Here is a 116,799-nt window from a genome sequence, read left to right as displayed (position 1 = left end):
CCCTCACACACACAGAATATAAAATATGAAGAGAATCATGGTTTGAAGCTAGCTTGAGTAAAAAGTTAGGTAGACTCATCTCAATCAATAAGCCAGGCATGGTATCTCACATCTGTGATCCCAGCTATGATGAAGGAATGGATAGAAGGATCAAAATCTGAGTCTTCCCTGAAAATCAAAACTACAAGGGTTAGAAGTGTGGCTAAAGTAGTAGTAGGACACCTGCTTAGCAAGACCAAAGCACTGAGTTCAAATTTGGATATAAAAAAGTAAGCTATTAAAATTTCAACCCCCGTTATAAATTGGACTAATAGGTTCTCTTTAATCAATTCTTTAATCAATTTTATATTTTGCACTCAACTTCGGTGTTTTGGGTGTGTTTGCTTTTATTGAGACGCAATGTCATGAAAAGAAAGATAGATTTCCCTTGGAGGATCTGGAAACACACTCAAAAAAGAAAAACCAACAGGGTGCAGGTGGCTCACACCTACAATCCTGGCTACTCAGGAGGCTGTGATCTGAGAATGTGATCTGAGGAACATAGTTTGAAGCCAGCTTATGGCAGGAAAATCTGTGAGACTCTTATCTCCAATTAACCACTTGAAAGAAAGAAGATAGAAAGGAAGGAAGGATGAAAGAAGAAAGAAAGAAGGAGAGAGAAAGAAACAAACAAACAAAAAGAAAAGCCAGAAATAGAGTTGTGGCTCAAGTGGTAGAGCACCAGCCTTAAGCAAAAAAAGCTAAAGGACAGCTCCCAGGCCCTGAGTTCAAGCTGTAGTATAGGGAGAGAGAGAGAGAGAGAGAGAGAGAGAGAGAGAGAGAGAGAGAGAAGGAGGGAGGGAGGGAGGGAAGGAGGGAGGGAGGAAGGGAGGAGAAAATGACAACCTTATAATAGATTGGAAGAACATATTTTTCACAATTTGATTTTTTGTCCTTTTTTAAATCTCTCTCTCTCTCTCATCTATCTCTATTTGTCATGTGCCTGCTGCGGATGGAACCCAAGGCTTCACACACACAGTGCATTCCAGGCACATGTCTAGGCCTGAGGAGCTCCTTAGTGGGCGTGGCTCTGGTGATGGTTGTGGTCATGTAGGGGGCGTGGCTCGCGGTGACACCTAGCTTTGTGTGTGGCCCTGCGCGGGACGTGGCTCCACCGTGAGGGCGTGGCCAAGCAGTATTGTGCTAGCCTAACAAGTTCCAGGCCCTGAGTTCAAACCCTAGTATCATCAACAAATGCAGGAAGTAATAGAATCCTCTGCCCAGTTAAGTAGGTTCTGTTAGTATCTTTATTTTCTTTCCTTTCTCTTTTTCGTGCGGGTCCAGGGTTGAATTCAAGATTTAGGTGCTGTTCCTGAGCTTTTTTACTCAAGGCTGGGGCTCTACCACTTGATCCACACCTCCACTACCAGCTTTTGTCCGTTAATTGGAAATAAAGAGTTTCATGGATTTCCTGCTGGGGCTGGCATTGAACCAGGTCCTCAGATCTGTCTTCTGCTTAACTGGGATTCTAGGTGTGAGTCCCAGGCACCTGGCCTAATATTTCCATTTTCAAGATGAGAAACAGCCCCAGAGAGGTTAAGTAACTCACCCAGCATCACAGAGCCAAGTAACTTTAGCATTTACCTCAAGGCAGCTTACTCCTAAACCTTGAGTGAATAGGCCTCCTTTTAATTTGGATTTTGTTCACATTATGTAAAGAGATTAGAATCTAAATATCAACAAACAAAAGCTACTTGCTTGACCTTGCTAGCAAGCAGAAACATTTTACTCTTTTTTTTTTTTTTTTTTGCCAGTCCTGGGCCTTGGACTCAGGGCCTGAGCACTGTCCCTGGCTTCTTTCTGGCCATTTTCTGTATATGTGGTGCTGGGGAATCGAACCCAGGGCCTCATGTATACGAGGCAAGCACTCTTGCCACTAGGCCATATCCCCAGCCCCAAACATTTTACTCTTTAGTTTGGCAAAAGCTAAAATTATCAATACACAAAGGCTTGCTGAGAATTGAGTGAGAAAGAAGAGTTGCCACAGAAGAAGAAGAAGGCTTAGAAAAGTAGAAATGAGGGCTGGGAATATGGCCTAGTGGCAAGAGTACTTGCCTCCTACACATGAAGCTCTCGGTTTGATTCCCCAGCACCACATATATGGAAAATGGCCAGAAGGGGCGCTGTGGCTCCGGTGGCAGAGTGCTCATCTTAAGCAGGAAGAAGCCAGGGACAGTGCTCAGGCCCTGAGTCCAAGGCCCAGGACTAGCCAAAAAAAAAAAAAAAAAAAAAAGAAAAGAAAAGAAAAAAGAAAAGTAGAAATGATTGGGAGGTTTTTGTTTTTTGTTTGTTTTGCCAGTTCTGAGACTTGAACTCTGGGCCTGGGCCCTGTCTTTGAGCTATTTTGCTCAAAGCTAGCACTCTACCACTTCAACCACAGCTCCACTTCCAGCTTTTTCTGTGATTTATTCAAAGAGTCTCCTAGACTTTCCTGCCCCTGGGCTGGCTTTGAACTACAGTCCTCAGATCTCAGCCTTCTGAGTAGCTGGGATTATAGGCACGCACCACTGGTGCCTGGCTTGAGACTTCTTTTGTGGGAGAGTTTGTGATGGTTCTGCAATCCAAAATTTAGTACACAGGACCTTTGATGACTCTTTCCATGTGTCTCCAGCAACTGGATGCTGGCCGATACTGGGGTGTGTTCCTTCCTTCGGCTTTGCTGTTGATGACACCGTTGCTTGTAAAAGTGGAAAATGGAAAACAGTTTGAATGACAGACAATGAAGGCATAGTTTCACAAATTAGGGCACCAGAGTGCTGTGGAAATGCTTGGCTGGCATTAAAGAGATTGAGACAGACAGATATTAACAGACATGGAAAAATCCCTAGGCATGCTCATCCATGGGAAAAGCAGCATATGCCGATGATATTTAGGTTAGAAAGACACAGGATTCAATTTCCAGGTGTCCCCATGGGTGGGGAGAGGAAGTGGCTGGGGGAGGAGTTGAACTGAAGACAGTGCCTGTGCTTTACTTATTTATTTATTTATGTTTGTGCCAGTGCTCAGACTTGAACTCAGTATCCAGGCATTGTGCTTGAGCTCTTTGGCTCTGTTTTGGCACTTTATGGCTTGAACCACTGCTCCACTTGTAACTTTTTTTTTTGGCCAGTCCTGGGCCTTGGACTCAGGGCCTGAGCACTGTCCCTGGCAGGTTCTTCCCGCTCAAGGCTAGCACTCTGCCACTTGAGCCACAGCGCCGCTTCTGGCCGTTTTCTGTATATGTGGTGCTGGGGAATCCAACCTAGGGCCTCGTGTATCCGAGGCAGGCACTCTTGCCACTAGGCTATATCCCCAGCCCCACTTGTAACTTTTTGCTGGTTCATGGGATGACAAGTTTCATGGACTTTCCTGCTCCAGGTTGGCTATGAGCCTTCTTGTCTTTTTAATGTCTCTGTGGGAACTGTAGCATTAGCTCCATTTCTGTGTCTGTATACCACCTTTGCTATTGGCCTGCACGAGTCACATGACCAAGCCCCGAGTCTGTAGGAGGAGACACCCAAAAGGTGTGGATACAAGTAGATGTGGACAAATGCAAAATTATCACTTCAACAATCTACCACACTACATCCCTCCCTACGATGAGCTGTGCCTCTAAGCCACCTGCTTGTTCTCATCACTGAGTGACTTTGTGTGCCAGTTTTATTTATCTAGGTACAGCAAAGGTGTTACACCATAAGTCATTGGGCTGGGAATATGGCCTAGTGGCAAGAGTGCTTGCCTCCTATAATGAAGCCCTGGGTTCGATTCCTCAGCACCACATGTATAGAAAAAAGCCAGAAGTGGTGCTGTGGCTCAAGAAGTAGAGTGCTAGCTAGCCTTGAGCAAAAAGAAGCCAGGGACAGTGCTCAGGCCCTGAGTCCATGCTCCAGGACTGGCAACAAAAACAAAACAAATAAACACCATAAGTCATCTTTCTCTCTCTCTGTCTCTCTGTCTCTCTGTCTCTCTGTCTCTCTCTCTGTCTCTCTCTCTCTCTCTCTCTCTCTTTCTCTCTCTCTCTCTCTCTCTCTCTCTCTCTCTCTCTCTCTCTCTCTCTCTCTCTCTGCCCATACTGTGGCTTGAATTCAAAGCCTCATTCTTGTTCTTGGCTTTTTTTCTCAAGGCTGGCATTCTACCACTTGAGCCACAGCTCTACTTGGAGATTTTTGCTAGTTAACTGGAGATAAGAGTTTCTCAGCAGGTACTGGTGGTTCACACCTGTAATCCTAGCTCCTCAGGAGGCTGAGATCTGAGGATTGTAATTCAAAAGTTGGAAGCCAATCTGGACAGGAAAGTCCATGAGACTCATCTCCAATGAACCTCAAAAAGCTGGAAGTAGAGCTGTGGCTCAAGTGGGTGGCTCAAGTGGTAGAGTGCTAGTCTTAAGCAAAAGAGCTCAGAGATAGCACCCAGGCCATGACATCAAGCCCAATGACCAACAAAGAAACAAGTCTCTCAGCTTATGTTGAAGTTTGGTGCATTCTGATCCCATTTTGTATTTGTGATAAACAAAAATGTAATAGGAAAAATCCTTAGAATAACCAGTATTTTAACTTTATTCATAAAGCTTGGAACTTCAAAGTATCAATAGAGGATGCTGAAAATGCATTTTACTTTTACTTTGGTCAGATGACTGTGATCTGATTTTTAATTTCTATATTCGAAACCTTTTGAATTAGGTATATAATTAAAGCCTAACATTAAAAAATAGTGTAATTCGGGCTGGGAGTATGGCCTAGTGGCAAGAGTGATTGCCTCCTACACATGAAGCTCTCAGTTCGATTCCCCAGCACCACATATATGGAAAACGGCCAGAGGGGGCGCTGTGGCTCAAGTGGCAGAGTGCTAGCCTTGAGCAAAAAGAAGCCAGGGACAGTGCTCAGGCCCTGAGTCAAAGGCCCAGGACTGGCCAAAAAAAAAAAAAAAAAAAAAAAAAATAGTGTAATTCAGCAATATAATTCAAGAATAAAGTTTTATTTTCTAGATAAAAAAATAGTTCATTGTATCAGGTTTAAATGTTACTTTATAATGGTAAATTCCTTTAAAAGAATATTTAAACTATGTTGCATACTTCCTACCCCCTCCAAGACATCAAAACATTGTAATCGTGTATTAACTATGTAAATTTTGCCTTATTAAACATTGTGCCTTACTTTATTAAGTTTTGTTGAAATCCAGCTCTATATTTCAAGAAAATAACAGTATTTTATTCTTTTTTTTTTTTTTTTTTTTTTTTTTGGCCAGTCCTGGGGCTTGGACTCAGGGCCTGAGCACTGTCCCTGGCTTCTTTTTGCTCAAGGCTAGCACTCTGCCACTTGAGCCACAGCGCCACTTCTGGCCATTTTCTGTATATGTGGTGCTGGGGAATCGAACCCAGGGCCTCCTGTATACAAGGCAAGCACTCCTGCCACTAGGCCATATCCCCAGCCCCAGTATTTTATTCTTAATGAATAAGAATTTTCTCTTAAAAAATCTAAAATCCTCAAAATGTTTGTATTTGCCTATTACATCTTTGCTTATCTGTTTATTAAACTTATTCAATACATGAATCCATTAAAAAAAAAAAGAAAAAAGTCTCTCAGATTTGTCTTCCTGGGCTGACTTTGATTCTCAATCCTCAAATATCAACCTCTTGAGTACCCAGAATACAGGTGTGAGCCTCTGCTACCTGGTTTCTCTTTCTTCTTTTCTCTTCCTTTCCTTTTCCTACCTTTCATTCTCCTTCTCTCTCTCTCTTTCTTTTCCTTCATTCTTTCCTCCTTCCTTCCTTCCTTCCTTCCTTCCCTCCCTCCCTCCTTCTCTCTCTTTCTTTCTTTCCTTACTTTGAGATAGAGTCTCAATATGTTGCCCAGGCTGGACTCACACTTAGTCCTCTTACGTCAGCCTCCCAAGTAGCTGACATTGTAGGCATGGGCCCTCACATCCACCTCAGTTTCTCTTCGTTCTCTGTATGAACTGTCTATACCTCCTCCTCCTGTCCATGGCTGTAATTAGCGATTCATTATGCCTCTGTTCCGCTGCAGTGTAAACTCCGTTAGGACAGAGGCTGTCTGGGCGTGCCCTTGGCTCCTCAGCACATGGCACATGTTCAAAATGAAAACCCAGCATTGCTGGGTGCTGGTGCTCATGCCTGTCATCCTAGCCACAAGAGGCTGAGATCTGAGGATTGAGGTTCAATGCTAAGCCAGGCAGGAAAATCCATGAGACTCTAATCTCCAATAAACCAAAAAAAAAAAACTAGAAGTGGAACTGCAGTTCAAGTGGTAGTGTCAGCTTCGAGCAAACAAAAAACAAAAACAAGCAAGACTATGAATCCCCGAGTTCAAGCCCCACTACCAGCATACACACATTACACAAAAGAAACCCAGATGTATACCTGATTTGGCTTCTCTTCTTTAAATCCACATGATAGTAAGGACTGGAAGCTACATGGGAGAGGGTCACATTGTTACATTTCCATACAGGATACCTGTGCATCCTCATCAAACACCCTCTCCCTCACCCCTTTACTCCCGCCTACCTCTAAAACAATTACAACAGGCTTCAAAGCTCTGTTTTCTTTCTTTTTTCCTATGAATTTAATTCTTTTTTTCTTTAGCTTAACACTAGCATTATACCACTTGAGCCACACTTCTTCTTGTGGCTTTTTGCTGGCTCATTGGAGATAAGAGTCTCATGGACTTTCCTGGCCCAGGCTGGCTTTGAACTGCTATCCTCAAATCTCAGCCTCCTGAGTATCAGGGATTACAGATGTGAGCCACTGATGCCTAGCTTGAGGATGACAATTTTGAATGTGCCTTAGTGTTGGGTCCCCATGAGGGTCCCCAATATCAGAAGAACACCCAGAGCCTTCATCTCCTTTTACTCCTTCCTCCTCTTCCACCCACAATCATCTTGACTTTTACTTCCATTCACTCCAAGTCAAAGCCTGGCTCCTGTGTGACAGAGACCTCCTCCTACCCGTGGGAGGGAAGGAAGGACAGCGGCCAAGTTAACAAGGTTTCTTTCTGTCAAGGATATATTGCTTGGCCTTGTCTTATGTCCCTGTTAAGTATGGCTGGGAGACAGTGGCTCACACCTATCATCCTGGCTATTCAGGGAGTTGAGACCTGAGGTAATCAAGGTTTGAAGCCAGCCAAGCAGGTAAAATGCAAGAGACTCTTATATCCAATTAACCAGCAAAAAGCCAGAATTAGAGGTATGGCTCAAGGGGCAGAGCATACATACTCACACACAAGCTAAGTGAGAGTTCTCAGGCCTTGAGTTCAAGCTCCAGGACTAGCAAAATAATAAGTAAATAAACGAATACATAAATAATTTTAAGTTGGGTCCAGCTCCAATGGCTCATGTATGTAATCCTAGCTCCTCAGGAGGCTGAATTCTGTGGAACATGGTTCAAAGCCAGCCTGGACAGGAAAGTCTGAGACTCTTATCTTCTGTTAACCACCAAAAAGCCAGAAGTGGCACTGTGGCTCAAAGTGGTAGAGCACTAGCCTTGAGCAAGAACACTCAAGGACAGGACCCAGGCCCTGAGTTCAAGTCCTAGGACACACACATGCCCACACATACACACACACAGAGGGAGAAAGAGAGAGCGAGAGAGAGAGAGAATGAACAAAACTCTGACATTTTATGTAAGAGACTTGTGTGGATTTGGGTATTCATTAGCATGGTGTGTGTGTGTGTGTGTGTGTGTGTGTGTGTGTGTGTGTGTGTGTGTGTGTGTATAAATCCCCTGTGGCTACTGAGGGATGGCTGCAATGCACATTTCAGGTTTTTTTTGGTGTCTTTCTGTGTTTTGGTAGCTCATTAATTCCTCCTCCTCCTCCTCTTCGTTCTCCTCCTCTTCTTCTTTTCTTCCATCAAATAAATAATATCTTTTTGGACACTTACTGAAAGACAACTTATTTGCTTCCAAATCCTACACTGCCACTTTTGGCTTTTTCTGTTTATTTTATTTATTTATTTATTTTTTTGCCAGTCCTGGGCCTTGGACTCAGGGCCTGAGCACTGTCCCTGGCTTCTTTTTGCTCAAGGCTAGCACTCTGCCACTTGAGCCACAGCGCCACTTCTGGCCATTTTCTGATGGGGAATTGAACCCAGGGCCTCATGTATATGAGGCAGGCACTCTTGCCACTAGGCCATATCCCCAGCCCCTTGGCTTTTTCTGTTTATTGGAGATAAGAGTCTCACAGATTTTCCTGCTTGGACTGGCTTTGAACCATGATCCTCAGATCTCAGCCTCCCGAGTAGCTAGGATTACAGGCGAGCCACCAGGCGAGCCAGTGCCTGGCTCTCTTTCTTCCCTTCCTTCCTTCCTTCCTTCCTTCCTTCCTTCCTTCCTTCCTTCCTTCCTTCCTTCCTTCCTCCCTTCCCTCCCTCCCTTCTTTCCTTCCCTCCCTCCCTTCCTCCCTCCCTCCCTCCCTCCCTCCCTCCCTCCCTCCCTCTCTCCCTCCCTTCCTTCCTTCCTTCCTTCCTTCCTTCCTTCCTTCCTTCCTTCCTTCCTTCCTTCCTTCTGCCAGTCATGGTGCTTAAACTCAGGGCCTGAGCACTGTCTCTGAGCTCTTTTTGTGCCAGTCTTCTACCACTTGAGCCACAGCTCCACTTCTGGCTTTTTCTGTTTATGTGGTACTGAGGATTCGAACCCACAGCTACATGCATGCTAGGCAAGCTCTCTACCACTAAGCTACATTCCCAGCCCTCCTACACACGTTCTACCAGGGGAACAAGGCCCAGATGCATGTGGGGTCTCTCACACACAGTCATGTGATTTACCACTCAATATAATCTGTAGGCAATAAACTCCTGGTTTCCCCTGCCCCTCAAATCCTGAGATAGAACCCCATACTTCATACTTGCTATAGGCAAGCGCCCTACTACTTGAACTACCTCCCCATTTCCCCAACCCACTTTTGGCTTCCTCTGAGGCCCTCAAGGACCTGAAACTCAACTTATCCAAGATGAAACTCATCATCCCCAACCCAGCCCCTCATCTCTTGTCCTCATCTTCGCCAATTGCGAAAGGCAAAGATCTGGGAATCCTCCAAGGCCTCTCCCTCGGCCTCCTGCCCTGCTCACAGTAACCTCATGTCCTGCCAATTCCATCTTCAAAACATGTTTTTAATCTCAGCTCAGCGTTCTTCCCCACCGGCCCCATGCCACGCCCACAGCTCATCCTATGACACGCCCATAGCTCGCCCCATGCCACGCCCATAGCTCTGAGGCTGGTGTTCATTAAGGGACCAGTTTGGATCCTTTTGGATATGGGCTCTTCTTTTCTTTCTCCCCCCCTCCCCCTTTTCTTTTGCTCAAGGCTAGCCCTCTACCGCTTGAGCCACAGCGCCACTTCTAGCCATTTTCTATGTATGTGGCCGCTTCTGGCCGTTTTCCATATTTGTGGTGCTGAGGAATCGAACCTAGGGCTTCATGTATAGGAGGCAAGCACTCTTGCCACTAGGCTATATTCTCAGCCCCGGATATGGGCTCTTCTAAAGGCCGCCCTGGAACTCATCTACATGCCTGGGTCCTTTTGCACCGAATTTGCAAATTTAATTTGTTACCTGCACATACATGTAATTTTCTTTCTTTCTTTCTTTCTTTCTTTCTTTCTTTCTTTCTTTCTTTCTTTCTTTCTTTCTTTCACCTTTTTTTGTGTGTGTGTGCCAGTTCTGGGAATTGAACTCAGGGCCTGGGTGCTATCCTTGAACTTCTTTTACTCAAGACTAGTGCTCTACCACTTCCACTTCTGGCCTTTTTTGGTAGTTTAGCAGAGATAAGTGTCACAGATGTTCATGCCCTAGGTGGCTTTGAATTGTGATCCTCGGATCTCATCCTCCCGAGTAGCAAAGACTACAGGTGTGAGCCACCTGGCTATATGCATGGTTTTCAAAGGGACAGAGATGAAGTCTCATGGGGGGTCCAGGGAGAATAAAAGGTAATGTTAACCATCTAGACTAAAGCTGGGCTTGGTGGCTACGGAGGTGGATCTGTGGCTTTGAGTGGTAAATGCTCAGGGAGAGCACCCAGGCCCTGAATTCAGGCCCCAGGACTGGCACCACTCCATGGAGGCAATTTTCTGTTTGGAAATGTGAGAATGCTGGCATTCTAGGCCCTATCCAGGCTCAAGGTATCATCCACCCGCTATGGCTTCTTTCCATACTCTTTATTACCATCCTGATGACAGAGCACCAGCAGTAATCAGTGCTTAGAAACTTTATAGTCACTTCACATAGTAATTTTAAGACAGCTGGGCTCATGTTTTGTCTGTCTTTAAATTCTTTTTTATTAGTAGAGATTTCAAAGAAGTGTGTGTGTGTTTGTGCACACACATGTGCCTGTGCATCAGGTATGGAGCTTAAACTCAAGGTCAAGATGCTCTTGAGCTTTTTCCACTCAAGGCTAGTGTTCTACCACTTGAGCCAGAGCTCTACTTTGGCTTTTTTATGGTTAATTGGAGATAGGAGCTTCATGGACTTTCCTACCTGTGCTGGCTTTGAACCACAATCTCCAGATTCAGCCTGTTGAGTAGCTGGGATTATAGATAGGAGCCACCGGTGCCAGGCAGAACAGTAGTTTCCATTGTTTTCTTTCTTTTCTTCTCTCCTTCTCTCTACCTCTCCCTCTTTTCTTCCTTTCCTCTCTCCTGCATTTTCGTCTTTCTCCCTCCTAATTGCCCTCCCTCCCCACTCCCAACAAGATCCCTCTATGTAGCCTCAAGCTCACAATCTTCTTGCCTCAACCTCTAGAGTTCTGGGATTCTAGACGTGAACCACTAGACCCAGCTTTATTGTTGTTGTTGTTGTTGTTGTTATCGGTACTGTTTATTGCAGTGCTGGGGGCAAAATCCAGGGCCTCACAGATGTGAGGTGAGCACTCTACTACTGAGCCACACCTCCCCCAAGCCTTGTAGAAAAACTTAAATTGACAAGTGCAGTGAACTGTCCAGGCACCGGTGGCTCACACCTGTAATCCCAGCTACTCAGGAGGCTCAGATCTGAGGATCATGGTTCAAAGACAGCAACAGGCAGGAAAGTTCAGGAGATTCTTATCCCCAATTAAGCACCAAAAGCCAAGCTCCAGTAGTTGAGCACCAGCTTTAAGTAAAAAAGCAAGAAGTACAGCACCCAGGCTCTGACTTCAAGCCCCAGGACTGGCACCAAAACACACACACACACACACACGATCAATTGAGCAGAGAGAGAGCAGAGTTTCCAAGCCTCCTGTCCTCCTTTCCCACCCCTGAAACACACACAAATGTATACAATTCCTACATTGTTACTATTTTACATTAGTGTGGTGTTATTGATACAATCAGTGAACTAATGCTGATACTTTGTTACTTACTGAGCAGAGATTTGCTTTAGAATGTTCCAGTTTTCCTGCAACTGCCCTTTTTATATCTCAGGGTCTCAGCAAAAGAAACTGAATCAGTCAATCCCTTTCAGCTCGGTCATGCCTTTCTTTCCCTCCCTCCTTTCCTCCCTCCCTCCCTTCCCCCCTCCCTCCTTCCTTTCCTTCTTTCTTTTTCTTTTCTTTCTTTCTCAGTGTTGAGGGGAACCCAGGCACCTATGACATGGCCATCAACTTATCATGTCTTCCTAGATTACTCTTCTTCACTGGGACATTTTCTCAGACAGGCCTTGTTCAATGACCTTGATAGTTTGGAGGAGGATGGAGCAGGTATTTCGGAGAATAGGTCTTGATTGGAAACTTTGCTGACTTTTTTGTTGCCATTATTGGGCATTGAGATTTGGGGATGGAAGATCCTAAAGGCTCATTGCCATCTTCATCACATGTCATCAAGAATACCATTCATTGTGCTGGGTGCTGGTGGTTCACACTTGTAGTCCTAACTACTCATAAGGCTGAGATTTGAGGATTGTGGTTCAAAACCAGCCAGGGCAGGAAAGTCTGTGAGATTCTGATCTCCAATGAACCACCAAAGAATTGGAATCGGAGCTGTGGCTCAAGTGGTAATGTTGAGCAAAAAGAAGCTCAGGGACAGCACCCAGGCCCTGAGTTGAAGTCTCAGGATCAGTGAGCACATGAGTGCACGGGCACACCAGTACATGTGGGCATGCACACACACACACAGCCTTCTATCACTGGATTATAGGCTTGTGTCTATGATCCAAACTACTCAAGAGGCTAAGATGTGGAGGGCCGTGGTCCACAAAGCCTGGCCTTTTATCTTACTTTTTTTTTTTTTTTTTTTTACCCTCAGGTCCTGGGACTTGAACTCAGGGCGTGGATACGGTTCCTGAGTACAAGAGTCAAGGGCAAGGCTGGTGCTCTAACTCTTGAGCCATAACTCCACTTCTGCTTATTTGGATATCAGAGTCTCAAGGACTTTTCTTGCCTGGACTGGGTTCAAACAATGATCCTCAGATTTCTGCTTCCTGAGTAGCTAGGATTACAGGCGTGAATCACCAGTGTCTGGCCTCCCAGATGATTTTATGGGGATGCCTTTGTGCCCCCAAATTCAATCCTGAACCCTTGACCTACAGACTCTCTCTGTCATCCCCACCTCCAGCTCTAATGAGCTGCAGGTGAGGGAGGAGGGGGGAGGCAGGAATTTACCAGGGGGTTGGGGGGGGGGCTATGGGAGCAGGTTGCCCAGGTAGACAGGGGACTCCTGTATGTGTCTGAGGCTGCCTGGGGCCGCAGGAACAGGCCTCCGGGGGCAGGTGGCACCTCGATTCCAGACAGCCTGGCCCTGTGTGTGGGTGGGGCGATCTAGCCCAGCCTGGCTTTCCGGTTGGCCCGGTGTGGGGGCTGGGCTCTGAGGAGGCCCTTAGGAGCCTCAGCGGGGCCCCAGATACTTCCAGACGCCCCACTTTGTTCCCTCTGCAGGTGAGGGCCTGCAGCCCCCTCCTAAATAGATAGCACGTGCTTATGTGTTCACCTGGCACCCCCGCCCCACGGGGCTGCAGCCTGCCGCAGGTGGGGCTCCATCTGGGGTTCGCCTTTGGGGTCCTTAGAGGTCACGAAAACTTTCCCAGGACACCCCAAAGTCACAGAAGGAACAGGGTGTGGAAGGAACACCTTGTATAGGACCCCAGACACACTCACCCTGCCTTTAAGTGACCCACTGGGGAAACTGAGACTCAGGACAGTAAGGCCTTTGTTTGGGTGTTTGAAGGGAGTCTGGCGCCATAGTCCAAGGAGAAGCCACGCCCATGGTGTGAAACCTACACGTGTGCTGCCACTCACACACACACACACACAGGCTCTTTGTGTGTTCCCACACCCAGGGGTGCCCAGCTGGGCGCATCCAGACAGGAGGGCACATGCCCCAGCTCCCCTCCCATAGGCACACCCACCCCCTGCCGGTCACAAGCTCTGGACCATGAGACCCACGCCAAAACACACGTGGCAGCGTGTGGCAGCACGACCCTGGAATGTGAGCATGGGCTTGCTTGCCTTGGGGCCTCCCTCCGGGGTTGGGGGAGGGCATAATATAGTTTTTCCAAATTTCATAGAGCACTTCAAAGCCATGTTGGGGGAGGGGCACAGACTTGAACCCCTTGTGTACACTGTGTGTGTGTGTCATTAGAACTTGAACTCAGAGCTTTGAGCTCTCACTCAGTTTTTTTTCCCTTTTTTTTCTCATGACTGGTGCTCTACTTAAGCCAAGCTTCCAGTCTTTTTGTTTGTTTGATTTTGTGTGTGTGTGTGTGTGTGTGTGTGTGTGCTGGTAAATTGAAGCTGGAGTCCTCAGGGACTTTTCTTCCCAGGCCGGGCCTTGAACTGCACACCTTCAGATTGCAGTCTCCAGATTAGCTGGGATTATAGGTGTGAGCCACCCGCACTAGGCATAGGCACAAACATTTGTGCTTTCACAATTACAGATAGCTAAAAACCGTAGGAGATGTTTTTGTTTTTTTTGTTTGTTTGTTTTTGGCCAGTCCTGGGCCTTGGACTCAGGGCTTGAGCACTGTCCCTGGCTTCTTCCCGCTCAAGGCTAGCACTCCGCCACTTGAGCCACAGCGCCGCTTCTGGCCGTTTTCTGTATATGTGGTGCTGGGGAATCGAACCTAGGGCCTCGTGTATCCGAGGCAGGCACTCTTGCCACTAGGCTATATCCCCAGCCCCGTAGGAGATGTTTTGACACAAAAGCATAAGGAACATACAAGCAAATTCTAACCGAGTATCCACATAGAGAGGTTTGAACACTTACACACTCAGTAACATCCCATAATGAATTATATGCACATCCACAAACATCTGCACATTTAGCACTTCACACCTGTGCAGCTGTGAGCCACCAGTGCTCAGCAATCTTCATAGTTTTAACTTTTTTCTAGTACAAGGAATTAAGCCCTAGGCCTCACACTTGCGAGGCAAGCATTCTACCACTTGAGCCACACCTCCAGTCTGGCTTTTAGCTGGGTATTTTGGAGATGGAGTTTCAAGGACTTTTTTTTTCTTAACCTTGCCCAGGGAGGTCTCCTGCCTCTATCCTCCAGGTCTTAGCTTCTTGAGTAGCTAGGATTACAGGCATGAGCTACAAGCATGTGGCTTTATTAATTGACTTTAACTCCTCTTTAGATAACTTCTAAGAAGGTATACAATGTAAATGCTGTGTGCAAGTGTTGCACTGTATCATTTGAGGGAAAAAATAATAATCCTTTTGTGTTCTGTCCAAATGCATTTCGTTTCCAAACATTGTCAATCCATGGGTGATTGAATCTGTAGTATACAAAATGAGATCTATATGTATACAAGAATGCATTCAGAAAATGTACACACACACCTGCACACAACACACAAATACATCCTCACCCTTACACACAACACAAGCCCTTCCCCAGAAAATACTACAGATACCACAAACATGCAAAGGTCCTCAGTAACATCCATATTGACCAAATGCACAAAATCCTCAACAAATACATCCACTCAAAGTCTCTCTCATATTTCTAAATTGATAGGAAAACCCATCACACCCTTGCACAACACACAAACACATTTATTTAGATACCCTCATACCCACAACACAAAGATACACGCATCTGATCATTAATTTTTCTTTAAGTTTTATATTTTGTTTTTATTTATTTTTTGAAGTTTAACTCTTTTTTAAAACTTTATTTTATTTATATGGTACCAAGGACTCAAACTCAGGGCCTCATGCATGCTAGGCCATCACCCTACCACTAAGCCACATTCCCAGCTCTGATCATTAATTTTTATTTATTTATTTTGTGTGTGTGTGCGTGTATGTTAGTCCTGGGACTTGAACTCTGGGCCTGGGTGCTATCCTTGAGCTTTTCTTTGCTCCAGGCTGTGCTCTGCCACTTGAGTCACAGCTCCACTAACAGGTTTTTTGTTTTGTTTTGTTTTGTTTTTTTGTGGTTCATTGGAGATAAGGGTCTCATGGATTTTCCTGCACCGGCTGGCTTTGAACCGTGATCCTCAGATTTCACACTCCTGAGTGGCTAGGATTACAGACGTGAGCTACCAGTGCCAGGCCTCGATCAGCAACTTTCATACTCAGAATGCAGTCAGCTACATGACACAGATTTTTGTACATCTAACACGTAGTAAAAACACTTACGTACACGTGTACAAGCCGGGACTCACGACCTCAACACATTCTTCTCTTCGCAGTTAGAAGCAGGTGCAAGTCCCTGACCCCCGGAGTGGAGCTTTCAAAGTCCACACTGGTGCTAAGAGACCTGCACAAAGACAGCCTCGCAGAGGGTCACTGATCCTTTCCAGAGAGTCTTGCCTGTCTGTCAGTCTATCTGCCTGCCGGTTTCTTGCAAGTCTCTCCTCCAGCCCCCTTCTTCAACGCAGTCCTGCCCGAGAGGCTCAGTACACTGGGCCTCAGGAGGCCCATTGAGACTTAGAGACCCTGTGGGCGAGGCCTGAGCCTGGCGGGCGGAGTTCACCTGGGCTCCGCCCCGGGGGCCGGGCTGACGCTGCGTCGCCAGCGCAGGCAGCCGCACCTGGCTCAGCAGCACCAGCAGTAGCAGCGGGCGGCAGCGGCGGCCTTGTTGGGGGCCTGAACGCGGTGCGGCGCTGCGTAGCCCAACCCCGAGCGTGGAGCCGGTGTCTGCCGGCTCGCAGCCCCGGTGCCGCCATGGTGGAGGCGGCGCCCGCGGGGCCCGGGCCGCTGCGGAGGACCTTCCTGGTGCCCGAGATCAAATCGCTGGACCAATACGATTTCTCGCGGGCCAAGGCGGCGGCGAGCCTGGCATGGGTGCTGCGGGCGGCGTATGGGGGTGCAGGTACTGGAGACGCGGGGCGGCAGGTGCGGGGGGCGGGGCGCCGGGCTGGGCAAGCTGGGGCCGTGGGAACAATGGCGCGGGCCGCTGGGGTTGCGGGGTGGGGGGCGGTGGTCCCCGGGTCCCGGGCCCCGGGATCTGCCGTGCGTGGCCTCCGCGCTTCCTGCCGGGCCCAGGCCGTGGACTTTGCCCGCCGAGCGCCTGAGCTCAGTGGGGGTGGGGCCCAGCTCTGCACCGGGGCCCCCAGGTGAGCGGGGCGGGGTCTGTGGGCCGGGTGGGTACCCAGTGCGGGCCGGGGGCTGCTTCCCGCCCCCCCCCCCCAGCCCTCCTTCCCGTGGGGAGCTCCTTTGCACGCCCCGTTTCCACACCTACATCATGCGTCTTTGGGGATCCCCCCCTCCCTTAACACCACCGACACCAGCTTCCATACGGGTGCCCCTAAGCGCTCAGCACTGCTGTCCCCACCTTCCCCCCAAATCACCCCCTAGGCTGGGACGCCCAGCCCGCGTCCGCCCTGCTTGCGCTGCGGGCGGTGGCCGGGAAGCGCCGGGACCCCTCCCCTCCCGCGCCCCTTTAAAGCCACCGTGGTCCCTGTCGGCAGCTGTGACTTATTATCCACCCCCCCCCCCACCCCACACACACACGTTTCCCTGGGAAGGCAGGAGAGCTCTGCAGAAGGGGAGAGGAGAGAAATGGCTTGGCCAGGATCAAGCTGAGCTTGGGGAGCCCAGCTGCAGGGCCTTGTCTCTTAGGGCGGGTCCCCTACTCCTTTCCCCAGCTCCCGCCCCCCATATCTATCTAAAGAACTCAAGCCCTGAGCACTGCTGCAAGGATGGTTGTGGGGTGGGGAGATGTCCCCAGGATGAGGGGCTCTGGGCAGCTGCCCACCCCTAGACAGAGCTGAGAGGCCTGGGGGAGCATAGGGGTTAATTAAGGTCTGGTCTTTCCGGGGTGCCCTGCTCTCCCGGTGGACCTGCCTACATACAGGTCTTGGCACCACCTGGGCACGGCCCCTCCTCCTCCCCCTTTACCTTTCAGTGGCCTTCCCAGACCAACCTGTTCTGGGTGTGGGTCTCTGTCATAGCTGGCCATCAACTGCATCCACCCAGGCTTTGCTCCCACTTTCTCCATGTCTTTCTGAGCTCTTCCCTCAAGGCCTCCTCTGAGACCAGGGAACCCTGGAAGGAGTTAAGAAAATGATGAGGGGTTGTTGAGACTGGGATTGCCCCCAGCGGGCCCCCCCATCCCCACCTTATCCAAATGTATGGGGTGATAGAGCTCAAGTTTGAAACTCACATGTAGCTGGGGGAGGGAGCATCAGGTAGGAGATTGAGACCTCAGGACCTTTTGGATGAGGTTGCTGGGGGGGAGGGGGTCCCTTACTGTGGAATACATTCCACCTTGTTGGCCATATGGGTAATTGCTATTGCTTGTGGGTATTAGGGTAAGGCTTTAAAAAGTTAATATTGGTAATGTCACTGTCCCTGCACTAGGGAACAGAGAAGAAATGACTGTCTCATTTTATAGAAAAGAAAACAAGCCCCTAAGAGGGGCTGACCAATGTAGACGCTTAACTCACCTAGTTTCAGGTGTTTTTTTGTTTGTTTGTTTTGTTTTTGTGCCAGTACTAGGGTATGATCTCAGGGCCAGGACACTCTCCTTTACCATAAAAAAACCCAAAAACCTCGAGCCTAGTGCCCTACCATTTGATCCACAGCTCCATTTCTGAATTTTGATGGTTAATTGGAAGTAAGAGTCTCACAGACTTTTCCTGCCTGAACTGGCTTTGAACCATAATTCTCCAATCTCAACCTCTGGAGTAGCTGGGATTGCAGGTGTGAGCCGCTTATAACTGGCTTTTTTTTTTTTTTTTTGCCAGTCCTGGGCCTTGGACTCAGGGCCTGAGCACTGTCCCTGGCTTCTTCCCGCTCAAGGCTAGCACTCCGCCACTTGAGCCACAGCGCCGCTTCTGGCCGTTTTCTGTATATGTGGTGCTGGGGAATCGAACCTAGGGCCTCGTGTATCCGAGGTAGGCACTCTTGCCACTAGGCTATATCCCCAGCCCCTTTCTTTTTCTTTTTCTTTTTTTTTTTTAATGATGCTGAAGCTTGAACTCAATGCCTTGTGCTTGGTAGGCAGGTGCTATACCACTTGAGCCACACCTCCATCCCTTCTCTCCCCAGTTCCATTCTTGAGTCAGCTTGCTTTGAAACCTGCCTGCCATTACTCTATCAAGTTCAATCGTCTCCTACTTGCCCCTTCTATACCAAGCAAGTCTAAAAGTCTAAAGGGAATGGAGTACGATGTATCTCCCCTGCTCCCCCATGATCTCTGGGACTCTACCCAGTGCTAAGGATGTAGAGGACATGGGTGGGCAGGAGGGGCCAAGTGTAAAACTAGACTCTCTCAGCTTAAGAGTGACTAGATCTGTGGTTTGGACCAGATAACAGGGCCCAGGGGGAGGAAACTCTTTTCTCCCCCTAGGAAACTCTAGGGGGAGGAAATCTGGGGAGGGAGAAGGGAAGGCTCCCCCAATGAGGAAGGACTTAGGTTTTGATGGATGTGTAGGAGTTTGCCAGAGGAAGGGAGTCTTCATCCTAAGGCTCAGGATGGCTTAACAAGAAGTTCTCAGATAACAATTTGCTTGTCTCACTGGTGGGAGGTGGGGGGAAGGCTGGAGATGAGGAGGGCTGTTATACTCTGGAATCCAGGGTCTGAGAGCCCTGGGGAGCTCTAGAAGGTGTTTGAGAACTGACCAGATCCTACACAGAGTGGCCCTGCACGGTCATAGTCAGTGTGAGGGTAGAGGCCCAAGGCACAGGGGTGTGGAATGCAGGCTGGTGGGCTTTGGAAGTCACAAACTGGAAGAGAATGAGATAAGAAAGGGTTTTATGCACATTTGGGAAACACCTGAGATGCTGTTCTTTTTTTTTTTTTCTTTTTTCTTTACTCCCCCCACCCCCCAGACCAGCATTTTTGCTAGTTAGTTGGAGATAAGAGTCTCTCAGATTTTTCTGCCTGACTAGCATTAAACTGAGATCCTCAGATCTCAGCCTCTTGGGTAGCAAAGATTACAGGCTTAAGCCTGGCTCACATACCATTCTTTTGTGTGTGTGAGAGGGGGTGGGGAGACTTGGGGCTTGAACTCAAGGCCAGGCAGCTGTCACTGAACTGTTTTGCTCAAGACAAGCCCTCTACCGCTTGAGCCAGTTTCACTTTCAGCTTTTTTGTTTGTTTGTTTGTTTGTTTTGGTGCTTACTTGGAGATAAGAGTCTCATATACTTTCCTGCCTTGGCTGGCTTCGAACCAAGATCTTCAGATCTTAAGCAGCTAGGATTACAGGTATGAGCCACCAGCACCTGGCTTTATATACCATTCTTTATGCTTTCAAAGAACATCAGTGAGCTGTGTGAGAGAATCTGTGTTCATTGAGTGGCCTTTACTGTTGACTGGCTGTGTGATCTTGGGCAGGTTAACTCTGCTCTCTGGGCCTTGGTTTTCTGATCTATATAATGGCAGAAGAATAAATATTTTAGGATTAGACAAGTGAATGCACAAAAGGTCATGGAATAAAGAAATGAACAGGTGGCCACTAGCCTGGTGTGGTTTTGAGCATTTGAAAATCAAGGTGTTAGGCCAGATGTAGTGGTGTAATCCTGTAATCCCAGCTCTTGGGAAGTGGTGGCAGGAGGATCCTGGGCTACACATTGAAACATTGTCTCTACAAACCAAAAGGAAAGAAGAGGGAGGGAGGAAGATAAGCAGGGAGGTAAGGAGGGAAGGAAGGAAGGAGGGAGAGAGATAGGAGAAGGGGGAGGAAAGGGCAAGGGAGAGGATAAATTCATATGTGTGTGTAGTAAACGTACATTAGACAAAGAGCCAGGTATGGCAATAAACACCTGTAATCCCAGCACTTGGGAGACTGAAAGTAGAGGGCTGCAAGTTGGAGGCCAGCCTGGGCTATGGGCTACATAATGATACTCTATCTCAAATGAAAAATAATAATAAGACCATGGTTGGGTGCCAGTGGCTCATGCCTGTAATCCTGGCTACTCAGGAGGCTGAGATCTGAGAATTGTTTGAAGCCATCCTGGGCAGAAAAGTCTCTGTGAGACTCTTATCTTCAATTAACCACTCAAAACCCAGGAATGGCTCTGTGGCTCAAAGTGGAACAGGGCTAGCCTTGAGCAAAAAGAGCTCAGGGACAGAGCCCTGGCTCTGAGTGCAAGCCCCACAACCAACAAAAAACAAACCAAAACAACAACAACAACAACAAAAAAAACATGGATACCAAAAAGGCACTTGGGGGGTGGGGGTGGGGTGAAGGGGATCCAGGTGCTCATGGCTCACTCCTGTAATTCTAGCTACTCAGGAGGCTGAGATCTGAGGATCAAGGTTTGAAGCCAGCTGGGACATACAAATCCAAGAGATTCTAATTCCAATTAACCAGCAAAAAGCTGGAAGTAGAGGTATAGCTGAGGTGATTGAGTACCAGCCCTGAGCAGGAAAAGCTAAAGCATAGCATCCAAGCCTCAGTTCAAGTCCCAGTGTTGGCGCATGTGCGCACACACACACACACACACACACACACACACACACACACACACACACAAAGAAAAGTGGACTAGCTCATTCAAGGTTTTATATTGATTGTAAATTGGAAGGACAATATTTAGGTACATGTTGCTCTGGGTAGACTGTATTACTGAATGAATGTTTCTTTTTAGAAGTCAGTGTGCTATCCATTGCACTTCAGAGCCTTATTGTTTCTTTTTAATCTATCATTATGCATGTGGCTTGCATTGTATTTCTTGCAGGTGATGGAAGCAGTGACTAAACACATGTTCAGCAGAGGCAGAGCTGACAGCTTGCCCCTTATGAGATGTGTGCCAATGCTTGCACATGTGTTTGGTTGTCTATACTGGGGATAGATTCTGGTAGAAATCAGATAAATTTTTTTTTTTCTGGTCCTGGGGCTTGAACTCAGGGCCTGGGCACTGTCCCTGAGCCTCTTTGTGCTCACTTGAGCCACAGTGCCACTTCTGTTTTTTTCTGTTTTCCAGTTTACTGAAGAATCTCATGGACTTTCCTGCCCAGACTTATCTTCAAACTTCGACCCTCAGATCTCAGCTTCCTTAGTAGCTAGGATTATAAGCTTGAGCCATCAGTGCCTGGGTAAGAGGACAGGGTCTGTTCACAAACACTTGGCTCCAGCTGGGCCCTGGTAGCTCACACTTGTAATCTTAGCTACTCAGGAGGCTGAGAGATAAGGATCATGGTTTGAAGCTAGACTGAGCAGGAAAGTTGTGAGAGACTTATCTCCAATTAAGCACCCCCCAAGAAAGAAAGAAAGAAAGAAAGAAAGAAAGAAAGAAAGAAAGAAAGAAAGAAAGAAAGAAAGAAAGAAAGAAAGAAAGAAAAAGAAGTGGAACTGTGGTTCAAGTGGTAGAGTGCCTACACACATGAGACAGCTCCAAATGCTAATTATACCCTTGTGGATAGGCAGGAACTAGTTACCAATGAGTGTTTGGTCAATATCAACCATCACTTTTTCTCCCTACATCTTAAAAGCCCTGAGAAATTTTGAGGGAAAGAAAGTTGTTATCTTTTGCTGATAGGAGCAATAAGTGCCAGTGTTATGCTTAGATTTCCAGTCCCCAAAGACCACCAAGGAGCCGATACTGATGCAGAAGCACAAGAGTCTTTCTTGCAAGCTCAAGCCTGGACTCCCAACCATCACTGATGCAGCGGATCTGGATTGAGAGCCCCGACCCTCAGATAGGCAGGGTTTTTATTGTGATTACAACAGGGGCAGGGCATTTCTAACTTGGCAGATACTTGATTGGATGGCATTTAGCAAGCAAGTCTTGTCCTATTTCTATTGGCTATCTACCCTTTCAGTTATCTATTTTGGCTTTGATATCAGGAACTGGCCTCGATATCAGGATTTGACAACAGGTGGTCAGGTAGCACTGATGCAGGGGGTTAATTCAGGGGGTCGAGCAAGTCACAAATGGGTTAAGCAAGCTGTTTACAGAAGCAGAATTCTGTGGTCAGGCTGACCTAGTACCAACTTTATTTTAACAATTGCGACCATGTTTTCCCATTACCACTAAGCAAGCTTGAGCGGGCTAAAACAATCCAGTACTCAATCATAAGTAAACCAACCTGACAGTTACAATGGCATTTCTACTACTATTATGGTTATTTCTATAGTCTATGACTATGATCATTTTTACTGTTCATTACCATGGTTGCTACCCAGGTACAGAGATAAACAGCGCTCCCTACATTTTTATTTATTTATTTATTTATTTTTTATATTATCAAACTGAATTACAGAAAGGTTACAGTTTCTCCCTACATTTTAAAATGTCAAACTATAAGAAACTAGTCTCATGGGTGGGGGTGCAGCCCTCTATCATGGAGTCATCACCAGGGTTTAGAAGCTGTTATAATTTTGACACTAAAACTTATATTTAGTTACTCAGGTTCTCAGGTCAGCCCTAATGCCAGGACTGAGCATCTACTGGGAGCTGGGGAGATGAGAAGGAGGGTTTGGATTTAAGGGATATCAGGGGATTTGAAAGTAGTAGATAGCATGTGAGTGGGCCAGCTGTGAGGGCGCACACCTGTAATCCCAGCTACTCAGGAAGTGAAGACAGAAGACGATCTGTGTGAGGCCAACCCAGGCAAAAATTTAGTGAGGCCCAATTTCAGAAACAAGCTGAATGTGGTAGCACATGCCTGTGATCCCAAGGATTTGGGAGGCAGATGTTGGAGGATTGTGGTTGGAGGCTAGCCTCTGGGAAAGTTAAGTGTGAGAGTGTAGTAGAAAACCAAAATGAAAAGAACGGGTGGATGGAATGCTTTTACTGAGCTAAGCATGAGACCTCTCCCCCCCCACCCCCAATCCCTACTACCATCAGAAACCCAAAAGGGTATTGGGAGCCAGTGCCTGGGCTGTAGCAGGTGGTGGTGCTCACATGACCACAGAGCCATCACGAGGAGAGGCTGGGCGGGGCTTGTTTCTTTACAAAGAGACTCCACGTAGGCTGAGGTTTCTGGAAGAAGGAGGTGCTGGGCAGAGATCCCAGGCCAGTTCCGGGCTCTAGATGTGCGTTGGCTGCCCCTGCTGGCCCGGGGGAGGCTAGGAAGATGACAACAGAAGCCAGAAAGTGAGCCTGGAAAGTCCTTATCTTCCAAGGAGCTGGGCTGAAAAAGGTGGTGCGCAGGGGTGGGGCTCTGAGTGGGAAGGTCAAGTGGGACTTGAACTCAGGGCCTTGGCCCGATCTGAGCTCTTGTTCAAGGCTGGCACCACTGGAGCCATATCTCCACTTCTGCTTCTTTTGGTGGTTCACTGGAGTTTAGAGTCTTTAACAAAATTTTCTGCCTGGACTGGCTTTGAACTGCGATCCTCAGATTCCCAGCTTCCTGAGTAGCTGGGATTACAGGTCAACGTGAGTCAACATGCTTGTTTTGTTTTTTTTGCCAGTCCTGGGGCTTGGACTCAGGGCCTGAGCACTGTTCCTGTCTTCTTTTTGCTCAAGGCTAGCACTCTGCCACTTGAGCCACAGTGCCACTTCTGGCTGTTTTCTGTTCATCTGGTGCTGGGGAATTGAACCCAGGGCTTCATGTATACAAGGCAAGCACTCTTGCCACTAGGCCAAATCCCCAGCCCCAACATGTCTGGTTTTTGCACAGGTTTTGCAGTGGTTCTCAGGGGTTCTTGGGGTCCAAGAGCCCGCTACTTCCCTCAGGTCCTGTGCTCTCCCTCCTGTGGTCTTTGCATTGCAGGGGTCAGCAGGGAACCCTGCGCTTTCTCTGGGGGACAGGTGTGTGTGTGTGTGTGTGGTATGGGGTATGTGCTGACCCTGACCTCCCCCCGTCCCCTGCATCCCGCAGAACATGTGCCCCCGGAGCTGTGGGAACCCTTCTACACTGACCAGTATGCGCAGGAGCACGTGAAGCCCCCTGTGACACGGCTGCTGCTCTCGGCTGAGCTCTACTGCCGGGCCTGGTGCCAGGCACTGCCGCAGCTCGAGACACCCCCCAGTCCCTCAGCGCTGCTCGCTCTGCTGGCCCGGAGGGGCACGGTGCCTGCCCTCCCAGAGCGTCCAGTGCGCGAGGCTGACTTGCGACACCAGCCTATCCTCATGGTATGTCTGTCCGCCAGGCCAGGCCAGTCCAGGCCCCTGCCCTGAGCCACCTGGGCCCGTGGGCAGCCTTCCCTAGGCTCCGCCCATGGGCCTGGACCATCACATAGCTCCTCCCCTTAAGCCACAACAGCCAGACATAGCCCTCACCACACTAAGCTTATCACACATAGTTCTTCCCACCACACAGACTCATTCCCTCAAGCCCCACCCACTAAATAACCTCTCCCACATTTAGCCCCTCTGCTTAATCCCCACCCACTAGACATAGCTCCTCCTCCCATGCCTTGCTCCTCCCCTCTCCTTCAGCCTTTGCTCTCACCACACCTGACTTTTCCTCAAACTCATCCACAAGATTTAGCCCTTTCCACCACACTGGCTCCACCTACCATACATAGGCCCACCCACCAGCCCTTATTCCTCCCCCTTAAGCTCCACCCACCAAGCATAGCCCATCCCATTATGCCTGTCTTCTCTTCCTTACTCTCAGCCTACCACACCTGGCTTCTCCCTCAAGCCTCACCAGGCAGCTCTTCCCACCACTTTGTCTCCTCTTAATTTCCACCCACAGACATAGTTCCTCCTATCATGCCTTGCTCCTCTCTTCTACCCATCAGCCTTAGCTCCTTTCACCATGCCTGGCTCCACCCTCAAGCCCCATCCAAAACCAAGCTCCTTCCATCATGCATGGCTCCTCCCCTCTAGCACCACCCATCCCCCTTAGCTGCTCTAATCATTCCTGGTTCTCACTTATGCTCCACCCACTAGACTAGGTCTTCTTAACGTGCCTTGAGCTTTTCCCATGGGCATGGCTCTTAGCCACTAGCTCCTCCCATCAAGCCTAGTGCCCCCTCTTTCAAGCTCCTGCCAGGGTTAGTTCGTTCTGTAAGGTGCTACCAATGGATCCTGACTCTTCCTATCCAAGCCTGGCTCTACCTCCAAGACGGACCTGTGCCCCTAGCTGGGTTTCCCTGTAGTGCTGAGGCTGTTCTAAGACCCAGTGTCTGATCTCAGAGCCCAGTCCCTTATGTGTGGCTTTTAATAGGACCCCAGCCTTTTCACCTTCAAGGCCGTTTCCCAAGTCCTGCCCACCTTCTAGTTCTTCCTCTTCATCTGCCCTTGGAGGCCAGGAGTCCCCACCCTGCCCTCTGGTCTCACCATCCATCCCTTTCTTCCCCAGGGAGCCCACCTAGCTGTCATCGATGCCCTCATGGTTGCCTTCTCCTTTGAATGGACAAAGACGCTTCCTGGTCCTGTGGCCCTGACCAGCTTGGAGCACAAGCTCCTTTTCTGGGTGGACACAGTAGGTGACATTGTGGGGGAGGGGGGATGAGTGGAGACCTGGAGGGTACAGAGACCGGATAATTTACTACTCCTTGGTCCCCAGACCATCCGGCGGCTGCAGGAAAAGACAGAGCAAGACGCGGCCCAGCGTGCATCCCCCGCAGCCCCCACAGATGGGGCAACCCCAGCACAACCTTCGGTGAGGCTGGGGTGATGGAGATTGGTATTAGTGATGGGGGAGCTTGGGCAGGCAGGGCCCGGCTGCATCTCATGGCCGTGCCAAGGAGGAGGTGGAGCTAGAGGTGACTTTCTTGTCTCCCTCTCTCTCTGTGCCTTCTCCCCTGCACCGGCCTCTGCTCTTCCCCTCTCTGCCCTCTGGCATTAGTGCCCTACACGCTGGTACTGGAAGCTGGTTCCTGTAAGTGGGACTGTCCGTCCACTCTGGGTCTGCCTGCCCTGCTTCTTGCTGTCTTGTCTGTGTGTGTCTGATTCTGCCTGCGTGTCTGCACCTTCTCCCTCCCCCAAGCTGTGAGCAAAGGAGGCTGGGACCCCAACCCTGGGATCAGGGAGTTAATCCCCACCTTGAATCAAGAGAATCTAGGTCATTAACCAAGCAGAGGAACTTCTCAATAATCAAAAGGGCAAACCCCCACTAGGTAAGAGGGCAGAACCCTTAGTCCACATAGATCCTCACTCCTCAGGGGAGGGTCAGGGTCTTTGGGATCAACCTAGCCAGGAGGAAGACGGTAGAACTTTCCTGAGATCCTCAGTTTCCCAAATCAAAAAATTACCAGTCTTGAGATTCTCACAGAGAAGTCCCTCCCTCATTTTTCATTCTTTTTTTTTTTTTTTTGCCAGTCTGGGGCTTGAACTCAGGGCCTGAGCACTGTCTCTGGCTTCTTTTTTTGCTCAAGGCTAGCATTCTACCATTTGAGCCACAGTGCCACTTCTGGCTTTTTCTGTTTATATGGTACTGAGGAATCGAACCCAGGGCTTCCCACATGCTAGGCAACCAGTCTACAGATAAGCCACATTACCAGCCCCTCCCCCCCCCCCTTTTCTTATGCCAGTACTGGGGCTGGAACTTGGGGCTTGGGCACTGTCCCTTAGCTTTTCTGCTCAAGAGTGGTACTTTACTACTTGAGCTACCCCTCTATTTCCAGCCTTTTGGTGGTTATTTAGAGACCAAAGTTTCACCAATTTTTCCTCCCTGAGCTGGCTTGAAATCTTGATCTTCAGATCTCAGCCTCCTGAGGTGTGAACCACTCCCCCGCCCCCTTTACTGGCTCTTTTTTTTTTTTTTTTTTTTTGGTCAGTTTTGGGGTTTGAACTCAGGGTCTGGGTGCTGTCTCTGAACCTCTTTGTGCTTAAGGCTAGTACTTGTGCCACTTCCATTTCTTTTTTTCTTTTCTTTCTTTCTTTTTTTTTTTTTTTTTTGGCCAGTCCTGGGCCTTGGACTCAGGGCCTGAGCACTGTCCCTGGCTTCTTCCCACTCAAGGCTAGCACTCCGCCACTTGAGCCACAGCGCCGCTTCTGGCCGTTTTCTGTATATGTGGTGCTGGGGAATCGAACCTAGGGCCTCGTGTATCCGAGGCAGGCACTCTTGCCACTAGGCTATATCCCCAGCCCTGCCACTTCCATTTCTGAGTGGTTAATTGGAGATAAGAATCTCATAGGGACTTTTCTGCCTGTGCTGGCTTTGAACCTTGATCCTTAGATCTCAGCCTCCTGAGTAGCTAGAATTAGCCACTGGTGCCCGGCTTCAACTCATGCTTGAAGTCTGCCATTTGATTCTTTACTCTCCCTAATTAGCATTGTGACTGCACAGGGTGTCAGTGTCCTTGTGCTTCACAGAATTCATGCCTGTGTAGGCCCCATGGGGCATCCACCTTTGCTCACCTCCTCCTCCAACCCTGGGTCTGGGTTAGGGGGGCTCCTGCCTACCTGCTTCCTCTGTGTCCTCTCCCCAAGCTGGGGTCTGGGTCTCTCGTGGGAGGAGGGTTCCCTGCATGAGAGGCTGCTCTATGAGGACCCTCAGGGCCGGGAGGAGCTGGGGTCCCCCAAAGTGGACCAGAGCACAGTCAGGGAGCTGGCCAGGGCTCCCAAAGAGGTCCTCCTCCCCTAGAGGTGGGCTTGGGGGACTAGCAGGTCAGCAGCCCTCCTACCCTGCTGACAGCTGCTCCTCTCCCCCTCCCCCAGCACGCAATTGCCTTCTGTTTGAAGGAGTCAGGGAGCAAACCCCCCATGGTAATGTATCCCCCACCCCAGGGGTCCCCAGCCCTTGCTGCTGGCCTGGCTGCTTGCCCGTCACTTCCTCTTTGCCTCTCGCTGCTTCCCCTTCTCCTGCTCCGGGCTGGCCCACCTCCTCCCCATTCTGGCTCTGGGACCTCCCAGCTTTCCCATCCCCTCGTGGCGTGGTGTGGCGGAAACCCCAGGCCTTCCCCACCCAGCCTGCATGAATGCTGACTTGGAGGGAGGTCAGCCCGACTACTGACTTCACCCTGTTCTTCCCCACAGATCCGCTACCGCAAGGACCGGGCTGTGGCACGAAGGGCCCCCTGCTTTCCACACGTGACGACTCTCCAAGACCTGGCTAGCGGGGCAGCGCTGGCCGCCACCATTCACTGCTATTGTCCCCAGCTGTTGCGACTCGAAGGTGAGTAAAGGACCAATTTCTACCCTGAAAAGCCACATACTCTGAGACCCAGCCCTGCGCCCCCTAGGCTTCTGTCCCCCAGGTCCCAGAGATCAGGATAATGCAGCTGTTATGAATCAGTGGATCTGGGTTTGCATCTGTCTTCCTCTAGTTAGCTAAGTGACCTCGCATAAATGTCTAAACCTCTCTGTGCTTCATAGAGTTTAATGTTGTTACATAACCTACATCACTGTGTCAGGCACCATGTTAGGTGCCTGACATAAAGAAAAGAAGCTTGTTCCTAAACTGGGCACCCATGACTCATATCTTTAATCCCAGCTACTCAGGAGGCTGAGATCTTGAGGATGGAGGTTCAAACCCAGACTAAGCAAGAAAATCTGTGAGACTCTTATCTCCAATTAACCACCAAAAAGTCAAAATGGAGCTCTGGCTCAAGTACGAGTCTTGAGCAAAAATCCAAGCAAGAGGGGCTGGGGATATGGCCTAGTGGCAAGAGTGCTTGCCTCCCATACATGAAGCCCTGGGTTCAATTCCCCAGCACCACATGTACAGAAAATGGCCAGAAGTGGCGCTGTGGCTCAAGAGGCAGAGTGCTAGCCTTGAGCAAAAAGAAGCCAGGGACAGTGCTCAGGCCCTGAGTCCAAGCCCCAGGACTGGCCAAAAAAAAAAAAAAAAGAAAAAAAGAAAAAAAATTCCAAGCAAGAGCAAGCGGTCCTGAGTTCAAGTCCCAGTACCCAAACACACATACACACACACACACACTCTTCTGACCCATAGGGCAGCTTAATCTTACTGAGGGAGAAAGATAATAAATAATAAAATTTGCTGGTATTATCTATTTCACTATTTATTACGCTGTTGCAAAGCAATGAGTGGTCAAGAAAAGGTGGGTTTTTTCTTTTTTTTTTTTTTGCTTTTAAGGTAGTTGTGTGTTTGTGTGCACATATGCACATGCTCAAGTGCATTAGTACTGCAGCTTGAATTCAGGACCTCACCCTGTCCCTTAGCTTTTTTACGCAAACCTGGCCATTTGAGCTACATCTCCACTTCTGGCTTTTTGTTGGTTCATTGGAAAGAAGTGTCTCACAGACTTTTCTGTCCAGGCTGGCTTTGAACCTCCATCTTCAGATCTCAGCCCCCTTGAGTAGCCAGGATTACATACAGACAGGTGTGAACTACAGGAGTCCAGAAGACAGACACTTTCGAGTTGAGTTCTGGGGGAGGCTGGGCCTGTGGCACAGTCTGTCACAGTGTGCATCTTGTAGGGGTTATGTGGCCAGAGGCCCCAGCTCATAGGACATATTTCTTTATTTTTTGGTCCTGGGGCTTGAATTTGGGACTAGGATGCTGTCATCCCCCTCCTCTCATTTTTTTTTTTTTTTTACTCAAGGCTAGCGTTCTACCACTTTGACCCACAGTGCCATTTCCAGTTTTCTGGTGGTTAATTGCTTTTTGTTGTGGGTGTTTTTTTTTTTTTTTTGCCAGTCCTGGGCCTTGGACTTAGGGCCTGAGCACTGTCCCTGGCTTCTTTTTGCTCAAGGCTAGCACTCTGCCACTTGAGCCACAGTGCCACTTCTGGCCATTTTCTATATATGTGGTGCTGGGGAATCTAACCCATGACTTCATGTATACAAGGCAAGCACTCTTGCCACTAGACCATATTCCCAGCCCCTCTGGTGGTTAATTGGATATAAGAGTCTCACAACCTTTTTCCTGTCCAGGCTGGCTTTCAACCATGATCCACAGATTTCAGCCTTCTGAATAGCTAGGATTACAAGTGTGAGCCACTAGCACCCAGCTAGGGCTTTTTTCTCTTCTTTTCTCTCCTTTTCTTATCACTTCCTTCCCCCCTCTTCCTTTCCCCTCTTCTTTCTCTTTCCCTCTCCCTCTTCCTGAGCCTCTCTTCCTCTCCCTCTCCCTCTACCTCTCCCTGAGCCTCTCTGTGCTCAAGGCTAGTGCTCTGTCACTTGAGCCACAGTGCCATTTCCAGCCCAGCCTTTTCTGTGTAGGTGGTGCTGAGGAATTGAACCAGAGATTCATGCATGCTAGGCAAGCACTCTACCATGAAACCACATTCCCAGCCAGATCTGAGCCTTCTGAGTAGCTAGGATTACAGGTGTGAGCCACCAGTGGCCAATAGGATGTATTTCTTATGTGTGTGTTGGCTGCTGGGCTTTTTTGGGGCCCCTTGTCTACCTTCTTCAAGAGTTGGGGGTGTCTTGTCCTTACAGAGGTGTGCCTCAAGGACCCCATGTCTGTGGCAGACAGCCTGTACAATCTCCAGCTGGTACAGGACTTCTGCGCCTCCCGCCTTCCTCGTGGTTGCCCGCTGTCCCTGGAGGACCTGCTCTATGTCCCACCTCCCCTCAAGGTGAGGCTGTTGGGGCAGTCTGGAGGGGATGAGGCAGGCATCTAGAGCTGCGTGGCCCTTGGCTAACCTTCCACCTCACCTCCAGGTCAACTTGGTGGTGCTGCTAGCTGAGATGTTTATGTGCTTTGAGGTGCTGAAGCCTGACTTTGTACAAGCCAAGGACCTTCCTGATGGCCATGGTGAGTATTGGATTATTGGAGGCTGGGGGCTGGGAGGTCAAGCCCTGCCTGACCCTCATCTCTCTCTCTGCAGCCGCCTCCCCCAAGGGCACTGAGGCCTCTCCGTCTCAGAACAACAGTGGGAGCAGGTACCATTTCCTCACAGCCTGTAGAGTTGCTTTCTACCATGGTCGCAGGCTGGTGGGTGGGACTGGGGAAACCCAGAAGAGGTGAGGGAGGATGGTGATAGGGAATGGGAGTGTCCCACCATTGAAGAACATTTCTTGGCAGTTCTCCAGTATTCAACTTCCGCCACCCGCTCCTGTCCCCTGGCGGCCCCCAGTCCCCACTCCGAGGATCCACAGGTGAGAATCTCACTCCAAGACGGTCTCGGCTTAGCCACGGTGTTGGTGGCTCATGCCTGTCTTCTGAACTACTTAGGAAGCTGAGATCTGAGGATCACAGTCAAAAGCAGCCCAGGCAGGAAAGTCCATGAGACTCTTTATATCCAATGAACCACCAGTAAAAGCTGGAAGTGGAGCTGGGGCTCAAGTGGTAGAGTGCTATTCTTTTTTTCTTTTTTGCCAGTCCTGGGGCTTGAACTCAGGGCCTGGGCACTGAGCCACAGCACCACTTCCAGTTTTATCTATTTATGTGGTACTAAGGAATCAAACCCAGGGCTTCATGCATGCTAGGCAAGCACTCTACCACTAGGCCACATTCCCAGCCCCTAGAGTGTGAGTATTAAGCAAAAGAAGGCCCTGAGTTCAACCCTAAGACCAACACACACACACACACTCTCTCTCTCTCTCTCTCTTTTTCTTTCTCTCTCTCTCTCTCTTTTTCTTTCTCTCTCTCTCTCTCTCTCTCTGTCTCCTAGTTCTTGGAGTTTTCTGGCACCTCCAAAGTGACCTCTAGGTTAATTTTCCAAATGGCTCCTTGGGACCCCTTGGTAATATTAAATGGCCCTAAATTCCCATTTGTGGAAACATTTTCTGTGAGCAGATACATAATGACCCCTCTGGCCCCACCGAAGGCCCCCATGACCCCATAGTGAACCATCACCACCCCTCTGCAGGCTCCCTGAAGTCTTCCCCATCCATGTCACACATGGAGGCCCTCGGCAAGGCCTGGAATCGTCAGCTCAGGTGAGTGCATGTTCAGGGCCCTGGCTGGACAGTGGGCAGGCTTTGGGGGGGGGGGATAGGGCCCAGGCCTGTCCCCAGGGGCTGACCCCTCCCTCTGGCCACCCAGCCGTCCCCTCTCCCAGGCTGTGTCGTTCAGCACCCCCTTTGGCCTGGACAGCGACGTGGATGTAGTCATGGGAGACCCTGTCCTGCTTCGCTCTGTCAGCTCTGACAGTCTGGGCCCACCGCGTCCTGTGCCAGCTCGAACCCCTGCCCAGCAAACTCCGGAACCTGGCGACCTGCCCACTATCGAGGAGGCCTTACAAATTATTCACAGTGCCGAGCCCCGCCTGCTCCCCGATGGGGCTGCTGATGGCAGCTTCTATCTCCACTCGCCCGAGGGGCCCTCCAAGCCACAGCTGGCCTCGTCCTACCCGCCTGACAGGTCCTTGAAAACCCTGTCTGATGGGCCCCCCAAAGCGCCCATCTATGTGTCCCACCCTGCAACCCCCTCCAAATCATCTCCAAGCCCAGCAGGGGAGCTAATGAAACCACCAGCCTCCTCTGAGGGGTCCCCCAAGGCAGTGGCTTCGTCCCCAGCAGCTACCAATTCTGAAGTCAAGATGACCAGTTTTGCCGAGCGCAAGAAGCAACTGGTAAAAGCTGAGGCTGAGGCCGGAGTGGGGTCCCCCACACTCACTCCAGCAGCCCCCGAGGTCCTCAGCTCAGAGATGAGTGAGCTGGGAGCCCGGCTGGAGGAGAAACGCCGAGCCATCGAGGCCCAAAAGAGGCGCATTGAGGCCATCTTTGCCAAACACCGGCAGCGGTTAGGCAAGAGTGCCTTCCTGCAGGTGCAGCCTCGGGAGGCTGGAGGGGAGGCTGAAGCCGAGGCTGAGGCTGAGGCTCAGTCTGGCTCAGCCCCTGATGGGGAGCGGCCAGCAGGCGAGGGCCAGGGTGAACCAACCTCCCGGCCTAAGGCAGTGACCTTCTCTCCTGACCTGGGCCCAGTGCCCCCCGAGGGCCTGGGGGACTATAACCGAGCGGTCAGCAAGCTCAGTGCTGCCTTGAGCTCACTGCAACGGGACATGCAGAGGCTCACGGACCAGCAGCAGCGGCTTCTGGCCCCATCGGAGGCTCCTGGACCTGCCCCACCACCTGCTGCGTGGGTCATCCCTGGCCCCCCAACTGGGTCCAAAGCTGCGTCCCCCAGTCCTGCCCGGCGTGCGCCAGCTACCCGGCGCAGTCCAGGGCCTGGCCCCAGCCCAACACCCCGCAGTCCCAAACATGCACGGCCGGCAGAGCTGCGGCTGGCACCCTTGACCCGAGTCCTCACCCCACCCCACGATGTAGACAGCCTTCCTCACCTGCGCAAGTTCTCACCGAGCCAGGTGCCTGTGCAGACACGTTCCTCCATCCTGCTGGCAGAGGGAACACCTCCGGAGGAGCCCACTGCCCGGCCTGGCCTCATTGAGATACCCCTGGGAAGTCTGGGGGAGCCTCCTGCTAATGAAGAGGGAGATGGGAGCCCTCCAGGGGCAGAGGATTCTTTAGAGGAAGAGGTGTCTTCTGAAGGAGAGCCCCGGGCTGGACTTGGATTCTTCTATAAGGTGAGTCACCTAGGCAGATGGGAGGATATACTGGTTGGGAAGCAGAGTGTCTTGGGGGGGTCATTGAGGACATGGAAAGGTGGAGAGGGATTTACTGAGGGATGGATGGGTGGATAAAAGGAATAGATGGATGGATTGAGTGTAAAGGTAGGTGGTTAGAAGGTTGAATATGTTGGGTAGATGGAAGGTGGGTGGATTAAAGGTTTGTTGGGTACTTGGATAGGATGTTAGATGGCTGAAATGGATGATGGATTTTGTAGATAGGTAGATGGATGATTAGGTCGAGTGAGTGGGTGGATGGTAGATTGGATGGGTGGGTGGGTTGGGTAGATGAATGGATGATGGATAAGTTGAGTGGTAAGTGAATGGTGGATAGGTTGGGTGGGTGGATGAATGGATGGGTGGATAGATGAATGTATGGTAAATTGGATGGATGGATGGATGGATGGGTAGGGTGGATAAAAAATGGTTGATGGATAAGTTGGGTGGTAGGTAAATGATGGATAGGTTGGGTGGGTGGATGAAAATAAATGAGTATGTGGGTAGGAATGATTGGGCATAAAGATAGGTGGCTAGAAGGCTAAGTTCAGTGGGTGGATAGAAGTTGGATGGATAGATGATTGATTGTATACTTGGATAGGTTGCGAGATGGATGATGATAGGTAAGGTGGTAGCTGGAAGGATGGATGATTGGTAGGTTGGGTGAATGGTAGATAAGATGGTTGAATGGATGGATGGAGTGGATAGATGATGGATAAATTAGATGGTGGACAAATGATGGATAGGATGGGTGGATGGATTGATGGATGGATTGAGGGGGAATGGGTGAATGACTTACGGGCTGATGGGTGTGTGTGGGTGAAGGTTGGGTAGATGGATGGATGGATTGGTTGGATAGGTTGAATGCATGGTGGATAGGTGGGGTGGATGGATAATGGATAGGTTAAGTGGATGAATGGATAGGTAAGTTGGTTGGCTCAGGATGGATGGACAAGTGGTTGAACAGGTAGATGGATGGATGGATAGGTTAATTGGGAGTGGTGGGTGGAAGAGGGGATAAATTGGGTTGGTGCATGGGGGGATAGGTGGAGAAGTGGTTAGTGGACAGATAGTAAGTGATAAAAAGGATAGGAATGGGTGGCCAGACAAACAGGGCTAGAGTCTTCCAGGCTTCTCCTCCCAGTGGTGGCTGCCCAGTTCCCCTTCCTGCCCCTGTCCAATGTCTGATTGTTCTTCATCGTGTGGTCTTCTCCTCACTGGTCACCACTTTCTCCCCCAACCCCTGGCCATTTTCCGCTGAGCAGTAGAGATTTGGTCCATGCCTCTTATTCTTAGGATCAAACTCCTTATAGCTTTGAACTCAGCTCAACTCTAGCATCATCATGTACCTTCTCCCCACCTGTGTCCTAAGCAGATTGGCCACACACCTCTGCCTCCTTTGTTCTGGCCTCAGGGCCTTTGTAGCTGCTATTAAGTAAGCTCACCTTACTCTTCCTCAGCTAAATCCTTGTCATTTCCCAGGGGGGCTTTTGGGTCCCCCATGTAGGGCAGACTGAAGTGTAGACTGGCACACCCCTTCTATATCTCCCATACCATGTTAGATTAAGTGCTTTATGTGAGCAGTCTTCGCATCTACCTCAGTGCCTTGCATCATCTGTGCATCAAGTAGTCACCCCCTGAATACCCTGGGACCATTTACAAAGGTTCCATGTCTTCCCCTCAGGACGAAGACAAACCAGAGGATGAGATGGCCCAAAAGCGGGCCAGTCTGCTGGAGCGGCAGCAGCGGCGGGTGGAGGAGGCCCGAAGGCGCAAACAGTGGCAGGAGGCCGAGAAGGAGCAGCGGAGGGAGGAGGCTGCCAGGTGAGGTTGGGCCTGGTTGGGGGGTGGGGTTCCCTGGCCTTTGCTCTCACTGCCTGCAGTGATCCCATGCTTGTGGCATGACTTTGGTGTCTGCAGGTTGGCCCAAGAGGAGGTTCTAGGCCCAGCCCCTGTAGCCCCCACAGCAGCCCCAGCGGCCACCCTGGCCCCTGCTGCTCGAGCTTCAGCTGAGGATGAGGTGGGCCCCCGTCGAGGGGACTTCACAAGGCTCGAGTATGAGCGTCGGGCCCAGCTGAAGCTGATGGATGATTTAGACAAGGTGCTGCGGCCCCGGGCCTCGGGGACCGGGGGGCCGGGGCGGGGCGGGCGGAGGGCCCCCCGGCCACGCTCTGGTTGCTGTGATGACTCGGCCTTGGCAAGAAGCCCAGCCCGCGGCCTTCTGGGTGAGGACCCTGTGGTGGGGCCTGCCCAGCACCCCTTCCCAGGCAGGCTGGGGGAGGTCCTTGGGGGGAAGGGTGTGTGGAGAGGAAATGGGAAATGTCTATAGGTGTGCAGGGTTGGGGAAGGCATGTGGATGGGAGGTTTTCTAAGGGAGTGATGGAGCTTCCCTTTCTCTGGCTACAAGGCCCCCTTGGGAGTGTCTGAGAGGGGAGGTACAGAAGGTTGTGTGGGCCATTCGTGGAGGTGAGGGGGCCTTGGGTGTGGCTGATCCCCATGCGCTCGCTTCCCAGGCTCAAGGCTCAGCAAGATTTACTCGCAGTCCACCCTGTCCCTGTCCACAGTGGCCGAGACCAATAACCTCGGTGTGAAGAGACCCATGTCTCGGTGAGCTCCGCCTGGCCAGGCATGGGGTTCAGGGCCTATCTACTGGAGGATCCTGCGCACCCATGGGAAGCTGGATGGGGCGTGGCTTGAGGGCATGTACCCATGTGTATGTGCGTGTGTGTACATGGCATTGTCCATACCTTGGTCCATAGGCCTTGATTGCGCCCCTGTGCACTTGGGTGTGTGACGCATCTGTGGGGCACAGTATTACTTGTGGGAAGAACCCCCCCAATCCCTCTCCATCAACACTGACCCTGCCCCCCCCCATCTCTTCTCCCCTGCAGGGCTCCATCCCCATCGGGCCTCATGTCCCCCAGCCGCCTGCCTGGCAGCCGAGACCGTGACTGGGAGAATGGCAGCAATGCCTCGTCCCCGGCATCAGTGCCGGAGTACACAGGTGAGGGGACACTGCATGCAGGTGCTGAGATGTACTCCAGGCTCCTCCTCTGGCCCCCTGACCCCTGTTGAGCCCACTCTTTTAGGTCCCAAGCTGTACAAAGAGCCCAGTGCCAAGTCCAACAAATTCATCATCCATAATGCCCTGTCACATTGCTGCCTGGCGGGCAAGGTGAATGAGCCACAGAAGAACCGCATTCTGGAGGTGAGCCTGCACTTGGGTGGGGTGTGGGGGGGTTTGGGGGGGGGGGGGGTCAGTGGTTGGGCCTGGTCTGCTGATGGCTTGTCCTCCCACTCAGGAAATTGAGAAGAGCAAAGCCAACCACTTTCTGATCCTCTTCCGGGACTCCAGCTGCCAGTTCCGGGCACTGTACACACTCTCGGGGGAGACGGAGGAGCTGTCGAGGCTGGCGGGCTATGGGCCCCGCACGGTCACACCCGCCATGGTTGAAGGGATCTATAAGTACAACTCAGACCGCAAGCGCTTCACCCAGATCCCTGCCAAGACCATGTCCATGAGCGTGGATGCCTTCACCATCCAGGGACACCTCTGGCAGAGCAAAAAGCCCACCACACCCAAGAAGGGTGGTGGCACCCCCAAATAGCCCTGCCCTGGGCCATGTGCTGGCTGCTGCCCTCCTGAAGGACAGTCGGTCTATTCCTGGGTCCTGTCTGTCTCCATCCATGTCTGGGTGGGGCTGGAGTCCCCACCCCCTAACTTTGAGTATAGTCCTGCTGTGGGGGGCTGAGCTGGGAGGTTTAAGGACTCAGGGCTCAGCTCAGTCCCCTTGTCTGTCCTCTTCACTTTCTTGAATAAAATAATTTAAAAGAGAAATTCAGTCTTGTCACGTCCTTCCAAGGCCCGCTCAATTTCTGTCTCTGGTTCTTTGTAACCAATTCCAGTTTGTCTCTACTCCCTGGATGGCACCAATGTGGCTTCTGCCAAGGTCAGTGGTGGCTTTCCTGCCCACAGGCCCTCCCTTGGGTGTGCCTCAGGATTGACCTCTTGGCACAGGTGGCTGCTGCCCAGGTCCCCTCCTTCTTCCCCTCCCCCAACACCCATTTCCCTCTGGCTGATGTTGGTCTTTCCTGGCATTTGGTTTGCAGCCAATTTCTAAACTGGATCTTTTCCCCGCAGTCCGTCTGCCTGCTTTTCTAGGCTCAGTTACAGCCTCTGAGCTGGGGAGCCCATGTTTCCCTACTTGGAGCCCCACATCTGAGGATACAGTTTCTACTGGACGTCTCAGGTGGAGGGCCCAGGTGCACAGCCCAATCCAGTGTAGCTTGCCTCAGAGATTCCACTCCCTCGGGTCCCATGCCAACAGGGAGGGTAGGAAGGGCTCCCCTCATCCCCAGCTGCCTCCTGCCCACATGACAGCTGGTCACCTGCTCAGAGCACAAATCTGATTAAGTCCTCTGATGCCTAAACTCCCTTAATAGCTTAAAGCCCTCTAATGGCTTCCCAGAGCCAGGGCCACACCCTCTTTGCCCTGTGGGTGAGGCCTGGTTCCTGGCTCAAGGCCAGGAGTACAAGTGCCTTGGTAATGAGTTCCCAGAGCCGGAAGGGGCCTGCCTGATTGTACATGGCTCCTTGCCTGGTAGAGCAGAGCCTGGAATGGTTGGGTGGGCAGAGGCTGGTGACACCTGAGTAACAGTGTCAGGCGCCCCAGGGACTTGGGGGTCATAGCCTTGCAAGGGAGCTCAACATGAGGTCTGGGGTGGGGGCAGAGAAAATGGCTATGTGATGCCCAGAACTAGTTGTATGTGTGTGTGTGTGGGGGGGGCAAGGGTGCCCGCCTGGCCTGCCACAGCCCACCCCGCCTTCCATGCCAGCCAGTCCGGGCCCAAGGCCAGGTACTCTGAGCTAGCAACCCCTGGGGGCACCTGGGCTGCAGGAAGGAGGCTGAGGCGATGATGTACAAATATGGGCTATATTAAAGGGGTGTAGGGAGAGGGGAGGGGGGGGGTCAGTCATCTTTCAGGCTCCCGAACACTGCAGCTGGCACGCTCTGCTGCTCTAGCCGGACCTCTGTGGGAAAGGCAGGCAAGGACAGTTATTCCCCTGGGCCACAGCCCTGCCCCTGCCTCTTCCCCTAGCTACAGGCTGGCCACTGACCATTGGGCTCCAGGTCCATCTCGTCCTCATCCTCGTCTTCACCCAGCTGGATCTCCTCGGGGTTGAGTTGCTGGGTCAGCTCAGCTAGCTCCTCTCGGGACGCATCACTCCTGAAAGCAGAGGCCACACTGCCATCAGCTGGGGGGGCCCCTCCACTAGCCTCCTCAGGTCCCCTCTCACCCGGCTCCTCACCTCACAAAGAGGATCTTGTTCTGGGCCCGTGAGGGATGGTCCCGCTCAGCCTCAGCTGCAAGTTGCTCAGCTCTCTGTTCTAGAAGCTTCATGTCATCCATGCCACTCTGCCCAGGGGCCAGATCAGAGACTGGAGGAGGAAAGAGTGGGGTTCAGATGCCAAGGGTAGCCCCCTCCAGGCACATCATACACTACACACCACGTGGGCACAGGTGGGCGAGCCTGGGGATTGCTCACCAGTGCCCGTGGCGCTGCCTGACACCTTGAGCATCTGAGAGGCCATGAAGTTGACCTGCGTGTTGTAGGTCGCCTGTACACTGCGGCGGATCCGCAGCATTTCCCTGATGGTGTCTTCGTTGCCATGCCGGACCTCAAAGTCCTTCCATGTCTGCCAGAATGCCCCAGTGGTCTGTGTGTAGAGGGAGGGAGACGTGTGCACACATGTGCATTGTGAGACATGGGGACGACACGTGCACATATGTGCTCGTGTGTGTGAGACACAGGTGGCCAGGTGCAGCATCCTGGACGCCCATCCCCAACCTTCTCCCAGCCCAAGCCCTACCCGGGGGTCGCAGATCTGGGAGCAGAAGCTGTAGATGGCGCGGGCGCGGTCGATCTCGCCAAGCTTGCACTCCATGTCAGCAAAGCGCAAGCACATTTCCCGGGCATGCTCATCACACAGCACCTGGGGCAGGGGGAGGCCACAAGGGGTAAGGAGGGGGCTCCCAGGGTTCTGGCCACAGCCCCCCCACTGCCCCTTCACCCATCACAGGACCATTCTACCACATCTCAGGTACCTCAATGGCTTTCTGGTAGATACTACGTGTGTGCGTGACGCCATAGATTTCTGCAGCCCGCTTGATGTAGATGTTGAACATGTCATACTGCTGGGCGGGTTCCACAGCCCGTGTGGCACGGTCATACACGGCCATGGCATGCCGGGCCAGGCCCCACTCCTCCTCCAGCTGCGCGTACAGCAGGTACAGGGCTACCGTGGCATAGAGGTCAGCGGTGCCGCCTCGCACCCCCAGGGTCCTCCCAACCTCCCAGGGGAAGCCCCCCAGCCTCCTCACTCTTGGCATATTTGGGGGGGCAGCCATCCAGCGCCTGCTCAAACAGGTCACGTGCCCGCTCCAGCTTTCGGCCCCCATAGCGGGCGATGAACTTGGTCAGGTAGGTGCTCCAGATGTCCGACACGTTAGGCCATTTGAACAGCGAGATGCCACGTTCATATGCCTGTCCAAAAGGAATGGGATCAGTCTGCATGTGGCCTGTGTCCCTCAACAGAGCCCAAGGAAGCAAGGACAGAGGTGCAGTGAGGCCCCAAGTGCTGGGTCTGGCACCTCCTAGGTGACAATGAGGTTACAGGTGGTGGGTTCTCACCTCTGCAGACATGACACAGTGCCAATGTCCTGGGAGGACAGAGGGGCTGGGGACACTTGTGCCAACCATCTGTGAGTCTGTCTGTGGCAACCTCACAACCACAAGCCTAGCAGTGGGGTGGTCCCCACCACCAACCTTTCACCTGAGCAGGGACCAATGCAACCCCATTGCACAAGGGGGCAAGACTCCACGCCTGCCCAGCACATCTGTCTGCTGAGCTCCCAATGACCAGTAACCCCCAACACTAGCACAACTGGAGACGAGGTCACTGAGCTGAAACAAGGAGGAGTTAGGACAGACTGCTAATCTTAGGGAAGAGATCAGGACTAGGGGTGGGGGCGGGGTGTGGGGGGCGGAACTCATGCCTGTAATCCTAGCTACTCAGGAGGCTGAGTTTTGGAGAGCCACAGTTCAAAGCCAATGGAGCAGAAAAGTATGAGTCACTATCTCAAATTAACCAGCCCAAAAGAAAACTAAAAAGACAAAAAAACAGGACTGAAGGAGTGGCTCAAGTGATAAACTGCCAGTCAAGCAAGACAAGCAAGAATGCAAAGCCATGGGGTTCAAACTCCAGTGCTGTGAGGAGAGGGACATGAGGCTTCTGTAAGCCACAGAGAGAGGCTTTGGAAAGAGCCAGCCCAGCCCCATCTTGCCCTTTTCTTTGTTTGGTTGTGGGGCTTGAACTCAGGGCCTGGGTGCTGTCCCTGAGCTCTTTTGTTCAAGGCTCTAGTGCTCTACCACTTTGAGCCACAGAACCACTTCCAGTTTTCTGGTGGTTCATTGGAGATAAGAGTCTCATGGATTTTCCTGCATGGGCTGGCTTTGAACAAATTTCAGCCTCCTAAGTAGCTAGGATTATAGGTGTGAGCCACTAGGCCTGGCTTATCTTGTCCTCCTCCAGCATTCTGAGCCAGCTGTTGCCACTCTTTGCCTGTATCTGGGGACAAAGTGAAGGGTTTGCACACCTTGAAGCTCTCCTCAAAGTACTTGTGCTCCTCTAGGAACATGGCATAGTTGATGACAATCTGTGGGGTGGCGATGCGCAGGTCCAGGATGCGGTCGTACACAGCCTTGGTGGACTGAGGGGGACAGGACCAGGTCAGGGCCGGCTCTGGGGCTGGCCGTGGGTGCTGCCCCTCCCCACGCACCAGCTGACCTGGAAGGTGCCTAGACTCTCCTCCAGGTCGGCAAGCATTGACCACACTTTCAGAGACTTATACACTCGGTTCTGCACAGGTTCAGAGCTGTCAAAGTACTCGGCCCGGCGGGCAGGCAGTGCTGTGGCCTTCTGCAGGGGAGAAAGTGAGGGTGGAGGAGGGCAGGGAGGTGCACAGGGGCTGTCCATGCACCCCCCCCCCCCCAGCCCAGGACCCCCAGTCCTGATCGGTCCTTACTCGAAGAAGCCGCAAGGCCTGGTCATAATTCTCATGCCGGAGCTCCAGCTCACCGCACTGGCACCACACACTGGCCAGGTCATCAACCTGCTTGAAGTTTACTTTGGTGGCTTTCTCTAGGATCAGACGGGCCTGTGGGGAAGAAGGGTGGGGAGGGGGTGAGACCCTGCTGGCCTGTGAGGGCAAAATGACTGTTCTCTCTCTCTCTCTCTCTCTCTCTCTCTCTCTCTCTCTCTCTCTCTCTCTCTCACACACACACACACACACACACACACTATCACAGAGCTTACGTCGTCCAGCTGCCCATTATCCTCATAAAACTTGGCAAAGGCGACCCACAATGTGTGGGGCTTGCCCGTGGCCTTGAAGGGGTCCACAGTCTGCACGGCCTCCGTGTATGTGTTGATGATCTGTGGGCAGGAGGCTTGAGGTCAGGCTGGATGGCCAGCCCCTGGCATTGTGGGTGAGGGGAGGGTTGGGGTGGGGTGATACCACGCACTTCCCGGGGACGGCCCTGGTGCAGGGCCACGCGCTTGTGCCACTCATGCACGTGGTGTGGGTTCTGGCGCAGCAGGACGCTGTTGAGCAGCAAGGGCCGCCGGCTGATGAGCTGCTCGAAGCGGGCCAAGCGCAGCTCCAGGTCTACATCATCTGAGGAACAGGAGGATTCATGGCCCTGGCATGAGGCCACTTGTACCCCTACTGCTTCCATCCTACCAGGTTCTGGCCTAAGCCTGAAGGAGCCATGATCCTGGGCACTACAGAACAAACAGCCTACTGTCCACCACACCCCAGCCCTCAGCCCCACCAGCCATGGCCAGCCTGTGCCAGCACTCACCTTCTTCCTCTCGCCCCAGCTCCGAGGCTGTCTCCATCTTGGCTGCAATCATGCTTTCCTCAAATTGGGCGTAGCTATCAAATACTTGTGTGAAGTCCCGCACAGTCATCACTGTGCGGATGGCCTCCTCATACACGTCCCGGGCCTGTGGGCACAGGGTTCAGTGAGAATAAGATGCCACCCCACCCATGGGCACTCCAAAAAGTGCCTTTGCCCAGGCTTACATCAAAATGGAGTCTTCCTAAGGCACCCCCCATCCCCTTGCCCCTGCAAGCTCTGATCAGCAGGATGATGTCCTCCCGCTCCTCCCTACCCTGCTTGGTTGATGCTGGTGGCCTTGGGGCCTCCTTGGTAAACTGAGGCTGCAGAGACACTTTATTGAGTGGGTAAAGCTCAAAGCACATAGCAACATTCTTATCTCCTGCTGGCCCACGCTGCATGAATCCTGGTTTCCACTCACCCTCAGAGGACTTGAACTTTGTGCCTAAGCACCAACCTGCCTGCCTGGCCCATCTCCAGCTCATGTCCCCTTGTCCCCCATAGATTGGAACCAAGCCCCATCTCCCTGCTCCTGTTCTCCTGCTATATTTACCTGGCCCTCTCCCCTCTGCTCCCACTTTCCCTTGGGCTGCAGCAGCAGGGCCCAGCCACTCTGCAGGGATGCCCGGTGCCTGGATGAAAGCCTGCCACCAAAGGACAAGGCGCTGCAGTTGTGAAAGCCCAGAGAAAAACGTCTTGGTGTCAGATGCCTGCTTAGTCACTGCATCACCACGTCAACCCTTCACATGTGAGGAGTGGCCGTCACCCCCTCATTTGGAAATGGAGAATATCCAGGTTGAGAGGGCTGAGGCCAGAGCAAGACCTGAACCCCAGTCTGTTCCCCCTTTCCTTAAGGCACACTGGTCTATAGGGCTGGCAGGATGGCAGATGCCTGCTTGGTTGGACATGCGCATGCACGCACACATTTATATGTGTTCCCTGCCCCCTGCTGAGGCCTGTGGGCCACGCACCTTCTCGAAGTGACCACTGCGGATGTAGTAGTCAGCCAGTGAGCACCAGAGCTTGCCCAGCTGGTCGGTGAAGCGGGTGAGGCCTCCGCGTATGATGGCGTCCACATTGAGAGACTGCACCTTGTCTGGGTTCTGGGAGATGAGGTCACACAACTCGTGCCACAGCTGCGGGACAACAGGGGAGTGTCAGTCTCCTTCCTAGAGAAAGGACACCCCACTACCCACTTACCCGCAGGCCCACCTGGTAGTTGGACTTGCCAGCCTTGGACACAAATCGCTCATCATTCACCACGGTGGCCAGGCGCTGGGCAGCCTCATCCAGCCGGTCACTCGACTTGAGGTACTCGATATACTCCTCAGCACTCTCAGGACTCAGCTGAGGACCCCCACCCCCGCTGGGAGTCAGTGGGGGTACAGGGCCACACCTCCCTCCTGACCCTATGGCTCTGGACCACTATCCACCCATCACTGTCTTGGGCCAGCCCTTCAGACCCAGACCCAGCCTCCCATTGGTCCTGCATGGGCGCCTCTGGTCCAACCGCAGTCTTGACTGGTCTAGCCTTGGCTCTTCCTTCTAGCTTTGACCCCACTGGTCCAAGTCCTAATGTGTCCAGTTGAACCTCTGATAGTCTAGTCTGCACTGGCCAGGACTTGCTTGTCATAAGCCTTACCTCAAACAGTACAAATTCTCAGTGCGTGCTCCCAGTGCTTCACTCTGTAATGGCTGCTGCTGGGTCCTGTGGCTCTCACTACCATACCATTTTAGTCTGCTTCACACACTCAGCCCTGTCTGCCTAGTTATACTAGATGTTCTTTCTGTGCAGGTGGCCACTGTGTGTGTGTGTGTGTGTGTGTGTGTGTGTGTGTGTGTGTGTGTGTGTGTGTGTACTCAGCCCTGTCTGCCTAGTTATACTAGATGTTCTTTCTGTGCAGGTGGCCACTGTGTGTGTGTGTGTGTGTGTGTGTGTGTGTGTGTGTGTGTGTGTGTGTGTGTGTGTGTGTGTGTGTGTGTGTGCATGCTGGTCCTGGGGCTTGAACTCAGGGCTAGGGTACCGTTCCTGAGTTTCTTTTGTTCAAAGCTAGCACTCTATCACTGGAGCCACAGCTCTACTTCCTGCTTTCTTTTTGATAGTTTATTGGAGATGAGAGTCTTAACCGTCCTATCCCAGTGAGCCAGTGTCATTCCCAACAACTTGGGGAACCAGCCCACCTGGTAGGCTCACCTTGAGGAAGCGCCGGTAGCCTCTCACGGCAGTCTCAGGCAGCGGGTGGGAGCGTAGGAAGCGTAGGTACAGAGGCCAAATGCGTGAGTGCTGCGTGATGGGCAGTGCCCTGAGGGCACGGTCGAAGGTACGGCGTGTGTGTGTGACTCGTCCCTGGTCCATGAGGAACTGGCAGTAATCTAGCCATAGACGGGGCATCTGGAAGTGGTGGGGGTGGGGAAATGTATGTGTGAAGGCAAGGCCTGAGCTGTGGGTGGGTTCCATGGCCTGGCCACACACAGCAGATGTCTTAGGCCAAGCCACACCCAAGGCATAATACAGCAAGACCCAGAACTCCCAATTCCAGGACAGAATCCACTCTGCTGACTTTAATTCTCCATCCCAACCTTGCTGAACCCAGGTCCTATGTTCTGCCCAGCCCCGCCCCCCCCCACCTTGTGCATGAACACGAAGGCCCTCTCGTGGCAGTTGTTGACGTCTTCATAGGCAGGATCAGTCACACAACGGTGTTTCACCTGTGCCCGACGTGCCTTCAGGTAACGGTACCAGAGTTTATAGCTGGGGAATAGAAGGAAGCAGACACTGATGTGTGATGGATCCCTAAACCCTTCCTTTAGCCCCAGGAGGCAACCATGGAGAGAGAAAGGGACTGAAGAAGGAGTGACAGTTTCAGGAAGAGGGGGAAGGACTGGGAAGTCAGAGAAGGTATGAGACCTGTCAGGGCATGTATGCTCATGGATGGAACATGCTGGTGTTAGTCCATCTAGGGACACACAGCCATCACCTGGGACCTACTGTGGATTGGAGTATGTATGATGGGACAAGGAGGGATGGGGTTTGGTGGGCAGGGTACCTACGCCATTCATACCTGCAGGGGAGCAGCTTGAGCGCCCGCTCATAAAGCTGATTGAGCCGGGGTTTGGGGGCTCCCTGTTTAAACTCAATATAGCGGAGCCAACATTTGACTGAAAACTGGTTTCGCATGATTTCCTCTTCATAAGGAAGATCCTCTTCCTCCTGTCAGGGACAAAGCCTGAATGTAGTGCCATTCTATGACCCCCAAACTCCAGACTCATGTTAAGATCCTAGGTTCCACTGTGTACTGTTACCCAGATACCAGAATGCTGCTATTAAATTTTGCCCCTCAGCCTGCAATCCAACTTAGATATCATACTTCTCAGTCATTCCAGCTATAATGTAGATCTCAAGATCACCACCCAGAAAATGAGCTTTGGCCTTCTAAATCCCACTGCTCACTCTGGCCCACATCACCAGACTCCTAGACACAAGGGCGCTGGTCATAACACAGCTCCTATCAGACACCAGGCCATTGGTCCTTTAGCCTTCCAGCACCACCACCAACTCATCTTCATTCCAGACCATGTGATGAGATCTGTATTTCCATTCCAAACACCAAATTTGAGGAGCCTCAGGATCCCATTTACCCAGTACATGGCTCTGCCCTAGAAGTCAGAAACCAGGCCTTAATCTCTAAAGCAGCAGTGTGGCCCAGATATGAGCCCTTAGTTCTGGACACCCAGAACTGCAGAAAATGTCAGGCCTTTTAATCCCAGATCTAAGTTTTCAGCTCTTTAGGAGTTGGCCATCAGTAGACAAGCACCAACCATGTCATGACATCTTTAATCACACTTCAGGGTCCTTGTACTGGGGGACACCAAGCCTGAACCCCAGGAAGCTGAACGCTCTGAACTAGTACCCAGAACACCTGGGTCTCATCCCATAAACCAGAATCCGAATCTGATTACCCTGGTTCAAACACCAGTTCTTCACCTGAAACGACACCAGTCATGCCATCTCCTTCCTCCCCCAATCCCCGCGCGAAACCATTTCCGACCCCACCAGAGACGGTAGGTCCTTACCCACTATAGCAGATATTTCCTCGGGCTTCGGAGGATCTGGGTCTGGAACCAGATCTTTCCTCCTAGACAGGCCAGTGTGGTCATTTAGGCACACACTGCCCTGCCCTCCCCCCCCCCCCCCCCCCCCGGCCTTGGTAAGCACCGTTTTAGCTTAAAGCCACGGGCTGCCAGGCTCAGACTCTCGGCTGAATCCTTATTTTAATCCCTGCCACACGAACCACCCCCTGATCCCGCTGTGGACTTACGAAAACAAGGTCCGGCCGTTCGGGCCGCGAGAGTCGCGCCATCACCACCATTTTCCTGGTTCTCCAGGTACAGGCGAAAGTCGCGCGCTAATGACGTATCCAGCGAAGTCCCCGCCCCTCAGAGCCAGGTTCGTTTCCTATTGGCTACACTTTTCTCGATCGCTTTGACCGCCGTGTTAATTCCCCTCCTACACTCGCAGGCGAAGCCAAAGACGGGAAGCGGAGGCGGCGCCTGAAGATGACGTCCACCTGTGAACCACTAATGGATCGCTGTCTTATTTGAGGGTCGGCTTTGGGCGGACCACTTGGCGTTGCGAAGATGGGGGTGAAATTGGAGGTGTTTCGGGTCAGTGATCCCAGAAATGATTTGGGTGGCAGCTATTCCTAGATGTGAGGATGAGGCCGCGGAAAGGGGTGCTGCAGAGAGTGGGGGACCTCCAGAGAGAAAGCGTTGGAAACCCAAAAGAGTGGGCGACAGACTGAACGAGCTTGGAGCGCAGCTTCTGAGTTTGGGGAGCCTGTGAGGGATGGTGGGAGGAAGAACCATACAGAGGGATGAGCTGAAGAGAGGGATTTCGAGGAGGGAAGGCTTGAGGTCCTGGGGAGCTTCCTGGCTTCATGGTAGATTGGCGTGTGCCTTGGATGGGGAGACTCATAGACTTAGGGCTAGAGTGGAAATAGGGGTAGGTGGGGTTTGGGGGTGCTCCTGGGATCTGATTCAGAGGTGTCTAAGGAGGTCTCAAGGAAGGTGTCTTTGTAGCAGGGACTTTTATACTGCTGAGGCCTGTGTATGTTTCTTTAAGAGAGAGCTACCAAGGAATAAAGCCTCGAGTATTCTAAGGACCAGGCTTTAAGGTTTCATCCCCCTGTCACTATGGTGGCACTTTTGGGGCTGGGGATGTGTCTATCCTCCAGGCTCTTCTCACCCACCCCCTGCCTTTTCAGATGGTACTGTACCTCACTTTCCCCGTGGCTATGTTCTGGGTCTCCAATCAGGCCGAGTGGTTTGAAGACACTGTAATACAACGTAAGGTGGGCATAAAGAGAGTTTTCACTGGCTCTTTCCAGAGGGCATAGGGCAACCCATGCCGTTGGTGACCCTTTTCTGTCTCGTATAAGCCAAGCCTGCTAGGAGGAGGCTCTGGCTGCTTCTGATTCATGCCTGCATCTGTGACTTTTTTTTCCCCCATAGAGGGAGCTGTGGCCACCTGAAAAGGAAAGCCAGGTAAGTAACCTAATTTTCCTTTCCATGGAGAGATGGAGGGAACTGGATTGCTGTGGCCATGAGGGCTTTCAAATTAAAAATATCCCTTCAGCTCTGGGTAGGGAACTGAGAGTAGAGAGGCAAATGGCTTCCTTCTTGCTCTTCTGAAAGATGAAGCTGATGTCACTTAGTCCCTGGTTGTAACTGGCACAGAATACCCAGTGTAAATATTGAACTCTGAAGCCAGGGGCAGGGTAATGGGAGTGAGATCCAGACCTTGATGTATGAGTTCCCCCCCCCCCTTCCTTCCCATCTAACCCTCTTCCCCAGCGTCAAGAGCTAGAAGAATTCAAAGAGCGGTTACGGAAGCAAAGAGAGGAGAAACTCCTTCGTGTTGCCCAGCAGAACTCCTGAGGCCTACTTAAATCCCAGCCCCCTGCTTCCCCTCACCCCCCACCCTGAAATAACACATACTCAGTTCTTGGTTCCTGGTGTGCAAGTGTTTTTATTGTCTGTTTTCAGGGGCTCAGAGAGGTCCAGATTGGCTCAGACCCTCAGGGGGCTTGTGTCTGGGGCTGGGGGCTGCTGTTCCTGCGGAAGCCAAGAGCAGCAGGGTCCTGAGGGGTGAGCAGGGGCTGAGGACTGAGGGTTCCAGCTCGTTTCTGCATTCCATCCTGTGGAATGAAAGAAGAGTCAGCCAGAGGGAAGCACTACTGGGAGTACAGGCCAGAGGGGGTGTGTGGGGGATCTGGGTCCCACCTCCTGGAGTGTGACTGCCCCCTCTATCCTTATAGACATTTTCTCTTTCTTCATTTTTCCTTTCCTTCCTCCCATCATCCCTCTCTCCCTTCCTTCTTTCTTTTTCTCCATTTTTTCCTCCCCCCACCCCTTTCCTTCTCTTTATGGTTCCAGCACTGAAGCTTGAACTCTGGGTCTTGCTCGCTTACTTGGCTTTTTTCTACTCAAGACTAGCTCTCTACCACTTGGGCCACCCCTCCACCTCTGGCTTTTTGGTGGTTAATTGGAGCAAAGAGTCTCACAGACTTGTTTTCTACCCTGGCTGGCTTTGAACAGCATCCTCAGATCTTAGCCTCAGGAATAGCCAGGATCACAGGTATGAGCACTGACACCTGGCAATAGGACATTTTCTGGGGTTAACTTTATTTTGACACACAGGATGATTTTGAATGTGCGGTGATGGGTCTCGGATGAGAACCCAGGATGTCACCCCAGGAAGGGGGGCTATTTTCTCCTTTTGGCCTCCCCGAACCTTCAGATGTGAAGGCAGGAACTAAGTTCCAGCCACAGCTCTGATACCAGTATGGCCCCTCTGTGACCTTCAGCCTCTCTCAGCCCCATCAGTACCATAGTCTTAGCATCTGAATTTGGGGCAGATGATGGGCAGACGGAGAGGTGAGACCCCGTTTTTTTTCTGGTCAGGGTTGGGGAGCAGAGTTAGAGTGGACAGCCTGGCAGATGGCTCTTTATCCATCTGGCTGAATATCACCTACCTTGGGGCCAATGGGCTGGAAGCCAGGCAGGGCATTGATGGTCACGCGCTGGTCATCCATCCGGCGGCCCTGGGTGCTGGCCAGTATGTCTATGAGACTGTCCATCTCGGGCGCAGAGCCACCCTCTGTGGAACAGAGACACATGAGTGGAACACATATATAAGACTCTAGAGGTTCCCACCCTATGCCCACAGGCCTCCCTGAGCCCCAGTACTCCTGCCCCACTCGGCCCCTCCACGCCCAGGCTCACGGCTCTCAGGGGCCTGGCCTGGCCCAGTCTGCAGTGAACAGCGCTGCTCCTCCATCCGATCGCCCTGCACGTGGCTCAGCAGGTTGAAGAAACCATCTTGATCTGGTGAGCCTGCCTGGAGACAGTTATATTTGGTTCAGGTGGGAACTTCGCCCCTGCCCTCCTGGCCAGCTGGCTCCCACTCCAACCAGGGGCTGCCTTTTTGTCCCGTTTAGCTCTCACCATGGTCCTTGTCAATCTGCTGCTCTGCAGAGCTGTTCTGAATGAGACTCGGGGCTCCTTCTCAATCCTGACCCCCACCCCCGCCCCAGGGGCTGCAGCCAGCCCAGCTGCTTCACGTGGTACAGCCTCAAGGGAGAAGTTGCAATGACAGCTTCCCAAGGCCTAGGCTGGAACCAGGGGTGACCCTGACTGGTGGTCGCTTAAGGGCTGGGACATAAACTAGGTGATTAGGGCTAAGTTCCAGCACCTGCCATTTTCTGAGTGGTCAGCACCAAGAGCCCCTCACTCTCCCTTGAATAGAGGTAGGCACTCAGACCCTCTGCCCATCCCCACCTTCCTACAGTGGCAACTGGGTCAGGGGGCCCTGGAGACTTGCTTGCTAATTAGGTGCCCTACAAATTAAATAGTTTTGTCAATCAGGAGAGCTGGAGGAGGTGGGGGAGGAGTGGGTCCCCTTCTTACCTTGCCCAAGGATTCTGAACCTCCTTCCTCTCCCTTCTCTTCCTGCTCCATGGTGTCCCACCCTGCACCCTGTCCTCTGCTCTTCTGGCCTCTGTCCTGGTCCTGCACCAAAGAGAACCTTTTTAAATGCTGAGGTGTGTGTGTGGTGGGGGGAGTGGCGGGGTAGATAGTAGATACCTCTCCTGGTCCCAAATCCCCAGCTCATACCCCATCTGCTCCCACGCAAGCTTAAGCCCCATCAAGATGATCCAGATAATTGTTTGGCCAGACCAATGCTGGCCTGGGTGAGGGTCAGGAGTCGGACAGCATGGGTTTTGACATTGCAGGGGCCAGCCACAAGCATCTGGCCCCAAGGACTCTGGGAGGTAGAAGTAGGGATGGGAGAAACCAGAATGATGTTGGGGAAGATGGGGCCAATAGGAGGGCTGAGCCTGCAGCCCATCTTTGAGAATCAGTACCCAATGTTCCCACCCCACCAGCCTCTGCCCCACAAGCACCTGTGAGCTCTTCTTGCTGTCTGCAAGGTGTCTCAGAGGAGGAAAGTAGAGTCTAGAGTCCCTTCCTGCCCTCAGGTACCACTAGCAGGCCTGGCTCCAGCTCCAGCTTCTGGCCACCCTTCCTTTCTCTGCCCCTGAGGTCTGCTTTGCTCACCCCAAGCCCCCAAACAAGAAAATCTGTCTTCTGTCCATCTTGCTCTAGGATCTCTGTTCTCTCCTGCAAGATGGTTCTGGAAACTAGTTCCTTCTTCCATAAACCTTGCCTGCTGAGGCATCCCCATCTTGACTCCTTCAAGTTCTTAGTGGATGGTTGCCAAAACAAAGTACCCCAAAACGGAGGCTTAAAGCAATGGAAGTATATTGTCACATGGTTCTGAAGTCTGAAATCAATGCATCAGCAGGGATGTTTCCTTCTTTGGTTTCAAGGTTCTTCCTTGCCCCCTCCCATTTGGCTGGGGGCTGTCATGAGTCCTTTGTGTTTTTTGGCTTGAGGCTGGGGACCTTAACCTCAGTGGTTAGTCATGTGATATTGCGTCCCTCTCTCCATAAGGCCTTTTGGTAAGGACACTGGTAATTTTGGAGGGTCTGTCCTTCAATGGCTTCCTATCCCCTATTTGACACTCTAGTCCCTCTTCCTGCCCCCAATCTGGAGAGGCAGGTAGGGAGTCCTCTATTTCCACTGTTTAGCACCCTCCTTTGGGCTCAAGAGCAAACCCAAATACTTTGAGGTACCAGGAATGGCCCAAGATGGGCTGCAGTGCTAGATGCCAGTCACTCATCCCTGTAATCCTAGCTACTTAGGAGTTTGAGACTTGGAGGATTGAGGTTTGAAGCCAGCCTAAGGAGAAAAAGTCTTGGGGATTCCATCTTCAATGAATTAGCAAAATGCTGGATTAGAGGTGTAGTTCAAGTGGTAAAGCACCAGCATGCTTTACCAAGGGGAAAACACAAGGCTTGAGTTCAAGCTCCAGTATCACCAACGATCCCTCCATAATTTCCGTACCAGTGATCTCACTTCCTGCCTGTGCCTGGCACCCTCACCTCCAGCTGCACAGCTCACAAGCCTCACTCCCCGCCTTTTTTCCTTTCTTCTTTCCTTTCTTTGCAGTACTGGGGTTTGAACTCAGTGCCTTGCAACTTGCTAGGCAAGAGCTTTGCCACTTGAGCAACACTCCCAGCCCTCCTTCCCAGCTTTTTTTTTTTGCCAGTCCTGGGCCTTGGACTCAGGGCCTGAGCACTGTCCCTGGCTTCTTCCGGCTCAAGGCTAGCACTCTGCCACTTGAGCCACAGCGCCGCTTCTGGCCGTTTTCTGTATATGTGGTGCTGGGGAATCGAACCTAGGGCCTCGTGTATCCGAGGCAGGCACTCTTGCCACTAGGCTATATCCCCAGCCCTCCTTCCCAGCTTTAACAAGGGGTTATTGCAGGTGATTTACATTCCTCCAGACTTGTGGGTGGAATCCCAAAGTTTTTTTTTTTTTTCTATGATCTTGAACTGGGGGTCTTGCTGAGCCTCTCTTCCCTCCTCTGTATGGGGTAATTCTTGTCAGACTGCCAGGCAGGAGTGAGAAAACCCATATCACACTGCCAGGTGCCTCATTAAACCAGGTGTAATCCCAGTTACTCAGGAGGCTGAGATCTGAGCATCCAGGTTCGAACCCAGGCCGTACAAGAAAGCCCCTGAAACGCTTATCTCCAATTAACGAGCAAAAAGTCAGAAATGGAGTGACGGCTCAGGTGGTAGAGCACCACCCTTGAGCAGAAAAGCTCAGGGGCAGCACCTAGGCCCTGAATTCAAGTTCCAGTAGCTGCAAAAATAACAAAACCAAACCAAACAAAAAAAAAAAAAATCGCCAGCCACTTGGAGTGAGTCGGCCCCCAGCGCTGCGCGCGACCAAGGCTCCCGAGCAAGAAGTGGCCGAGGGGCGTGGCCAGGTGCGCGAGTGGGCACGGCCACACCGCGGGGGCAGGGCCCACGTGGATGACGCGTGGGGCCACGCCCCCACCTTGGGACAGACCCGGAAGCGGCGGCTGAGCTCCTTGGGGGAAAATGGCGCCCTCGGGGCTGAAGGCGGTGGTGGGGGAAAGTAAGTGCTTCTCCCGGGCGGGGGTCTGGGGTCCGCTGGGGTGAGGGTGGGAGCCAGAGATCCGGGGCGCTCGGGATTCTCGGGAGCTCAGGACCCCGACGGCGGGACTGGGCTGGGCGCCCGAGCACCTGATCTTCGAGGGGGCGGGCAGGGACTTGATATCAGCTCGGCGCCTGCCCCAGCGGAACAAAGTGGACTAGCTGGGTTCCAGGTGTTCAGGGTCCGAGCCCAGACCCCTGGATCTTTTAGGGTTCCTGCAGGAGAAAGGTATAACCGGATTTCCTCTACCCCACCGCATCCCCCGATTCTTGAGTTTCTGAGCAGGGCAAAGTTCAGGGCTGGACTCGCGGGGGCCCAACGGTGCTCTGGTCAGCGACCCCAGGTGGTGAGGCGAGCAGGTGGCTAGGGGGCTTTTGCCGAGGGAGCGACTCCTTCCCCCTGCACCATCGTTAACCTCCCCCCTCCCTCCATAGTGACAGGACTCAGGCGTCCCAGACTCGAAGGCCCAGGTTCTTGGGGGAGGGGGAGGAGACGCCCCTCCCCTCTCCCCGGGTTGTTCCGGCCTTGGCAGCTTCTTCCGCCCTGCTTGTCCAGATAACGGGGGAACTTGACAGTCTGACCAGTCCTGAAGCGAAGTTCTCCTGCTCCTTCTCCCTGCTCCTTCTTCTGGGCAGAGCAGATTGGGCGCAGAACCCCGTCTCAAAAAGGAGACCCCCCCCCAACCCGCCCCTTTATCACTGGAACCAACGAGTGATTCCAGTTTACAGATGAGGGAAACTGTGGCTTGGAGATAGACCAGCTAGCAGGCCTCAGAGCTCGGAACCAAGGGACTAGCATTCTAGTATTTTGGAGTTCGGAGGCAGGAAATCTTGCTGACTGTCCCACAGAAAAAAACTTGAGATCCCAGGAGGAGAGGCAGTTAAACCTGCCCTAGCTTTCCCCTCTTCCATTGATTAAGAGCTTAGGCAGGCTGCCTGTTCTCTCAGAACCTCGGTTTCCTTATCTGTAAACTGGGGGTGATGCCAAGAGCTACCCTCTCAGGAGTAGGGTTAGGGAGGGGTGTGTGGGAGTTAAGATGGGGGTCTGGCCCCCCAGCATGCATGATGGTACCAGAGTGCCTACATCTGAGCCTTTTCCCCCCTTTAGAAATTTTGAGTGGGGTCATTCGGAGTGTCAAAAAGGATTCAGAATGGAAGGTAGGATCCCGGCAGAATGCCTGGGTACCAAGTCCATCTTGGGGTCTCTGAATGTGGGACCCCCTTCCATGAGTTCCCTGTTGGTGCAAGGGTGGAGTTGGGTGAGTGGATCCTGGGTGCTGGGAGCTCAGCCCTGCCCACTATCTGCTCTTCCTGTACATTGGTTGGTTCACATGTCCATCTTTCTGGCCAGGTACTCATCATGGACCACCCTAGCATGCGCATCTTGTCATCTTGCTGTAAGATGTCCGACATCTTGGCGGAGGGTATCACCAGTGAGTAGATAGCCCCACCCTACCCCTCCTTCATGCTCCCCAGATGAAACACTGTAGGATCCTCTCAAATTCTGTATAGCTGTACAGCTCTCCACATAGATATACCCCAGGGCACATGACAAAGTCTAGCCAAAAATGTGCAGGCTGAACAATACTCACTGACTGTATATACCTTTATGTATGTAACAGGCCCAGGGTGATTCAGAATGTGTCTCCCCCATAGGTGACTCTAAATTTTCAGAATTCTGACTTTGTGGCTCTTACATGGATCACCCCTAGATGTGTTTCTCCAGCTTAGGGACCTCACGGAGTACAGATGGCCTTTCCCCCGAAAACATCCAATTCTTCAAATCTGGGAGTCCCTTTATGTCACTCACATGTGCCCCTCCCTCTGTTGCTACTAGTTGTTGAAGACATCAACAAGCGACGAGAGCCCATTCCCAGCCTGGAGGCCATTTATCTGTTGAGCCCCACAGAAAAGGTGCCTGTCTATATGAGAGAGAGAGAGAGAGAGAGAATCTGTGTGTATGTGTGTAGACTGGCCAGCATATGTGTGTGTGCACACGCATGCATGTATACACATACCCTGGGTATGTTTATACATAGTGGGAGGTGGGCAGTGGGAGGTGCCCAAGCAGAGGATGGGGTTGTGGGAAATGCAGAATCAGACTCAGCAAGCCATCTGTATTTCTTGCCAGTCGGTTCAGGCCTTGATTGCAGACTTCCGGGGGACTCCTACCTTCACCTACAAAGCAGCACATATCTTCTTCACTGACAGTGAGTGAGGAAAGTGGAGTGGGATGTGTGTATGTGTATAGGGGGTGGCTTTGATCTGATGAACCCTTTTTGGCTACTCTCCAGCCTGCCCAGAGCCCTTATTCAGTGAGTTGGGCCGCTCTCGTCTGGCAAAGGTAGTGAAGACCCTGAAAGAAATCCACCTTGCCTTCTTGCCCTATGAGGCCCAGGTACAGCCCTGAAATAAATAGCCCAAGCTCTCTGAGAAACAGACCCTGAAACCCAGTGCCAACTAGGAGATCAGCTAGTTGTGAGCCTTTGCCACTCAGGGAAACTGGAGTTCCATCCCTCTGGGAGCCACAGGGGGTGCAGCGTGGAGCACTAGGGAGGGCACAGGGCTGGGGAGCCTGTTACTGACTCTTCTAAGCTTGGAAGTGGGGCTACCTTGAACTTTGCAATGCAGACTCCAGAGACCAAGGAAGGACCCCAGGGAGGTGCAGAGTTAGTGATTGGAAGTTGAGCTGTGCACCTAGAATGGAGGCCCCTGTCACTTCTGTCCCCAGGTGTTCTCTCTGGATGCCCCACACAGCACCTACAATCTCTACTGTCCCTTCCGGGCAGGGGAGAGGGCACGGCAGCTTGAGGCACTGGCCCAGCAGATAGCCACATTGTGTGCCACTCTGCAGGAGTACCCAGCCATCCGCTACCGCAAGTGGGGAACCAACCTAACCCTAAAGTCACCTGCCCTGAACTTCACCCCAGCCACCAGCTAATCTTTATTCTTGCTGCTGACCCCAGCTCTGGTCCCCTCACCTTGGGCCCTGGTTCCTATCTTCAGCCTCACTCTTGATACCCGTTCTCCAGTGGGTGCCAGTCTTCTCAGACCCCTCACATCCTGACATCCTTTGTGTCTGATTGTCTCTCTCTAGGGGTCCAGAGGACACAGCTCAGCTGGCCCATGCTGTCCTAGCCAAGTTAAATGCCTTCAAGGCAGACACTCCCAATTTGGGCGAGGTAAGGGGCACACTAGCAAAGTGAGGGGGGCATTGGCCTAACCCTGTGAGGTCCCACAGGGTTTGGGACAATGTCTTTAGCTCTGTCCCTTCCTGTCCAGGGCCCTGAGAAGACCCGATCACAGCTGCTGATTGTGGACAGGGCAGCAGACCCGGTGTCTCCACTGCTGCATGAGCTCACATTCCAGGCTATGGCCTATGATCTGCTGAACATAGAACAGGACACGTACAAGTGGGTGGACCCTCAGAGCATGCCCTCCACTCCCACTGCTGCTCAGCCAGGTCCAAGCTAGTACCTGTGGCCTTCATGTCCCCTACTGCTGCTCCTCCAGGTATGAGACCACGGGACTGAGCGAGGCTCGGGAGAAGGCGGTGCTGCTGGATGAGGACGATGACCTGTGGGTGGAGCTTCGGCACATGCACATTGCCGACGTATCCAAGTGCGTGCGTTTGGTGGGCTCTGGTGATGCAGGGATCTATGGATCCCCATAGCCCTCTCACCCACGGTGGGCCTGGCACATTGCATAGGGCTCCGGATTACACCCAGACCTTTCTTTCTTTTCTTTTTCTTTTTTTTTTTGCCAGTCCTTGGACTCAGGTCCTGAGCACTGTCCCTGGCTTCTTTATGCTAAAGGCTAACACTCTGCCACTTGAGCCACAGTGCTACTTCTGGCCGTTTTCTATATATGTGGTGCTGGGGAATCGAACCCAGGGCTTCGTGTATATGAGGCAAGCACTCTTGCCACTAGGCCATATTCCAAGCCCTACACCCAGACCTTGAATGCCCCACAAGCCCCACCTACCCATAAACTACACCCCTCACAAGCCACACCCCTACAAAAGGCCACAGCCCTCCAGGCTGTTGGCTCGCCTCCAATCACAGCTCCACCTCTCACAACCTGGTACCCGGATGAGTGTCCCCTGGCATACACCCCCTGGCAGTGTGACATACCCTCCCATCTGCAGACTGACCCCATCCCACTCTGTCCCCTGCTCATGGCCAGGAAGGTCACGGAGCTTCTGAAGACGTTCTGCGAGAGCAAGCGACTGACCACAGACAAGGTAGGGAGGCGAGTTCACATCAGGATGGCTGGGAGCAGAAGGGGAGGCTTTCAGCCTGACTCCTGAGCCAGCAGCTGGGACTCCCACCTGCACTCACACCCTCCACCTGGCCTCTCCCACCCATCCCAGGCCAACATCAAAGATCTGTCTCACATTCTGAAGAAGATGCCCCAATATCAGAAGGAACTGAACAAGGTGAGCTGAACAAGGTGCCTAGAGCCTCCGTTCCCCAGCCTCATGCTCCGTCCTGTACCCCGACTTGTTATCCTCACCTCCTGCCCTGTACCTACAGTACTCTACGCACCTGCATTTGGCAGATGACTGCATGAAGCACTTCAAGGGCTCTGTGGAGAAGCTGTGCAGTGTGGAGCAGGTGGGGGTGTGGCCTGCAGCATGTCCATCGTTGGGAGGGGTGGGGCTTTCAGAAGGGGAGGGACCTATGGGAAGTCATCCTTGGGGAGGGGTGGGGCTTCTGAGGGAGTGAGGCCTATGGAAAGCCCATCCTTGGTGAGGGGCAGTGCCTTAGGGAGGGGCAGGACTTGCAGGAAGTCTGTTCTTGGAGAAGGGTGGGGCTTCAGAGAGGGGTGGGGCCCACAGGAAAGTTGTCTTTGAGGTGGGCGGGGCTTTAGAGAGGGGCGGGACCTTGGAGAACACTAGGACCAGAAAGTGTAGCTGAGCCTTATTGCCGGTGAGGCCTTGGAAAGAGGCAAGACTGGAAATAAGGTTGGGGTTGGCGGGGAGGTGGTCCTGAGACCCGGAGCCCTGTGTGCAGGCACACAGGACTTGACTGCCGATCCTCGTGCCCTGCAGGACTTGGCCATGGGCTCGGATGCGGAGGGCGAGAAGATCAAGGATGCCATGAAGCTGATTGTCCCTGTGCTGCTGGATACAGCAGTGCCACCCTACGACAAGATCCGGGTCCTGCTGCTCTACATCCTTCTGCGGAACGGTGGGTGTCTCAGGACATCCCCACCCACCAGTGCGTCCAACATTCCGGGGGGCTTTTCAACCCACAAATCCACAGATGCCTTCTCTGGACTCTGTCCTCCCCCTCTCCTCCAGGGATGTGGGGACATCGCATGAACAAGGTGACCTCTTTGACATGGAGACTCCCAACTCTATAAAATGTGGGGTTCCCTCAGTTAAATCTGGAGGACTCCCCCATTCCCCTTGGGGGTGGCCTGTTACAGTCCCCTTTTGTGCTAATTCTAGATGTCCCCTGGGTCTGGGTCTGAGGACATCACAGCTGCAGGCCTTGCCCATCAAGCTTCCTGGGTGGCCTCACAGCTCTCCCACCCCAGGGTCCCACAGGGCCACTTTGCAGTCCTCCTGCCCCCCTCCCACAGGTGTGAGCGAGGAAAACCTGGCCAAACTCATCCAGCATGCCAACGTGCAGGCTTACAGCAGCCTCATCCGGAACCTGGAGCAGCTGGGGGGTACTGTCACCAATGCCGGGGTAGGTGGAGGCCGGTGTGAGCTTGGGGGGGGGTGCAGCATCCTTAATCCCTAGGTCACATAATAGGCAAGCAGGGACAAGATGTAGCCATGGCTCAGAATGGGGTCTGAGCCCTAGGGGTGGGTGGTAGAGTCCCCAGCATTGAGCAGGGTACAAGGTCAGCGGGGGTTCTTGGAGGCCACCTCCCAACCCCCTCTGTACTCAGTTTCCTGTGTTTAGCTCTTGGTTTAGCCTGTCTCTATCCCTACATGTCCCATCTCCCACTCCCTGCCACCACCATGGGCCTGTGGCTCCCCATGTGCTTCCAATCCTGTCCCTGTCCTTTACCTCTCTGCTGGCCTTGTTTTCTCTGGGTATTTCATCTGTCTCCTGTCTTTCTATTCTCTCTTTCTCTTCCTGCCCTGTACCTTCTGTTTCCCCATCTGTCTGTCCTCATCACTCCCTCTCTCTGCTTGTTTATTTAGATCAGTCCTGTCTGTCAGTCTATCTGTCTCTCTCTGATTCTCTGCTTCATTTAACCACCCCTGGTTCTTCCTTTCTCTCTGTGTCTCTCTCTCTTCTCTGCTCCATTTCTTCACTTCTGTTTCTAAGTCTTTCTTCTCTTTCTCATGCTCTGCTTTTTTTTCCTAATTTTAAATTTTTAGTACATGTCCTGGGGCTTGAACTCAGGGTCTGGGTAGCATCCTTGAATCTTTTTCACTCAAGGCTAGTGCTCTACCACTTGAGCCACAGCTCCATTTCTGACTTTCTGGAAGTTTATTGGAGATAAAATTCTCATGGAGGGGTTGGGGAATTTAGTTCAGTGGACTAGCACTTGCCTGGTAAGTGCAAGACCCTGAGTTTGGTCTTGCAGCTTTGGAAAACAAATAAATAAAAGCATCTCATGGACTTTCCTGCCTGGGCTGGCTTTGAACTGCGATCCTCAGATCTCAGCCTCCTGAGTAGCTAGGATTACAGGTGTGAGCCACCAGTGCCCAGGTCACTCTCATTCTTTGCTTCATTTTTCTACTTGTTTCTGTCTGTGTGTCTGTCTGTCTTTCTCTGCTTCACTTCTTTATCTCCGCCTCCTCAGCCAGGACAAGGCTCCCACCCCACCTATGATTCTCCTCCTTTTCCCACCCCTGCCTACCCTGTATGCTCCCACTTTGCAGGGTCTGGAGACTTCTAGCCGGCTGGAGCGGAGAGAACGCCCCGAGCTCACCTATCAGCTGTCCCGCTGGTCCCCAGTCATCAAGGACGTGATGGAGGTACTTGGGGGGCTAGTGGGAGGCCTCATTCTCCCGCTGATCCAGTCAGTGGCTCAGCCTCTCCCCTGATTACAGCGCTAAGCCTAAGGCTTAGTGGAAAATCCCTCATTATTGGTATTCCCTATATGCCTAGGGGTATCCTAGGCCTGTCCCCCCAGGAATTAGGGCAGCACAGGGACTCCTTACTGAAGAATCTTGCTCACTTCCTCACCTGCTAGCCACCATTATTCTGTGTGTGTGTGTGTGTGTGTGTGTGTGTGTGTGTGTGTGCTGGTCCTGAGGCTTGAACTCAGGGACTGGGCACTGTCCCTGAGCTCTTGCCCAAGGCTGGCATGCTACCATTTTGAACCACAGTGCCAATTCCCACTTCTTGCTTGGAGATAAGAGTCTCAAGGGCTTTTCCTGCCTGGGCTGGCCTTGAACCATGATCCTCAGATTACAGCCTCCAGAGATTACATTCTTCATTTCTCCTTCTCGTTACCTCCAGAAGTCTCTCCAACACCTGTTCCTGGCCATCCTGAGACACCCCCCCCTCCTTCCCCAAAGCATTGCTAGCAAATTGTGCCATGTCAAGGGTCTGGTTCTGGCCTGTCTTTGTAAGATCCTGGCGCCTCTTGCTTGGGGGTCCAGCAACCTTGGCCTCCCCTTCCCCATGGGGCTTGGATGTCTAGACTCCGGGGTCCCCAAGGGGCAGGAGGTACAGATGGAAGCTCCTCTTCACCATGACCACAGCTTCTGAACACTCCAATCTGTGAGCCCCACTCTCTGGGACTCCTCTCCTAAACACCCCCTTCTGGCCACCCAGGATGCAGTGGAGGACAAGCTGGATCGGAAGCTGTGGCCCTTTGTGTCTGACCCCGCCCCCACCCCCAGCTCCCAGGCTGCGGTCAGGTGAGCTTCGAGAGGCCCTTGTTGGGGGAGTGGGGGATGCTCTGGTGTCCCCAGCCCGGGTTGACCTTTGTCCTCTGCCCCCACAGTGCCCGCTTTGGCCACTGGCACAAGAACAAGGCGGGTGTGGAGGCTCGGGCAGGGCCCAGGCTCATTGTGTACATTGTGGGTGGCGTGGCCATGTCAGAGATGAGGGCTGCTTACGAGGTGACCCGGGCCACGGAGGGAAAGTGGGAGGTGCTCATTGGTGAGTAGCCAAACCTGGGGGGGTATGGGCTGGACTCTGGGGCATCTGAATGATTGAGGCTAAACTCCAGAGCACCTGAGAGGGGCTAGGGTTAGACTCGGGGGTTTTCTGAGGGACTAGAGCTGGACTCTTGGGTCTTTTAGGAGCCAAGGCTGGCCTTTTTGGGGTCTCTGAGGGGCTGATGTTTGATTTCCCAGAAAAGGGGCCACCTGGGGGGCTGGATACCATGTTCCTAAGTTTCTAGAGGCCTGGTTTGCGGAGGGGGCAGGGACAGGCCCGGATTGGTCAGGACCCTGGCCCCCAGGGGCCAAGGTAGCACCTCAAGTCCTTAGTCTTCCCCTCCTGCCCAGGGTCCTCGCACATCCTCACCCCCACTCGCTTCCTGGATGACCTCAAGACACTGGACCAGAAGCTGGAGGACATTTCCCTGCCTTGACCGTGTCCTTTGCCTCTACCTTCCCCTGCCAGAGAAATAAATACTCCCTTCTGTCTGTCAACAAGAATGGCCTACTTCACTGTCTTCAAGGGAGCCCCTTGGACCTGTGCTGAGCTGGCTCTGTACCCCAGTCCCCCACCCCCCATTCTCCTACCAAGCCTTCTCTTGACCCCCCAAGGGCCTCTTCCCCTCAGTGGAGATTAAGAACCTGGGTGTTAGCTTGAGTATTGCCCTGGCTACCACGCCGGGCCCCTTATCCAAAAGCTTGGGGTCTTTTGGCTCCTCAGCATTATATTAGTAAGTAGAATGTGTACAGGCTCCCTATCTCTTCCCCCACCCCAATAAACTGTCCCAAAAGCTGCGTTCAAAGGGCGGCAGACACCCAGAAGACACTCCCTACTTATTCTCTCCCCCTAGCCCAGATGTTCCCGGGGCTGCTGACTGCAGGACTTATCAGAGTCTTTAGTGGGTGTATTGTTTGCTCAGGCTGTTTAAACAAATACCACACATTGGGCAGTTTCACATAATTGTAAAAGGGGGAACCACCATGTGGTTCAGGTAGAAGAGAGTTTACTTGGGGAACCAAACCTCTGGCCTGCACCAGATAGAGGTGTGCAGATGGTAGCACATAGCATAAAGCATGTATGTAGCAGGTTGGCTAATGGTGGAGAGAGACTAGAGAAGGGCAGGGAGGAGGTATGGCCACAGTAGATGTGGAAGTGGCACCAGAGTGTGGGATCCTTGTGCTGACTCACAGTCAGGTGATTGACAGTTACATGCGATCACCTGTGTGGGGGCAGGTAATTTCTAATAAGGTTGAGTGCTGTCCTTCACAAAGAGAAGAGGGGAGAAGGAAGCTGTTCTCCCCCCCCCTCACCCCAGGGCCTGACAGAAAACTGTATGGGGATTCCTCAGCTCCAGTGGCAGTAAGAGTGCAAGGCCTTGACCTTTCTCCTCAGCTTGTAGCTAGATGGCTGTCTCCCTTCTTTCAGTGGTCTTTTTCTAGATTCCTGTGTCCTGGTTTCCAACTCTCCTTTTTTTCTTTCAGCTATAATTCTTGGCCTCACACCTGTGAATCAAGGGCTATTCTACCACTTGACCTCCCCCCCCACACCCACTTTTTCTTTTGCCAGTCCTGGTGCTTGAACTTAGGTCCTGGGTTCTGTCTCAGCCTCTGCTCAAGGCTAGCGCTGCTCTACCACTTGAGCCACAGCACCACTTCTGGCCTTTCTTGAGTAGTTTACTAGAGATGAGAGTTTCACAGACCTTACTGCCCTGACTGGCTTTGAATCTCAATCCTCAGAGCTCAGCCTCCTGAGTAGCTAGGATTACAGGTCGGAGCCACCAGCTCCAGGCTCCCCAGCCCTTTTTAACATTGTTTATCTTTCAGATGAGTCTTGGATTATTTATTTATTTAGCCTAGAGCTCTACCACTTGAGCCACAGCACTACTTTTGGCTTTTTCTGAGGAGTTTATTGGAGATAGAGTCTCTCAGACTTTCCTGCTGAGGCTGGCTTTGAGTCACCATCCTCAAGTTCAGCCTCCTGAGTAGCTAGGATTATAGGCATGAGTCATGGGTGCCCAGCTGACCTGTGAATTTTGAGTGGCTGGGATTACTGGTAGATGCCACCTCGCATGGTCTTTTTCATAAGGATACCGGTCAGATTAGTGACTTAGTTTTGCTTTAAAGACCTAGTCTCTAAATCCAGTTATACTAAGATACCAGGGGACAGGATTTGCATTTGAACTTGGGGAGACAGGATATAGCCAAGTACTCGGCGGCGATGAGGTGCTGGGCCCTGACTTCAAGTCTTAGAGAGCACTTGAGGGGCCCAGAAGTAAGGGTACTGACCAGCAGCAAGCTCTGAACACCCAGCTGGGCGTGCGACTCAGTGGTCAAGCTCTTGCCTAGCAAGCTGGACACCCTAGCTCCCATCCCCAGCACTGGAATTAACACACACATACACAACAATGTGAGAGCCGCTTGCAGGTGTGTGAACTTTGATCCTTGCTCTGGAGATGGGGAGTGGTAGGTAGAGGATGAGGGGGCAAGAGACCCGTGTGGGTCCCAGGTTTTGGGGGGTGGGGTGGGAGAGGTCTTTGGGGAGGATGTGTGAATGAATGAGCACAGCGCCCCCTGGTGGCCGGGCCCAGAAGTGGCGAGCATGGCTCCTAGGACTTTTTTTTTTTTTTTTTTTTTTTTTTTTTGCCAGTCCTGGGCCTTGGACTCAGGGCCTGTGCACTGTCCCTGGCTTCTTCCCGCTCAAGGCTAGCATTCTGCCACCTGAGCCACAGTGTCCCTTCTGGCCGTTTTCCATATATGTGGTGCTGGGGAATCGAACCGAGAGCCTCATGTGTAGGAGGCAAGTACTCTTGCCACTAGGCCATATTCCCAGCCCCCGACTTTTTTTTTTAATATAAATATTTAATTATTTATTGTCAGAGTGATGTACAGAGGGGTTACAGTTTCATACATAAGGCAGTGAGTATATTTCTTGTTCAACTTGTTACCTCCTCCCTCATTTTTCCCTCCTCTCCCTCCCCCTCTCCCCCCCATGAGTTGTTCAGTTGGTTTACACCAAATGGTTTTCTAAGTATTGCTTTTGGAATAGTTTGTCTTTTATTATTATTATTATTATTTTATTTATTTTTTTTTTTGCCAGTCGTGGGCCTTGGACTCAGGGCCTGAGCACTGTCCCTGGCTTCTTTTTGCTCAAGGCTAGCACTCTGCCACTTGAGCCACAGTTCCACTTCTGGCCATTTTCTATATATGTGGTGTTGGGGAATTGAACCTAGGGCTTCATGTATACGCAGCAAGCACTCTTGCCACTAGGCCATATTCCCAGCCCTCGTTTGTCTTTTTATCCTTTGATTTTGAGGTCATCCATCCTTTTGCGAATCTGGAGAGAAAATGTGGTCAGCGTAGATCCCGGAGACAGACAATGTGTTCCAGATTCATGGCTGCATCGATGACGATGGAGCTGAAGTGGGGAGGCCGGCTCTAGGCTTTCCATTTCCACCGCAGAGCCTCGGGGAGCACCTGCTAGTGTAGTTGGGACCACGAGGGGGCGCTGCGTCTCATGACACTTGCTTGAGCAAAAAGGCCCCAGGACAGCACCCAGGCTCTTGAGTTCAAGCCCCAGGACCCCACTCCCCCCTCCACGCCAAATACTGATTCTCTGGGACCATATGAGCAACTGCAGCTGGCCTTAAGAAACCCTAACCTGGCCCTTCTCACCATTTTACATTACCCAGAATCCTCCAAAACCCTCCTCTGAAGAATAAATTGCCCTCTCCTCATTCTTCATAATGTGGGGTTGCACTGAGTAACTCCCTTTGCCTTATGGAAGAACTTGCTCATATTCTTTTGCGCACTCCCCCGCCCCCCCCCCAAGCTTTTGCAATGTTGCCAGTGCTGCCAGTCTTCACCCAAAATGCACCCCTTGTGCTGATTATTTGGAGATAGAGACTCTTGGACTTTTCTTCCCAGGTTGGTCTAGAACTATGGGTCTCAGGCTGCTGAGAACCTGGAATTACAGCTGTGGCTGCCCTATCTATTATCACCTGAGAATTGCTTCCAACTTTTTCCTTTGTCCTGCTGGAATTAACTGTGAGAATATTCTCTTTTTTGGCTCAGCAACTCCTTGGTTTGTACAGAAAGTAACAGTGGTTACATTTTCTTCTGTGTGATTTGTGGGAAGCCAAGAGGCTCACTGGATACTTGGGCTGTGCTTTGGAGACACTTGTGGCTACACTGTAAACACAAAGACTTCTCCAGGGACTCCTGGCTGTTGCAATGAAATCATAACAATGATTATAGTTACTAGCTAGGAACACCTGCTTCTGTTCCTTGCAGGGAGTTCTAAGTCCAGTATTGCAAAAGAAACTCTGGAATAATAATTCCTTGGAATACTAAGAGGGAAAGGCTTGTGGTTTTCCATTACCTCAATGTTTAAAAAATGTAGCCAGAACCAACTGCAGGTGGTTCATACCTGTAATCCTAACTCCGCATGAGGCTGAGATTTGAGGATCATAGTTCAAAACCAGTCCAAGCAAGTAAGTCTGCGAGACTCATTTCCAATTAAACACACACACACACACACACACACACACACACACACACACACACACAGCGCTGGAAGTGCAGCTGTAGCTCAAAATGGTAGAGCTCTAGCTTTGAGTAAAAGAAGCTCAGGGACAGGCCTTAAGTTCTGAGCTCAAGCCCAGGACTGTCACAAAAAAATCCACCAAAACATTGGGCCAGAGGTGTGGCTTGAGTGGTAGAACACCACATTACTGAGCTCTAAATTCAAACTCTAGTACCAGTAAAATATTTTTTTTTTGCCAGTCCTGGGGCTTGAACTCAGGGCCTGAGCTCTGTCCCTGGCTTCTTTTTGCTCAAGGCTAGCACTCTGCCACTTGAGCCACAGTGCCACTTCTGGCCTTTTCTATATATGTGGTGCTGAGGAATTGAACCCAGGGCTTCATGTATACGAGGCAAGCACTCTTGCCACTAGGCCATATTCCCAGCTCCCAGTAAAATACGTTACACACACACACACATGCACATACACACATACAATTTACATATATCTCCAGGCATGGTGCCATACCTCTAGCACTCTGGAACCTGAGGCAGGATGATCATGAGTTCCAGGTTAACCTGCATTCATTAGTTAGACCCTATGTGGGAAAAATGAAAGAGTCCAGGCATGGTGGCTCATGCCTGTAATCTCAGCATCCTGCTATCCAGGAGGTGGTGGAGATCAGGAGGATTGCTGCTCAAGGCCAGCCCAGGCAAAAATGTCAGTCAGACCTCATTTTAATCTATAAGGCAGGTGTGGGCTGGCCTGTCACCCTGGCTATCTATGTCAGAGGCCTTGGGTAGGAAGATCACTGACCCAGGTTGGCCCTGGACAGAAGCCACAAGAACCTACCTGAAAAATAACTGAAGCAAAAACAAACAAAAAAAACCCTGGAGATGTGGCTTAAATGACTAGAGGAGGTGCCATTAAAATGTTAGAGGGCATAGCTCAAGTAGTAGAATACTTGTCCAGCAAGCACGAGGCCCTGAGTTCAAATCCCAATACCACCCAAAAGCAAAAAGAGTTTCAGGATGCAGGAGGTACAATGGTTGTCTAGCTCTCACAAGCCTTGGGATTCACCCCAGCACCCAAAATTTCTCAACTTCGTTTTTATTTCATTTTATTAATTTTTTTGTATGTGTGCCAGTTTTGGGATGTGAATTCAGGGCCTGGGTTCTGTCCTTGAGCATCTTTGCTCTAGATGTGCACTACCATTTGAGCCACTACTTCTGGCTTTTTGGCTGGTTAATTAGAGACAAGAGTCTCAGGGACTTTCCTGCACAGGAAAGTCTTTGAACCTTGCAACTCAGATCTCAGCCTTCTAAATAGCTAGGATTATAGGTGTGAGCCACTGGTGGTCATTTTCCCTTTTCCTTTTATTTCTTTTTTGTTGCTCAAAATGTTAAAAAAGAAAAAAAAAGTGAACCAACAGCTGCTTTCAGCAATATTGTGAAATCATGTTCGGGGAAAGGAAGTTGCCATGTAAGGAGGAAGGCTTTGCTCTGATGGGACCAGAGATGGGTCCCCAGGACCTGGTAAGCACTACAGCCAGGGCAGAAGGCCTCAGAGTGGAGCTCTCTACCTGGGTCATCAAGTTCTCTTCTGAGACCCTTCAAAATCCAGGACAAAAAGAAAGTCACATTATTTTTGTTTTTTTAATTTGTCTTTGAGTACATTGGGTTTTTTGTTCTCTTATTCTTTTCTTTTGTCAGTCCTGGGGCTCAGGGCCTGGGCACTGTCCCTAAGCTTCTTTTGCTCAAGGCTAGTCCTCTACCGCTTGAGCCACAGCTCTACTTCTGGCCTTTTCTGTAATATGTGGTACTGAGGAATCAAACCAAGGGCTTCATGCATGCTAAGCAAGCATTCTACCACTAAGCCTCATTCCCAGCCCTGATATTGGAGTTTGAACTCAGGGTCTTGAGCTTGCTAGACAGGTAATCTACCACTCCAGCCATGACCTACTGCTTAGCTTTGCTCCTGCTGTTTAAGCCACACCTCCTACATCCAAAGGCATGCTCCTACCGCTTGAGCTCCATGTGATCTGTGACCAATACCTCATGGACCACCCTCTACTGCTTCAGCCCCATCTCCAAATATTTTGGCGACACCCTCTACCACTTGAGTTCTGCCACCTACTTTTTTTTTTTTTTTTTGGCCAGTCCTAGGCCGTGAAACTCAGGGCCTGAGCACTGTCCCTGGCTTCTTTTTTGCTCAAGGCTAACACTCTGCCACTTGAGCCACAGCGCCACTTCTGGCCATTTTCTGTATATGTGGTGCTGAGGAATCGAACCCAGGGCCTCATGTATACGAGGCAAGCACTCTTGCCACTAGGCCATATTCCCAGCCCCTGCCACCTACTTTTTGATCCAGGGCCTCTTGAACCACTCCCCCTGCCTCCTTGAACACGCCCCTGCCTCTTTACCCACAGCTCCCTACCACTTAAGCCTGGCTTCCAGCTCCTTTCTTGCTTTAATTTAGATAATAGATAGGCTCTAATACTGTTAAAGGCCAATTAGCCTCTGATTGCGGTCCTTCTACCTCTGCCTCCTGATGAGTTGACCTTAAACAACCCCTGTGCCAGTCTTAAGGTAACTTTTTATTTGTGTATATTAATTGCACAAAGCAAGAGATTTCTAATAACATACGTGCACATAATGTATTTCCATCACACTTCCTTGTACTTTTTCATATTCTTTTCTCCTCTCTTCCTTCTGTTCCCCTTCCCTAGTTGTCCTGTTTTTATTTTATGACATTTTATTCCCCCTCCCTTGATTCCACAAATGAGAGAAACACATGCTATGCCTGTCTGTGTATCTGTCTTATTTCATTTACCATGATGAGCTCCAGTTGTATTACTTTTCCAGCTACTGACCTGACCCTATTCTTCTTTATGGCCAAGTCATATTGCACTCTATAGATAAACCACATTTTCTTTATCCACTCATGGGCTGATGGGCCCCTAGTTTAATTCCGTAAGTTATTTAGCTCTTGTGAATAGTGCTGACATAAGTGTGTGGTGTGCAGGTGTCTTTAAAGTAAACTGACTTTCTCTCTTGGACATAGCAAGATGATGTAATAGTTCTTTTTTCTGTTTGCTAGTCCTAGGGCTTGAACTCAGAACCTGGGCTCTGGTCTTGGGCTGTTTTGCGTAAGACTAGCACTCTTACCACTTGAGCCACATTTCCATATTGAACCATCATCCTCATATCTCGGTAGCTAGGATTATAGATGTGAGCCACCAGTGCCTGGCTGGCCTGTGAGTTTTTGAATGTTGCTTTGAATTACCCCTTACAACCACTGTCCCATGTTGGACTTAACAATAAGGAACCTGCCTAGAAAGCATTAGGTCTTGAGTTAAAATCCCATTACCAGGGCTGGGAATATGGCCTAGTGGTAGAGTGCTTGCCTTGCATGCATGAAGCCCTGGGTTTGACCCCTCAAGTACCACAGATACAGAAAAAATGGGAAGTGGCGCTGTGGCTTAAGTGGGAGACTCCTAGGCTTGAGCAAAAGAAGCTCAGGGACAGTGTCCAGGCCCAGAGTTCAAGCCCCAGGATTGGAAAAAAAATCCTGGCACCACACAAGGAAAACAAAAGACTTCAAGCCAAAACACAGGCAGTTATTTTGTCTCACAAATTGCACAGAATCGGAGCCTGGTGGATTTGTGCTGTTGTGTATGATAGAGGTGGGGGAAGTGGGGAGTTTCCTTCAGTCCAGGAAACTGTGACCAGATGATACAAGCCACAAACTTCCTCATCTGGGGAGCAGAAGGGTTGCTCCAGTGGCCTAGAATGGCAAGAGAACTTTTTATTTTGAGAGACAGAGAAAGAGTATATGAACTGTGTTTATTTTTTATTTTTGCCAGTCCTGGGCCTTGAACTCAGGGCCTGATCACTGTTCTTGGCATTTTTGCTCAAGGCCAGCCCTCTACCACTTGAGCCACAATGCCACTTCTGGCTTTTTCTGTGTATGTGGTGCTGAGGAATCGAAACCAGGGCTTCCTGCATGCTAGGCAAGCACTCTACTGCTAAGCCACATTCCCATCCCAAGAGCACTTTTCTGTTGTAGATTTCTTTTTTCTTTTTTTTTTTGTTCCTTTTTTCTTTTGGATGGAAGGTAAACTCAGGGTGTCAGTGCTGCTGTGGAGCTTTTTGTTCCATTTGGAGATTTTTGTTGTTTTTGGATGATTTTTTGATGACTGGGCATAAGAGTCTCATAGACTTTTCCTACCCTGGCTGGCTTTAAACCTGGATCCTCAGATTTTAGCCTCTTGAGTAGCTTAAATTGCTACCCATGAGCCATCAAAGTCTGGCACACAGCTGTGGCCACCCAAGAAATGTCCTTTAACACCCCTCCCTCCCTTCTCCAACACACCTTATAATGAATGAAACAGGACTGTCTTGGTGCTAGACTTAGACATGGGTTCAAATCTAACTTCTCTCTACACTGGCTGAGTGACCCAGGACAAATTAATTGTCCTCTGTGGAAGTGGAGATAATTATTACAGCTAACTCACTGGCTATTTGCAGTGATTAAATAGGGTCATAAGTCCAACATCACTGGGTTAAACTTTCCCCAACAATCAGACAGTCATTTCCCAACTTGCAGGCCGTGAAGGAACGGTCAGACCACCCTAGAAGGGTCATTGGGAGAGTGGACTGGGTTTGCAGAAGGAAAATATTAGGATATTTGTCACCAGTTCTCCAGGATTTCACTGACCCCCGTCCCTAGGTCTTGCCTAGGGCCTCTTTGGCCCTGCCCTGGTCCTCCTACAGCTCCTGCCACTGCTCTGACTTCTTCCAGGGAAAATCAGATCTTTTTTATTTGCCTAAGGGACAGAGGAGGCTCCCCAGGTCCTTGCTAAGGAAATCTAGCAATGCCCAGGGCTTTTACATTTATTTCTGATCATTCTCAATGGAGACACAAGTGCCCATCACTCTTTCTGATTTCCTAGAGCTGCCCATCACCACAGCCTGGTTACCAAGGCAATGAGTCATCTTCTGGCAAGGCAGCCAATCAGAAGTCTGAAGTTCTTGGGAAGATGGCCACTGCATTTCCTCTGTGTTCAAATGAGGCTTTAAGGACAGACACATATACACTAACAATTGGAAGAAATGAACTGATAACACTTCTATTCACAAAGGAAAGAAATCTTTGAACAGAAAAGAATCCTATCTTCTCTATCTCTTTTCTCTGGGTCTCTGTCTCCATCTTTTTGTCTATTTCTTTAAATCTACCTCTGTCTGTCTGTCTGTCTCTCTACCCATCTGGTGCCAGTCTTGGGGCTTGAACTCAGGTCCTGGGCACTGTCCTAAGATTTTCTAAGACAGATGCTCTACCAATTGAGCCACAACTCCACTTCCTACTTTTTGCTGGTTCACTGGAGTCTCATGGACTTTCCTGTCCAGGCTGGCTTTGAACTTTGATCTTCACAACTCAGCCTCCTTAGTGGCTAGGATTATAGGTGTGACCACTGGGTCCCTGCTGCTCCATCCTAAACACGATGGACAAGACTCACAGAGTACCAGCTGTTTCAGTGTGTGTGTGTGGGGGGGGTTCCCCCACCTCTGCAAACAAATTCCTGTTCTCTACCACTCAGAAGCCACTAACCAAAATTACCCCTGTGCCTGAGCTTACGCCCAGGTGGACATGGGGACACCCCTGGAAGAGGAGTCTGTGGCAGGGAGATGGCAATGTGGCCCTTCTAGGGCCTCTCCAATCTCCGCCCTGGACTTCCTATTGGCCTCAGAAGTGGGAAGGAAGGTAGGGTGAGAGGGCCAAGGGACTTATTAGCCAAGACAGGAAGGTCCCCACCCTGGGGCCTCAAAGACACAGTGGGGCACATGAATTGGAGTCCGAGGTTTGATTTGTGTCCTTCTGAGTCCAACTGGGTAAGTGATCTGCCCTTTATGGTCCCATTTTAAGGGGCCAGGGACCCACCTGGGCTTCTGTCTGCCTTTTCCACAGGAGACCCAGGATTGCAGGTCCCGGAGTTCTGGTGCAGCAAGCAAAAATCCTCCCATGCTTGTAAGGACCTGGGTCTCTTGGTTCCTTCCTACAGCAACAGGATGAAGGCTCTGTCTCTCCTCCTCTTCCTTCTCTCTGTCCTGGGTCTGTTGGTGTTCAGCAACTCTCTGTGCCCAGTGGAAGAAGCCATCAATCAGAAGATGAAGAATGAAGTCACGTCTCTAAGTGAGGACCCCCTGTCCCCTCCCCCCCATCCAGAGAATTAGAGGCCTGTGGTCTCAGACACAGATGTGACCCAGCCCAGCCCCAACTCTAAGCAAATATCAACTGCAAAGCCACCACGGCCACAACTTCTGCCCATGGCCAGCTCCCAACCATGCCTAGCCCTGCCTTGCACCACAGCTCCAAACTCAACCCCAGCTCCCACGCTCACCCCAAACTTTGTCTTACTCAGAAATATCCAATTTCAGACAAAATGGAACCCATGGCCTGGTGCTGTCCCTGAGTTTTTTCATTCTAGGCTGGTGCTATACCACTTGAGCCACAGCTTTACTGGCAGCCTTTTGCTGGTTAGTGAAGTGCCAGACTTTGAAGTCAGGCCCCATTTTACCACGTGAACCCCATTTTACCACGTGAACCCCATTTTAGAATCGAACCCTGAGCCAATCAGATTTGTACCTGTGTCCTAATCTTGCTTGCTTGAACACCTGATTCTTGTAACCTTGTTCTTTGCCTTTATAAGCCCTGTGTAATCACAGCTCGAGGCTGCCTCCTAACCTCCGCTGTGTTGGTGGGTAGGACGAGGCCCGAGTTGCAGCTCGCTTAAATAAAGCCTTGCCTTGCTTTTGCATTTCGGAATGTCTGAGTGTCGGTGGTCTTCTTGGTGGTGGTCTCACGACTTGGCACAACAGTTAGTGAGAAATAAAGAGTCTCACAGATTTTCCTGCCCAGGCTGCCTTGATCTCCTCAGATCTCAGCCTCCTGAGCAGCTAGGATTACAAGCGTGAGCCATGGGCACCTGGCTGTGTGGCAAGATCTCATTCAATAGTTCAGGCCAGTCTTGAATTTTCAATCCTCCTGTCTCCGTCTCCCCAGGGCTGTGATTCCAGGCAAGTGTTGCCATCCTAGCGCTGGGGAACTTTTTGATCAAATTTAGAGGAACTCCTAGTATGAGGACTGAGGCCGGACAGCTGGTCTAAAAACCTTTCCCATTGTCCCCCTTGCAGTTTTAGAGGCGCTCGAGGGTGTTGAACTGGATTGCAAGACCATCACATCCAGGGGGGACCTGGCTTCCTGTCCTGAAGGTGAGTACAAAAGTCTGTCGGGTACAGAGCCCTGCACTGGTGCTCACGCCTGTAATCCTAGCTATTCAAGAGGCTGAGATCTGAGGATCATGGTTCAAAGATAGGCTGGTCAGGATAGTCTTTGAGACTCTTATCTCTAATAAACTACTCAGAACAAAGCATTCTGGGAGTGGCCTTGTGGCTCAATGGTAGGGTGCTAACCTTGAGCACAAAGAGGCTTAGCGACAGTGCCCAAGCCCAGAGTTCAAGCCCCAGGAATCGGCAAAAAAAAAAAAAAAAAAAAACAAAATCCGGTGTCTTCCTCCCACTCCCTGACTCTGAAGCTCCAGTTTCCTCCCTGCTGGAGCAACTCCCCAGTTCCTAGAATCCATTTCCTCAGGATACTGGGGTTCAGAAATGCCTATCCCCGCCCCCAGTGGCATCCTGCTCTCATTCTTGGGTTGGAGCCTCCAGCCACCTTGATCCCTTCTGCACCCCTGTTTGGAGTCCCACTTTGGTGGTCCAAGCTCCCCCTCTCCTTTCACCCCTGCAGGTCACACTGTCACGGCATGCACGTGTGGCTCAGCCTGCGGCTCGTGGGATGTGCGCGCTGGGAACACGTGCCACTGTCAGTGTGCGGGCATGGACTGGACTGGTGCGCGCTGCTGCCGCCTGGGGCACAAACCTTAAGGTCTTTCGAGGGAAGAAGGGGTGCAGGGATGGGGGCGAGCTTGGAGGCTGGAAATAAAATGATGATGATGGTGGTGGTGATGGTAATTATCATGTGGTTTGCCCAGGAGAACAGCCCCACCCTCCTTCCTCTTCACCTGCCTGAAACCCTAATAACCAGACTGTCAATCACTTGACTGTGAGTCAGCCAAGGCTGCCCTCCCCCCAATTCTGAGGTCACTTCCTCATCTGGTGAAGTCATTTCCTGAACTGCCCTGGTTATGCCTCCCTCAGACAGAGAGAGGTTCCTGGGACTCTGAGGTCACTTCCGTGTCTGCTGTGGTCCAGCTTCCCACCTGTCCCTATATGATCAAGCTCAACATGAGCCTTCTAGGTCTTTCTCTATTTTTATTTTCTTCCTTCCCCTCAGTCTCTACAGGTGGGCTGGCAGTTTGCTCTCCCCGTGATGAACTCTTTTTGGGCCCATGCAATCTCCGACTTGGACATTCCCCTCCTGCCTGAACACCACATAGTGTTCTCTTCATCAGTTACCTAATTAAACCTAACAATTATAAGGGTGAGGGCGAGGAGCCAGGTGCTGAGATCCCAGCTACTCAGGGGGCTGAGATCTGAGGACCATAGTTCAAAGCCAGCCTGGGCCAGGAAAGTCTGTGAGACTCTTATTTCTAGTGAATCACCAAAAAGTTGCAGTGGAGCTGTGGTTCAATTGGTGCAGGAAACCCACTCAAGGAGAGCACCCAGGCTCTGAGTTTAAGCCCCACAACTGGCACACATACACACAAAAGTGGTGATGGTGATTGTAATATGGAGGTCAGATCTGGCCAGTGCCTTCATTGGCTGTTGAGGGATGTCAGATTGACTCCATGTCAGATTAGTTAAAGAGAGCAGAAGCTGACTCCATCTTCACTAAGATCTCCCCCACCCTATCCAGGAAAGTTCCCCTTGGCTGTGATAAGATTGTGTAAACTGCTTGACCACCTGAGTAGTGGAACACTCAAGGTTAAACCTGTGCCCTCCCATGAGTAGGTGTTTCTACCTTCATCATATGAGCCCTGCCAAATCTGTGCGCCAAGTCTAACTAAAATGATAGGTTACTTCAAACAGTTGCCATGAGGCAGATTGTAACCCCATTGGCCACCTAACATGTGACCTGGCATGCTCTGTAAGTGTTGTAACCTCATTGGCCAACTGCGTGTGGCAAGCTTGACCATGTGGTATTTGCCTTTATTACCCGACCTGAGCATGGCCCAGGGCGTGTGGTCCCAGCTGCAGCCCTGGCCAGCCAGTCTGCTTTTTACTTCCCCAATAAATCCATCTTTTTAATGAGACTGTCTTTGATTGGTGGACTCTTGGAAGGATGGGGGATACCCATCTGGATCCATTACATTGTGGTCCCCTCCCTTGGGGGGGACCCCATTACAGTGATGGCAATGGTGAAGATGAGGTATGTGTTGATTCTTTACTAGGTTGAGGAATGCGGGGGGGGGAGGGGATATTGCAAGGGGGTCCCCCAAAAAAGCTGAGCAAGCAGATGCTGGTTCCCTGCCCCAGAATGTCAGCAGGGAAGAGGGAGAACTTCTAGACTCTTCTGCCCCATCTTTCCTTCCACCCTGTGGCCCAACTCTTCTTCTGAGCACAGAACCTCAGTTTCTTTGGAGGAGCCCCAGGCTCATGGTCGCCTTCAACAGAATGTGCACCTCCCCCTTCCATCCCCCCTTCAAGTCACCAAGAAATTGATGGCGTGTCCCTTCCTGTACCACAATGAGGCTACACTGAGCTATATCTCAGGCCTTGTGGGCCTCTAATAGCATTTTCTCAAAGGAAGTCCAGAGACTTAGAGGTCTTGAATACATACTTTCAAGCAAGCCTGTTTATGTTCTTTGTGGGGAGTTCTCAGTCCAGTATTGCAGAAGAGAATGTGGAATAATAATTCCAAGAGGGAGAAACTGGTGGTTTTCCATTACCTCAACATTTAAAAAATGTAGCCAGAACCAAGTGCAGGTGGTTCATATGTGTAACCTTAGCTACACAGGAGGCTGAGATTTGAGGATCATAGTTCAAAGTCAGCCCAGGCAGGAAAAGTTCATGAGACTCATCACCAATTAAACACACACACACACACACACACACACACACACACACACACAGAAACCTCACAAAAAACTGGAAATACATCTATAGCCGAAAGTGATAGAGTGCTAGCTTTTAGCAAAAGAAGCTCAGGAACAGGCCTTAAGTCCTGAGTTAAAGCCCAGGACTGGCAATAAAACAAGACAAAGCAAAACAACAACAACAACAAAATGTTGGGCCAGAGGTGCAGTTTGAGTGGTAGAACACCAGGTTAGTGAGCTCCAAGTCCTAAGTTCAAACTCAGGTACCAGCAAAATAAATAAATAAATAATATGTAATTTACATACCTCTCCAGGCATTGGTGGCTCCAGCCACTTTGGAACCTGAGGCAGGATGATCATGAGTTCCAGGTTAACCTGCATTCATTAGTTAGACCCTATGTGGGAAAAATGAAAGAGTCCAGGCATGGTGGCTCATGCCTGTAATCTCAGCATCCTGCTATCCAGGAGGTGGTGGAGATCAGGAGGATTGCTGCTCAAGGCCAGCCCAGGCAAAAATGTCATTGAGACCTCATTTTAATCTATAAGGCAGGTGTGGGCTGGCCTGTCACCCTGGCTATCTATGTCAGAGGCCTTGGGTAGGAAGATCACTGACCCAGGTTGGCCCTGGACAGAAGCAACAAGAACCTACCTGAAAAATAACTGAAGCAATAACAAACAGGGGAACCACTGCCCAGCACCCCACCCCTGAAAGGCCAACAGCAGCGTGGGACACACACACACAATCCAGGACCAGTAAGTTCCCCAATATCCCCCCCCAAATGGGAGACAAGCTATCAGAGACCCAAACCCTACGAAGAAGCTAGAACTCACTCCCTCCCCCTCCCCACCCCGAGGGAACAAAGAACCCCCAAATCAGGCCACAAAAGGTCCCTTCAGACTGGGAAGACACAGGAGCTAGCAGGGGAGGGGCGGAGAAGTGCCAAGGCAGCAGAGGAGCCTGAACCGGCAGCACTGGCCCTGCCCCCCTTCCCAACAGGGGCAGGGGGACCAGTAGGCCTTGGAAGCCCCACCTGAGGAGCCTGGGCCTTGCAGACTCTTTCAACAAAAGTCACAGGCATGCTGGTAGGCAATACCAGCCCAGCAGGGACACGTGGGCCCGATCACACGCCCCCCTCGCAGCGGAGGCGCAGTCTGTGGGCGCTAACCCGTGCCCGGACACTTGACCCAGTGGGGTCCACACATACCGCCCCCCACAGCAAACTCGCGGGAGGGCACAAGCACATCCCAACAACCCGGGGCCCACTCTGGTAGGTGTACCCCGCACAGGTGGGCAGGGGCCCCAGCGGCAGCGCCCGCTGTGGTAGGCGCATGTCGCACAGGTGGGCGGCCCCCCTACCCCCCGCGGCAGCGCCCGCTCTGATAGGTGCACCCTCACAGGAGGGCAGAGCTCTCCAGCGGCGGTGCCCACTCAGTTTGGCGCATTTCGCATAAGTGAGTGGGCCGCACCTCAACAACACCGTCCCCCCCCACCACTGAGCAATCCACACAGGAGGACTAACTGCCTGAAAGGTGAGCTCCTCTGACCAAGATACAGAGTGGGGAAAAAAGAACCAAAGAAGGGAAAAGCCTCCACACCACGCTGAATCAGCACCCAGCACCCATTAGGGGCACGCAAGGGTCAGCACAACACAGCAGCAGGACACTATCCCACAGAGAAAGACACAGAACTTACCCACCCCCAAGTGCAGGAAGGCAACAACTGAGAAGGTCACACTCAACTGTTGGGCAGTAACGTTCAACAACCAAACTCAAACCCAGAGCAGAGCCAGGACACAAGTCTCCCACTGACAGACCAGTGGGAACCAGGACAAAGCCAAACCAGGGAAGCCACCCACAGACCTCGAGATGTGCAAATCACAAAGAAATACAACACAGTTCATCAAAGGGAAAGCCAACTCGCCAGCTCCGAAAAGCAGCACGACTGAAGAGAAGATGGAAAATAAAAAATCAACTGAGGCCATGTTAGCAGAAATGATGGAAAGTCTCAGAAATGAAATCAGAAAACAATTCCAGGAGTTTAGAGTGGAAGTCTCGAAGGACATCCAGGAAGCCAAGAAAGAAATAGAAGCAAAAATGGATACAGTGCAAACCTTCTTAAAGAAGACCTTAACATCCTGAGAAGTGATATGCATGAAAAAATAGATTTAAAATACAACTCTTTAAAGAAAGAAATTTCAATGATCAGAGCTGATCTGGTAACCATAAATAGCTCTCTGACATCCATAAACTCCGCAATTGAATCCACAGCACAAAGAATTGACCATATTGAATCCAGAATCTCTCTCTTGGATGATGATGCAGCTGATAAGAACCAGAAAATTACTCTACTCCAAGAAACAGTAAAGCTCCAGGGAAGACTAATCCAGGAGCTAGTGGACAAAGACAAGAGATATAATCTGCACATAATTGGAATAGAAGAAGGAGCCGAATACCAGAGCAGAGGGCTTTAGCATATTTTCAATTAAGTTATTGCAGAAAACTTCCCCAATCTCACAAGGGACCCCATCCAGGTAACTGAAGCCCTATAGGACACCTGGCAGACCAGACCCCAGAAAAGCCACACCAACGCACATAATATTCAAGACTTCAGGTCTCAGGAATAAAGAGAAAATTTTGAATTCAGCCAAAGCGAAGAAAGAAATCTATTACAATGGGAAGAGGATCCGAATAACAGCAGACCTCTCCACACAAACCTACCACACGCGAAGAGAATGGAAGAACACCATCCAAATTCTACAGGCCAATAAGTGCCAACCTAGAATAAAATATCCAGCGAAGCTGCAGTTCATATTCGAGGGGAAAACCAGATCTTTCCATAGCAAAGAGGATCTAAGGGAGTATGTGAATAAAAAACCAGCCCTACAGCGAATTCTATGAGGGGAATCCCACCCAACAGAAATTGTACAGGACACACAGACAGAAACAGAAAGAAACTACAATAGCCACAGCCCAACAGAAAAAGTAGCTCACTAAAAAAAAAAAAAAAAAAAAAAAAAAGAGGAAAAACAGCCCAACAAGAAAATGGAAGGAGAAAAAACACTCATATCCTTGATCTCTTTGAATATAAATGGTATAAACTCTCCAATAAAGAGAAGCAGACTGGCAGAATGGATCCGCAAATAAAAAGTTGCCATCTGCTGTCCACAAGAGACCTGCCTTGGGCTGGGGATATGGCCTAGTGGCAAGAGTGCTTGCCTCGTATACATGAGGCCCTGGGTTCGATTCCTCAGCACCACATATACAGAAAATGGTCAGAAGTGGCGCTGTGGCTCAAGTGGCAGAGTGCTAGCCTTGAGCAAAAAAGAAGCCAGGGACAGTGCTCAGGCCCTGAGTTCACGGCCTAAGACTGGCCAAAAAAAAAAAACAAAACAAAACAAAAAAGAGACCCGCCTTACAGCAAAGGATAAAAACAGGTTTCGAATGAAAGGATGGAGAAAGATCTTCCAAGCAAACGCACCTACCAAAATGGCAGGAGTAGCCATCCTGATCTCAGACAAGCTGGACTTTTCATTAAAATCAACTAAAAAAGACAAAGAAGGACACTATATTTTAATACAAGGAAAAATCCAGAATCAAGACATCATGGTGATAAATATAAGCTCACCGAACAAAAGAGGCCCTACATAGGTCAAGCAAATTCTCACAGAATTACAGAACAGGATAGACCCAAACACAATTATAGTGGGTGACTTTAATACCCCACTCTCTCCAAGAGACAGATCCAACACCCAGATGATTAGCAAGGGAGCTGAGGACCTAAGTAACACCATATCCCAAATGGATCTGACAGATCTATACAGAATCTTCCACCCTACAGAGACCCAATACACCTTCTCCTCAGCAGCCCATGGATCATACTCCAAAATAGACCATGTCATAGCCCACACAAAGAACCTCAGCAAATACAAAAGTATTGACGTCATCCCATGCATTATATCTGACCACAATGGATTAAAGGTAACCCTCAATAGCAACAGTTACCACAGAGGCTATACACATAATTGGAGGCTAAACCCCTCACTGTTATCCAACAATTGGGCCACAGACCAAATCAAAGATGAAATCAATGAATTCATAAGCCACAATGACAATGAAAATACATCACAGAGAAACCTATGGGACACAGCTAAGGCAGTACTGAGGGGCAAGATCATCGTCCTCAGCACTCACATTAAAAGAATGGAAGCAGAGCAGGTGAATAACCTCACGATGAAACTAAAAAAACTGGAGAAATAAGAAATGACCGAATCTAAATCGACTAGGAGGAAAGAGATCACAAAGATTAAAGAAGAGATAAATCTGATTGAAAATAGAAAGACCATTCAACAAATAAATAAGACTAAAAGCTGGTTCTTTGAGAAAATAAATAAAATCGACAGACCCCCTCGCATGACTTACAAAAAAAAAAAGAGAAGAGACTCATATAAGTAAAATCAGGGACTCCACCGGAAAAATTACAAGTAGTATACACGATATTCAAACAATCATAAGGAGCTATTTCCAGAACCTCTACTCAGCAAAAAACAATAATTTTACAGAAATGGATCAATTCTTAGAGAAGTATAAACTGCCCAAACTGAACCAAGAAGAAATAAATCAACTGAATAAACCAATAAATTACAGTGAGTGAGGGTGTAATCAAGAACCTCCCAACAAAGAAAAGCCCAGGCCCAGATGGATTCATCAACAAATTCTACAAAACCTTTAGTGAGGAGCTAATACCAATACTCCTCAAACTCTTCCACAAAATAGAAACAGAGGGAGAAATCCCAAACTCATTCTATGAAGCTAATATCATACTCATTCCCAAACCAGGCAAAGACCCAACAAAAAAAGAGAACTACAGACCAATATCACTAATGAACACAGATGCAAAGCTCCTCAATAAAATATTAGCTAACTGGATCCAGAAACTGATCAAGAAAATTATACATCATGACCAAGTAGGCTTCATCCCACAGTCACAAGGATGGTTCAACATCCGTAAATCAATCAACGTAATTCACCACATAAATAGAACTAAAACCAAGAATCACATTGTTATCTCAGTCGATGCCCAAAAAGCCTTTGACAAAATAGAACATCCATACTTATTAAAAGCTTTGGAGAGAACAGGAATAGATGGAACATTCCTCAAAACAATAAAAGCCATATACAACAGATAATATCATATTAAATGCTAATATCATATTAAATGGAGAGAAACTTAAATCATTCCCCCTAAACTCAGGAACAAGACAAGGATCCCCACTTCTTTTCAACATAGTGCTGGAATTCCTAGCCATAGCAATAAGGCAAGAGGAGGACATCAAAGGATGTCCACATTGGCAAGGGATCCACATTGGCAAGGAAGAAATCCAACTATCCTTATTCGCAGATGACATGATCTTATATCTGAAGGACCCAGAAAACTCAGTCCCCAAACTCCTACACCTAATAAACCATTTTGGCAAAGTAGCAGGATACAAAATCAATCCACAAAAGTCAGCATCTTTTCTGTACACTAGCAATGTACAAGCAGAAAACGAAATTATGGAAACAATTCCATTTACAGTAGCCAAAAAAAAGAATAAAGTACCTAGGGATCAACCTAACCAAGGACGTGATGGACCTATCTAATAAGGGAAATCAAAGAAGACACAAGGAGATGGAAAGACCTCCCATGCTCATGGGTAGGCAGAATCAATATAGTGAAAATGGCCATATTGCCCAAATTGTTCTACAAATTTAATGCAATCTCTATCAAAATCCCAGCCACATTCTTCACTGAAATACAGAAAGCAATCCATAAATTCATATGGAACAGCAAAAAACCTAGAATAGCCAAAGCAATTCTAGGCAAAAAAAGCAGTGCAGGAGGTATCACAATACCAGACTTCAAGCTCTACTATAGAGCCATCATAACAAAAACAGCCTGGTATTGGTATAAAAACAGACCGGAAGACCAATGGATCAGAATTGAAGATCCAGAAATAAAACCGCACTCTTACAGTCAGCTGGTATTTGACAAAGGAGCTAAAGACATACAATGGAATAAACATAGCCTCTTCATTTACTGGTGCTGGGAGAACTGGGCAGCCATATGCAGAAAACTCAAAGTAGACCCAAGCCTATCACCATGCACCAAGATCAACTCAAAATGGATCAAAGACCTCAATATCAAACCTGAATCCTTGAAACTACTGAAGGACAGAGTAGGAAAGACACTAGAACTTATAGGCACAGGAAGAAACTTCCTGAATAGAGTCCCAGGGGCACAACAAATAGGGGAAAGACTCGACAAATGGGACTACTACAAATTAAAAAGTTTCTGCACAGCTAAGGACATAGCCACCAAACTAGAAAGACAGCCAACCATATGGGAAAGGATCTTTACCAGCACATCAACAGACAAAGGCCTAATATCTGTCATCTACAGAGAACTCAAAAAACTAAGCCCCTCCAAGCCCAGTAAACCAATTAGGAAATGGGCAAAGGAGCTAAAGAGAGACTTCACAAGAGAAGAGATAAAAATGGCAAAGAAACATATGAGGAAATGTTCAACATCCCTGGTAGTAAAGGAATTGCAAATAAAAACAACCCTGAGATACCACCTCACTCCAGTTAGAATGGCCTATACTCTGAACTCAGGCAACAACAAATGCTAGAGGGGGTGCGGGGAAAGAGGAACCCTTCTCCATTGTTGGTGGGAGTGCAAATTAGTACAACCACTTTGGAGAACAATATGGAGGTTTCTCAAAAAGCTCAATATAGACTACCCTATGACCCAGCCATTTCACTCCTAGGCATCTATCCTGAACAGCAGGCCCCAAGATATCAAAAAGACATTTGTACTTCCATGTTTATCGGAGCACAATTCACAATAGCCAAAATATGGAAACAACCCAAATGCCCCTCCACAGACGAATGGATCCAAAAAATATGGTACCTATACACAATGGAATACTACATAGCGATTAGGAATGGTGAAATAGTGTTATTTGCAGGGAAATGGTCAGAACTTGAACAAATAATGTTGAGCGAGACAAGCCTAGAAGACAGAAAGCAAAGGGGCATGATCATCCTGATATATGATTGTTAGCAACAGGAGACAGAGAGACAGTAGAGACCAAGTCTGTGAAACCAAAAACTGCTTGTCAAATAGTATTTCCCACAGGATTGGGGCAGCGACCCAACAGTATGCATCTAAAACCAAACAATTACTCAACACATAAAGGTCAAAAATTGACCTCTCAGTGGAATACAATAGCTCAAAATCTATGTATGTACATTCATATAAGACTACTGTTGACATATTGTCTAATGTTGACATTACATTTAAAGCCCTAGGTGAATTTTCTTTGGCGTAGGCTACGTGGCTACTGTATATGTTCTTTTTTTTTTTTTTTTTTTTTTTTTTTTTTTTTTTTTTTGGCGAGTCCTGGGCCTTGAACTCAGGCCCTGAGCAGTGTCCCTGGCTTCTTCCCGCTCAAGGCTAGCACTCTGCCACTTGAGCCACAGCGCTGCTTCTGGCCATTTTCTGTATATGTGGTGCTGGGGAATCGAACCTAGGGCCTCGTGTATCCGAGGCAGGCACTCTTGCCACTAGGCTATATCCCCAGCCCACTGTATATGTTCTTGGTACATTGGGTATTGTATATATGTCTACCTGACCTAGGGAAGGGAAAGAAAAACAGGGAGCAAGATATCACAAGAAATGTACATACTGCCCTACTATGTAACTGTACCCTTTTTGCATAACACCTTGTCAAAAAATTTGTTTAATTAATAAATAAATTACAAAAAATAAATAAAATACTTGCTAAGTTCTCTTAAAGATTTTAAGTCTAAAAGGATAAAAAGACAAACGACTCCAAAAGCAATACTTACAAAACACCATTTGTTGTAAACCAACTGAACAACTCATGGGGAAAGAGGGGAAGAGGAAGGGGGGAGGGGGAAATGAGGGAGGACGTAACAAATTGTACCCACTGCCTTACATATGAAATTGTAACCCCTCTGTACATCACTTTGACAATAAATAAGTAATTATTTAAAAAACAACAACAACAAACAAAAAAAAACCCTAGAGGTGTGGCTTAAACAACTAGAGGAGGTACCATTAAAATGTTAGAGGGCATAGTTCAAGTAGTAGAGTACTTGTCCAGCAAGCACAAGGCCCTGATTTCAAATCCCAATACCACTCAAAACCAAAAAGAGTTTCAGGATGGAGGTGGGGCTCAGAAGGTAAATTGGTTGTCTTAGCTTGCACAAGCCCTTGGGATTCACCTCAGTACCAAAACTTTCTGAACTTCTAGCTTTTATTTAATTTTAGTGTGTGTGTGTGTGTGTGTGTGTGTGTGTGTGTGCACTTGAAGAATTGATTCCTGCCTCATTCCCAAGGTCAAGCAAGACAACAGGCTTGACCACATGCCTGTCAGCAGGCAGCTCCAATCTGGGCCAGGCCAAGGACACCACCTTTGCTCCCCAAGGGACAATAGCCCCAAGGACACCACCCTTGGTCCCAAGGGTATTCAATAGCCCCTCAACCCAGCCATAGCATTCCACTGTGAGCCTGGTCAAGGACATCACCCAAGGACCATAAGCCATTTTCTGTTTTCTATTTCCTTATTAAGCCCTATATAAGCCCACCCCCAAACCCAGTCCCCAAGCATAACCTCCAAACCAGTGGGAAGGTCTGTGCCCCTTGCTGTTCCTCAATAAACAGCCCTCGCCTGTTGAGGATGGAGTCTGGCCTATTTCTTTTCCGTTCTCCATTTTCCTAACATATGGTACTGAAACCTGGGAAAGGAAAAGTGCCTGGAGTGACTGGGTCCCTCCATTCGCCTCCTGGCTGCCTCTCATTAAGCCTTTTTCCTCCTGTTTCCGAGACCTTTCTCCATTGGGAGTGCAGAGCACGCTGAGCTTACTTTGGGCTAAACAGCTGCCCGAACCGACATCGTGGCCTTTGCCTCTGTAAGCAGTGCATGCCTTGTGGACTGCCACCCAGTATGGCTTGAGGTATTATTGGCCCCCTGCATAAACCCAGAAAAGGCCTCATCTCCCCTGTTTTCTCTCCCTCACCTGTCTCTGGACTCTGATCTCCAGGCAGGAGGCTCTTTGCCATTTGACCCACTCTACCCACCACCACCTAAAAGCCTTCAGGATGAGATAAACAGCTAGGTCTGTGGTGGAGGCACCCCATCACAGACCTGAGGACTCCAGGAGTCCCCCACCTTCCTGTCTGCAGGGTCCCCAGAGACTCCAGGAGTTTCATCCATTCCTGACCTTCTGACACCCTTTAATTAGCACCTTTGGGGACGCCCTCTCCTAATTATTGGGATCCATCCTTCCGTTCACCTTCCCAAAGCTTCGGGGATGCCTAAAAGCGGCGGGACAGGCTCCATAGTCCTACCAAGTTTTCCAAATTGTCTCCCAGAGACTCCCCATTGGTGTTCCTGCAGTCTAACTTTAAGACTCTTGGGCTGACTGATTGATTTGCAGTCAAAAGAGTTGATTTGTTTGTCTACCGAGATCTGACCTCACTATCCTTTAGATGATGGTCACTATTGGCCTGAATTCAGAACCTTTGATCCTAATATTCTTGCAGCATCCTGGCCACCCAGGACTTGCACCCACGACAAGAAAGTCACCAGCACTCAGTCAATCGGGCTGAGTCTTTATTTAGCTGTGCATACTGTCTGCTCTCCACCATCGGGATGGTAAAGAACAGCAATGAGCTGCCTCAGGGTTGGGTTTTTTTTTTTTTTTTTTTTTGCCAGTCCTGGGCCTTGGACTCAGGGCCTGAGCACTGTCCCTGGCTTCTTCCCGCTCAAGGCTAGCACTCTGCCACTTGAGCCACAGCGCCGCTTCTGGCCGTTTTCTGTATATGTGGTGCTGGGGAATCGAACCTAGGGCCTCGTGTATCCGAGGCAGGCACTCTTGCCACTAGGCTATATCCCCAGCCCTCAGGGTTGGGTTTTTAAAGGGAGAAGCTATGGATTCTACAGCAGGGGGGTCATGTAGCATAGACGCAGGGGGTAACAATTGTTACCATGTTCCTCTAATATCAACTAAGCAAGCATGAGTGGAATAAAACAACCCAATACTCAATCTTAAGTGAACCAACCTGACAGTTGCTATGGCATTTCTGTAACTACTGCTATGATTATTTCTATAATCTATTACTATGATCATTTTTACAATCGTTACTATGGTTGCTACCTAGATACAGAGAAGAACAAGGGCTACATATATTTTTAAGTGTCATTCTACAAGGAACTAGTCTCACGGGTGGGAGTGCAGCTCTCTAGCATGGAATCACCAAAATAGAGTTACAGAAGCTAAGAGTAAACTCTAATGACAGTGAATGTTTATAAGCCCTATTGTTTCTGGGAGCTGGGGCATAGGGCTGCTACACTCTTCCTTGTTTTTCACAATTCTCACTGCTCTAAACAACTTTCTACTGTGAAACAGCAGGGAGTACAAGGCCCTTTATGCCCAAGCTTTTATCATTTTTTTTTTTTTTTTGGCCAGTCCTGGGCCTTGGACTCAGGGCCTGAGCACTGTCCCTGGCTTCTTCCCGCTCAAGGCTAGCACTCTGCCACTTGAGCCACAGCGCCGCTTCTGGCCGTTTTCTGTGTATGTGGTGCTGGGGAATTGAACCTAGGGCCTCGTGTATCCGAGGCAGGCACTCTTGCCACTAGGCTATATCCCCAGCCCCCAAGCTTTTATTATTTTACACTTAAAACCAGAATTCTGCTCAAGCTGTCTTGCCTCACAAATTCTCCTTTGCCTCTCGCCCTCCTCAAACTCTGAAACACCACCCAAATCGCCTCTATCTTCACCTAGCCTTCTAGACTTTGACCCAGCTGACGAACCCCCTCCATATCCCCCCCTGCTTCCCTTCCCAATCCTCCTGCCTTTGCTCCTGGGGCCCACCAGCCTCCAGAGAGCCCTCAAACTCTACCTTACAGCTGCCTCCTCCTCTGGTTCCTACTCCAGCTCCTCCTGTTGACCCAGTCTATCCTACTCTGCCATTCCCCACCCCATCACTGCCTGTTACTCACTCTAAAATGGCTCATATGTTTCCCCTTTGGGAAGTAGCAAGGCAGGATGGACCCATCTGAGTCCATGTTCCTTTCACCCTAAATGAGATGGATTCTATTGAACAAAGATTGGGGTCATTTTCAAGCAATCCTCTCCATTATAAAAAACAGTTTACCAGGATTGCCCAATTGTACTCTCTCACCTGGCATGATATTCAGCACATTTTTAACCCAGACGAAAAAGAGCACATTTTAAAGTCAGCCATAGCTCACATGGATAGGCTAAATGAGGAAAATGTGCACTCCCTGCCAGGAACAGAGGCTGTCCTAGGGACTGACCCCCACTGGAATTACCAGAACAATGCCAGTGGCCCCAAGTGCCTCGAATTCATGGTTACCTGCCTGATAGAGGGCATGCATCAAAACGCCCACTTGAAGGAGAGGAAGATGGCTCCGCCATAGTAGGGAGGTACCCTGACTCCCTCCAACTGAATAGCGAGCTGGGAACTCCAGCACCCAACACCCCATCAAGAATCCAGCAAAACCAGCAGCCAGAAGCAGTGGAGAAATGCAGGAAAACAAAAAGGAGTAAAAAAGAAGAGCCGAAAACCTACACGGAGCCGGAGACTCTAAGGGGCACCCTCCCCCCACCAGCCGACCCTGGCCCAAAAAGGGCCAGGCTAGGAAAGGGGACCCTGCGATCGGCAGACCAACTGCTGGGAGCACAGAGTCCAGACAGCAGGACTCCACAGACACTAGGGAGAGTGAGGACCAAGATATATGGCCACGGCGGCGATGGGAAGTTCGGGCCCACACCGGGAACGGACAGACATAAGCGGCTGGGGAAACCAGTGGTGCAGACAGAGAGAGCCAGGGACACCACCACGACCTTTCACCACACCCGAAGGACCAACGGCGTCGCGGGACACACACAATCCAGGACCGGGGCCGGGGGATGGCCAGCAGTGCAACTCCCACCCGAGGCGCCTGGACCTTGAGGACTTTTACAACTAAAATCACAGGCATTGGTGGGCAATACCAGCACAGCAGGGACACCTGGACCTGATCACGCGCCCCTCTCGCAGCGGAGGTGCAGTCTGAGGGCGCTAACCCACGCACGGACAGTTGATCCCACTGGGCCCCACACATACCGGCCCCCACAGCAGACTTGCGGGAGGGTACACGCACAACCCAACAACCCAGGGCTCACTCTGGTAGGCGTACCCTGCTCAGGTGGACGGGGCCGCAGCGGCAGCGCACAGGTGGGCAGGGCCTCTGGTGAGAGCCTGCTCTGGTAGGCGCGCCTACGCAGGAGGGCAGAGCTGTCCATCGGCCCGTACCCACTCAGTTTGGCACATTCCGCACAAGTGGGTTGGCCGCCCCTCAACAACACCCGCCCTGGAGCGGTCCACACAGGAAGGCGAACTGCCTGAGAGGTGAACTCCTCTGACCAAGATACACAGTGGAAAAAAGAAGCAAAGAACAGATAAGCCTCCACGCCATGCTGAATCAGCGACCAGCAAACCCCCAACAGGGGCACGCGAGGGTCAGCACAGCACAGCGGCAGGACACTGTCCCGCAGAGAAAGACACAGACCCTACCGGCCCCCAAGAGCAGGGAGAGTGACCACCTCAGCAACAACTGAGGTCACGCTCACCCATTGGGAAGCAAGGTTCAAAGCCAAACCCAAACCCAGAGCCAGGACAACAGGACACAAGGCTCCCACCATCGGACCAGTGGGAAACAACACAAAACCAAACCAGAGTAGCCACCCACAGATCCCCAGATGCGCAAATCACAAAAAAACACACCACAGTTCATCAAAGAGCAAGCCAACTCGCCAGCTCCAAAAAGCAGCACGACTGAAGAGAAGATGGAGAATAAAAAAGCAAATGAGGCCATGTTAACAGAAATAAGGGAAATCGTCAGAATCGAAATCAGAAAACAATTCCAGTAGTTTAGAAGGGAAGTCTTGAAGGACATCCAGGAAGCCAGAAAGAAATAGAAGCAAAAATGGATACAATGCAAGCTTCTTTTAAAGAAGACCTTAACATCCTGAGAAGTGAAATGCATGAAAAAATAGATTTAAAATACAACTCTTTAAAGGAAGAAATTTCCACGATCAGAGTTGATCTGACAACCATAAATAGCTCTCTGACATCCATAAACTCCGCAATTGAATCCACAGCACAAATAATTGACCATATGGAAACCAGAATCCCTCGCTTGGATGATGAAGCAGCCGACAACAACCAGAAAATTACCACATTCCAAGAAACAGTGAAGCTTCAGGGAAGACTAATCCAGGAACTAATGGACAACGACAAGAGATATAATCTGCGCATAATTGGAATAGAAGAAGCTGCTGAATACCAGACAGAGGGCTTCATCATATTTTCAATAAAGTTATTGCAGAAAACTTCCCCAATCTCACAAGGGACCCCATCAAGGTAACCGAAGCCTATAGGACACCTGGCAGGCCAGACCCCAGAAAAGTCACCCCAAGGCACATAATAATCAAGACTTCAGATCTCAAGAATAAAGAGCAAATTCTGAATTCAGCCAAAGCAAAGAAAGAAATTTTCTACAATGGAAAGAGGATTCGAATAACAGCAGACCTCTCCACACAAACCTACCAAGAGCGAAGTGAGTGGAAGAACTCCATCCAAGTACTATAGGCTAACAATATGCAACCTCAGATCAAATATCCAGCGAAAACGGAGTTCACATTCAAAGGGAAAACCAGATCTTTCCATACCAAAGAGGATCTAAAGGAATATGTGAATAAAAAACCAGCCCTACAGCGAATTCTAAAAGGGGAAACCCACCGAACAGAAATCGTACAGGAGACACAAACAGAAACAGAAAGAAACTACAATAGCCAAAGCCCAACAGAAAGAACAGCTCACTAAGACAAGCTAAAAAACAAAAGAGGAAAAACAGCCCAACAAGAAAATGGAAGGAGAGAAAACACTCTTATCCTTGATCTCTTTGAATATAAATGGTTTAAACTCTCCGATAAAGAGGAGCAGAGTGGCAGAATGGATTCACAAACAAAAAGTTGCCATTTGCTGTCTACAAGAGACACACCTTACAGCAAGGGACAAAAACAGGCTCCGAATGAAAGGATGGAGCAAGATCTTCCAAGCAAATGCACCTACCAAAACGGCAGGTGTAGCCATCCTGATCTCAGACAAGCTGGACTTTTCATTAAAATCAACTCAAAAAGACAAAGAAGGGCACTACATTTTATTTTATTTATTTATTTATTTGGCCAGTCCTAGGCTGTGAACTCAGGGCCTGAGCACTGGCCCTGGCTTCTTTTTGCTCAAGGCTAGCACTCTGCCACTTGAGCCACAGCGCCACTTCTGGCAATTTTCTGTAAATGTGGTGCTGAGGAATCGAACCCAGGGCCTCATGTATACGAGGCAAGCACGCTTGCCACTAGGCCATATCCCCAGCCCAGGGCACTACATTTTAATACAAGGAAAAATGCAGAATCAAGACATCATGGTGATAAATGTATACTCACCGAACAAAAGAGGCCCTACATAGGTCAAGCAAATTCTCACAGAATTACAGCACAAGATAGACACAAACACAATTATAGTGGGTGACTTTAATACCCCACTCTCTCCAAGAGACAGATCCAACACCCAGAGGATTAGCAAGGGAGCTGAGGACCTAAGTAACACCATATCCCAAATGGATCTGACAGATCTATACAGAATCTTCCACCCTACAGAGACCCAATACACCTTCTCCTCAGCAGCCCATGGATCATACTCCAAAATAGACCATGTCATAGCCCACACAAAGAAACTCAGCAAATACAAAAGTATTGACGTCATCCCATGCATTATATCTGATCACAGTGGATTAAAGGTAACCCTCAATAACAACGGTTACCACAGAGGCTATACACATTCTTGGGGGCTAAACCCCACACTGTTATCCAACAATTGGGCCACAGACTAAATTAAAGATGAAATCAATGAATTCATAAGCCACAATGACAATGAAAATACATCACAGAGAAACCTATGGACATAGCTAAGGCAGTACTGAGGGACAAGATCATTGCCCTCAGCACTCACATTAAAAGAATGGAAGCAGAGCAGGTGAATAACCTCACGATGAAACTAAAACAACTGGAGAAACAAGAAATGACCGAATCTAAATCAACTAGGAGGAAAGAGATCACAAAGATTAAAGAAGAGATAAATCTGATTGAAAATAGAAAGACCATTCAACAAATAAATAAGACTAAAAGCTGGTTCTTTGAGAAAATAAATAAAATTGACAGACCCCTCGCAAGACTTACAAAAAAAAAGAGAAGAGACTCATATACATAAAATCAGGGACTCCACCAGAAAAATTACAAGTACACACGATATTCAAACAATCATAAGGAGCTATTTCCAGAGCCTCTACTCAGCAAAAAACAATAATTTTACAGAAATGGATCAATTCTTAGAGAAGTATAAACTGCCCAAACTGAACCAAGAAGAAATAAATCAACTAAATACACCAATAACTTACCGTGAAATACAGGAGATAACCATAACCTCCCAACAAGGAAAAGCCCAGACCCAGATGGATTCATCAACGAATTCTACAAAACCTTTAGTGAGGAGCTAATACCAATACTCCTCAAACTCTTCCACAAAATAGAAACAGAGGGAGAAATCCCAAACTCATTCTATGAAGCTAATATCATACTCATTCCCAAACCAGGCAAAGACCCAACAAAAAAAGAGAACTACAGACCAATATCACTAATGAACACAGATGCAAAGCTCCTCAATAAAATATTAGCTAACTGGATCCAGAAACTGATCAAGAAAATTATACATCATGACCAAGTAGGCTTCATCCCACAGTCACAAGGATGGTTCAACATCCGTAAATCAATCAACGTAATTCACCACATAAATAGAACTAAAACCAAGAATCACATTGTTATCTCAGTCGATGCCCAAAAAGCCTTTGACAAAATAGAACATCCATACTTATTAAAAGCTTTGGAGAGAACAGGAATAGATGGAACATTCCTCAAAACAATAAAAGCCATATACAACAGACCAACTGCTAATATCATATTAAATGGAGAGAAACTTAAATCATTCCCCCTAAATTCAGGAACAAGACAAGGATGCCCACTCTCCCCACTTCTTTTCAACATAGTGCTGGAATTCCTAGCCATAGCAATAAGGCAAGAGGAGGATATCAAAGGGAGCCACATCGGCAAGGAAGAAATCAAGTTATCCCTATTCGCAGACGACATGATCTTATATCTGAAGGACCCAGAAAACTCAGTCCCCAAACTCCTACACCTAATAAACCATTTTGGCAAAGTAGCAGGATACAAAATCAATCCACAAAAGTCAGCAGCTTTTCTGTACAACAGCAGTATACAAACAGAAAAGGAAATTATGGAAACAATTCCATTTACAGTAGCCAAAAAAAGAATAATAAAGTACCTAGGGATCAACTTAACCAAGGACGTGACGGACCTTTTTAATGAAAACTATAAAAATCTAATAAAGGAAATCAAAGAAGACACAAAGAGATGGAAAGACCTCCCATGCTCATGGGTAGGCAGAATCAATATAGTGGCCATATTGCCCAAATTGTTATACAAATTGAATGCAATCTCTATCAAAATCCCAGCCACATTCTTCACTGAAATACAGAAAGCAATCCATAAATTCATATGGAACAGCAAAAGACCTAGAATAGCCAAAGCAATTCTAGGCAAAAAAAGCAGTGCAGGAGGTATCACAATACCAGACTTAAAGTTCTACTACAGGGCCATCACAACAAAAACAGCCTAGTGTTGGTATAAAAACAGATCGGAAGACTAATGGATTAGAATTGAAGATCCAGAAATAAAACCACACTCTTACAGTCAGCCGATATTTGACAAAGGAGCTAAAGACATACAATGGAATAAACATAGCCTCTTCAATTACTGGTGCTGGGAGAACTGGGCAGCCATATGCAGAAAACTCAAAGTAGACCCAAGTCTATCACCATACACCAAGATCAACTCAAAATGGATCAAGGACCTCAATATCAGACCTGAAACCCTGAAACTACTGAAGGACAGAGTAGGAAAGACGCTAGAACTTATAGGCACAGGAAGGAACTTCCTGAATAGAGTCCCAGGGGCACAACAAATAGGGGAGAGACTCGACAAATGGGACTACTGCAAAATAAAAAGTTTCTGCACAGCTAAGGACATAGCCACCAAAACAGAAAGACAGCCAACGATATGGGAAAGGATCTTTACCAGCACAGCAGCAGGCAAAGGCCTGATATCTGTCATCTACAGAGAACTCAAAAAACTAAGCCCCTCCAAGCCCAGTAAACCAATTAGGAAATGGGCAAAGGAGCTAAAGAGAGACTTCACAAGAGAAGAGATAAAAATGGCAAAGAAACATATGAGGAAATGTTCAACATCTCTGGTAGTAAAGGAATTGCAAATAAAAACAACCCTGAGATACCACCTTACCCCAGTTAGAATGGCCTATACTCTGAACTCAGGCAACAACAAATGCTAGAGGGGGTGCGGGGAAAGAGGAACCCTTCTCCATTGTTGGTGGGAGTGCAAATTAGTACAACCACTTTGGAGAACAATATGGAGGTTTCTCAAAAAGCTCAATATAGACTACCCTATGACCCAGCCATTTCACTCCTAGGCATCTATCCTGAACAGCAGGCCCCAAGATATCAAAAAGACATTTGTACTTCCATGTTTATCGCGGCACAATTCACAATAGCCAAAATATGGAAACAACCCAAATGCCCCTCCACAGACGAATGGATCCAAAAAATATGGTACCTATACACAATGGAATACTACATAGCGATTAGGAATGGTGAAATAGTGTTATTTGCAGGGAAATGGTCAGAACTTGAACAAATAATGTTGAGCGAGACAAGCCTAGAAGACAGAAAGCAAAGGGGCATGATCTCCCTGATATATGATTGTTAACAACAGGAGACAGAGAGACAGTAGAGACCAAGTCTGTGAAACCAAAAACTGCTTGTCAAATAGTATTTCCCACAGGATTGGGGCAGCGACCCAACAGTATGCATCTAAAACCAAACAATTACTCAACACATAAAGGTCAAAAATTGGCCTCTCAGTGGAATACAATAGCTCAAAATCTATGTATGTACGTTCATATAAGACTACTGTTGACATATTGTCTAATATCGACATTGCATTTAAAGCCCTAGGCGAATTTTCTTGGGCGTGGCCAGGTGGCTACTGTATATGTTCTTGATACATTGTATATTGTATATATGTCTACCTGACCTAGAGAATGGAAAGAAAAACAGGGCATAAGATATCACAAGAAATGTACACACTGCCCTACTATGTAACTGTACCCTTTTGGCACAACACCCTGTCCAAAAAATTTGTGTTCAATTAATAAATAAATTTTAAAAAAGCCCACTGGAGAGTTAATTATCAAAAGCTTAAGGCAGTCACCCAAAGCCCCCATGAAAACCCTGCCCTCTTCCTTAATCACCTCTCAGAAGCCATCACTCAGTACACTAATGGTAATGTTGAGTCCACAGAGGGCACCGTACTCCTTCACCTCTATTTTATGAGCCAGTGCGCATGTGACATAGGGAAACAGTAACAGCGCCTGGAGAAGGGGCCTTCTACCCCCCCAGAATGAGCTTCTAGACCTAGCATTTAAGGTTTTTAATAGCAGGGAGGAAGATGCCAAGAAGGAACAGGAACCGGAAAAGGAGCAGGAGGGGAAGGAACACTAGGCTGAATTTCAACTGCTAGCTGCTGCCTTTCAGAAAGCCCAGTCCACCACACCCAAGACTGCAGGCCCAGGTCTTCCGCCTCAGCTACCAGGAAGCTTGGTTGGCCCCTGGCCCCTGTTTCAGATGAAATCAAATGGGACATTGGGCTAAGGGGTGTCCTAACTCGAGGCCTCCAATCAAGGCCTGCACTAACAGTGCACAATGGGGGCACAATGGGAGTGTCCTGCCACCCACCCCACCCTGGATGGACTTCCTGACCCCCACACCTTCCATCCCACTTCATCCTATGGCCTGGTACAATAGAGGGGCCTGGGTTCCCAGCCCCAAGGTGAATGTTGACATGGCTCTGTGGAATTTAGGATCAAAGGTGTGGTGGCAGGATAGAACGTTTCTTTCCTTCTGGACACTGGGGCATCACTATCGCTTCTAACCTTTTGGAGAGGTCCCTCCATCCCTTCAGATATAAAAATTTTAGGGGTTACAGGGACCCCTTTTAAGCCCCTCCATACCCCCAACGTTCTGTGCAGGTTTGGAAACTTAACTTTCAGCCATTCCTTTCAAATCATGCCTCACTGTCCCCTATCTTTATTAAAAAGTAACTTGCTTTCTAAACTTAAAAATTCCCTATATATACCTCCCCTAAAATCCACCACTATTTTCCTCCTCCAGATGAAACCAGACTTGGGTGAGCTCCCTCCCCAAACCCAATCCTCTGCCTTCCCCACCCTCCTCCCTGAAGTAAATCCTTTAATCTGGGACATTTTCCACACCTCCCCCCCCCCCACTGTGCTGTGGCCTCCCCCCACCAACCGGTCCTTATCTCTCTCAAAGACCCCACCACTTTTCTCCCACTACCTGTCCAGGGCTAAAGCCTATTCTTCTCTGCTTTCTCTTAGCCTCTCTCCTAACTCCTACCCATTCTCCTCATAACACCCAATCCTGGGAATCAGAAAGCCAAATGGCTCCTAGCTTGGTTTTGCAGCTAAGGACCTAGGACAGACCATAAAATGCCCTGGGGCAGATAGTTCTCAGAAAAACCATAAACACTCATAAGAGTGACCAGCAGAGAAGAAAACCAAGTTTTAGAGTTACCAGAACTCCCCCACCCAGGTGTGGTTTCCAGTATCTAAAACCCTGTAGCTGTGTACTATCCCCCTTGCTACACCCTTATGGCTTAACCAATCAATTTTCCCCTTGCTACACCCTTAAGGCTTAACCAATCAATTTTAAATGCATCGGTCCCTTGATCTGACCAATGACCCTTTCCAGATTCCTTCCCACCACCAAATGCGCCAAACATGCTTTAGAATTGTTTTATAGGGACCGGGAATATGGCCTAGTGGCAAGAGTGCTTGCCTCTTACATATGAAGCTCTCAGTTCAATTCCCCAGCGCCATATATGGAAAACGGCCAGAAGGGGCACTGTGGCTCAGGTGGCAGAGTGCTAGCCTAGAGCAAAAAGAAGCCAGGGATGGTCCTGAGTCCAAGGCCCAGGACAAAGAAAAAAAAAAAAAGAATTGTTTTATAATTGTCCTGCTGTGTGCGTTGATTTGTTAAGAGATGCTATGATGTATGCTAAGTCCCTGCCTTCCACAAAGAGTGTATAAAACAGCTGGAAGCCTTAGCCTCAGGGCCTCTTAGAGTCTGAGCTCGAGCTTGCAATAAAGACTCCTTTTGCTTTTGCATTGGTGTGGGTCTCTGGTGGTCTTTGTGGGGGGTCCGGAAATTGAGCATAACAACCTAAACATCACTCTGCTCTCCTTAACTCTCTGCTTCCTGGGGTTTTAGGGCCTCCAAAGACACAGCCCACATATGCCAATATTTGGGACTAACCATTTCCAAAAAGGGATGAGCTATACCTCCCTATAGGTTTCAGGAGCTCCTCAGCTTTCCCCAACCTCAATCCAAGCCAGACCTCCTGGCCTTCCTCAGCCTCTTTAACTTCTTCCATATCTGGATCCCTAACTTTTCTCTTATAGCCCAACCTCTGTACTCTGACCATAAGGGGCCCCCTCGACGAGCTCTCTCAGCTCCTATTGGCCATCGTAAGCTCTCTCCTGCAAGGTTTCTACCTTCTTCCTCCCCCACCTTAACAAACCTTTTTTCCTTTTCTTACACACAAAGGACAGGCATTAGCTATTCTCTGTCAAAAAGGAGGAGACACCTTTAGCCGCCTAGCTACCTATCCAAACAACTGGACATGGTGACAGGGGTGGTGGTGGCCCCATTGTCTCCAGGTTCTAGCAGCTGTGGCACTCATAGTCCTGGAGGCCCAAAAATTTCCTTCCATAGCCTGCTCCACATTCTAACCTCTCACTCCCTGAAGGATCTCCTCAGCCACAAAGCCTTTCTCTCCTTGCCTCCCTCACGAATCCAGACCCTTCATGCTTTTCTCCTTGACCCTACCCTATTCTTTGAACAAACTCCCCCTCTAAACCCTGCTATCCTTTTGCCAACCTCAGCCCAAGAACCAGAACCTCTCTTATATTCCTACTCCCAAACCCTAGGTCTTTATCTAAACCCATTCTTCCACATCTCAGACCTGCCTATCTCAGGGGCCCCTGACTGGTTTATTGATGGCAGCTCTCTTAGATGCTCCCCCTATAAGGCAGGGTATGACATTATTCAAGGTAACGCAGAGGAGCCCAGCCATCCTGTACACATAGAGGTGAAATCTTTACCCTCTTCCCCCAAACCACTTCCCCCATACCACCTCACAGCAGGTGGAGCCAGTTACTCTAACACTTGCCTTCCACCATGCTGCCAGTTGGAAAGTTAACATCTATACCGATTCATATGCATATACAACATCATTCACTCCAACATCCTAATTTGGAGGGAGAGAGGATTTTTAACTCTAAAAGAATCCCCTATTATTAATGCCACTCTTATCCGGGACCTCCTGGATTCTGCACTGCTCCTGGAGCAGGCAGCCATCATCCATTGTTGTGGACACCAAAAGGGGAAAGATTACATTTTCCTCCTTCACAACTTTGCAGATTCACTAGCCCAGGAAGCAGCCACTGCTCAGTAGCAGAACTAGACCTCCCCGGAGCTGCCTGTCTTTGAAGCCCCTCCCTCTACAAAACTTCCCCTAGCAGAGGAGGTCTTGCTTCATCTACTCCGCCTCTTCCATCCCTCTAAACAAGCTCTTCTTTCTTTCCTACTAACTACCCACTCTTTAACTCCACAAGACAAACAGTACCTAAAAGAACTCTCTGCCTCCTGTGATATTTGCCAAAAAAACAAACCTGAACTCAAACCTCTGCCCACCCCAGCTCCCCACACATCAGATGAGGGGCTCCTTACTGAAGGGTTAAATTAAAGTGTTCTGAGGTATTAGTCAGTTTGTTGTTTACATTAAAATATAAATGAGGGGCTGGGGATATAGCCTAGTGGCAAGAGTGCCTGCCTCGGATACACGAGGCCCTAGGTTCGATTCCCCAGCACCACATATACAGAAAACGGCCAGAAGCGGCGCTGTGGCTCAAGTGGCAGAGTGCTAGCCTTGAGCGGGAAGAAGCCAGGGACAGTGCTCAGGCCCTGAGTCCAAGGCCCAGGACTGGCCAAAAAAAAAAAAAAAAAAAAAAAAAAAAAATATATATATATATATATATATATATATATATAAATGACCCTGAGCATGCATATAACCCAGGAACTGGCTTGTTTGTGCTGAAGCTGTTGAGCTGCAAATTCCTTAACAACCCTAAAGTCAGACTCCCCACCACGCTTGTAAATTCCTAAAACAAAGCTATCTTAAAGTCAGGCTCCACTCTGTGCTGTGCCTGGCCTCGGGAAAGACTGCCAATCACCCCATTTGGCAGGACAGCTTGTAAAAACCCAGACAGCTGGGAAACTCCCTCGATAACCTTTGACCATCCTAGAATGACCCTAGCCCGGATCTGCCCAAACACCTGGTTGCTTTAAATTTCGTAGTTTTTGCCTTTATAAGCCCTGTAAAAATCCAGCTCAGGGCTTCCTCCCTATCTCCACGTGTCGGTGTAAGGGACGAGGCCCGAGCTGCGGCATTTTGGAACGTCTGGCTCTCGGTGGTCTTCTTGGTGGTCTTCTCGCGACTTGGGCATTACACTACCTGCCATGGACTGGCATGTGGACTTTACTCATCTACCTTCCATTCGGCAACACAAATACTTTCTTGTATTTGTGGACACTTTTTCAGGGTGGGTTGAGGCATTTCCTACCACCAATAAAGGAGCCCCGACTGTAGCCAGATTAATCCTTACTGAATTGTTACTCCGCTTCAACCTACCTTCCTCCCTACAATCAGACAATGGGCCTGAATTTATTTCTGCTATCACCCAACAACTCACCTCAACCCTTCAAATCCCCAGGAATTTTCATATTCCTTATCATTTCAATCCTCAGGGAAGCTGGAGAGAGCTAACAGAAACTTCAAAGAAACTTTAACCAAGCTAACCCTGGAGCTCAAACAAGATTTGGTGAAAGTCCTATCTCTGGCACTTCTGGGAATGCATGCACTCCCCCATAAGCCCTGCCAAGTAAGCCTCTTCGAACTCATATATGGCAGGCCTCTTTCACCCCCAGGGTTTTCTTCCACTTCATCACTACTTCCCCCCACTCTGTCTAATGACCTCCTCTCCTTTCTCCCCTCTGAACTCTGGAAATACACTGATTCCAGGCTTTGTGCTCCCCTCCCAAATGCCCCCCCTTCTCCCACTCCAGATAGGAGACCTGGTGTCCATTTCCCAACCCCCTTCCTTGACTAATTCTCCTTCTTCCCTTCTAGATCCCAAATGGATGGGCTCTCATAAAATTATTCTTTTCACTCTCACTGCAGCAAAACTACAGGACATCACACCATGGGTATACCTTTCCCATCTTAAAAAAGCCCAGACCCAATATACCTCCATGAGTTTGGAACCTACAACACTTAGTGAAAGAATCTGTCCCAGTCATCCCAGAAGACCATGCCGAGCTACTTACGGACAGGAAAAGAAGGTTTATAAGGAGGTTTATTAGTAGGGCTATATCACCCATGGGAGAGGGAGCAATATGTCATCTGCACCTCAATCCAAGTGGTGGTGTAATGCACAAGTCAAGAGAAACCCACCAAGAAGACCACCGAGAGCCAGACGTTCCAACCAAGGCTTTATTCAGACGAGCTGCAACTTGGGCCTTGTCCCTTACACCGACGCAGCGGAGATGGGGAGGAAGCCCTGAGCTGGACTTTTACAGGGCTTATAAAGGCAAAAACTACGAAATTTACAGCAAACAGGTGTTTGGGCAGAACTAGGGTATGGACGGAAGGCTGATTGGATCAGGGCTAGGGGCATCCTAGGGGAGTCAAAGGTAATCAAGGAAGTTTCCTGACTGTCAGGTTCTGTTTCTAGTGTCCTTTTATCTTGTACTTTGTGCAGTTCTTCCCAAGGCCAAGTACAGCACAGAGTAGCTTCTTTAACTTGTAGATAGCTTTGTTCTAGGAATTTACAAGTGTTGTAGGGAGTCTGGCTTTAGGGTTGTTAAAGAATTTGCAGCTTAACAGCTTTAGCACAAACAAACCAGTTCCTGAAACTTAAGCATGCTCAGGGTCATTTATATTTTAATGTAAACAACAAACTAACACCTCAAAACAGAGTCACTTTAACCCTTCAGTGGTTTATATAACTCTGGGACTAAAGCTAAAGGGGAAGTAGGTAGGTCTGAATGGTGAGTGAGAGTGGCCCATTATAACTCTCCAGCTGGGTAGAGCTGGGCGCTAGTGGGAGGGGCTGAGGACCTGAGGTGGGGGAAATACTAACAATAACAGCTGAAAAGGGGGGTGGAGGTGCAATCTGTGCCTTCCTGGGGGAAGAATGCTGCTTTTATACTACAGGCCTGTAAGAAAAAAATAATAAACAGCTATTAGAAGACAAAAAGCCCAGTACCAGGCTTCCCATTCCTCCTCCTCCTCTTCATGGGAGGATTCCTGGAAGTCCTGGAGCCCATGGCTACCCCCCTGCCCTCCTGGGCCCACTTACTATGATCTTACTAGTGATATCTGTAGGACCCTGTCTTGTCAAATGTCTTTCTGATTTTCTCCAGGAATGGGTCCAAACTATCACTTCCTGGAAGGTGACAGAGTTTATGGATATAGGATACCAACCCCATAATGATGAAAAGATGCCCATGGAACTCCTCTCCCTCAACAGAGAAAGAGGCCTAACCCACATGCAACCTGATGGTAGACCAACACCCAAAACTAGGCCCCATGTCAGCAGGAAGTAGCTAGAAAAGACAACCGCCAACCCCTTTCCCAGTCCCTCCAGGTCCATTCTTTTTTTATGTGACCAAAAAAGACCCTATGTGAAGGACTGATTGCTTGGCTCTTCCTTCTAGGCTCATTCTTTCTATGTATCTAAAGACGGAATATGAAGGATTGATTCCTGCCTTATTCTCAAGGTCAAGCAAGACAACAGGCTTGACTGAAGTGCCAGACTTTGAAGTCAGGCCCCATTTTACCACGTGAACCCCATTTTAGAATCGAACCCTGAGCCAATCAGATTTGTACCTGTATCCTAATCTTGCTTGCTTGAACACCTGATTGTTGTTACTTTGTTCTTTGCCTTTATAAGCCCTGTGTAATCACAGCTTGAGGCTCCCTCCTAACCTCCGCTGTGTCGGTGGGTAGGACGAGGCCCGAGTTGCAGCTCGCTTAAATAAAGCCTTGCCTTGCTTTTGCATTTCGGAATGTCTGAGTCTTGGTGGTCTTCTTGGTGATGGTTTCGCGACTTGGCACAACATTTGGGGTTTCGTCTGGGATGGCCCCAGAGACCCCCGAGACCCCAGACTCCGAAAGTAAGAAAATAGGGCTATTCATTCTGTGTGTCTGTGTCTGTGTGATTTGTAGTTTTGTTTTCTGTTTAGGCCAGCTGCTTGAATCTGAACCTGTAGGTAGTGAAGGACCAGCCGGAGTGGACACGCTCGTATGGGCAGTCCTGGAGGACTTGGGGACCACCTCAAGCTCTCCACAGCCCTCCCACTACCACCCTGAACCTGAAGGACTGGACCGGGAGGCCCTTCTAACGGGCGCCTGTCCAGTCCACTCTATATTGGGGGTTGTCTGGTCCGCTCCTACACAGGAACGGGAGAGAGAGAGCCTCAAGATTGTGTGGTCTGCCCCCTCACAGGGGCAGGAGAGACACAGTGAGACTGTGTGGTCTGCCCCCTCACGGGGGCAGGAGAGACACAGTCAAACCTGTAAGCTGCGGCTCCCTAAGTCTGTCTGTAAGTGTTGTCTGGTCTTTGTGCCTGTGATTATTTTTGTGTGTTTCTTTATTGCGCTGTGCCTGACTGACAAACGGATGATGAGGAACGTTCCTTCCACTCCCCTGGACTTGACTTTAGCTCACTGGAAAGATGTACAGGTGACAGCCCACAATCAGTCAATCAGTGAGAGTGTCCACAAAAAAGAACTCTAGGGGGACCCCCACCCAGCCTTCTTAAGCAGAAAATTGGTGCGCTAAAATATTTTACTAAGGGCTGAGGATATAGCCTAGTGGCGAGAGTGCCTGCCTCGGATACACGAGGCCCTAGGTTCGATTCCCCAGCACCACATATACAGAAAATGGCCAGAAGCGGCGCTGTGGCTCAAGTGGCAGAGTGCTAGCCTTGAGCGGGAAGAAGCCAGGGACAGTGCTCAGGCCCTGAGTCCAAGGCCCAGGACTGGCCAAAAAAAAAAAAAAAAATGTTTTACTAAAACTATCAAGCCCTGGAAAATGAGGCTGGAGAATGCTAAAATCATTTGTTAAAGGTTTTTGTCTTAAAATGTACGGCCGATGCTTATTCTGCGCGCTTTAAGATCTTTTGAAAATGTATGTGTGTGTGCATGTGTGAGTGTGAACATGTTCAAGACTGCAGTATGATGCAAAACTAAGTTTGTTTAAAGTCAAAGGGTCATCAAGTTTGGGCATTACTAAATGCTTTAAAGGATTTCTCAGGGTTCTTTAATTAAAATTAAAAAAAAATCAGAGCTAAGTGTCAGAAATTTGGATTAAAGGGATATATATATATATATATATATATATATATATATATACTAAACTAATGGGGATAGAAGTAAACTCTCATTAACTCTATGTATGTAGGAAGAAATGGCAAAATGGGCCAATGTTTCTCACTAATATATTGGAAAGCTGAATGGATAAGTATTTCTAATTGTAATTCTTGCATTAAGGAAAAATTCAAAGGTCTTCATGCCATGCAGTAACTGGGACTGAAAAAAAAAAAAAGAGGCTCTTTTGAAACAAGCAGCCCATAGGCAAAGGGCGGCACCTGGTTTCAGAATGCCTGTGAGCTTCAGTTTTTCCAATGCAGGTAAAAGCTAAAGTGTTGTGTTAGTGTTAAAAAGGCTTTGGAAATCAAGAATACATTTCTAGATAAGAAATTTGGAAGTAAAATTGTCCTAAGTAATTATTGCAAAGTGGGAAAAGGAGAATTATGGCTACCAAAATGTTTAATTGCCATTCCAGCTTCTTTGTAGGTTTTGTAACTGTTTCCAGCAGGCCCACAGAGAAGCACAGGTGAATCCTACAAGTTTGTTGAGATCTAATACTGACCCTTAATAAGTTCCAGGTAAGAGAGCATGCTTAAAAACTACTTCTGTGTGGACCACCTTGTTGCTTATAATTGGAGTAAAGTGGCCCCTTATAAGACTCACTGATCTGAATCTGCGGTTCAAAGCCAGCCCGGGCAAAGAAAGGTTCCTGTGAGAGACTTGTCTCTAATCAGCCAGCAGAGTGCTGGGAACAGAGTTGTGTGGAGCTCAAAGTTGTAGGGTGCTAGTCTTTAGCTGGAGAGCTGGAGGACAGCGCTCAGGCCCTGAGTCCAAGTCCAGTGGAAAGTCACTCCTCCTGGGACAACAGTGATGGAGCATCCAGAGGCAGTAAGCCACTGCTTGGATGGCAGAGATGGTGTCAGATCCTAGAGTCACTCCTGTTTGGCCTTTCAAAAGTTAATCAAAGCCGGAAGTCCTAGAAGAATAGTTCATAAGCATGCCTTTCCAATGCCCATGTCTGTCTACTGGGCAGGAACTTGCCAGTCATCTGTGATAGTGGTTAGTAAGGGGAAGGTTGTCAAATGAGAGGATAGATTAAAATCTCACACCACACCACACCACACCCCCCCCCCCCCCCCGCATTTACTCAAAGCTCTGACTGGCAGTGAGAATTTTAAGCTGATACATCTGTTTAGGAAAGAAAGCTTGTAGACCTGAGATTGTGTCCTTATTTAGATCTGTTACAGGCCTGCAAAAGTAATTTTTTTTAGGTCATCAGAGAAGATATTGTTAAAAATTGCAAGGCCTGTCAGCTTGCCAATGCCCCCAATCAACAGATTACTAAAGGATCTCGCCTCTGTGGGAATAGGCCAGGTGTGTATTAGGAAGTAGATTTCACAGAAATTACAAATATTTGCTAGTTTTTGTAGACACCTTTTCAGGATGGGTTGAAGCCTATCCAACAAAGCATGAGACTGCGAATGTAGTGGCTAAGAAGATCCTGGAAGAAATCCTACCCACGTATGGCTTCCCATCCACCATTGGGTCAGACAACGGACAGGCTTTCGTCTCAAAAGTAAGTCAGGGAATAGCTGCAGCACTGGGGACGGATTGGAAATTGCATTGTGCTTATAGACCCCAGAGTTCAGGACAGGTAGAGAAAATGAATCGGACTCTAAAAAAAACCTTAACTAAACTGGCCTTAGAGACTGGTGCAGACTGGGTGTCACTCCTTCCTTTTGCTCTGCTTAGAGTAAGAAATTCTCCCTATCAGCTTGGCTTTACTCCTTTTGAGATGATGTACGGGTAACCCCCACCCATTATCCCTAGCCTTCAGACTGAATTGCTTGCTGATTTGGATGATGCTGAATTTTTGTGTAAATTCGATTATTTGCAACTTGTGCACAAGAATGTGACCCCAACTTAAGGCATTATATGATTCTGCTTCTGTCCCTACCCCCCATTTATTCAGACCAGGGGACTGAAATCCTTAGAACCACGGTGGAAGGAACCCTAGACGGCATCACCACTTGGGTTCATTGCTTCCACACCAGGCCAGCTGACCCCTTTGCCCTGGACGATGACTACCGTGGTGGAACATGGGAGGTCTCCAAGCACCCAACTCAGCTGCTTCGCCTTCGCCTCAAGAAAAGAAAGTTAGACTGAATATTGTTGTCGGGAGCCGAGCTAGCTGCTAAGCTCATCCTGACCTCTGGCTGTGCCGATGTTGCCAAGATTTCGGGAGCCAAACCTGCAGCTAGGTTCATTATCACCTCTGGCTGTGCTGTTATCGCCAGGATATGCTAAAGGCAAAGATATTTGTCCACAGCCTCTGTCCAGAATTGCTTTGTTACCTTGTGTTTACTGTAATCAAATGTTGCAAGCTTCTAAGCCTCTTTGTGTTCTGGAATTTTAACAACCCTATGCTATTTCCTGGTTCCAAAACTGCATATAAACTGGGAGTTGAGAATAAACGGCTGCTGCAGTCTTGAGTTTCAATCTCGAGATGCAGACCTCCCGTACCCCATCTTTGCCTCTTGTCTTTTTTCTCTTGTCTTGTATTTTTCCTTTTCCTTAATCCTCGCCACCCTCAGTCAGGATTCCCGTTCGCTGCTGGCTGGCTCGGCAGGTATTGTTATAATTTTCTTTTTGCCTTCTTTCCTTACTACCCTGGCTAGTGTTGATGTTATTTTGGCAGCTCACTCCAAAGGGAGGTGATCCCCTTATTTTAGGTAGTTTTGGGCTTGCTCAGGAATACGGGTATAGCCACCCGACCCTTAGAGCACAGTTGAGAAGTTTATGTATTATTTTGTTGCATATATTTGGATACTAAACACTATACAGCTAATGGTAAGTCTGTATAGCTGAAAGTTAATTTTCAGTTTGCAGTAATCCTGCAGTCCCTTGGTAAAGTAGATAAGGTTATATGTTCCTGGCTAGGTAAGGTCAACGCCCCTGAGTCAGCCTGAAGAAGTTACAGAAGATGGATGATCTTCACCCATCAGCCCCCCTTTAAAACCGAGGGACCAGAGTTGTTTTTGGGAAGATGAGGCAGGATAAACTAGAGGCATGCAAAACAGAGGTACAGAGACTGTACTTGTGAGAAATGGTGACAGGCCCACTACTTTGGGCCCTATTGGACCATGCCTTATCTCTATATCATCCCCTAGACATGCAAGCCATTGAAATGGACAGAATGGAGCCATGATTGGCTCCCAAGGTACCAAAAAGAAAAAGGGGGAAATGAAGTGCCAGACTTTGAAGTCAGGCCCCATTTTACCACGTGAACCCCATTTTAGAATCGAACCCTGGGCCAATCAGATTTGTACCTGTATCCTAATCTTGCTTGCTTGAACACCTGATTGTTGTTACTTTGTTCTTTGCCTTTATAAGCCCTGTGTAATCACAGCTCGAGGCTCCCTCCTAACCTCCGCTGTGTCAGTGGGTAGGACGAGGCCCGAGTTGCAGCTCGCTTAAATAAAGCCTTGCCTTGCTTTTGCATTTCGGAATGTCTGAGTCTCGGTGGTCTTCTTGGTGGTGGTTTCACGACTTGGCACAACATTGACCACATGCCTGTCAGCAGGCAGCTCCAATCTGGGCCAGGCCAAGGACACCATCTCTGGTCCCCAAGGGACAATAGCCCCTCAACCCAGCCAGAGCATTCCACTGTGGGCCTAGTCAAGGACATCACCCAAGGACCATAACCTGTTATGCCAAGTCGTGAGAAGACCACCAAGAAGGCCACTGAGACTCAGACGTTCCGAAATGCAAAAGCAAGGCTTTATTCAGGAGGTTAGGAGGAAGCCCCGAGCTGCGATTGCACAGGGCTTATAAAGGCAAAAAACAAAGTTACAGCCATCAGGTGTTCAAGCAAGCAAGATTAGGACACAGGTACAAATCTGATTGGCTCAGGGCTCGAGGCATTCTGGGGGCAGTTAGAGTTCTTGACAGGCTGGGCCCTAATAAGCTTGTCCTGTGTTTGCTCACAGGGCCTGCTTATCTCAGGTTCGCATGGTAAAGTGGGGCCTGACTTCAAAATGGCTTTAGTCTGGCTCTTGAAACCCATTTTCTGTTTTCTATTTCCTTATTAAGCCCTATATAAGACCCCCCCCCCCCAAATCCAGTCCCCAAGCACAACCTCCAAACCAGTGGGAAGGTCTGTGCCCCTCACTATTCCTCAATAAACAGTCCTCACCTGTTGAGGATCGAGTCCAGCCTATTCCTTTTCCATTCTCCTCCATTTTCCCAACAGCACTCACATGCCAGTCCTGGCATGTGAACTCAGGGCCTATGTGCTGTCCTAGAGTATCTTTGCTCAAGGCTAGTGCTCAACTACTTGAGCCACAGCTCCACTTCTGGCTTTTGGCCTGGTTAATTAGAGATAAGAGTCTCAGGGACTTTCCTGCACAGGAAAGTCTTTGAACCTTGCAACTCAGATCTCATCCTCTTGAATACCTAGGATTATATGCTTGAGCCACTGGAGCTTGGTTTCTGGTTTGTTGTTGTTGTTTTTTTAATTCTCTCCTTTCCCTCCTTCCCTCCTCCCTCTTCTCTCTCTCTCTTTCTTCTTTATCTTTCTGTTGTTGTTGTTGTTGTTGTTGCTCAAAATGTTAAAACAAAGTGAACCAACAGCTGCTGTCAGCAATGTTGTGAAATCGTGTTTGGGGAAAGGAAGTTGCCATGTAAGGAGGAAAGCTTTGCTCTGATGGGACCAGAGATGGGTCCCCAGGACCGTGGGAAAGAACTCTCCACTTGGGTCATCAAGTACTCTTCTGAGACCCTTCAAAATCCAGAAGAAAAAGAAAGTCACATTTTTGGGTTATTTTAACTTTCTTTGATGACAGAGTTTGAACTCAGGGCCTTGTGCATGCTAAGCAGGTAATCTACTACTCCAGCCACACCTCTACTGTGTGAGCCACTCCTATCAGTGGATACCTAGGCCTACTTTTTATGTATTTAAAGATGGCCTATTACTTAGCTCTGGCCTCTGCTGTTTAAACCACATCTCCTACCTCTTGAGCCTGCCCCCAAGGCCTGAGCCCCACCCCTTAGCGCTTGAGTTCCTCCTCTGATGATTGAGCCAGGTCCTCTTCACAGGACCCATGGCCAATACCACTTGGGTCCTGGGCCTTGAACTCAGGGCCTGAGCACTGTCCTTGGCTTTTTTGCTCAAGACTAGCACTCTACCACTTGAGCCACAGTGCCACTTTTGGCTTTTTCTATAAATGTGGTACTGAGGAATCAAACCAGGACTTCATGTATGCGAAGCAAGTACCACTAGGCCACATTCCCAGCCCCACCTCCTAGCTCTTGATCCTTGGATCCTTGGCTTCAATAATTTGGCCACATCCTCGACCACTTCGGCCACACCTCCAAACATTTGGGCCACACCCCCTACCGTTTGAGCTTTGCATCTACCTTTTGATCCAGGGCCTCTACTTCGGAGCCAGCCCCCACCTCTCTTTGACCCCGCCCCTGCCTCTTTACCCACAGCCCCCTACCACTTAAGACTGGCTTCCAGCCCCTTTCTTGCTTTCATTTGTCAGATAGGCTCTAATGCTTTTAAAGGCCAATTAGCTTCTGATTGAGGTCCTTCTACCTCTGCCTCCTGATGAGCTGACCTTACACATCACTTGTGCCAGTCCTAAGGTAACATTTTTATTAGCATATGTTAATTACACAAAGCAAGGGGTTTATTATAACAGTTCCACACATGCCTATAATATATTTCCACCATACTCACTTCCTTGTACTTTTTTTTTTTTTGCCAGACCTGGGCCTTGGACTCAGGGCCTGAGCACTGTCCCTGGCTTCTTCTTGCTCAAGGCAGGCACTCTGCCACTTGAGCCACAGTGCCACTTCTCGCCATTTTCTGTATATGTGGTGCTGGGGAATCGAACCCAGGGCCTCATGTATACGAGGCAAGCACTCTTGCCACTAGGCCATATCCCCAGCCCCTCCTTGTACTTTTTCATGTTCTTCTCTCCTCTGTTCCTTCTGTTACCCTTACCTAGTTGTCCTCCCTATATTTTATGACATTTTATTCCCCCTCTCTTGATTCCACAAATGAGAGAAAGCACATGCTGTGCCTGTCTTTGTGTTTCTGGCTTATTTCATTTACCATGATGAGCTCCAGTTGTATTACTTTTCCAACAACTGAAAGGACCCCATCTTTCTTTCTAATAATAGTAATAGTAACAAAGAGACATTTAATTCTGAAAAGTCATTTACATTTTGGCTGGAGCTGAGAGGTACCTACACTGGCTGCTTCCTGTGGACCAGGCTTTGAGCCTGATCCCCAGGAGAGCAAGAAAACAAATGACATCAACAAAAAACTTGCATACATGACCTTTATAGTTCAAGGTAAACTGAACACTGGTTCCCAAGAAATAGAGTCAAGTCTTGCTTAAGGGATATAACCTAACTTTTTTTCTTTTTTCTTTTTTTTTGCCAGTCCTGGGCCTTGGACTCAGGGCCTGAGTCCCTGGCTTCCTTTTGCTCAAGGCTAGCCCTGTGCCACTTGAGCCACAGCGCCACTTCTGGCCATTTTCTGTATATGTGGTGCTGGGGAATTGAACCCAGGGCCTCATGTATATGAGGCAGGCACTCTTGCCACTAGGCCATATCCCCAGCCCCTAACCTAACTTTTAATGTGGCATCCCATAGGAAAAAAAAGAGGAGTTTTTTTTTTAAGGTTTTCATTAACTTCTATTAATTTCTACATAAGTGAACCTGTGGGGGAGACAGTACCCCTCTCTGAAGGAAGGGATCATAGGCTGAGTCCTAACTTGCCAGGGCTTAGACACCAAACACATTTTCCAAACACTAAAATGATCAATTCTAATAAAGACTTCCTCATTGAAATTTCTTCCTTCCGATTTTTAAACTTTACCTTGGTACAATAACATTTAAAATGCACTCAGACTCATTAGACATGGGATGCATGAATGCACAAGTGTATTTTTCTGTTGCATTGTGAAAAGAGTTAATATGGTATTTTATGAATATTTTAAAGGATTAATTTTTGACATCCATTATTTTTTATTTTTTTATTTTTTGGCCAGTCCTGGGCCTTGGAATCAGGGCCTGAGCACTGTCCCTGGCTTCTTCCCGCTCAAGGCTATCACTCTGCCACCTGAGCCACAGCGCCCCTTTTGGTCGTTTTCCATATATGTGGTGCTGGGGAATCGAACCGAGAGCTTCATGTGTAGGAGGCAAGCACTCTTGCCACTACGCCATATTCCCAGCCCCAGCATCCATTATTTTTATTCTAAGTAACAAGACTTTGGTTTCTAAAAAGGTCTTGGACTGAAAGGTCTTGGCTGAATTATATTGTACTCTGTAGATAAACTACATTTTCTTTATCCACTCATTGGCTGATGGGCCCCTAGTTTAATTCCATAAGTTATTTAGCTATTGTGAATAGTGCTGACATAAGTGTGTGGTGTGCAGGTGTCTCTATAGTAAACTGTCTTTCACTCTTTGACATAGCAGGATGATATAATAGTTTTTGTTGTTGTTGTTTTGTTTTGATTTGCTGATCCTAGGGCTTGAACTCAGAGCCTGAGCACTGTCCCTGAGCTTTTATGATTGAAACTAGCACTCTTACTACTTGATCCACAGCTCTATATCCATCTTATTGATAGTTCATTGGAGATCAAAGTCACACAGAATTTCCTGTCCAGTCTGGCCTTGAGCCATGATTCTCAGATCTCAGCTTCTGTGACATCCAGGCTATGATGACTTCCCTCAGAAGGCACTGTTGGGAATGGGGAAATGCCAGAAATAAGACTTGGGGTGAATTGGGGAATTGAATACCAGGCAACTAGAATTTGGTGGATAGGACTGAAATTTGGAAGAATGCAAAAACCTGGCATGTGGTCTGGTCTTGTAATAGGGAGGTCAGATTTGGCCAGTGCCAGAGGGGTGTCAGATTGACTCCAGCTCAGATTAGAGCAGAAGCCAACTCCACCTTCACTAAGATCTCCCCCACTCTTTCCAGGGAAGCTCCCCTTTATTATGATAAGTTATGTAAATTGACCACCTGAGGCCTGGGAGATTCAAGGGAACCTGTGCCCTCCCATTAGTAGGCGTATCCACCTGATGTCAAATCCATGCGCCAATTCTAACTAGAATGATAGGTTGGTCCAAACAGATACTATGAGACAGACTGTAACTCTATTGGCCACCTGTGTGCGGCCTAGCATTCTGTAAGTGCTGTATCCTCATTGGCCACCTGCGTGTGGCAAGTTTGACTGTGATGTTTGCCTTATAACCAGGCTGGAAGGCCACACGTGCACGAGGTTCCAGCTCCCGAGTCCGGGCCTCAACCCTGTACACGTGGTCGGCAGTTCCAGCTCCTGAGTCTGGGCTGCGACCAAAGCCAGCCAGTTCACTTTTTGTTCATTTTTTACTTCCCCCATAAATCCATTTTTTTATCATCTTGTAACTGGAGACTGTGTGGTGGACTCTTGGGGGAACCAGGAATCCCTTTCCTTGGGGGGGACCCCGTTTCATTGTAGCGAACCCCCACTTTACTTCAGTCTTAGATTAAAAAAGAAAAACCTGGATTGTGTTCTGGTCAATATTTATCTTGTTTACCGAAGCATGGCCCGGGATGTGTGGTCCCAGCTCTGGAGTCTGGGCTGCGGCCCTGGCCGGTCAGTATACTTTTTACTTCCCCAATAAATCCATCTTTTTACTTGAAAAAACTAATCTTGTTTACCGGAATTGTAATTATCTGTAACCATTAACCACCAATTCTGCATCTGTATGTGTATTTGCTTGCTTTGCCTAACTTGCTTGACCACCTGTGTGTGGTTTTTGCCTTTAAAAACCCAGGCCATTAGAAGCTCAGGGGTGCACTTTGCTCCCTGAATGGTGGAGTACAGACAGAGTGTGGATAATAAAATTCTAGCCCGATTAACTGAATGTCTTGGAGTCTCCTTTAAATTTGGGATAAAATACCACTGGTCTGGCCATGGGTTAGTGTCTCACCTTGGTGATGGGGTTACACTTCCTGAGTAGTGCCTAGCTGGCCTGTGAGGCTTTGAATGTGGCTTTCAGTTACAGCTTACAACCTCTGTCCCATTTTGGGCTCAGTCATAGAGCTTGCCTAGCAAGCATCAGGTCTTAAGTTAAAATCCCAATACCAGGGCTGGGAATATGGCTGAGTGGTAGAGTGCTTGTCTAGCATGCATGAAGTCCTGGCTTTGACCTCTCAGTACCACATACACAGAAAAGGCCAGAAGTGGCGCTGTGACTCAAGTGGCAGAGTGCTGGCCTCGAGCAAAAAGAAGCCAGGGACAGTGTCCAGGCCCTGAGTTCAAGCCTCAGGACTGGCAAAAGAGAAAAAGAAAAGAAAAAAATCCCAGCACCACCTAATGAAAACAAAGACCTCAAGCCAAAACAGGCAGTTGTCTTGTCTTACAAACTGCACAGAATCCGAGCCAGGTAGATTTGTGCTGTCGTGGCATGTCTGGTGGAGGCAGGGGAGGTGGGGAGTTTCCTTCAGTCCAGTAAACTGACCAGATGACCCAGGCTGCATACTTCCTCATTTGAGGAGCAGAAGGGTTGCTCCATAAACTGCACCCCCCGCCCCAGTAATTTTTTCAGTGGCTTAGAAAGGCAAGAGCACACACCTTCCTTCCTTCCTTCTTTCGTTTCTTTGTTCCTTCCTTCTGTTCTCTCTCTCTCTCTCTCTCTCTCTCTCTCTCTCTCTCTCTCTCTCTCTCTCTCTCTCTCTCATCCTGGGGCTTGAACTCAGGGCCTAAGTGCTTTCCCTGAGCTTCTCTGTGCTCAAAGCTAGCACTCTACCACTTGAGCTACAGAGGCACTTCCAGACTTTTCTGTTTATGTGGTACTGAGGAATTGAACCCAGGGCTTCATGCATGCTAGGCAAGCGCACTCTACCACTAAGCCACATTCCCAGCCCAAGAGCACTTTTCTTTCTTTCTTTCTTTCTTTCTTTCTTTCTTTCTTTCTTTCTTTCTTTCTTTCTTTCTTTCTTTCTTTCTTTCTTTCCCTTTTCCCCCCACTCCCGGGGCTTGAACTCAGGGCTTGGGCACTGTCCCTGAGCTTCTTTTGCTCAAGGCTAGCACTCTACCACTTGAGCCACAGTGCCACATCTGGCTATTTCTGTGTATGTGGCTACCATCCCTACCCCAAGAGCACTTTTCTGTTGTACATTTCTGGTGTTTATTTTTTCCCTTTGGTTCCTTTTCTCTTTGGGGCAGGGGGAGGCTTGAACTCAGGGTCTTGGTGCTGTCTTGGAGTTTTTTCCTCAAAGCTAACACTCTACCACTTGAATCATAGCTCCATTTGGGTGGTTGTTGTTTTTTGTTTTTTCTTTTTTTTTTTTTGCCAGTCCTGGGCCTTGGACTCAGGACCTGAGCACTGTCCCTGGCTTCTTTTTGCTCAAGGCTAGCACTCTGCCACTTGAGCCATAGCGCCACTTCTGGCCATTTCCTGTATATGTGGTGCTGGGGAATCAAACCCAGGGCCTCCTGTATATGAGGCGAGCTCTCTTGCCACTAGGCCATATCCCCAGCCCCTGTTGTTGGTTTTTTTTTTTTATGATTAATTGGAGATAAGAGTCTCACAGACTTTTCCTGCCTTGGTTGGCTTTGAATCTGGATCCTCAGTTCTTAGCCTCTTGAGTAGCTTAAATTGCCAGCCATGAGCCACTGAAGCCTGGCACACACCTCTGACCACCCAAGAAATGTCCTTTAACCGCCCCCCCCCTTCTCCAACACAACTTATAATGAATGAATGTCCTGGTGTTAGACTTAGATAAGGGTTCAAATCTAACTTATCTTTACACTGGCAGAGTGACCCAGGACAAGCCAATCATCCTCGCTGGAAGTGAAGATGATTATCATAGCTAACCCACTGGTTATTTGCGGTAGTTAAATAAAGTCATAAATTGTACATCATAGGATTAAACTTTCCCCAAAGAGCAGACAGAGTCATCTCTGGACTTGCAAGGGATGGAGGAGGCTCCCCAGGTCCTAGTTAAGGAAATCTGGCAGCGCCAAAAGCTTTCATATTTATTCCCAATGGTTCTCATTGGAGATGAAACAAGTGCCCATCACTCACTCTGATTTCCTAGAGCTGCCCATCATCACAGCTAGTTACCAAGGCAACCAGTCATCTGACTGTAATATGGAGGTCAGATCTGGCCAGCTCCATCATTGGCTGTTGAGGGGTGTCAGATTGGCTCCATCTCAGATTAATTAAAGAAAACAGAAGCTGGGAGGAAAGATGGCACCGATAGAATAGGGAGGCACCCCGACTCGCTCCAACGGCATAGTGAGCTGGGAACTCCAACACCCAACACCCCATCAAGAACCCAGCAAAACCAGCAGCCAGAAGCAGTGGAGAAACACAGGAAAACAAAAAGGAGCAAAAAAGAAGAACTGAAAACCTACACGGAGCCGGAGATTCACCGGGGCACCCTCCCCCCACCAGCCGACCCTGGCCCAAACAGGGTCAGGCTGGGAAAGTGGAACCCGGCGATCGGCAGACAGGCTGCCAGGAGCGCAGAATTCATATAGCGGGAGACCCCACGGACACAAGGCAACCCAGCACGGCAGAAATCAGGAACCAGGGAAGCCACCACGACACTTAGCCAACCCCTGGAGGGCCAACGGCTGCGCGGGACACACACACAAAGCAGCAAAAGTGAGTGCCCTCCCTCCCCCTCCCCCACCCCTGAGGGAACAAAGAACCCCCAAATCAGGCGGGAAGCTCCCATCAGGCGCTGGGAAGTCAGTTTAGCAGGGGAAGGGCCCAGCAGCACCAACACCCCACAGGTTCCTGAACTGGCCCCCTTCCCAACAGGGGCCGGGAGATGGCTGGTTGTGCAAACCCCACCCGAGGCGCCTGGACCTCGCAGACTCTTACAACTAAAACCACAGGCGCTGGTGGGAAATACCAGCCCAGCAGGGTCACCTGAGCCTGATCACGTCCCCCACTCACAGCAGAGGTGAGGTCTGAAGGTGCCAAGCCACACCCGGACAGTCGATCCCACTGGACCCCACACATACCGCCCCCCCCAACAGACTCGTGGGAGGGCACAGGCACAACCCAACAACCCAGGACCTGCTCTGGGAGGCATATCCCGCTAAAGTGCATGTTGCAGTGGACTCACAGCGCACAGGAGGGCGGGGCTCCCGGCAACAGCACCCGCTCTGGTAGGCGTACCCTGCACTGGTGGGCGGGGCCACAGCGGCAGCACCTGCTGCCGTAGATACGTCTACACAGGAGGGAGGGAGGAGCTACAAACCAAACCTGAGAAGCCATCCAGATCTCCAGATGCGCAAATCACAAAGAAACATAACTCAGTTCATCAAAGGGCAAGCCAACTCGCCAGCTCCAAAAAGCAGCACGACTGAAGAGGAGATGGAGACTAAAAAAGCAAATGAGGCCATGTTAACAGGAATGATCGAAAGCGTCAGAAATGAAATCAGAAAACAATTCCAGGAATTTAGAGCGGAAATCTGGAAGGACACCCAGGAAGCCAAGAAAGAAATGGAAGCAAAACTGGATACAATGCAAGCCTGCTTTAAAGAAATGGAAGCAAAAATGGATACAATGCAAGCCTCCTTTAAAGAAAATCTCCACATCCTGAGAATTGAAATGCATGAAAAAATAGATTTAAAATACAACTCTTTAAAGGAAGAAATCTCCACGATCAGAGCTGATATGACAACCATAAATAGCTCTCTGACATCCATAAACTCCGCAATTGAAACCATAACACAAACAGTAGACCATATAGAATCCAGAATCTCTCGCCTGGACGATGAAGCAGCTGACAACAACCAGAAAATGACCACACTCCAAGAAAAGGTGAAGCTTCAGGGAAGACTAATCCAGGAACTAATGGACAAAGACAAGAGATATAATCTGTGCATAATTGGAATAGAAGAAGGAGCCGAATACCAGAGCAGAGGGCTTAATCATGTTCTCAATAAAGTTATTGCAGAAAACTTCCCCAATCTTACAGGGGACCCCATCCAGGTAACCGAAGCCTATAGGACACCTGGCAGGCCAGACCCCAGGAAAGCCACCCCAAGGCACATAATATTCAAGACTACAGACCTCAAGATTAAAGAGCAAATTCTGAATTCAGCCAAAGCGAAGAAGGAAACTTTTTTCAATGGGAAGAGGATTCGAATAACATCCGACTTATCCACACAAACTTACCAAGCTCGAAGTGAGTGGAAGAACACCATCCAAGTACTTCAGAATAACAATTTACAACCTCGGATCAAATATCCAGTGAAATTGGAGTTCACATTCGAAGGGAGAACCAGATCTTTCCACACCAAAGAGGAGCTAAGGGAGTATGTGAATAAAAAACCAGCCCTACAGCGAATATTAAGAGGGGAACCCCACCCAACAGAGATCGTAAAAGACACACAGACAGAATCAGAAAGAAACTTCAATAGCCAAAGTCCAGCAGAAATACAAGCTCACTAAAGACAAGAAAAAAAAAAAGAAGAAAAAACAGCCCACCAAGAAAATGGAAGGAGAAAAAACACCCTTATCCTTGATCTCTTTAAATATAAATGGTTTAAACTCCCCGATAAAGAGGAGCAGACTGGCAGAATGGATTCGCAAACAAAAAGTTGACATATGCTGTCTACAAGAGACCCACCTTACAGCAAGGGACAAAAACAGGCTTCGAGTGAAAGGATGGAGCAAGATCTACCAAGCAAATGCACCCACCAAAACAGCAGGTGTAGCCATTCTGATCTCAGACAAGCTGGACTTCTCTTTAAAGTCCACTCAAAAAGACAAAGAAGGACACTACATATTAATACATGGAAAAATCCAGAATCAAGAAATCACGTTGATAAATGTATACTCACCAAACAAAAGAGGCCCGACATATGTCAAGCAAATTCTCAAAGAATTACAGAGCAAGATAGACGCAAACACAGTCATAGTGGGTGACTTTAATACTCCCCTCTCTCCAAGAGACAGATCCAACACCCAGAAGATTAGTAAGGGAGCTGAGGACCTAATAACACCATTTCCCAAATGGATCTAACAGACCTATATAGAAACTTTCACCCT

The 116,799-nt window shown here is 49.4% G+C and overlaps 6 protein-coding genes and 1 long non-coding RNA gene across 14 annotated transcripts; 5 read left to right on the top strand and 2 right to left on the bottom strand.

Moving 5' to 3' along the window:
• Window positions 1-15,977: 15,977 nt before the first annotated feature.
• On the top strand, window positions 15,978-37,486 carry Camsap3 (calmodulin regulated spectrin associated protein family member 3). 4 transcript variants are annotated; one of them, XM_048342129.1, is made up of 19 exons: window positions 15,978-16,253; window positions 24,156-24,409; window positions 25,587-25,709; window positions 25,794-25,889; window positions 26,076-26,108; window positions 27,890-27,937; window positions 28,208-28,346; window positions 30,578-30,717; window positions 30,803-30,896; window positions 30,970-31,024; window positions 31,167-31,240; window positions 31,954-32,023; window positions 32,181-33,609; window positions 35,333-35,472; window positions 35,569-35,873; window positions 36,162-36,255; window positions 36,540-36,652; window positions 36,738-36,856; window positions 36,951-37,486. In XM_048342129.1, exons 1-19 carry the CDS (start codon window positions 16,106-16,108, stop codon window positions 37,254-37,256), a joined length of 3,780 nt encoding a protein of 1,259 aa, XP_048198086.1. In that variant the 5' UTR covers window positions 15,978-16,105; the 3' UTR covers window positions 37,257-37,486. The 4 variants fall into 4 exon arrangements, with proteins under 4 accessions (XP_048198086.1, XP_048198084.1, XP_048198085.1 ...); XM_048342127.1 differs by having other exon boundaries at window positions 32,130-33,609; XM_048342128.1 differs by lacking the exon at window positions 26,076-26,108 and having other exon boundaries at window positions 15,979-16,253; window positions 32,130-33,609.
• A 1,014-nt stretch (window positions 37,487-38,500) lies between these two features.
• On the bottom strand, window positions 38,501-47,079 carry Xab2 (XPA binding protein 2). Its single transcript, XM_048342119.1, has 19 exons — window positions 46,933-47,079; window positions 45,676-45,824; window positions 45,242-45,365; window positions 44,808-45,005; window positions 43,826-43,960; window positions 43,585-43,749; window positions 42,575-42,719; window positions 42,236-42,387; window positions 42,027-42,146; window positions 41,737-41,868; window positions 41,499-41,630; window positions 41,308-41,421; window positions 40,033-40,195; window positions 39,757-39,947; window positions 39,522-39,644; window positions 39,197-39,368; window positions 38,960-39,089; window positions 38,768-38,877; window positions 38,501-38,680 (listed from the first exon to the last, which is right to left on the bottom strand). The coding sequence occupies exons 1-19, from the start codon at window positions 46,981-46,983 to the stop codon at window positions 38,619-38,621; spliced, it is 2,568 nt and encodes an 855-aa protein (XP_048198076.1). The 5' UTR covers window positions 46,984-47,079; the 3' UTR covers window positions 38,501-38,618.
• Window positions 47,080-47,171: 92 nt separating this feature from the next.
• On the top strand, window positions 47,172-48,623 carry LOC125348695 (protein PET100 homolog, mitochondrial). The gene is made up of 4 exons (XM_048342126.1): window positions 47,172-47,278; window positions 47,878-47,964; window positions 48,125-48,157; window positions 48,467-48,623. Exons 1-4 carry the CDS (start codon window positions 47,252-47,254, stop codon window positions 48,548-48,550), a joined length of 231 nt encoding a protein of 76 aa, XP_048198083.1. The 5' UTR covers window positions 47,172-47,251; the 3' UTR covers window positions 48,551-48,623.
• On the bottom strand, window positions 48,622-51,304 carry Pcp2 (Purkinje cell protein 2). Of its 3 annotated transcripts, none has more exons than XM_048342124.1 (5): window positions 51,233-51,304; window positions 50,582-50,683; window positions 49,898-50,012; window positions 49,648-49,772; window positions 48,622-48,810 (listed from the first exon to the last, which is right to left on the bottom strand). In XM_048342124.1, exons 2-5 carry the CDS (start codon window positions 50,630-50,632, stop codon window positions 48,691-48,693), a joined length of 411 nt encoding a protein of 136 aa, XP_048198081.1. In that variant the 5' UTR covers window positions 50,633-50,683; window positions 51,233-51,304; the 3' UTR covers window positions 48,622-48,690. The 3 variants fall into 3 exon arrangements, with proteins under 3 accessions (XP_048198081.1, XP_048198080.1, XP_048198082.1); XM_048342123.1 differs by having other exon boundaries at window positions 51,079-51,288; XM_048342125.1 differs by lacking the exons at window positions 50,582-50,683; window positions 51,233-51,304 and adding an exon at window positions 50,120-50,511.
• A 1,792-nt stretch (window positions 51,305-53,096) lies between these two features.
• On the top strand, window positions 53,097-61,778 carry Stxbp2 (syntaxin binding protein 2). 2 transcript variants are annotated; one of them, XM_048342120.1, is made up of 19 exons: window positions 53,097-53,164; window positions 54,311-54,360; window positions 54,554-54,635; window positions 55,040-55,116; window positions 55,334-55,412; window positions 55,497-55,600; window positions 55,934-56,082; window positions 56,300-56,384; window positions 56,485-56,615; window positions 56,716-56,823; window positions 57,388-57,445; window positions 57,575-57,640; window positions 57,738-57,818; window positions 58,256-58,394; window positions 58,792-58,901; window positions 60,053-60,148; window positions 60,954-61,039; window positions 61,126-61,283; window positions 61,634-61,778. In XM_048342120.1, the coding sequence occupies exons 1-19, from the start codon at window positions 53,128-53,130 to the stop codon at window positions 61,717-61,719; spliced, it is 1,782 nt and encodes a 593-aa protein (XP_048198077.1). In that variant the 5' UTR covers window positions 53,097-53,127; the 3' UTR covers window positions 61,720-61,778. The 2 variants fall into 2 exon arrangements, with proteins under 2 accessions (XP_048198077.1, XP_048198079.1); XM_048342122.1 differs by lacking the exons at window positions 60,053-60,148; window positions 60,954-61,039; window positions 61,126-61,283; window positions 61,634-61,778 and adding an exon at window positions 59,210-59,522.
• A 9,806-nt stretch (window positions 61,779-71,584) lies between these two features.
• On the top strand, window positions 71,585-73,923 carry LOC125347944 (resistin-like). 2 transcript variants are annotated; one of them, XM_048340875.1, is made up of 5 exons: window positions 71,585-71,695; window positions 71,866-71,996; window positions 72,998-73,075; window positions 73,608-73,745; window positions 73,905-73,923. In XM_048340875.1, exons 2-4 carry the CDS (start codon window positions 71,873-71,875, stop codon window positions 73,742-73,744), a joined length of 339 nt encoding a protein of 112 aa, XP_048196832.1. In that variant the 5' UTR covers window positions 71,585-71,695; window positions 71,866-71,872; the 3' UTR covers window position 73,745; window positions 73,905-73,923. The 2 variants fall into 2 exon arrangements, with proteins under 2 accessions (XP_048196832.1, XP_048196834.1); XM_048340877.1 differs by lacking the exon at window positions 73,905-73,923 and adding an exon at window positions 73,852-73,869.
• Window positions 73,924-84,228: 10,305 nt separating this feature from the next.
• Window positions 84,229-106,420, top strand: LOC125347943. The gene is made up of 3 exons (XR_007210283.1): window positions 84,229-84,291; window positions 88,174-88,181; window positions 106,298-106,420. It is a non-coding gene; the product is annotated as an uncharacterized LOC125347943 (long non-coding RNA).
• Window positions 106,421-116,799: the final 10,379 nt, after the last annotated feature.

Source organism: Perognathus longimembris, chromosome 3, assembly GCF_023159225.1.
Source record: "Perognathus longimembris pacificus isolate PPM17 chromosome 3, ASM2315922v1, whole genome shotgun sequence".
Taxonomy (NCBI): domain Eukaryota; kingdom Metazoa; phylum Chordata; class Mammalia; order Rodentia; family Heteromyidae; genus Perognathus; species Perognathus longimembris.
The sequence above is the reverse complement of the archived record's forward strand: the minus strand, read 5'-3'. Positions and strand labels throughout refer to the sequence as shown.

Bases quoted from the DNA above. Each gene is read 5' to 3' on its own strand.
- Camsap3 (XM_048342127.1), top strand. From the start codon at position 16,106: ATGGTGGAGGCGGCGCCCGCGGGGCCCGGGCCGCTGCGGAGGACCTTC. The intron at 33,610-35,332 runs GTGAGTCACCTA...TCTTCCCCTCAG, and splicing joins GACTTGGATTCTTCTATAAG to GACGAAGACAAACCAGAGGA. The intron at 36,857-36,950 runs GTGAGCCTGCAC...CCTCCCACTCAG, and splicing joins AGAAGAACCGCATTCTGGAG to GAAATTGAGAAGAGCAAAGC.
- Xab2 (XM_048342119.1), bottom strand. From the start codon at position 46,983: ATGGTGGTGATGGCGCGACTCTCGCGGCCCGAACGGCCGGACCTTGTT. The intron at 40,196-41,307 runs GTGTGCAAACCC...CCTTTTGGACAG, and splicing joins ACTTTGAGGAGAGCTTCAAG to GCATATGAACGTGGCATCTC. The intron at 39,369-39,521 runs GTAGGGCTTGGG...CTCTACACACAG, and splicing joins CCCAGATCTGCGACCCCCGG to ACCACTGGGGCATTCTGGCA.
- LOC125348695 (XM_048342126.1), top strand. From the start codon at position 47,252: ATGGGGGTGAAATTGGAGGTGTTTCGG. The intron at 47,279-47,877 runs GTCAGTGATCCC...CTGCCTTTTCAG, and splicing joins TGAAATTGGAGGTGTTTCGG to ATGGTACTGTACCTCACTTT. The intron at 47,965-48,124 runs GTGGGCATAAAG...TTTCCCCCATAG, and splicing joins ACACTGTAATACAACGTAAG to AGGGAGCTGTGGCCACCTGA.
- Pcp2 (XM_048342124.1), bottom strand. From the start codon at position 50,632: ATGGAGCAGGAAGAGAAGGGAGAGGAAGGAGGTTCAGAATCCTTGGGC. The intron at 50,013-50,581 runs GTAAGAAGGGGA...AACTGTCTCCAG, and splicing joins GTTCAGAATCCTTGGGCAAG to GCAGGCTCACCAGATCAAGA. The intron at 49,773-49,897 runs GTGAGCCTGGGC...TCTGTTCCACAG, and splicing joins AGGCCAGGCCCCTGAGAGCC to AGGGTGGCTCTGCGCCCGAG.
- Stxbp2 (XM_048342120.1), top strand. From the start codon at position 53,128: ATGGCGCCCTCGGGGCTGAAGGCGGTGGTGGGGGAAA. The intron at 54,636-55,039 runs GTGAGTAGATAG...TGTTGCTACTAG, and splicing joins CTTGGCGGAGGGTATCACCA to TTGTTGAAGACATCAACAAG. The intron at 60,149-60,953 runs GTACTTGGGGGG...CTGGCCACCCAG, and splicing joins TCATCAAGGACGTGATGGAG to GATGCAGTGGAGGACAAGCT.
- LOC125347944 (XM_048340875.1), top strand. From the start codon at position 71,873: ATGAAGGCTCTGTCTCTCCTCCTCTTCCTTCTCTCTGTCCTGGGTCTG. The intron at 71,997-72,997 runs GTGAGGACCCCC...TCCCCCTTGCAG, and splicing joins GAATGAAGTCACGTCTCTAA to TTTTAGAGGCGCTCGAGGGT. The intron at 73,076-73,607 runs GTGAGTACAAAA...TCACCCCTGCAG, and splicing joins CCTGGCTTCCTGTCCTGAAG to GTCACACTGTCACGGCATGC.